The following is a 138,725-nucleotide window of genomic DNA, read 5'->3' as shown; positions in this document are numbered from 1 at the left end:
TGTGCCTAAAATGGTGTGTGAGGTTAGGGTTTGGTATTTCTTAGTAGAGCATCCAAAAACAAATCTCTGAATCTTACCTGAGCTCACTGGACACAGTCCTGGAATCTGTCTTGAGAGGGCAACAGCTGCTGCTATTTACAGACTTCCCTTCAGCCAGCTGCCCGGAAGGCCTGGGGCTGAGCTGGTCCCCCAGCCGGTGGCCCTTAGTGGGTGGGTGGGGGAGGGGCTCCCTGGTCAGGATTTTTATCTTCAGAGTCACAGAATACGAGCGACATAAGTGACTTGCACAACTCCTACCCTGAAAAACATTTTTCTTTCAAAAGTCTAGCCATGACCATGAAGTAACTTGGGAGTCAAGAAGCCCACGGAGGCATGGTCCAGGGTGACAAAGGAGGCCTCAAGGGCTGGCCAGCAGCCGCCCTGTCCTGGACTCTGAAGTCTCGGAACACAGAATAGCAGCAACTACAGTTAGGAGGCAGGCCAGAGAACAACAGCAATACCCACAAACCAATTCAGCTCCAACGGAGAGCCGAAGTGGGACGCCGTGGTGACCGGAGAATGGCTGGTCAACAGGACGCCAACATGGAGACACATAGCATGGCGTAACGGTGCCTGTGCTGTTCCGGGCCTAGACAGGGTCAGGTCAGGGGGCTGGGTCACAGGAAACTCCCAGTCCCGGTAGACTGACAGGTTTGATAACCTATCAGCCAGGTGCCCACCCCTGCCTCCAGGGATTCAGGCACGCCAATCACCTGGAGGTGGGACTTCTCTTCCTCTAGCAATTCAGGCATGCCCATCACCTGGGAGGCGGGACTTCCCCTTCCCTCACCATGAAGACAAGATGCCAGGCCCTACCACACACCCCATGGCCAGGTCTCCCTACTTCAGTCGGCATACCTGGCAGTTGATTCCAGGCTCCAAACATGAGGAGTCCAGTGGAAGGAGAAAGGAGCCAAGTTCAGCCTTGAGAGAGGCAGGAGGGGCTTAGCCTGTGGATCCCGACAGCTTCAAAGGAGGACTTCCAGGATGACCACAGCGGGGCTGTCGGGGGCCAGAGCAGCCTGAAGCCTACGCACTCAGCGGTTGTGTTACGCTGAAGCTGGAGATTTGGGGACCCTGGGCCTCAACTCCAGGCCTTCCTCGTGTCGAGTCAGGCCCCTTGTTCCTGTACACGAAATAGAGATATGGTGGAGGGCAGAGATTACACGACAGCCCTCCAGCCCCTCTGCTGGGGGAATAGAGAGGAGCAAGAACACATCAGAGTCAGAGATGTGTCATTACTAAACAGGCCTGGGCAAAGCATGGCCATTACTTCAGCCCTTATTTGGGGAGGGCTGCAGAGACGTGGTTCTTGCTGTCATTCCTCAGGGGGACCAAACAGTCATCACAGCCGGGGAGGTTCTGTTCCTCGGGAGAGATGATCATTATTATCATTGCTTTATCGTCTTTAAGTGGTTGTACAAAGGGGTCTCAATTCAGCATGTCGATTTCTGAGTACAATGCATCTTGATCAACGTCATCCCACTGAAGTGTAATTGTGGTCACCTGTCATACGGCTGTTATCAGTACTCTCATGTAGATAGTGAGAAGTGTGACTAGTGCCCACCCGGTGTGCAAATGCCTCTTGTATATTCCTTTAGCTATATGCCCAGGACTAGTATCTCTAGATCATACGGTAGTTCTATTTTTAGTTTTTGAGGAATCGCCATGCTTATTTCCATAGTGGTTGCACCCTCTTATATTCCCGCCAACAGTGTATAGGGTTCCTTTGCTTCCACATCTTCAACTAGCATTTTTAAATATATAACTTCATTGTTATTACTAAGGTATTATACACAGGGGTTACCATTTCATAAGTCAGGTAATGAGTGCAACTCTTTTTTTTTTTTTTTCCAGTCCTGGGGCTTGAACTCGGGGCCTGAGCACTCTCCCTGGCTTCTTTGTGCTCAAGGCTAGCACTCTGCCACTTGAGCCACAGAGCCATTTGTGGCCTTTTCTGTGTATGTGCCACTAAGGAATGGAACCCAGGGCTTCATGCATGCTAGACAAGCACCCTACCGCCAAGCCACCTTCCCAGCCCCTATTTTCTTTTTATCATCTTTAAGTAGTTGTATAACGGAGTTGCCGTTCACCGGAGCAGCTCACGAGCACGGTGCACTCGGATCATGGTCAGCCTGTTCAGCTTTCTCACCCGCCCCTCCGATGAAACGCTGTACCTTGTACCTGCTTTTTTGAATCCGGGTTGATAGAGAATGGTCTGATGTGTCGAAGTGCTTTTAGGGCATTTGCTTTTTGGAGGAAAAGATTGTGTATGTGAGCGCTGTGCCTCTCACAAGGAATATTAGCGCTGAAGTCAATGCCGGGGGTGCCCCACGAAAGCAGACTCTCCGGCTCCCCCTCCCTCGCTTCTGGGGCTGCCGGTCCCCCTCGTGCTGGCTCCCACCTGTGCTGACCTGGACGGAGATGGCCTTCCCAAGCGGAGTGGAGCATAGCGATGTTGTGGAAGGGACATGTGGACAGGCGCCCGCGGGCGGCCGTGGACAGGCCGACTTTCGGGGTGCGCGCCTCCGTCCCCCTCCGTGGCGGCTTCTCTGGACGGTGCTCTTCATGCCGAACCGAGGCCGGGCGCCCTGTCTCGTCCTCACTCTCCTCCAACAGTGTCTTCCTCCCAGATCCTGTCCCCCCCTTCAAGTGCTGGGCTTTATTCCCCCACTTCCTGTGAGCGGGCCACGGAAAGACCGGTTCCCAGCTCCTTCTTTTAAGATCCCCTCGGGAGAGGAGAGGCGCAGTCTTGTAATAAAAGCGTTTTCCAGTGTGACTCTGATGATCCTGCCGTGTCGGGACAGCGAACCTCTTCTCTCATCCTGCTCACAGGGTAGGAGAGTGACTCGATCCATGCGGACTAGCTAGATCTTCACCCTGGGCCTCAGAAGAGTCTCTAACACCCTGCTGTGGGCGCTGTGGAATCTGGGATCCCCCCACATGGCGTTCGACGCCCTTGGCATCTGCCTCCCCCCCCCCCCCCCGGCCACGCTCAATTCATGGCTGCGTCCCTAAGAGAAAGCCCCGCGAGCTCGCTGGAGGGAAGTAATTGGTTTTGACATCTGAGAGCTCACAGAAATTAGAAATCTTAGAACGAATCATTGACTATTAAGTGAATTCAAATCCATCATGTCAGTAGGTTAATGTTTAAAGAGGGTTTAATTTTATCTTTATCTCTTGAGTGTTGGGTTTTTAAGGTCTGTGAATCGAAAGTGTCACCCCGGAATGAACACAAGGGCTCTGGGTCTAGTTCCCCGCCCCCGTGACGGATGCGTGCTGGGGGCTGGGGGGGTGCAGGTGCCCTTCGGATGCGGCCTGGTGTGCGGTCATCCGAGCCTGCCACGGCTATGGCGGGGGGCCGTGTCATTTCCCCTCCCTGCGGGGCGGTTCCTGAGCGCTGGGCTGGGCTGTCTGTCCGTCCTGAGCGCTCTCCCGGGTGGACGGGGAGCCGGGCAGGGAGACCACATCTCAGATCCAGGCTCCTCGAGAGAGCACGGCCTACGAGCGCTCTGAAAACGGGCACATTCTGTCACCCTTGGACTAGCTCCATCCAACAGAAGCGGCTTGTGCGGACGGGCACCAGTCCTAGGCGACAGATGTCACCTTCGTGCCTCTCCGTTCCGGACGAGGCCAACGGCGGCTGTTTGGGAGACGAGATGGTTCCTCTCGGGCCCGGCCCCGTTCCGGCCTCTCTGCCGGGACCCACGCCGCGTGCTGCGGACACCTGTCCACAGGAAGCCAGCGGGGCCTCGGCCCACTCGTGTGAGTCAGGTCCTCGGGCAGACACGGCAGATCAGCCGTCTCCCGTCCCGACCTGAACCAGAAACCGGAACCCGGGGCTTCTTCCCGGCCAGTAGAAATATCCCGTCAGCTGTTGTTTTATTTTAAGACCTTGGGCTCGCGGTGCAGGCTGTTGTGCCAGAGACACCCTTGTGGCATGTGTCAGCGGTGGAAGAACGCGGGGTCGCCCGGGGCCTGGTTCCTTTCCCCGCAACTCCACATCTTCCCAGCACCTGGGCCCCGGGCGCCTGCCGCAGGCCTCACTGGGTGAGAGGCTCCGAGAGAGGCCGCCGGCTGCTCCTCAGACCCCTCCTCGGCTGCTCCGCCTGTGGCTTGAGGGCGGGCCCGAATCCAGCGATGGGGGACCGAGGTGAAGGCAGGGCCTGGAGCCCCCGGCGGCCGGACAGGAGGACCTGAAGGGCTGGCTCCCGCCTTCTAGAATTCTGGGGCTGTGTGTGCAGTTGTGTGGTAGATTGCCAGCCCAGCCCGCCAAGGACCGGGATTAAGATTACAGCGTGGGGGGAGGCGAGGAAGAAAGGGGGGGAGAGAAGGAAGGGAAAGGGAAGGCGAGAGGAAACAAGGAAGAGGAAGGGAGGGAGGGGAGGGGGAATCAAGGCAGGAGAGAGGAAACAGTGTGTGGTTCTTCATTGTGACGGCGGGAGCAAGAACAGCCACCGAGAGCGACGAGGCCCAGGGAAGGGCGGAGGACGGGAGAGCGAACTCCAGAGCCTGGCGTGCTCACAGCTGAGCTTGCACGCGCACCTGTGCCCTCTCGCCCCGCGCGTGTCCTGCGTGGAGGCGGGCTCGCCGATTCGTCCGCAGCACCACTGCACTGTACAGACTCCGCTCCCGTTCCGCGCTGGGAGAGGAGGCTCGCAGAGGTGGGGAGCCCCAAGGGGACCGCGTGTGTTCTGGGGACCTTCCCGGTATCTGCCCCACCCCGCCCTGGGCGGGGAGGAAGGGGACGCCTGAGGGACGGGCCGCGGGCCACGCAGGGGCCCTGGAAGGACAGCGGGCCTGACGGTCGGGGGGACACCGGAGCCCAGGCGTGGGCGGCAGGAGACGTAAGGTAACCCCAGGACGGAGCTCTCCGAGTGAATGCGGAGTGGCGTCCGCTCTCACCCCTGCGCGGCCGCGCCTGCCGCCCTCGCCCTCAGCGTGGCTCGCTGTCCTCCCCCCCCCCGACCCAAGAACGGGGCCCGGCTTGTCCTGGCCGAGCCTTGACTCCTGCTCCGCTCCCGATGCCCGCGGAGCACAAAACCCACCGTGAACGAACTCGAGGAATCCAGACAACGGGTGCCGGGCATCTTCAAGATCACTACACTGTAATTAAATAAGGGAAATCCTGTTGAGTATGGACAGAAGAAGAAGAAGAAGAGGAAGAAGAGGAAGAAGAAGAAGAGGAAGAAGAAGAAGAAGAAGAAAATGATAGAAACTATTAAGGATACCAGGTGTCCTAAGCAGACTCCACGAGGGACAGGAGACCCAAATTAGAGGGAGAATTGAATTGCATAAATTATGTTTAAAAACAAATACTGAGGAGGACCTAAGTTCAAGCCCCAAGACTAGCACCCTCCCCCCCCCGCCCCGCCACACACAAATAAGAAACTGGAGAGAGAATGACAAAGGAGAAAATTAATTACCACACATGGAATAACTTACAGTATAAAAGAGACGTGAACAGGCGGTACACAAAAGTATACAATAAGCCTACAGGAAAAGTTCATTTTTACCACCACTTGAATGAAATGAAAATATTATATTGCAAGGAGCAAACAGCAGACTATTCCAGACACATATTGGCCATGTATCGGTGAATGTAGATAGGAACATAGCTTTCTTTGGAGAGCAATTTGGCAGTACTTTGTTTGTTCTGGTCCTAGGGCTTGAACTTGGGACATGGACATTATCCCTGACCTTTTGTGCTCAAATCTACTGTTCTACCACTTGAACCAGCTCCAGTTCTGGCTTTTGGTGGTTAATTGGAGATAAGGGTCTCAGGAATGGGGGCTGGGAATATGGCCTAGTAGAGTGCTTGCTCTACATGAATACATGAAGCCCTGGGTTCGATTCCTCAGCACCACATATATAGAAAAAGCTGGAGGTGGCGCTGTGGCTCAAGTGGCAGAGTGCTAGCCTTGAGCAAAAAGAAGCCAGGATAGTGCTCAGGCCCTGAGTTCAAGCCCCAGGACTGGCAAAAAGGGAAAAAAAAAAAAAGGCAAGAGTCTCAGGAATGCCCAGGCTGGCTTCAACTGTGATCCTTAGATCTCAGCCTCCTGAGTAGCGAGGATTACAGGCACGAGCCACTGGCAGTACTTTTAATAAGTGCTAGAAACAAAATCAGTATATTGAAGAGGTATCTGTATTCCATGTCTGTTGCCGTGCTGTTCAAAGTAGTCAAGATAGGGAATCAACTAAAGTGTCCATCAGCAGATGAGTGGATAAAGGAAATGGGAATATACACACTGGAATATTATTCAGCCTTTAAGAAGACTGAAATCGGGCTGGAAATATGGCCTAGTGGCAAGAGTGCTTGCCTCGTATACATGAAGCCCTGGGTTCGACTCCTCAGCACCACATATGTAGAAAAAGCCAGAAATGGTGCTGAGGCCCAAGTGGCAGAGTGCTAGCCTTAAGCAAAAAGAAGACAGGGACAGTGCTCAGGTCCTGAGTCCAAGCCCAGGACTGGCAAAAAAACAAAAAAAAGGAGTGAAATCCTGTCACTTGTGACAACACAGTAGAGCCTGGAGGACATTCCGTGGTGTGAAATAAGCCGGGTGCAGGAAGACAAACCTTGGTGTTCTCCCTCGTGTCTCCAGAGGCCGGGCAGTGGCTGGGAAGGGATGTCAGGAGGTTGGATAAAAGGCACCAAAATGCAGTTGCGGTTCCAGACAGCACAGTGGGGACCGTGATTCACCGCACCTGGTACGTAGGTTATGGCTGATCCTGAGACGGAAACCAGAGGGCTCCTTCCTGCACGTAGATGTGACGTGGAAATGCTGAGCACCCTGACTTGATCGTCACCTGTAATCCAGTGCTCACGGCGTACCCCATCAACAGGCAGTGACTACCAGGTCACTCTCTACCTTCTTTGCGTGGCAGGCCTCTGGAGTTGCACAAACGCTCACGATCTAGTCCTAACAATCAAGCTCCAGCTTGCGGTGATAAAATGGGCTACATTTTTAAAATCACTTAGCATGTGTGTGTGTGTTTTCCAAAGAAGCTTTCCAGCAGAGTTTAAACCCCAGGGGGATTCGGTGGCCGGCGTTTTTATGAGTCCACGGACCATGTCCTGTTGGTAGAACTCACCAAGACGACTCCCCGCTCTTCGTTGAGAACGAGCACTCAAAAGAGAGGCCCAGGGCGAATCACGGGGAAGCTCGAGAGACGTGGGGAGTTGTCAGGATCCAGGGGGGTCACATTCGCCCTACCTGAGCGAGATAAACCCTCGGGCCTGCGTCCTGGCGCGGACGGCACGGCGGTCCCCCCCTCGCTCTGTGTGAAGGTCTCCCCCTCGCTCTGTGTGGAGGTCCCCCCTCGCTCTGTGTGGAGGTCTCCCCCCCTCGCTCTGTGTGAAGGTCTCCCCCTCGCTCTGTGTGGAGGTCCCCCCCCCTCGCTCTGTGTGGTGGTCCCCGACGCGGCCGCTCGGCACCCCACGGAGCCTGGACGTGCTCCCACTTCGTCTCCTGTCCTTCTGCCTCACACACGGCGGAGGCTGGAGCCTGAAGGTGTGGGGCTCCCCCGGCCCTGGGGGGGGAGGGCGTCCCTCCCTGCCTGCCCTGGCCCCCGCGGCCCCCCCCCGCCCTCGGTGCACAGGCTCCGGTGCTGGGGAGCGGGAGGCGGACGTCAAGGCCCTCGATGGCGCGGGGCTGCGTTGGCCTGGGAGCCGCTTGCTGGGCCGCGCTCGCCCCGCGCCGGGGGAGGCCGAGGGGCCTCGAGGCTCCGGGAGGCCGCGTGGGCGCGGGCCGGGGCGGCGTGGCGTGCGAGCCTCACCGCCGTGGCTCGTGGCGGGACGGGGCCGCGGGGCGGGGGCCCCCGGGGTGGGGGCGACGGGACGCCCGCCGAGCTGCCTGGGATCGGATCGAGTGAACGCGGGACAGCCGGGCGGAGCGCCGGCCGCGTGACCAGCCTCAGAGCCGGGCCCCCGGAAGGGACGCCAGGCCCGGTCCCTGAAGGGCTCGGCTCAGCCCCCCCCCCCCAGCCCTGCCTCCCGCCCCCCAGCAGGAGCTCACTGGACGGGGGACACAGGCCGGGGCTCTGGAGGGACTTCAGAGATGAGGGTCCCTGTGGCGGTCTAGCTGTCGCCCTCTCAGCAGGGATTCGGTGCCCCCGAGCTGAGCCCCGGCGTTCCTACTGGGCCCACGCCACCCGTGCATGGGGCAGCTTGGGGCTCCCCCCGTTGGCGCTCCCCCCTTGGTGCTCCCCCCTTGGCGCTCCCCCCTTGGTGCTCCCTCCCCTTGGTGCTCCCCCCTTGGTGCTCCCCCCTTGGTGCTCCCCCCCTTGGTGCTCCCCCCTTGGTGCTCCCCCCTTGGCGCTCCCCCTTGGTGCTCCCTCCCCTTGGTGCTCCCCCCTTGGTGCTCCCCCACTTGGTGCTCCCCCCCTTGGTGCTCCCTCCCCTTGGTGCTCCCTCCTTGGTGCTCCCCCCTTGGTGCTCCCCCACTTGGTGCTCCCCCTTGGTGCTCCCTCCCCTTGGTGCTCCCTCCTTGGTGCTCCCCACTTGGTGCTCCCCCTTTGTGCTCCCTCACTTGGTGCCCCCCCTTGGTGCTCCCTCCCCTTGGTGGTCTGCCCCCTCTCCTCGCCTGTCCCCCTCCCCACTCCCCGCTCTTCCCGTGAGGATGGAGGACGCCGCCCGGTGTCTTCAGGACGGAGCCCACGGGGTGGAGACGCCCCACGTTTGGGGTCCGCGGGGGCCCCGGGGGACAGCGCCCGCGTCCTGTTGTCTCAGCAAGGTCAGCGGAACATTTCAGTGGAAGAACACCGGCCGCTTCCTTGTCGTTTTGGCCCCGAGAACCATGGGCTGGGTGGCCCGTGGCGAGCCCGCTCGCGTGGACTTGTGAACGCGCGCGGCTCCGTTCCACGTCGGATGTGAAACCGTGGTCAGGAAGGGAAAAGGAGAGCGACGCTCACGCGTGTGCAGCCTGCGGCCTGGGGCACGGACCCCACGCTGCACGCCCGGCCGTGCCCCCCCCTCCACAGAGGCGCCGTGCCCCCTCCACCGGGACGCCGCGCCCCCCCCCCCCCCCGTGGTGAACCCGTAACAGAGCCCAGCCTGTTGTCCTTGCCCCTCGGGACCTGCCGGGCGCAGCCGCAGGGAACGCCCACGCGCGGCCGTGGTTTGGGGGTCAGAAGGGAAAAGTGTAAGGCACGGCAAGGTGAAGCCGAACGTTTCTCGTAACTTCTATTTTACACTTCATTACAACTCTCCTCAGAATGGAATAGAAAAGGTGTTGAGAGCCGTCTCTGTGCTCACAGAATTCAGACTCCGCGGCGTCCAGCTGGGGGAGACCTGAGGGACGGGCTGGGCTCCGCGTCTCCGCCACCCCCCCCCGTGGGCCCCCCGCGGCCCGGCCCTTCCCCGGGCAGTGCCAGGTCGGGGAGGAGCGGAGGGGCCGGGCCGCGGGGGGGGGGGGGCGGGCCGGGGCACCGGGGTGGACCTGCGGGGACCGCGGCGGCAGTGCGGGGCCGCCCTCTGCTGGCCGCCGGTCCTCTGCACGCACGCGAGCCCCGGGACGAATCGAATCCCCCCGGGGGCCCGGCCCGGGGGGGGGGGGCCCTCCACATCCCCGCTAACCACGCCGGGTCCCCGCCGGGCTCCGTCCACGCGACCGCCACCCAGGCTGGGCACCCACCATGGTGGCCTAGCATCACTCCTGCCAAGCACCCTCCACGCAGACCACAGCGGGCGCCGGCCACCAAGCCAGCGGCACCCAAGACGAGATGCCGTGGTGAGACCGGGAGCTGGGGGAGTAAAACCACGGATCACACTAACATCCGAAGCCGCGCACGCGTTCAAACCACGCCCGCAGCGTCCCGAGCGGAGATGCCACAGAAAGACCTCGATTCCCTCCATCAGACAACAGGAGAATAAGCCGCGAGCCTCGTTTACTGTTCGTCTGCGTCCTGGTTGAACCAGCACGAGCTACTACACACCTGGGGTGCGTGGAGAGCGGCTCTCACAGTGGCTCACGCCTGTCACGCCGTAGCCTCTCAGGAGGCTGAGGGCAGGAGGCTTATAGTTTGAGGCCAGCCCGGGCAAAAAGTTCTCGAGACCGCACCTCAACCAATGACAGACTGGGTGTGGTAGCACACACGCCTGTCACCCAGCTCTGAGGGAAGCCAGCGGAGGATGGAGGTCGAGGCTGGCCTGTGCAAAAGGGGGATCCCGTTTGAAAAATAACGAGAACGAAACGTCAGGCTGGAGCTGTGGCTCGAGTGTTAGAGCGCCTGCCTGGCAAGCACAAGGTCCCGAGTTCAAACCCCACCGTATGCCAGAACTAGACACATTAAAATAATACACGTGAGCAGTCGGCAAACTCCTGCCTGAATCGTGCCGTGTGTCGTTTACAGACACGAGTGCACAGGTGCTTGTGTGGTAGAATGGGCAAATACGTGTGCTTGGATTCATACCCCCCGACGGGGCCGAGGGAGGGACTGGGGCCGGGAAGGACGCGCCCGGGGCCTCTGCGCTGGGCGACGTTTCCCACCGCAGGGGGATAACGAGTGTACCACTGTGATACCCCGTGCTCCCTGTGCTTCCGAAGCTGGAGACGAGTCCCGAAGGGAGGAGCCAGGTCAGGCTCTGGGACCCGAGCAGGCCATGCTGCATCTTTATGGCCACAATGCCAAGGGTTTTAGAGAGAGAGAGAGAGAGAGAGTGAAGGAACTTCTGGAACTTTCTACCGTGCGGATGCTCTACCGCAAACAATTCTGGGAAGAATGACTCGGAAAGTGCCAGCCAACGCCCTTCAGTGCCACCCACTATTTTTGGATGCTTACGATGCCCCCAGATCCTTTGCCCTTTAGAAAAATAAAAGCAGCGACATTGCAACCAGTCGGTGAAGTCACCGGGCCCTTCCTGCTGAGTAGCCACCGGTTCCAGGCGGCTCAGAGCGCCCCAGGCCGAGGGGAGAGTGAGTTCATGCATAAATGAGCCGGTCCTGCCGTGCGTGGGGCTGGTCCTCACGACACGGCGGCGTGAAGGCTCCGGAGGCAGCTCGCAGGCCGGAAGGGCTCGCCTAGAGAGGCCCCGGCCTCCCGCCGGGGGTGGCGTTGAACTCACAGCCTCCTGTGATCTGGGTGTAAGCAGTCGGTAACTTGGGGCTAAAGGGAGCGTGATCACGGTGTGGTTGTCTCGGGCAGCCCTCCGCAGAGCTGCTCTCCAGGGCTGAATTGCAGGGCGGGCGGGGGGGTGGGGTGGGAGGTGGGGGGGAGGGGGGAGCCAGGCTGGGGGAGGGCCGACGTGTGTCAGGCATCGCGCTGGTTTCCTAAAGGTTGAATTGTCTTCCTTTACTTCTAGCTTTCAGGATGTGCAAGGAACAGATCACTCGGTACCCAGGGTCTGAGGCTGTGTTGCGGAGACCATCTTCCCATGGTGGCTTAACCCCGACCTCCCTGTAGAAACTTCCATCCTGTCAAACCGGAGCGGGGAGGAGACGGGGGACCTCCGGACCCCGCTCCCCGCTCCCACCGGCCCCGGGGCTCGGCTGAAGCACGCCTGACGTGGCTGGTCTCAGTGCCGTCGGCGTGGGCTAAGCTCCTTCCTTCCGGATCTGAATCTGCCTGGAACCTGGCGCGGGAGGCCGCGCTTACCGCACTGCGTCAGCCCCCAGGGTGCTGACCTGAGTCCGCCGGGCTGGCTCCGGAAACCCCACGCGCGAGCCAGCCGCCAGCGGGGAGGGTGCCCTGGTCAGCCCCGCGGGGCTCTGTTCTTCAGGCAGTGTGTGTGTGTGCGTGTGTGCCTGCACGTGTGCATGCGTGTGTGTGTGCGTGCGTGTGTGTAAGGAATGGAGACGGAGCACACGCAGCGTCCTCGCCTTAAACGACCAGCAAGCGCCACGTGGCAGGCGCGATGTCAGCACCACGGCTGTGGCTCCTCCCGGTGACCCACGCGCTGGAAACCATGACCGGGAGGCCGAAGGTCAGCGGGTGGGAGAACCGACCTGCCTTTCCTCTCCTGGGCAGCAGGGCCCGGGGCCCCCCTTCCCCGAAGCCTCACCCGCTCTCCCCCAGAGGTCGGGGGCCGCAGCAGCGCCCCGGTGCTGTGGTGACTCGGGGTGCCCCGACGGCGTCCTGGCACTGCCGCCCCACCAGGCAGGGCGCTGACCTCGCCCGGGTAGCAGAGCGCGGGGCGGGGGCGGCGGGGAGGAGCGCGGCCCGGCGTGGAGGCCGAGTCGCCCCCCCAGCCCCCCCCAGCGACGACGGGGACGGAGGAAGAGGAGAGGGGAGAGAAAGCCCCAGAAAGCGAGAGGGGGGAGGGGCGCGATCCCGCGGAGAGCAAGGGAAGCCGAGCCCACGAGGAGCAGGCGGCGTTGGTGGGGGGCGGCGAGGCCTCCCGCCCAGCCTCACGGGAAACGCACGCCGCGAACCTCCCTCCCTCCCGGGAGCCGGAGCCGCACGCAGAGCCCCCACCCCTGGGGCTGGCGACCCCACGAGGGAGGCACGGGGAGCCCTCCGCCCTCCCGCCCTCCCTCCCGGGAGCCGGAGCCGCACGCAGAGCCCCCACCCCTGGGGCTGGCGACCCCACGAGGGAGACACGGGGAGCCCTCCGCCCTCCCGCCCTCCCTCCCGGGAGCCGGAGCCGCACGCAGAGCCCCCCACCCCTGGGGCTGGCGACCCCACGAGGGAGACACGGGGAGCCCTCCGCCCTCCCGCCCTCCCTCCCGGGAGCCGGAGCCGCACGCAGAGCCCCCACCCCTGGGGCTGGCGACCCCACGAGGGAGACACGGGGAGCCCTCCGCCCTCCCGCCCTCCCTCCCGGGGCGCGGCGAGGGCCTTGCACCGAGCGGGCGGGGACTCCCAGCTTCCGGCACGCCTCTCCCGGCCCGGGGTCCTCCTGCTGCCGGGATTGACTAGGAGGGGGACGGAACCCACGGGCGCGACGTGGACAGAGATCCTGGTGCGAGCGGGCGCCACGTGGCATCCAGGAGAGCACGGGGTGGCCAACCAACCAATTAATAACAGCGGCGGCTCTCCCTCCCCGGGGACCGTCGAGGAGGAGGCGGGGGGGGGGGGGGGGGGACGCCAGCTTCCTGCGGCCGCTCCCAGAGGCCCCAGGGGTGGCGCCTTCCCCTGCTTCCTTCCCCACCAGAAAGGCCCGCCGCGGGGCTGTGTCATCTGTTAAGACCCGCAGGCCCTCCGCACCACGGGGCCCTGCGCACGGTCCACGCCACACAGGCCGGCGTGTCCTCGCCCCACAGACAGTGACCGAGGCGGAAGGGGAAAGCCGGAATCCGGATGGCGGACGCAGCGGCCATCTTTGGGACAGGGCCACCCACAGAGGGTGGAAAGAAATCCCGCTCTCCCGGGGCGCCCCACGGCTGTGAGTCTGCCTGGCCCCGGGGGGCGTCTGCCTGGTCCCCGGGGGGCGTCTGCCTGGCCCCGGGGGGCGTCTGCCTGGCCCCGGGGGGCGTCTGCCTGGCCCCGGGGGGCGTCTGCCTGGCCCCGGGGGGGGGGGGGGCGTCTGCCTGGCCCCGGGGGGCGTCTGCCTGGCCCCGGGCCTCGGTGGTGCAGAAGCAGACACCGCCCTCTGCGGCCAGGGTCTGGTGGCTCCGTGTCTTCTGGGGGGACGGGAGGAACTCGGCCCTGGAAGAGCAGGTAGTTCGGCGCCACGTGAGGTACGCCGGATGTTCCACGCTCGGCGTCCTTTGCTTTATCCGTTTCTAGTAAACGTCGGCGTGTGTTTATTGTGACCCCTGTGAGCCAGAGCTGGGGGCCATCCACACATTCCTGACCTGACTCCACCCCGCGCTTCCTGCAGTTTGCGGAGGTCTCTTCTTGATAACTGTCTGTGCTTTATTGTCACATCAAGCCAAGGTGAAGTTTACATCTCTGGTGATTGGTCCTAACTGCGCAGCACCTTGTAACTCCAGCTGTTAGAGTCCTGCTCCGTACCCCCAGCGACGGACACGGCGCAGCAGGGGGAGGTGGCCGGGGCCCATGACTGTTTCTGGGCGTATAGCACCCAGCATCTCTGGTGGTTGTGCCAGCTCTGGGGCTCGAACACTGTCTCTGAGTTCTTGTGTTCCAGGCTAGCCCTCTACCGCTTGAGCCACAGCTGCACTTCCAGCTTTTCGTGGTTAACTGGAGTTACACGTCACGGACTGTCCTGCCCCGGATGGCTTGGGAAAGCGACCCTCGGATCTCAGCCTCCCGAGAAGCCGGGCTTGCAGGCGTGAGCCACTGGTGCCCGGCTCCTGCTGGTGTTTCAGGGTGAAATGGAGACGCTACGCGGGTGTGGCCAGGCAAAGGCAGAGGTCAGCTGCATCTCACCCGGCAGGTGTGCACAGAGTGCGGGTGTGCTCTGCTCCAGCCTGGCTAGGAGCACAGGTGTGTGACAGATCGTGCCAGAGGGAGCAGAGCACTTAGGTCCACCACGCTTCTTCTGGACTCCAGGAGACACAGCTTTCTGACACAGGACATCCCAGATGCCCTCTGAGCAGAGACGAACACAGGGGCAACGCCCTCTGGGCCCCGGGGGCTCCGCCTCCCCGCTCCCCTCTGCCCTGCAGGGCCCGGGGGCTGGGCAGGAACAGCACCGCAGGCTGGGCAGGAACAGCACCGCAGGCTGGACTGTCCAGGGTGGGTGTTGCTACTCAGCTCTTCCCCGTCTGTCCTGTGGCCAGCTTGGCAGGGGGTGACCTGTGACCACAGAGGGGCTTCCGGGGTGTCCTGTGTGTGTAGCACAGACCCCGGCCCCCTGCAGAGCGGCCTTCCTGACCAGGTCCTGCGTAAAGGAGCGGGCTGAGCGTTAAGGACACTCCTGCTGCTCCGCAGTTGTCTGGACATCCATCTCCAGAGTTTGCTGTTCCTCCCCCACTGAAACTGTTCCCACTGAACACAACCTGCCATTCTCCTCCTTCCGGTCCTGTGACCGCGCCGCTCCCGCCCCCCGGGGAGGGACTCCCGTTGCGTCTGTCCCCGCGGGCCTGGCTGGTTTCCCTGGGCTCCGCGTCCTCCAGGCCCATCCGCGTCGTGGGAATGGATTCCTCTCCCCCGCGGCGGCGCCTCCCGCGCAGGCCGAGGACGGTCGCTCACGGGTGACGATGCTCTGGGCTCGGCAGTCTAGCTGGATGCGAGCTGCGCCCTCTCGGCCGGGGTGGCCCGCGTGGGTCAATCCTTGATTTGCTTTCCGGGGTGTATATCCGGAAGTCCGAGTGCTGGGCCGCAGGGTGGTTCCATGCTTACCTTTCAACGTCTATCCCACTTTCCAGCTCGGTGAGTGAATTCTCCCCGCGTTGCCAGGGCCTCCCGTTGGCCTCGGCTCGCCCGTGTCAAGCGTCTTCCAGACTTGTTCAGGAAGGAGGGAGGGCCGGCTCGGCTGAGCTTCGCACAGGCTGCCCAGCTAGACATTCAAGGGGCAGCAGGATCGCCTCTAGATGAGACCCCCTCGGCCCCATCCAGGGAGATGGAGAAGGCAGGAAGAATGAGGCCGAAGTGCTAGCACTGGCGCGCACAAAGCCACAGCAAGGATGCGCGCCTCTCTGGTTCCCGAGAGTCCGCAGAGGGGGAGCAATCCAGCAAGGCGAAGAGAGGGCCACAGAGATGACCGTGACTAAAACCAGAGCATGGTGGGGCTCTGGGGAAGTGTCAGATAGGTTGACAGACGTGCAACTGGAGTCCCAAGGGAAGAAAAATAATAGAAAGGGAGCACACACAGGTTTGAAGAGTAAATGCCCAAGGGTGTTTGAAATAAAGGAAGATGTCAAGGCAGGCACTGGTGGCTCACACCTGTAGTCCCAGCGACTCAAGAGGCTGAGATCTGAGGGCCAGGGGCCGCACACGCCCACAGGGCCGCCCAGCCCCGTCCTGGGCGCACGGACTCAGGGGCAGCTCCCAATCCTGCCCGCTACCGTGGGAAGCCCAGGCTGACACCGCGTGGAGGTGTACTAGCTCTGGAACGAACTGCACGCGGGCTCACCTGACCGGGGGAAAAGCAGGCGCCAAAGCACTGAAGATGATTTTAAGAAACGCAATTGCAAGGCAGGACAAAGCCCACCAACGTCGACAGGAATTCAAACATACTCATCACACAAAAGAGAGAGACGCACAATCTGAGTCCACATGTACACTAGTGAGCATACGGAGTCGCAGGCAGGCGTGAAGCGCGCAGAAGAGGAAGATCAGAGGGTCACGACGTTGTCCAAGAAAAGAAACGCACTCACCGCCTCACCTAGGAAATGCTGATCCCTCTGCACAACACCTAAATAATAACAGTAAAATTATATTAAACAAGAGACCCCTAAACGACACAGATGGTAGATTTTTTTTTTCAGCAGGCAAAGACATTAAGCTAGTCTGTGTCTTCCATTGGTTCAGGGAGCGAAAGAACAGAGAGGAAATGTGAGATATGCAGTAATGATCAGAATGGGAAATGGCAGCGATGGATGGCACACCCCACATCCCTGAAAAACAGAGCAGGGAGTGTGACACAAATCATCCAGCGCGAAGGAGAGAAAATGGCGAGAAAGACGTGAACAGCCCACTGGGGAGCTCTGGGGTGTGATTGGGCTGCAGTCCATGGAGAAAGAGCCCCTTGCAACAGGAACCCCCAATTCACACAATGAAAACAGAGAGGGCAGCTGTACAAACGCTCCGGTGTAGCAGGAGCTGATGCTTAAGGTACAGATGATCTGTGATCCTAGCTACTCAGGAGGCTGAGCTCTGAGGATCATGGTTCAAAATCAGCCCAAGCAGGAAAATCCATGAGACTCTGATGTCCAGTTGATCATTTAAAGGCTTTAAGTGGAACAGTGGCTCAAGTGGTAGATGCCAACTTTGAGCAAAGAGGACAGTGCCCAGGCCCTGAATTCAAGCTCCACTACTGGCATGTGTGTACGTGTGTGTGTGTGTGCACGCACGTGCACACATTGATACAGATATTCTATGTGCAAAAATGGAGAGCTGGGGCTGGGGATATGGCCTAGTGGCAAGAGTGCTCACCTCGTATACATGAAACCCTGGGTTTGATTCCCCAGCACCACATATACAGAAAATGGCCAGAAGTGGCGCTGTGGTTCAAGTGGCAGAGTGCTAGCCTTGAGCAAAAAAGAAGCCAGGGCCTGAGTTCAAGCCCAGGACTGGCAAAAAAAAAAAAAAAAAAAAAAAAAAAAAAAAAAGGAGAGCTGGCCATCATGGGTATACTAGAACTCTGTACCCAGTAATTCCAGAATATGCACTCTTCCCAAGCTCACATGTGAGGTCAAACAACATTCTTCACTAGGTCTCGAACCCGTGTCCACATAGCGCGTGACTAATGTCACGCACACTTCTCTGTCTACCAGTCAAGTTAGAGCTCTGACACACACACAGAAACAAGAACCCGTGCATGGAATACTCGCCATGAAAATGTAAAAATACTTACAACTCCCTGTGCATGCATTCCTCAACAACACAGCTTAATTTTGCCAAAAGCACACAGGGTGACGTCACGTAAAAACCTTCCTGCTTGAATCCCTTCGCGCCGCACCAATTCTCCCGGCGTGTCTTTATCCAGAGCCGGTCACGTGGCTGCATCTGGCTGCGTTTGCTCCTTACGAGCCATGGCCCCGTGTTTCTGGGGGAGGAGAAGGGGACTGTGATCGCGGGCACAGGGGGCTGGTTTGGGCGAAAGTTCCGCAGCTGTGGTGCAGGCGTGTGTCACGGGTTTGAGTGGGAACACCCACTGCGTCCATTCACAGATGTGTCTCTGCACTGCCTCCAGCCATCATAGGTGTTGAGGATGTACATTCTTTATTATCTCTGTGTGTGTGTGTGTGTGTGTGTGTGTGTATGTGTGTATGCATCAGACCTGGGGCTTGAACTATGGGCCAGGGCACTGTTTCTGAATCGTTTCGTGTGTGTGTGTGTGTGTGTGAGTGTGTGTGTGTGTGAGTGTGTGTGTGGCTAGCCTTCTACCACTTGAGCCATAGCTCCACTTCCACTTTGCTTTTGATGCTTCATTGAGATAGAAGTCTCACAGACTTCCCCGCCTAGGCTGGGTTCGAATCTTGCTCTTTAGGTCTCAGCCTCCTTCGTAGCTAGGATGCTAGGCGTCAGCTGTACAAAGGATTTTGCGTCAACATGTCAATGGTGAGTACAACCATCTTGGTCTGCGCCTCCTCTCCCATCGTCCTCCAAGGGGCTGTGTAAAGGATTCCTTGTAATCTTCTGCATCGAGGGACAGTTGTGACAGTTAACAGTCACCTTCTTCCTTAGGAAACAGACTGACCCATCGGGCATCCGCATTTGCTTCACAAAAAAACACAGACAAGATGCTGGAACCAGTGAACAATTTCCAAGTTGTCTCTCCATGTGAAGTCTGGTTCTCTTTTTTTAGCAATTAGATTTATTTATTTATTTACGTATTCATTTGCCAATCCTGGGGCTTCAACTCAGGGCCTGAGCACTGTCCCTGGCTTCTTTTTGCTCAAGGCTGGCGCTCTACCACTTGAGCCACAGCGCCACCTCTGTTTTTTTCTATATATGTGGTGCTGAGGAATCGAATCCAGGGCTTCATGTATAGGAGGCGAGCACTCTACCACTAGGACATATTCCCAGCCCCAAATTAGATTTACTTTTAAGCGGCTTTGCTAAGGTCTGACTGATACACAAACTGGGACACATTCAGCGTGCTCAATTTATGGCCTTTGACCTGTGTGGACACCAGTGAGATTCACTGCAGTCGAGACGACAGGCATAAAGCCATCACCTTCGGATCTCCGGCGTCCCTGTGTGTTTGATAAGAACCCGTAGCATGAGATCAACCGCTCTAACCAGTTCCGAAGGGCCCGCCCGCTTTGCGTGCGGCTGACTGCAGGCCCCGGGTGCTACTGCGGAGTCCAGAGCCGGTTCCTGCGGAAGACAGCTCCCAACGCGAGGCAGTGAAGGGGAGAAGTACGATTACTAGTCGGTGGATGACCGCCCCCTCCGGCAGAGCTGGCCGACGGGACCCAGGGCCAGTGGCATTTGGAGGCAGTCCTCTCCCGGTCCTGGGATGGGAGAAAGTGAGTCTGTGGGCCCGGCAGGCCCTGCTGAGGCCGCTCTGCTGGTCACAAGCGGGCCTCCTGAGAAGCCGTGAGAAGTGGGGGGGCGGGGGGTCTGCTCAGAGCGCACGGGGGTCTCGGGGGCCCCCGAGTAAGAGCGCGGTTAGGCCAGGGCAGAGCTGAGCCCGGAGGCTGTCAGGGCCAGGCTGTCTTCTTGTCCACACACCTGTCTCATCACCACCTTCCGGAGCCTTCCAGCACCTTCCCTCCCACGCGGCATGGTGGCTGGGTCCTCTTCATGGGGTTTTGTTTTTTTCTGAGGTGGGGAGGCAGTGGCCGTCCTGGTGGAGCCCAGCCTGGAACTCAGACCCACGAGCGGCGTCGGCCCTGCGTCCGGGCACCGGCCTCAGGCTCCGTCCATCCTCCTTAAGCAACGGGCAGCTCCTTCCTGCGGCTGCTTGTTCCATGTCCCCCCCAGTCCCCTGACAAAGCCACATCTGGGGGGTCACGTGCTCTGAACAGGAGTAAAAGAGGCAAACCGAGGCTGCGCTATCCAGCTTCAAGATGGACTTTTTAAAACTGGAGCTGGACACTAGCAGAAAGAAATGGCAGTCTTAAGAGTGGGGCTGGGGCTGGGACCTCAGGGAAGGGGGAGGTACCTGCCTCCAGGCAAGCCGGTTACCCTGGCAACTGGGCGGAGACTTAACCAGGCGGGGGCATCCGCGTGTCGCCCACCCTCCCGGGGAGGACCGCACACACATGAACAGAAAAGACTGGAAGTGGCGCTGTGGCTCAAGGGGGAGAGTGCTAGCCTTGAGCAAAAAGAAGCTCAGGGACAGCGCCCAGAACCTGAGTTCAAGCCCAGGCCTGGAAAAAAAATAAAGTCGGACTGATGACCACGCACCACGGAGCCCAAGGGGCACGCACTGCGGCCGCACGGCCTCCTGGTCTACGCCCTGCTCACGTCGCACTGCAATCCGGCTTCCTGGGGGCCAGCGGCGAGGGCCCAGGGCAGGCGGCCGCCTAGCAACTGCTCTGGACCAAAGCTTGACAAAACTGTCCCAGGCCTTGGGGGGGGGTGTGTGTGAGAACCAAAGCCCAGCCCAACCGGGAGGGGCCGGAAGTGGGGTGCCTCCAGGGCACTGGAGGCGGAAACTGCTGGGGGCCTGTGGCTGTGGGTTGGGCGGCAGCCAGGGACCTTTGTCCCGCTTTGCTCCCCGGCAAGGGTGACATCATCAGAGTCCCACCTGGCTAGCCCGCTGGGCTCACCACCCCGCCCCACCCCCAAATCTTTTTATTTTGGTGGATTTGTTCAAATAATGCAGAGGGAGGGGACCCACTTGGCACATAGTTAAAGAATGACAAGGCAAAGATGAGCGAGAAGCAGGGGGCCACCGTGAGCCCCCTCAGGGCGACCCTACCCCAAAGCCTGCAGGTATTGTTCTCATTGAGTTTCACCTCCAACCCTCACCTAGATGCAACCAGGACTCCGTGGCTTAGCTTGCATGATACGTCCTTGCCGCACGCAGCTATTAAGTGATGGGGCTGTGAACTATTTTCCTGGACGAGCTATTCGAGGTCAAAGAACTCCTTAGCCAGGCACTGGTGGCTCACGCCTGTGATCGATCCTAGCTATTCAGAAGGCTGAAACCCGACGATCACCGTTTGAAGCCAGCCTGGGCAGAAAAGCCCATGAGACTCTTCATCTCCTATGAATCACCGAAAAAGCCACAAGTATGGCTGTGGCTTAAGGGGTAGAGTACTAGCCTTGAGCAACAGGAGCTCAGGAACAGTGCCTAGGCCCAGAGTTCAAGCCCCAGGAATAACAAAAAGAAAGGAAAGAAAGAAGGAAGAAAAGAGAAAAAACAAGGAAGTTAGGAAAGAAGGAGAGGAGAGAGGAAGAAAGAGAAGGACTCCTAAGCATAAAGCATCTAAGCTGTCAGGAGCTTTGACAAAAAGACCAATGGTGGCCCCTGACTTCCATGCTCAGTGCTTCCATCCACAGGGCCTTTCTGCAGCGTCGGTTTGAATATAATGTTTCGTAAGCAGACAGAAGGCCTAGATCTAGTTCGGCAGAGTCTGAAACTATCATGAGTGCATTCTAAAATACAAACTTGGCAGGAACGAGTGGAAGCGGGAACGTCTGGGCAGTCGCCTTTGAGCCCCTCTGCTAATGCCCGCTCTTGCAATAGGGGCAAATCTTGGTGTGGCGTCCACTGTACTACATACAGGTTCCTGGCTAGAGGCTGAGCTGGGGTTGGGGAGACGGCTGGGGTCTGAAGCCCACTCCCCCCCACTCCTAGGGGGCTGGAGAAATAAGCCAGTGGGCCCCATCTCCCGGTGGGGTAGTTACAGGCCTGGGAAAGCTGTCGCCCATCTCCCCCCCCCCCCCCCCAGCTTCTCCTTGAAACCCAGAATTCAAGCTGCTCTTTCCAATTTCTCAGGTTTTGTTTTTTGGTTGTGAGTCCTGGGGCCTGCACTCGAGCCAGACCCGGCATCCCTGCGCTCTCTGGCTCCGGGCGAGCCTGGCCCTCTTTGGGTGGTTAATGGGAGAGGGGAGCGTCCTGAGGGCCTTTCCTGCCCGGGCTGGCTTTGAACCCCCATCCTCAGATCTCAGCCTCCTGGGCGGCTGGGGTGCCAGGCGTGAGCCCGGGCGCCAGGCCTCTCCGGATCGTTTTTAGGAGGGAGATGGGAGCCGCGTTACCCTTCGGGCCGAGGTCGGCGGTCGGCGCCCTGGGAGACTGTTTCTGGAGGGTTCCCACGGCTTCCGGCCTCCCGTGGAGGCGCCGGCCAGGTCCCCGGGTGACGGTGGCGGCGGCCCTGTGAAATTCCTTGGGAGCCGGGGCCAGGGGCGGAGGCCCCGCACCCGCCTCGGAGGCGGCCGGGCACGCGGGCTCGGGAGCCCCGCGCGTGGGCCCCGCGTGGGCCCCGCGCGATCCCGCGGCCGGGCCCGGGCCCCCCTCCCCGGCCTCCCGCGCGCCCTGCCCTCCGGAGCCCCGCAGCCTCGTCTGCCTCCGGCGGGGCCGCGCGCCCGACCTGCCCCCACCCGCGTCCGGAGCCCCCGCCGCCCGCCGCCTCCGCGGGCGCACCAGCTCCGTCCCGGCCCGGATCCGCCCCGCACCCCCACCCCGCCCCGGGTGGGTGCCGGGTGGACCGGGCGTCTGCGTTCCGCGGCCGGCGCCGGGGCCGTGCAGCCTCCCCGCACCCGAGCCGAGCGGCCGGGCCGGCACGGGCGGGCCTGGCGGGGGGAGCCCGGCGCCGAGGCGCACGCACACACACGCGTGTGCACACACACACACACGCGTGTGCACACACACACACGCGCCGGGCGGGCGGGCGGGCGCGGGGCCCCGGGCCGCGCAGGTGAGCGCGGACGCCCGTGCGCCGGGGGCTGCGCCGGGGGGGGGGCGGGGGGGGCGGCGGCGCGGGGCGCGGGGCGGCGCGGGGCGCGCGCGGGCGGGCGGGCGGCCGGGCGCCGCGTCTTTCTTCTCCCGGCGGTGATGTCATCGGGCGACGGCGGCCGCGGCCGGGGGGCGGCGGCGGGGGCGGCGCCGGGCGCCCGCAGGTTCCCGTGCGTCTGAGGCTGGGCGGCCTGAGCGCGGGCCCGGGCGCGCGGGGAGCGGGGCGCGGCGGAGCGGAGCGGGGCCGGGGGCCGGCGCGCGCGCGGCCCCGGGGGCGGGGGGGGGGGCGGCGCGGGGCGGGCGCGGCGGGGGCGGGGACGGGGGCGGCCGCGGGCCGGGGCCGGGGCCGGGGCCGGGCCGCCGCGCGGAGGTGCTGGGCGCGCGCGGCGCCCCCTCCCTGCGCCCTGCCCGAGCCGCCGCCGCCGCCGCGATGAATTCGGCCGAGCAGACCGTTACGTGGCTCATCACCCTCGGGGTGCTCGAGTCGCCCAAGAAGACCATCTCGGACCCGGAGGTCTTCCTGCAGGCGTCGCTCAAGGATGGGGTGGTGCTCTGCCGGCTGCTGGAGCGCCTGCTCCCCGGGACCATCGAGAAAGTAAGTGGCCCCGGCCGCGGCCCGCGACCCGGCCCCGCCGCCCCGCCGCCCCGCCGCCCCGCCGCCCCGCCGCCCCGCCGCCCCGGCCGCCACGCGCGCCCGAGCGCCCGGCGCCGGCCCGGGCCCCGCGCGTCCTCCTTTGTGCGCGGCGGGCGGGCGGGCGCGGGGGCCGGCGGCGGGAGCTCGGGGCGCCATTGTGTGCGGGGAACGCCGCGCCGGGGCGGGGCGGGGCGGGCGCGGCGGGGGCCGGGCCGTCCGGAGGGCAGGGTCCCGGGCGGGCCGCGGCCCGCGGGGTCCGAGCCGGTGGCCGCTCCGCCCCGGCGGCGCCAAGTTGCTCTCCGGTGCGGCCGGGGGCGGTGGGGGCGGTGGGGGGTCCCGCACCCGCACCCGCACCGGACCCTGCCGCGGCTTTGTTCGCACGGCTGTCGCCCTTCCTCGCCGGCGGCCGGGGCCCGGGCCGCGCGCGCGCCCTCCGGGGAGGCCCCCGCGCCCGCAGGCCGGCCGCCCGGCTCCGCGCCCGCCGCCCCGGCGCCCCGGTGACCCCTGACCGCCTCGCGGGTGACCGAAGTTTGTGTCCGCGTCCCGCGCCGGGGCCGGGGCCGGGGCGGCTCCCAGGACCTCCACCCTCCGTCCCGGGGTGTCGGGGACACCCAGGTGTCCGCCACCGGCACTGGCTTCCTTCGCAGGAGAACTCCAGCTGGGTGGGGTGGTCACCTCCAAGTGCGTCCCCATCGGAAGGAGCTCGGTCTTAGTGTGTGTGTGTGGGGGGGGGCGGAGGGTGGGGGTGCGGGGGGGGGGCAGGCAGGTTGGCAATCTGTTAAAGTGTTCATTGAATGACCCCCAAAAGCAAAATGCTTAATTTTATTTATGTTTGCAAGCTACACTGCTTCGCTTAAAATTAGGTCAGATGACGGTTTATCTAACGTGATTTCTACATGCATATCAATTTGAGTATTTTCCTTTCCCCCCCGGAATTGGAACGTGTTTATGAAAACAGAATGTGCATTTTAGGACAAATAGCTGCTTGCCTGCCTATGAATTAAATATGAAAACCTAGGAGGAATATCCAATGCGAGGAACACGATCCAACTTCCAAGGCAGTCAGAAGACTTTTGTCGCATGGGTAGTGGTCCCTCGGATAATAAAACACAGATGTTGGGAAAGCATGGAGACGCGTGCTAGGTTTACCAAAATAGGCTTAAAGGAAATGTGGCTCCTTCTCCAAGAGCCCAGCTTTAAGGAACTTGGTATGTGGTGGTAATAAAAAACACATCACCACCAAGGCATATGTTACTTGGTATATTAGCTGCATTGATATTGATTGGCAGGCTCCAATAATCACTCTGTTTTCAGTTCTGTAAAGGTTTTCTTTGAAAACCACGGCACTCCTTTCCTCTCTACAACAACAAAGGGAGAATGCCTAAAATCCTTAGCTTGTGGCAGTCCGGTCGGAGGACCACAACTTCAGGAACTACAGCCATATGGAAATTTCTTGGGTGGAGCTCTTGTTTCTTCCCCCCTGAGCCCACCAGCTGTTGTAAACACAGAGCTGGTTTTTCTTTCACAGTGCAAGCTCAGCCTGAAAGCACTGCATTGTAGACGAGAGTTACTGGGACTCTGGTTCAAAGGTAGGCTTGGGAGTAAAATATTAGCCACTGGCTTCCTCTAGGCCTTGTGAGTTTCAGAAGTCTGCGTTGGCGAAAGCGAAGTTACTTGTTTGTGCTCACGGATGTTTGTGAGCAGTGGTGTGTGCCAGGAGGCACACATGCGGAATCGCTCTTGCCTAAGTGGAGGATGTGCCTCTGAGGTCACTTTTCCTTAAGGAGGAAGGGACATTTGGAAACTCACCCAGCACGTGTGGATCTGGAAGGATCCTGGCTTGACCCGAGCGCCCCGTGAGGGGCCCGAGGCGTCACTGTGCAGCCGAACACCCAGCACCGGTCTCAGACAGACAGGGAACGCAGGGATTTCCCCTGTGTCTTTTAGTAAGGAAGCGCCCTGTGCGCGTCTCCCGTCGGTGGGTGGCCTGTTCCGTTTCAGAGCGGGGGGTGGGGGGGACACAGTCGCTGAACTCCAGCTCATCTGGAGCGGACGGTCCAGGGCCCCCCCTTCCCTGAAGTCCAGAGGTGAGCCGGAGGGGGAGGACTTGGAAACGTCGCGAGGGCGGCCCAGAGAGGCTTGTCACGGCTGCCAGGTGTGCTTTCTGCTGTGGAGTCACCCCAGCCGTGCGTGTGAAGATCGTGCACTGTCTCTCCCCAGGGCGTGGGGGGGGGGGACCTGGGTGGGCGCCGGCTCCACCCTGTCCCCCCCCCGCCACGCCTCCCCCCAAGCTCAGAAGGCCACGGAGGCCCCCTGTCCTCAGCCGGGCAGTTCACGAGTTCATACTTCCTGGGTTTTATACAGGCAGACACGGGATAGCACGCAGACATAGACATTTTAGGGGATGGAAGGGGACCATGAGGTTCGTAGCACGCGTGTCCAAGTGCTGTTTGTCTCTGCACACCTCTCACGCGGTCTCTGCACTGGTCCTGGCCTCCTCCTGCTTCTGCTTGTGATCAGGGGCCAGCCCCCCTCCTCCCCTCAGTATCCAGTGTTTCCTCATCTTAACCACCCCTGCCAGGACTTCTTCACCCCCATCCTGTGGCCTCTGGCACCCCTGGTGCCTTTGCCTGTGAATTTGGGGGAACACAGTTCAACCCATAGAAGGTGGGATAACACATGTCAACCGGATCAACTCAGTAAGTACTAGCCTGCCTTCCCGTGCCAGGTGTGAGGGAAATGGAAGAAAAGGTTTTATGGGGCTGGAGCAGGAGAAAACACACTCTAAAGAACAGGGCTGGGGCTGGGAAGGCGGCTTGGTGGTAGAGCGCTCGCCTGGCACGCACGGAGCCCTGGGTTCCGTTCCCCAGCACCACATATATAGAAAATGGCCAGAGGTGGCGCTGTGGCTCAAGTAGTGCGGTGCTAGCCTTGAGCAAGAGGAAGCCAGGGACAGTGCTCAGGCCCTGAGTTCAGGCCCCAGGACTGGCCGCCGCAGGGTGAGCAGGTTGGGGGAGGGGGAGGGGATTTCCTGACGTGCGGTTTGTGTGTTGGTTGAAATCTGCCCCGCCCTGCACCTTCCACCCGCTTGCAGAAAGCCAGCGGGTCCAATAGAGCAAAGGAGGAAACCCCGCATGCCTGTCTGCGTCAGGCTGGCTTCCCCGGGCCTGGGGTCTGAGGCTGGGAGACACAGGCGGCCCCTGTGGCCCCTGGGCAGAGGCAGGGTGCCCAGGGCTGGCACCTGTCTCCCCGGAGCAGCGCCCCGTGATGGCGGGAAGGAGAGCGAGTCTGGAAGGCCGAGCCCCGTAGCCACACAGGAAGACAGGTTGACGGACGGACGGCTCAGGCGTGCGGGAGGTTTCCGCCTCCTCCGAAGACGGCAGACCCCTTCCAGGCTGTCTTAAAGAGGCACCCGAGCCGCGCTCGGGGCTGGAATGGCAGGTCCCACGGGGGCTCATCACCAGTCTGCCCAGGAGACCTGTGCCGAGGCCTCTGCACGGCTGACGTGCTCTCACACGTGTGCGCACACACACGTGCCCATACGTCCAGTGGGGACCCGCCTGTGCTCGGGGGCCCCCCGGACTCCGAGCCCAGCACCTGCTGTCCAGCGCGGCCCTTGTTCTGTGACCGGAATGGTTCGGCACTGCCCCCCCTCCCCCCAGGAGCACTGCCTGCCTTGAAACACAGCCACTCCGGACAAACGACGTGGACGCGGGCGTCGCTTTCCCGCACACTGCCTCGGAGGGGACCACTTGGCGGATGTGGACACTGAGGCCAGGGCGCGCCGCACGCAGGGCCCCCGCGGCCGTGGAAGGAGGAGGGGAGAGGAGGAGCAGGGGAGGAAGAGGAGCGAGGAAGAGAGGAGGGAGAAGAGGAGGAGGGGAGGGAGAAGAGGAGGGAGGAGGAAGAGAGGGGGGAGAAGAGGAGAGGGGGAGGGGGAAGAAGGGGAGGAGGAGAGGAAAGGAGGATGGAAAGGGGGTGGGGAGAGGAGGAGGAGGAGGGGGAGGACTCTCACCCTGGTCGGTCTGGGAGATTAGCAGCTACCACCTAAGGAACTTGGGAGTGGAATGAGCGGAGGTCAGGGGCCTGCTCGCCCGGGCGCCCGGGCAGGCGGCCTCCGGGGTGAGGGCCTGAGCTGCGGTACGGTTCCCGTGTGTCGGGGGTCCTGGGAAGGGAGGGCCCCTGCGGGGAGCCTTGGGCGTGTGGGAAGGTGCTGGCGTCCAGCTTCCCGGGCAGCTTGTACACAACCCTTCCCGGACAACAGACAGACGTGGCGCAAGGGTACCTGGGAAGAGGCGAGCCGTCGGGTAACCTCGCGTGTTTTGTGCAAGTCCCGCTGTCAGGGCGCCCCGCCTGTCGGCCCCCGGAGGACAGACACCCCCCAGGACAGGAGGAAAGCTCTTGCTCTGGTGCTCAGCTCTGCTTGGTAGCGGGTGTGGGCTGTTGTGTGTGACCGAGCTGAAGCACCGTGTAGACATCCACAGTCTTCCTTCAGAGGCCAGGGACGGTCAAGGTCAAGTATAGGAAACAGAGCAGACAGGCTGCGGGGGGGGGGGGGGGGGGCGGGGGGGGAGGGGGCTGTGTTTTCGGCCAGTGAGCACCACTGCTGCATTTCTTCACCCTCCGTCCCTCCGATTCTGTGCTTCCCCATTTACCTTCTCAAAGACAAACTAACAAGTAAGACACAAGGGAAAGACAACAAAAATGGCAGCGGCGACAACCGCCCCCACCACGCCTCCCGTTCCCTTCGCTTGGCGTTCCTGTAGGAAAGTGGTATGGCGCGTGATCAGGGGCAGATAGGTCGTGCTCCTTGGTGTGTCTCTCCTGAGAGTGTCCTCCTTGGGTCTCACCGCGTGAATGCCTAGAGACTGTGCAATTTGCCACGCCCCGGTGCGTTGTTTGAAAACCATGCGGTGTGTTATAGATTCATAGTCACATTCTAGCTACCACAAATAGGGAAATCATGCAACCCGTGTTTCTTTGGGTTTGGCTTACTTCACTCAATACATTTTTTTCCCCCAAGTCTTTCTTGGGATAGTACAACATCATTCTTTCTGATGGAAGTGTAGAACTCTATTGTGCTTATATACCACCTTTTCTTGACCTATTCATCCGTTGAGGAGCATCTGGGTTGATCCCATTCATTTATTTTATTTTTTTTCAGTCATGGGCGCTGTCCCTGAGCTCTTCACCTCAAGGCTAGCGCTCTACCACTTGAGCCGCAGCTCCGCTTCTGGTTTTCTTTTTTTTTTCCTCCTGGGCCTTGGACTCAGGGCCTGAGCACTGTCCCTGGCTTCTTCCCGCTCAAGGCTAGCACTCTGCCACCTGAGCCACAGCACCGCTTCTGGCCGTTTTCTGTATATGTGGTGCTGGGGAATCGAACCTAGGGCCTCGTGTATCCGAGGCAGGCACTCTTGCCACTAGGCTATATCCCCAGCCCATCGCTTCTGGTTTTCTGGTGGTCAATGGGAGATAAGAGTCTCATAGACTTTCCTGCCCAGGCTGGCTTTGAACTGTGACCCTCAGATCTCAGTAGCTAGGATTACAGGCGTGAGCCACCGGCACCCTGCTTTGCCGGTGGCTTACTTAGTGTGCCGTTGTTTGTGCTGCGGTGGATGAATGTCCAGGAGTGGAATTGCTGGCTCACAGGGGGGCTCTGTGTGTGGTCTTGTGAGGAACCTCCATACCGCTTTCCAGAGTGGTTGAACAAGTGTATGTTCCCATCACCAGGGTAGCCAGCATTTGTTAGGGTTGGTTTTCCTGATAAAGGCTATTCTAACTGGGGTAAGGTGGCTTCTCAGTGTTGTTTTGCTTTGTACTTCTTTTATGCCAGAGATAGTGAACATTTCTTCATGTGTCTATGGGCTATTCTTGCTTTTTTCCCTATAAGAAGTCTCTCTTGAAGTCGTTCTTAATTGAGTTGATTTATTGAGGGCTTCATTTTTTTGGGCTTTAAATATATATACACACATACATATATATGTGGTGGTTATTGTGGTTGTTGTTTTATATATTGTTGCTGTTTGTGGTGTGCGGCTTGAACTCAGGGCCTGAGTGCTGTTCCTGAGATTTTCAACCAAGCCTACCTAGTGTTCTACCACTTCCAGGACATCGAGGTCTCATGGACTTCCCTGCCCAGCTTGGCTCTGAACCCCGGTCCTCAGATCTCAGCCTCCTAAGTAGCTAGGATGACAGGTGTGAGCCACCGGTGCCCGGCTGGAGTGTATTTTCGACGGGAGGCCCTTGTCGAATCCCCTCCCATTCCGTGGCCTCGAGTGACATAAAACTTTCCCACCGTGTCCAGAACACTCTTAAGTTGGGGTTTGAACTCCAGAGCTCCCCAGATCCTTCTTGTAGCAGGGAAGACTGCAGCCTTTTGGGGCGCAGGGCCTCCCCCTCATTCTGAACAGACCCCCATTGTCCTGGTGGAGTTGTGAGGAGGTCCCCGGGGGGCCCTGGCCAGCCCCGCGCAGCTGCCGGACGGGCTGGGGGCTGGGCGCTCAGGTTTCACTTGCAGAGTGTTGTGCAGGCTGAGGGCCAGGGCTCTTGGAGGCCCGGGGACAGGCCGGGGCGAGGGGGGGCGGGGGGGGGGGCCCGAGAAGGCCCCGGAGCCCGTGCCTTCCCCCGTCGGGCTCCCGCCTTGTTCACCGAGTGCGTGGGGTCGATTAGGAGAAGTTCATCTGCCGTGCCGTGCTTCCAGACTTCCCCGTGAGCCTCGGCGGTGTCGTGAGCCTGACGGGCGGGGGTGGGGGGCTGTGTCCCCCCCTCTCCTGCGGGGTGGGGCATGCCTGCTGCCTCAGGACAGGGCTGGGGAGGGGGGGATGTTCACGTGGGACCGAGGTGGAACTCCTCCCAAACGCCTCACTGTTTCCATTCGTGTAAACCTAATCAACGCGTGGATTGGATTTCCATCACGCGCGTGCCAGCGCCCCACGTGGCTGCGTGTGTGCTCTGCCTCCGTCTCCAAGAAGGGCCGAGGGCCTCGTCCCCGGAGTGGAGCCCCCCCCCCCCCCGGGCCGTCGGGCCCGACCGTCGTGAGTTGGGATGGGCCGCGGACGCGCCTGTGGGGTGGGCGGCGCGTGTGCCGCCGTCTCGGGGGAGTCATCCGCACTGGGGTGTGAGCAGAAGCTTCCGGGACTGTGCTGGGGGCCCTGGGTAGTGATGCGGGAGGCTGGCCTCTGGGATTCAAGGAAGAGAAGCTTCTAGAAGTCTCACTGTAGCTAGAAGTGACCCCCTCAAGAGGTAGGGTCTGTTTCCTCCTTCAGTCCCAGCTCACTCCTGGCTGGCCCCGAAGTGCCGGAGCCTCAGGGGCCTCGGGGGCCTCGGGGGCCTCTTTCACTTTCATTTGTTCTCAGGTCTTTTTGGGAGACACACCGGGGCCGGCCGCTCGGGCCACGTGGACGAGAGCCTGGCGGTCCTCACCGCCCAGCCAACCCTGCCAGGCCCACCGGCCACCACCGGAACCGGCCTGGTCCAGGCTCAGCTAACCGGGCCCGGTGGCACGACTGTAAGCCCAGCGCTCAGGAGGCAGAGGCAGGAGGGTCACAGGTTCAAGTCCAGCCTGGGCTACTTCGTGAGATACTGCCCCCGGAGTGCTTTCTCTCTGTTCTTCTTTCCCGGTCTCTCCCTCCTTTCCTTCCTCCCCTTCTCGCTCATTCCTCTCCTCTCTCCGTTTCTATCATTCTATCCTTTCTTGGTCCTCCTGCCCCCCTCCCCCTTTGTTTTTGCGGTCACGGGGCTTGAACCCAGGGCCGGGGCGCTGTCCCGGAGCTCTTTCAGTCAAGGCTAGCGCCCCGCCACGTCGAGCCACAGCTCCGCTTCCGGTTTTCTGGTGGTTCCTCGGCGATCTTCCCCCAGCTGGCTCCAAATGGCGATCCTCAGAGCTCAGCCTCCCGAGGAGCCCGGGTCGCGGCCGTGGCCCGCCCGTGCCGGCCTCCGCCCCCTTCGTGTCCCCCGTGGGCTGGGCCTCGTTGGTCGCCCCCGTCTCCGGCGGGGCGCGGGTCGGGTCTGAGGCTGGCCCCCCGGCCCGGCCTGGCGTGTGGCGGTGTGGGTGCAGTGCTGCCGGTGTTCCTGAAGGTGGCGCTGTGTTCCCGCTCCCTGCGGCCCGGAGGGGCTTGTGTGGCGCAGGCCATTTTATTCTACTGCAGCCTGAGGGAAGGGAAGGGGGAGACGATGGAGAACCTGCCGCCCTCTCTCTTCTCCCTTCCTCCTCCCTTCTTCCTCCTCTTCTCCTCACTGGGGTTTGAACTCGGGCCTGTGCTTGCTCAGCAGGCCTCCCCGCTTGGAGTCGCCCTCTTTTTGTGTTGGTTATCTCCGAGATGGAGCCTCACGGCATGCCGGGGCCCGCGTGGGCTGCGATCTCCCCGCCCGTGCTCCTCACCACGGGGCCCGGCCTGGCCACCGCGTTTCCCCCACGGCCGGGACAGCGGCCACGACAGTGCGGGCGGGCTGGCCTTGAACCGCCTCCCCCAAGCAGCTCGGGCTTCAGGCTGAGCCACAGCACCTGGCTCCCTTGCCGTCCTGGCGTTTTGGGGCTCACCGTACCCCCCGGGGCGTTTGCCGTGGGTCTGGTGATGCCCGCGTCTTGTGTGTACCTCAGAACTTGGCGCAGCTCGAGATGTGTTTTGGTTTTGCATATTTCTGCTATGAAGCTGGTTTTGACAGTATTTATCATTTTTTTAAACAACACCTTGATTGTTTTTAAAATTTTATCGTCAAGGTGACGTAGGGAGCGGTTACAGTTCCATACGTAAGGTAGTGAGTACATTTCTTGTCAAACTTGTTACCTCCTCCCTGGTTTTTCTCTTACCTTCACCTCCTCCCCAACCTCCCCCCCTCTGGAGTTGTACGGTTAATCCACCATATTGTCTTGTGAGTATTGCTGTTGCATTGGTTCACCTTTTATCCTTTGTCTCACCATTTGGATGTTCCCTTTCCCTTCCCTAAGTCAGATAAATATGTATAATACCCAGGATACCAAGGTCAAATACAGTGACAACAGGGGCTAAACCATAGGGAAGAAAAACAAAAGAAGAAAAGAAATAATTTTACATAGTACATTAAGATTAAGAACAACAAAGAAAAACCTCTTGTTTCCATATCTTGGAGTTCATTTCGCTTAGTTTCATCTTATGTGATCATATGTCTATAGCTGTTGAGCTACTGGGATCCTCTACTGGAACTCTTCTATAAATACACTAATTATTGCCAATGAAGTAAACCATAGTGTCCGTGTTTCTTTGGGTCTGGATCACTTCACTTAGTATGATTATTTTTGTCTTTCCATTTCCTTATGAATGGGGCAGTGTCGTTCTTCCTGATAGAGGCATAGAATTCCGTTGTGTGTATGTACCACCTTTTCTCCATCCATTCATCTACTGCGAAGCGTCTGGATTGGTTCCATATTTTCGCGATGGTAGACTGTGCTGAAATGAACATAGTTGTGCTGGTGGCTTTAGGAGAGATGAGCAGGCCCCCTGTGTCTGAGGTGACTCCCCAAGCCCTCAGTCAGGAACAGATCTTCCCCAAGCACGTGCCAAGAGTGCTCCCATGCTCCCGACACTGTGGCGGAAGGTTAGAGGTCTCTGAAGGATACTTCTGGTCCTACCAGCGTCTGCTGCAGGCTCTCCAGAAGAAGGCAGAGGCCCCTGGAATGGTTAGGCCTTTGTCTTTGATTTCTCTCACGCAGCCTCCTTTATCCAGCTGAAGAAAGTGCCTTACTTGAGGTCTATGATTATAAGGATAGACACAGTAGCGCCTACCTGTAATCCCAGCCGATTGAGAGGTGGATATCAGGAGGGTCATGGTACTGAGCCCAGCGAGAAAGTTAGTGAAACCCCATCTCAACAAAGGAGACAGGCATGGTGGTTCATGTCTATAACCCCAGGTAGATAGGAAGCACAAGTAGGAGGATTATGGTCCCAACGCTGGTTCTGGGCAGAAACATGAGACTCTATTCAAAAAGTAAAGCAAAATAGGACTGAAATATGGTTCAAATGGCAATAGGACCTGACTAGCTAATTCTGGGCCTTGATTCAAGTCTCAGAACTACCAAAAAAAAAAAATCTATGGTCATCTAATTCATCCCATGGGACATGGTGCCATGGAAACAGATTTTCCTGGTTCCAGTTGCTCTTTGTAAACACATTTTTGTGTGTTATGACAACAGACGCTATCAATAGCTTGTGGTCAAGGTCTTGAGAGGCGTGTGTCAAAGGTTACATTTCCAGAAAGTGCCACGGAGGCCACATTTTTCAGTGACAGGAGAGCAGGACCGAGTCTTGTGGTGTTGGCTGGTGTTTGTCGGTCACTGGGCGACCAGGGGAGACATTCCCCATCCCCCGCGCCTCCCAGGACGGGGAGGCCCCGGTGAGGTGGGCGCGAGGGGCGGCGTGCCGCGGGCTCAGCCCGGGCTCAGGCCCCGCGGCCGGGAGAGGCTCCGGGACGGCGCTCGCCCGGCTCCTGACCGCTGTCTGGGAGATGTGGGCAAGTGAACCCCAGAGTCACGCGCAAGAGGAACAGACAGGGTGGAAACCAGTGACACAGGGGCAAGGAGTTCCCGGAGAGAAGCGAGGGGGAAGACTCCGGAACACGGCCCCAGCCCCGGCCCTCCCTCGGAGGGGGCAGGAAGGCAGGCGCGAGGCGGGCACCGGGGCCGCACCGCGGCTCAGCTGGAGCCAGGCAGGAGACGGAACCCACTCAGGAAGAAATAGATAACCGTCATGGCCCTACGTCTATTCTAGAAACTACATCTGGAGAGCAAAAGCTTCAGATAAAGGAAATTCCAGGCCAAATAGCTTCCCTGGTGAATCCTACCCAACATTCAGAGAAAAATAATGTCAGTTCTACACCAACTCCTAAAAGATTAGCAATGAGAGCCGGGCGCTGGTGGCTACGCCTGTAATCCTAGCTACTAAGGATGCTGAAATCTGGGGGTCACAGATCGAAGCCAGCCTGGACAGAAAAGTCTATGAGACACTATCTCCTCTCTACCTCCCCCCTCCCCGCCAGAAAACTGGGCTGGAGGCATGGCTCAAGTGGCAGAATGCCGTCCATGAGCAAGAAAGCCAAGCAAGTTTGAGACCCTGAGTTCAAATGCCGGTACTGCCAAAAAAATTAGAATTGAGAACCTCCTTCTCCAAGGCCAGCCTCACCCTGATAGCCAGACCTGATCAACACATTATAAGAAAAAGACTGTGGGGCTGGGAACGTGGCTTAGTGGTAGGGAGCTCGCCTAGCGCGCATGAAGCCCTGGGTTCAATTCCTCGGCACCACATATATAGAAAAAGCCGGAAGTGGCGCTGTGGCTTAAGAGGCAGAGTGCTAGCCTTGAGCACAAAGAAGCCAGGGACAGTGCTCAGGCCCTGAGTCCAAGCCCCAGCACTGGCATATTGGGGGTGTAAGACTGCACAGCCGCTTCAGGAACAGCCACTGAACACCGCGAGCGTGCCTCTACCGAAGGCTGTTGCCACTCCACGCAGGACACGTGCTCAGGAGGATGCAGCTGGCCCGTGCACGCCGAAGGGAACGGGAACGGCGTGTCCATACCAAGTCCGTCACGGGCCCTCTGGCGGTCACGGAGCTCACGCGGGTAGCGTTCTTGGTGGGCGGACTGGGAGCGCGCGAGGAACAGCAGCCCCTCGACCGCGGCTCTGGGCTCCGCGTGGCTCTCCGTGTGAACGTCCAGGCGCTGCGCTGCGATCACCTCGACGGCGGGTCAGAGCCTCCGGAGGACCCGCGAGCGGGAGGAAGTTACTAGAAAGCACTGGAGAGCCCTGTGGCGGCGAGCAGGGCGCCGTCCGCGCCGGGGAGGGCCTGGCCAGGGGCCTGTGTGGACGCTTGCCGGACGGCACTGCGTGTCGCTGACAGCTCAGGGCGAGGCGTGGGACGGTCTTTGTCCCGACGAACTCACGTTTTTATGAGCGCAGTGGAGCTATCGCTCGTTTTATTGGCTATCACCCGCTTTTGAGCCCAATTACGACGCTAGAGATCCCGTTGCGTTTTAATGTGCCGGGGTAGATGGCGCGCTTGCAGTGTATGAGGGAAAGGGCCTTGTTGTCCGAGAGTCATTTGTTTATCCTCTCATTGGCTCTTCATCGAGGTCGACTACGTTCCAAGAGCCGTGCCGGGTCCTGGGCACCTAGTGATTTGCAAGAACAGCTTAGCCGTCGCCTCGCTGGCGGGAACAGCGTCGTGGGCTGTGTTAGGAATGAGCTGTGAGCTCAGACGCGAGACGCGGGTTTCCCGGTGGGCGCGGCGTGGGCGGGGCCGCCGGGCCTGGGCGGGGGGGGGGGGGGCTGGGGATGGTTTGGGGAGGGCTTCCACGGAACAGCGCCCTTGAGGCGGAGCTCAGGCAGAGGGGCCTGGTGCCCAGAGGGCCGGATGGGCCGTAGCTGGAGCCAGGGACACACAGAGGGGGGGGGGGCCCTCCATGCTTTCCAAGGGTCTCAGGGGAAGACGCCCTCGGCTGCGGGCGGAGACAGAGCCTCAGAGTGGGCTGCTGCGGGGGGGGGGGGTGTTTGGGAGCTGGGGTTAGGGAGGAGCAGGGGTGCTGAAGGGAGGAAAAGGGGGTGGAGAGGGGCTCGGGGGGGGGGGGCGGGTCTGGCTGCATGGGGAGCCGCTACGGGGCAGCTACGGGAGTCTGGAGGACGCCGGAGCAGAACGCAGCGTTCCCAGCGCGACTTGCGGCTGGAGGGGCGGGAAGGCGTTGTGGGGGGCACTGCGGCTCGGGCAGGGAGGACACGGACGAGCAGGTGGTGCGGGAGCCTGGGAGGCTGAGGAGGGTGGGCAGGGCCACCTCCCGAGGGCCGACGGCAAGCCAGACTACGGTGGGGTGGGCGGGGCAGGGGTGGATTAAAACTCAGCACCCACACATTCAGAAGATTGGTTAACAAGCTGGCTGCTGGGCGCTCACGCCTGTGACCCTAGCTGCGTAGGAGGCTAAGATCTGCGGATCGTGGTTTGAAGCCAGCCCAGGCAGAAACGTGAGCCTCTCCTCTCCCATTAGCCACTCAGAAACAACAACAGCAGCAAGAAGCCTGGAAGTGGAGCTGTGGCTCTACACGGTAGAGCACTAGTTTTGAGCAAATGAACTCAGGGACAGTGTGCAGGCCTTGAGTTCAAGTCCCACAACACACACACGCACTCACACACACATGCACACGCACGCACACGCACGCACACACACGCACACAGATTTGGTTAACAAGCCATGAGCCTTCGAGGAGCCTCCTGACTACCGGGTCCCTGACGTCACTCGTGGGGGGTGTGGGGGGTCATCCTCGCACCCCTTGCTTTGGTGATGGCTAGGTCCTGTGAGGGCTGTGTCGGCCTCCACGGTGATGGCTGGAAAACAGAGACTTTTATTTAGTGCTGAGTTTTAATCCCCCGCCCCGCGATTCACTCTGCGGTGGCCGCCAGGTAAGGATGGGGCGTTGCTCTCGCTGGTGTCCGGCTTGCCGTCGGGCCTCGGGAGGGCAGGTGGGGGCACGGCTGCCGGCCGTCGCCCGTGGGGGTCTGGGCCGACGCCTGGTGCCCCGACGCAGCGCTGAGCCTCTGCGACCCCTTCCTACGTGGTGATTCTGCCCCCCCACCCCCCCAGGGGTCCCACCTGCCCGAGCTGCTCTCCACGGGCGGCCCTGGGCCCGCGGGGCAGGAAGAGGGAAGGACGTAGTGGGATTGGCCTCGTTGGTTTCTTCCAGAAGGAGAGGCTGCCATGGCGAAGGGCCTGCTGACCCTAGGACTGTCCAGGATGGGACGGACCGAGGCCCTCACCCCGAGGTCCTTGGGAGGCTGGACCGGGGCCCTGCGCGGCTCCTCCGGTCCTCGGCCGACCACGTGGTCGGCGCGGCGCCCAGGCCACCCCTAAGGGACACACAGGTCAGTCTCTGGCCTCTCCGGGCCAGGCTGAAGCAGGAGGCGTCGCGCACACTGACAGCCCAGCTCCACGTGTGCCGGTGCTTTGCACGTGGCTGCAGGAGCAGCCACGCGTTGCTGCACCACGGAGGTGAGAAACGCCAGATGGGGTACAGAAAGACCTGGGTACCGGGGAGGCCGGGCTCCCTGCCGCCGTCGGGAGGAGGAGGCTCCGAGAGAAACACAGACCGTCTCAGCAAAGAAAGGAGGAACGTAAAAAGAAGCCAGCTGCCGGGGACAGGGCTCTCACGCCGTCGTCCTAGCTCCTCGGGGGACGGAGATCTGAGGATCGTAGTTCGAGGTTCCAGCTCAAGCGGGAAAGTTGGGAGATTCTTGTCTTCAGTAAACTATTAAAAAAACAAACAAACGCAAAACCGCACGCCAGAAGTGGAGCTGCAGCTCATGTGGTAGGAAGCTAGCCTTGAGCCAAGGGGCTTGGGGACAATGCACAAGCACTGAGTTCAAGCTCCAGGACCAGCACCCAATCAAACAAACAAAAAATCCAGTGGGAACCGGAGACCTGAAGGAGAGTCACGAATCACAGCTTCCCCACGCGCTCTGAAGTTGAATGGGAACGGCAGAAGGCAGGCTCTGTGGATGCTTTCCGTGTGAATGAGGAAGACAGCAAGGACAGCTGGGTCGTCAGAGGTGAGCTGTGCCACGGAGCTGCCGAGAAGCAGGCGGGCATTGTGAGCAGGGCGTAACTCGGTGCCGGCAGCTGCCCGGGCTCCTCTGTTTGGTCATTCCTGTCCGCCCCCCCCCCCCCCCGTCTGTCTCTGACCCTTACCTCCAGAGATGACATGTCAGACTCACACGAGTGCTACAGTCCCCCGGTGAAGCAGCCCGATTAAACGGGGAGGCTTTGGGGATGACGGCAGGGCGTGCCAGCGACCGGAGCTGAGCTGGACAGGGCCAGCTGGGCGGGGCACCCGGCGGTTTTCCCTTGAGGTAGAGATGAGAGCCAGGCCCGGCCGGGCGGGCGGCGCTGCGCTTCCATGCCGGAGCCGCCGCGTGTGCCGCCGCGCGTGCCACTTCCCGGGGGCCTGGTGCTCGGTTACGAGCGGGGGAAGGATGTGTTTCCCGCGGGGGTGCAGCCGTGGGAAGGTCCCGAGGTGGCGTCGCCTGCGCGCCCCAGGGGCAGCAGAGCGGGTGTGGGGGGAGAGCGCGGGCGCGCGGGGAGGAGACGGCAGGGCCCGGGCCGCCGCGGACTCGCTTCCTCGCGGCGCTCGCGTTCCACCGCCGGTTCAGGTTTCCGGCAGTAGTGAGCAGAGAGCAGAGAACTTGCACGCTTCCTTCATCTCCTCGTGCCTCCCCGGCGGTCGGCCTCTTCTGTGACTCGCACGCTCCCCATAGAACTGTGACAATTCACGGGGGGCCCCTGCCTTTGTTTTCTTCTGTCTCGGCGGAGTGCCCGGGTCCGGGCCCCGTTTGGCTCCGGGCTCTGGAGGTCCAGGACGTAAGGTGCAGCCCAAGAACCGGCCGGGGGCTCGGTGCGGGGCCCCAGCGCGCGGAGGGCACGGGCAGGGGCCGGCCGGGGCCGGAGTCAGCCCCGTTATCAGGGGGAACCCGCTCTTCCGTTCACCAGGGCCGGGCCCGGCCCCCATGAGTACAAGCACCCCCGTCCACGCTTTGTAGCGTCGTGCGGCTCGGTGTCACCGTCCCAAAATGCTCCGCCCCCGGCCCGAGCACTCGCCGGCCCCGTCTGCAGCCCCCGCCGAGCCGCTCGCCGTCCGCTGTCCTCGCGGTCCTGCGCCCCGCGGGCTTTCCCCACCGGCCTCTTTCCGCGTGCGCTCCGGGCTTCCCTGGCTGCTCGTGCTCTCGCCGGGCGGCTTCTGGTCGCCGGACAACGTGGTCGTGGTGACGTCCACTCACCCGCCGGTGCACGTTCTGGCAAGTAGGAAGGCAGCGCGAGGTGCCCCCTGCACACGACTGTGTGGCCGGAGTGTGCGTGCGACTCACGTGGCCGAGTACCACGGCGCGGAACTGCTGCGCGGTATGGGAAGACGGCGATCCGCTCCCACCAAACCGCCATCTGCCTCCTGAAGTTGGGGGTACCAAGGCTTTGCCTCTCCCCCACTCCTAAGTTCCTGCCACCCCGCCTCCTCTCCAGCACCTGGTGTGGTTAGTGTGGCAGGTGTGTATCGGAATGTCTCTGTGCAGCTCCCCAGTGACGTGTGGCGGGGAGCACGCATATGTGCTGTGCTGGGGTGGCTGTGGTTTGGGGGAGTGTCCCCCAGAGGGCCCCGTGGTCACGTCCAGCCTAGAGCAGGAGGCGGCGGGGCCTGGAGGGTGGTCCTGGCCCCCGAGTCCTCCTCTGCCTCTCTCTGCTGCCCGCCGCCGCCCCCAGGCCAGCAGCCCCTCTGCCCCGCGGCCCCCCCCCCATCTTGTGCCATGTGGACACGGGCCCCAAAGAAGGGGCCAGAAAACTTGGAAACAATGGGTCAGGGCAAACCGCTCCTCCGTGTAGAAGTTGGTTCATCTCAGTATTGCGCGTGGCCGCGGAGTCTGACCAGTCCACTCGCGCTCAACGCATCTTTTTTAGTGAGCTGTTTTTCTACATCTTCTCCCGTGTGTGCGCGTGGGGTGGGGGCAGGACTGGGGTTTGAACTCAAGAGCCTCATGCGTGCTAAGCCAGCTCTCTAACTCCTTGAGCCGCTTCGCCAGCTGCCTTTTGTTTAGATTCTTTTTGAGATAGGGTCTCACCTTACCCACGGGCTGGCCTGGACCGCGGTTTTCCCGTTTCCCTTCCCCTCTGAGACGACACACGTGTGCCGCTGTGTCATCCCATAGTTTGGGGTGACAGGTGTGCACGGCGGGGCCCAGCTATCAGCTGAGATGGTGTCTTGGGAAATCCCTGGGCCTGGCCTCCAGCGGGGACACCCCATCTTCACCTCCCAACCAGCTAACATTACAGCTTGAGCCTCTGTGCCCGCTCTCCCCACTTTCTGAGTTGTTTTTCTTACTGAGTTTTAAGAGTTGTTGAATATTTAGGATAAAGCCTTTGCTTGGATATACATTTGCAAATATCTTCATCCCTTCTGTGGCTTATCTTTTCCTTCTCTCAAAGGCCTTTGATTTTTTTTCTCCCGATTAAAGCGGGACTTTTTTTTTTCAGTTGTGAGGCTTGAACTCGGGGCTTGGTCGCTGTCCCTAAGCTCTTTTTGCTCAAGGCCACTGCTCAACCACGTTGAGCCACAGCTCCACTTCTGGGTTTCTCACGGACTTTCTTGCCTGGGCTGACTTTGAACTGCAGTCTTCAGATCTCGGTCTCCTGAGTAGCCAGGATGACAGGCGTCGAGCCCCTGGGGTCCAGCTAAAGCGGGGGGTTTTGAAGGGGTTTGGGCAGAGGAGTGATGTGACAGTCAACTTATGAATAAACAATGAGATATCTGTTATGGAGACAAGAAAAAATAGACGTCCTGTGTACATACTGGCTGATTTATCTTGAAAAAGGTCGGTCTGTCTACATGGCTCTAAATAATATATCCCCCAAGTGCCTAGCTTACAGTGGTGTCCCGATGTACTTCAAGACCCGTTGTGCTCATATGCAGGTATGTTTAGGCCACAGTGACCTTCCTATCCCCTTTTCCTTTGGGGTCATTCTGAGATGCTGCCCAGGTCCTTCGGCCCCGCGTTGATTCCGTGGGCAGTTCTTGCCCTGGGTCAGCGCGGCTTCTGACCCCCCCCAGCCCTTGCTGGGGGCGGGGCCCACCTGCTATTTAAAGGCTGCCCTCAGCCCCACAGGGCCCCCTCGGGTCGCAAGTGGCTCCTCTGCGCCTCGCCGGCCCCGGTCCACCGCAGTCCTGCCCCCCGCCACGCCCTGTCCTCCGGGACGAGGCTCTAGAGCACGTGAGCCTAAAATAGAGCTCTTCCCAGCCCCCTTCCCGGCCGCCCCCTCCCCTAGGCTTCTGCACACGCACCTGCCGGGCAGCTTAGGAAGCACCGACGGGCTCAGCACCCGAGGGCACCGGGAGCAAGGGTGTGGGGCATCTGCCGTCCCCCCCCCCCCCCGTGTGGCAGGGTCTGCTGGGCTGACACGGAGCACAGAGCTGCAGACGTGGCGTGCCGCCACGCCCGCCCCGTGGCTGCTGGGAGGATGCGGAGGGGTGGCGGATCTCCCTCAGCTACTCAGCGAGCCCTGGCTTTGGGATCCGCACCGGCCTGCCCCACAGGAGGCCCCCCCCCCCCGTGGCGCCCAGCTGCCACAGGACAGAACAGGGGAACGGGGCTTCACGAGCGGTCGGTCAGCGGCTGAGTCACGGGTTGCGGGCAGGTGCCTCAGGTCACCAGCCCGCGGCTGAGCCAAGCTGGCGGCCCCGTGGGAAGAGGCGGAACTGGAGAGAGAACCTCTGGCTGCAGACACAGCGCCGGTGGCCTTAGGGGTCTGAACTCTCCTGGGATTCCCTTTGAGGGTCCACGAATGGCCTCCAGGCGGCCCGTGACCACGGCTCACCCCAGCAGCTGTGGGGGACCCCGGGCCTCTCCGGGTCGCCCTTCCCGAACAGCCAGCGCACACCTGCCCAGGCTCGTGCCTGACACCGAGGGGACCAAGTACAGCTCGGGGAGGAGTGGCCGTTGTGACGGATGCGTTTTCTTAGCCGTTTTTGGTTCTGACGTGAATTTGGGATGGTTGCCACCGGCTCCGAAGGACTTCACGTGCTTGGAGCACTTGCGGGAGCCGAGCCCTCCCAAGGGGAAGGGAGTTAATTTAAGCAGTACACTCCCCGTCCTCTCCCGGGCATGCTGCGTCTCTGCCATGCCTGAATTTGGGCTGGGAACTGAAGACTCGGTATGTTTTTATTTGCTATTACCCTTCAATCTGGCCACTTTCCCACGAATGGAAAGCATCTTGCTTTTTTTTTTTTCTTTCCCCAAGTGGTTGTAGCAATCCACATAGGATCTGGCCTCTGTGGCATACTGGAGAAGGAAAGCCAAAGAAAAAACACACATCAAAGGCTTAGATGTCCTTCAGTACGTGGCTTATTAGGCTAAGCATTTTTGAGAAGCAGTTTACTTACCCGGCATTTATATATTATTTAGACCCGCGCCTTGTCATCCGGTAGCCAGGGTCACCTGTGTGCTCCCTGCACCGGCCCCACGCCTGCGGAGTGCTGGGGATGGGCGCAAGGTGCCAGGGAAGGGCGGGTGCTGCGGCGGTCCCACTACAACAACCAGCAGCCACTGTGTGGGTACACGCCACGGTTCAAGTCTGCTGTAGAGGTGCGCGTAGGACATCAGGACCCAGTAGTGCACCTGGGCTGCCACGGGCAGACTTGCCCTGCGAGAGGACCCCCACCCTTCCTGTGGGGGGACTGCAGAGGGGGAGGTGTGCTGGCTGAGGTGAGGAAACCGCACTTAGTAACATACTGATACATTTCATGACACATGTGCACAGACCTCACAGGGCATAGCAAGTGGACACTGAAGGTGCCTCTCTCCCTGGCCTCACTATCCCCTGGGTCTCCTCTTGGCCGTGTTTGAATGTGCCTGCAGAAAGCCAATGCCCTTCTGACCACATGCACACACCTCAACATGTGTTAATGATGAATACTGCCCACATGGCTCCCTGTGTTCTGTATCCTGTACTTAGTGTAACCTGGTGACTGTAAGCATTGTCTATCCATGTGCCAGTCCTGGGCTTGAACTCAGGGTCTTTTGTGCTCAAGGCTAGCTAGCACTCTAGCCATAGCTCCCCTTCCAGCTTTTTTTTTTGCCATTCATTGGAGAGAAATCTCATGGACTTTCTCGACTGGTCTGGCTTAGAACTAGGGACCTCTCAGATCTCAGCCTCCTGAGAAGCTAGGATTACAGGCATGAGCCACTGGTACCTAGCCATGTGGTTTTTGTCTTGCCTTCCCCCTTGAAAATTGGGAGGGTGTGGGAACCTGTTCTGCAGAAGGGGAAGCTGTCAATGAGCGTGGCATGTTATGAGCCAGCAGTTCTACCTTAGCTTTGGCAAACTGGCTACTTTTGGAAATTGGCCAGAAACGCTGCTTTAGCTTTGTCCGCCTGGCTTTTAGTTTCAATTGTTTATGTGATTTGGAGTAAGACACTGAGTTGCAGTGGTGAGAGGTGTAAATGTGACGGTGCATTACAGGGGGGACTACATTTTTCCTGTATGATTGAAAACTTTTTCCAGGGCGGAATTCCATGCAGCTATTTTGGCCGTAGTGATGGTGGTGGTGGACAATCGACCCACCCTGGGTGTCTTGGGAAGACTGTCATTGCTAAACCTGAAGCCAGGTTTCACCACCTCCCCCAGGTCTTCTTTGGTAGTTTCTATTGCCCTCTTGGCCAGAACTTCCTCCATATATTTTCTTCCTTCCTATCATCAACCCCCCCCCCTCCACTTATTTGCTGTGCCGTATGTATTATGTCTTTGATGGTATTCTTTACTTTTCCTGTAACACCTTCAAAACCTCTCAAATTCTTCACCGTAGTCTGCCCAAGTATTTTTCCAAGTTATTGATGATAGCTTGCTTGATGCTCTCCCAGGCTGTGCCAACGTAAGTAATACTGCGTACTGTGATGGAATCCCAGTAGTCTCTTGTGATGGAATCCCAGTAGTCTCTTGTGATGGTTTCCTGGTGGGCATGGAGTCTCACAGGCTTGACTTAAACGACAGCTCTCCCATGGAGTGCTCCTTGAAAGCGTTTATCCTGCAGGGCATGGCACGTCAGGACCAGGAGGACGTCCGCACTGGCACTGCCGAGTTCTTCACTTCCCCCAAGGACTTTGCACCCGTTGGAGGAACAGGCATTATTCCTTCGCTCTTGGTATCCGGGGGCGACCTGGCTTTGTAGTTTTCACAGACCTGGATGCGCTTGCAGGGAAACCACAGCGTTTCCCGAGGTGGGCCTGGTGGAATGAATGCCCTGGTTCCCGCCGACAGGACAGGACAGGACAGGACTGGATAGGACAAAACCACCTCGACTATTCTGGGCGTCCCAATTCTGGACGGTGCTCCAGCGTGAACGCCGGCCGGCACTCACCGGCCCCACGCAGCTCCCAACACACCTTCACTAGCTGCGCGACCCGCAGATTAGATTCAAACGGCCTTCGGGGAGGTGGGGCTGCGGCTCCGGGCGGCGGGGCCCCGGACGACGAACCCCCTGCCCGGGCTGCTCGTGCCCGCTTCCCTTCGGGCTCGGGTCCGGCCCTCAGGCCCACAGGCTCGCGACGGCCCCGGCCCCGCCGTGCGCGGCGCCCGAGCCCCGAGTCCCTCGGTGGGCGGGCAGGCGCGGTCCCGCCCCGCCGCGCGGGGCCACGCGCTGGGCTGAACGTGGCGTCCGCGCGAGGCCCCCCCCACGCCCACCCTCCCCGGCGGAGCCCACGGGGCCGAGCCGCAGCCGCCGAGGGCGCCCGGGGTAGGGGCCCGGCACCCGCCGGAAGCGGCCACGCGCCGCGGGCGCGGGGCGACGACGTCACTTCCGGCGCCGCGCCCACTTCCGGGTGCGGGAAGGAGCCCGAGCCGGAGCCTCCTTGAGGCGGGGAAGCGGGTGAGCGGAGCGCGGGCCCTGCGCGGCGGGGCGGGGCGCCGGGCGGGAGGGGGCGGCCGACCCGGGCCCGGCCCAGTCCGTCCCGGCCCCCACGGTCCTCCGGTCTCCGGCCCCCCGCCCCGGCCCCTCAGTTCCCCGGCGCTCCGGCCCCCCGCCCCGGCCCCTCAGTTCCCCGGCCTCCGGCCCCCCGGTCCCTGGCTCCCCGCCCGGGCCCCTCAGCTCCCCGGCCCCCCGCCCCGGCCCCTCAGTTCCCCGGCGCTCCGGCCCCCCGGTCTCCGGCCCCCCGCCCCGGCCCCTCAGTTCCCCGGCCTCCGGCCCCCCGGTCTCCGGCCCCCCGCCGGGCCCCTCAGCTCCCCGGCCTCCGGCCCCCCGGTCCCCGGCTCCCCGCCCGGGCCCCTCAGCTCCCCGGCCTCCCGCCCCGGTCCTTGGCCTCCTGGCCCCCCGGTCCCCCGGTCCCCCGGCTCCCCGGCTCCCCCCGCCCCCCGGCCGCGCTCAGCGTCCCGCTCTGTGTTGCAGGTGTACCCGGAGCCGCGGACCGAGAGCGAGTGCCTGAGCAACATCCGCGAGTTCCTGCGCGCCTGCGGGGCCTCCCTGCGCCTGGAGGTGGGTGAGCGGGGCGCCGCGGCCCGGGGGGCGGGGGCCGGGCCGGGCTGGGGGCCGGGGACGTGGCCGGGGCGGGGCTGGCGGGCCGGGGGGCCGGGCTCCCTCGGCGTCGTTTCTCCCGGCCGCGGCGGGGGAGCCCGCGTGGGGAACCCCGCGCCGCCCCTGCCCGCTCGCGGCCGGCGGTTCCCGGGGCTCGCGCCGGCGAACCTCGGTCACTAACCGCCGTTTGCGGGGACCTGGGCTCCTGCCCGGTCCCCAGAGGCGCTCGGGGAGTCTCTCGGCCCCGCGTCCGGATCTGGCTTAAGTCCTCAGCAGGTGATGGGGTGGCGTGGACCGGAATGAGGCGGCCAGAAACCGTCCTGCCTCACGGCTTCCTCCGCCCGGCCTTCCTCAGGCCCGGCGGGAATCCTGCGGTTTTACTGGACTCGAAAACGCAGAGGAGCCAGTGTTTTGGGGGGTTGTAAGATGTGCTGGGGCGCGTGTGTGTGTCCGTGTCCCCGTTGCATAATGCTTTTGTATTATACGTGGCCTCTTGGATCTTTCATTGTCAACTGGGGTGGGGGTGTTTTCTGATCATTTGTAATTTTTCTAGTATTTGGGGTAGTGCATTATCAGGAATTTTTTTCAGTTCTAAATCTTGCCATTTATGTTTGGCTCTTTTCTAGCTTAACATTTTGTCTTGATCTCTGTGGTAGGATTTTATTTTCTTGTAGGTCCACTTTTCAAACTTAACCATGCACATTAAGATGATCCGATTAAGATGTTTTAAGAAAGTGTTCTTAGGAGGTTGAATGTCAAATCTTCATTTTAAAATATTTAACATAGCAGCTACTTTTTTTTTTTTTTACAATAATTGTTTATTCAGAGGCACTCTGAAGAGAGTCTCACTACTGTGTTCATAGCATCTACATCAGTGCTTGGCACAGAGTAGGCCTTTCATAAAACACTTGTAAAAGATCAAGTGAAGTTTGCACAGAGTAGGCTTTATTTGTTTTGTTTTTGTTGCCAGTCCTGGGACGTGGACTCAGGGCCTGAGCACTGACCCGGGCTTCTTTTTGCTCAAGATCAGCACTCTACCTCTTGAGCCACAGCGCCACTTCCCGCTTTTTTCTATATGTGTGGTGCAGAGGAATTGAACCCAGGGCTTCATGTATACAAGGCAAACACTTTACCACTAGTCCATATTCACAGCCCAGAGTAGGCTTTGTAAGTATTTTGTATAGGTCCAGTGAACTTGAAGTTGTAATGGACAGCAAGTAAGTTTCCTCTTCAGACCTGTCAATTGTGACTTATTTTGTTGTGACTTATCAGTTGTGACTATTTTTAGAGAGCACCTCTTCCAGTCAGATTAAAATAAATACTATAGAGACAAATACTAGTATTCTTTCAAACTGAGTGTCCTAATTACCTAGGAGATAATAAAAATAAAATAATCCGTGTATGAAAAGACTCAAACTGTTTAGTCCCTGACTTTCAGGAAGTATCCTGAGGGAAAAAAAACTTATATATGCTATGGTTCCATCTCCCACTTGCAGCCAGGAGTAGGAGTCTGTCCTGTTGCCACAGAGATAAAACACTCCTTGGGTATTCTCTCAGTGAGGCAGCGGGGAGGGGGAGGAATGGGAAGGACATTGCATGTGTGAAGTGTGTCCCAGCACTTACACATTCATTTCATTAAATTGTGAATGTGCGACTGACAGGCATTATTTTTTATAGTAATCAGTAGGGATCCTTTCAGAGTGAATTATGTTAGTAACAGACTTTTTGGGGGGTACATATATTTTCTGGTTTGTTGCCAGTTAAAACACACTCTGATTTCCTAACGGAAAAAGAGAGCATCGTGCCATCATGCCAGTTATTTTAATGCATGCAGGTCTTAATTAGCTGTAGAAAATTAGATATCATCCCCTAATGAGTTGTTCTAATTATGAAAGAAGCTTCATAAGTTAAATTTAAAAGACTATCACACAGTTACATTTATTGTTAGAATTTGAGAATCAACTGTAGCTTTAAGTTAGAAGACACTTGACATTTGTCATTTTTTAAAAATTTAATAATTGGACAATTTTGTGCTGGAAAGCATTGTGCACAACTTAGATGACCTTTTTGGCTTTTTTTGGGTAACTTTTCTTTGCCACCAGCATATCTTAAATAGATTATCTTTTCATGCATTTGTGTCTTTAATTTTTTTCAGCAATATAATATTTTGTGTATTCCCCAACCCCTAGTGTAGTCCTGAGAATTTTGGTATTTTGATGTTTTTGTAAATGGAGTTTTCCTAGCTTTTTAGATCGGTCATTGTTAATACAGAGAAACACAGCTGATGGTTGTATTTTGATTTTGTATCCTTCACTATTTATTTCATCGTTATTGTAAAGATGATGTACAGAGAGATTACAGTTACATGAGTCAGGTAATGAGTACATTTTCTTTCATACAGTGTTTTCTGTTCCCTCTCTCCCAGTCTGCTAAATTTATTAGTTGTAATTTTTCATGAGGAGTCAATTGTGTGTGTGTGTGTGTGTGTGTGTGTGTGTGTGGTGTGTGATCTGTAAAGCCAGATAATTCACTTTTTCCTTTCCAGTTTAGGTGCCTCTGATTTATTTTTCCTACCTAACTGCTCTGATTAGTACTTGTAATACTATGTTCAATAGAAATGGTGAGGATGCTACCATTGCTCTTTCCTGATCACAGAGTAAAACTTTTGGCCTTTTGACCTCTAACTGTGATGTAACTAACTGTGATGTAACTTTGGGCTTCCCTGTATGGCTCTTACATTCAGGTACCAGGTGTGTCTTTCTTAAAACCCTTTTTGTTTTTGTCATCAGGACAGAAAAAACTGGGTACAGGATTGCCAGTTTCCTTTTATTTGTAGCTCACAAACAATCAGAATCACAGTAATGATAATGAGAATAATGATGAGGATGTGTTTGACAGTCATTGGACATTGCTTGTGTTTTTGTCGGGTGAAATAGCTGTAGAGAAATGCAGAATCATTCCCCTGCCCACCCCTCCCATCCCCTCCTCTCTTCTCCCCTCCTCTCTTCTCTTCCTCGCTCCCTCCCTCCCTCCCCATGCCAGTCCTAGGATGTGTAAACTTAAGCTTTGGCTAAGCAAGGTGTCCTTGAGCTATCTTTTTGGCTGTTGTTGGCTCAAGGGTGGTACACTACCACTGAGCCACAGCTCCACTTGTGGCTTTTTGGTGGTTAACTGGAGATGACAGTCTTACACAGAGTTTCCTGCCTGGCTATCGTGATGCTCAGATCTCAACTTCCTGAGTAGCTAGGATTACATGTGTGAGTCACCAGTTCCTAGATAGGATAATTTGTTTTCCAGTGTTATTGCTGCATTATTTCTCAAGTGTTGGCAGTTTGTATGTGGTGTTTGTATACAAGCAAACGTTGGGTATGTATGTACTTTTTTTTTTATATATCCAAATACAGTGAGTGTATTAGCTGCCAAGATTTTCTCACCTAATATGTTACTTAAATAAGTATCTGAAAGGAATTGAAGCAGAGGGGCTTTCTTAGGAAAACACTGCTCATTAACGCCATTACACCTGTGATAAGTTAGCTAGTTTTGTATTTTAAGGCGTAAACATAGGACATGTGAGTCCACTTTTCAATGACCCACTATTAAGCTATTAATAACTTGTACTTGAGGGATATTCTCAACAAAATGATTGTGTTATATTGATGGATATTTAGTTGCTTTTAAGAAAAGCATCTACTGTTTTCAGTTTCTTATCTTTGTACATACTTGGTAATATAATGTGCGTAGCTTTTTAGGTACAAATATGAAAAACTTGGTGGGAAAGATGGATGTTTAAGTGTGGATGTCCAGATTGTCATCATGAAGTGGGAGCCGTGCTTGACCTGTGAGTTTTCCTAGCACAGCCCTCTGCCCAGATGGGACCGGTCTGCTGGGACGGTGGAGGGGCATGGGTGTCATCTACCTGGGGGCCTGCCAGGAGTTCCTTGATTGCCACGGCCTTGCTGCTGAAGAGCTGATGATGGACCTGTGCGGTGTGGCCGCCGTAGCTCTGGAAAGCAAAATACGGAGTTTTGGATAACACTGTTGTGGCTGCCAAGAAGAAATTAAGGGAATCTGTCAGATGAAGCAAAACACCCCTTCATTCTCTATTCTAATTCTAGTGCAGGCATAGAGGACCGGGTGGGAAAGGTAACCGGAATTCCATTGATCTTCCCATCTCTTTGGCATACCTGCTAATCACGAAATTATATGCTAGCTTTCTCTCTCTCTCTCTCTCTCTCTCTCTCTCTCTGTGTGTGTGTGTGTGTGTATGTATATGTGTGTACACATTGCTACTAGGGCTTGGACTCAGAGCCTCATGCTCTCTTGACTCTTTTGCTCACAGCTGGCCCTCTACCAGTTGAATCATACCTCTAGTGAGTCTTTTTCTTGGTTACTTGGAGATGGACTCTTGCTGATTTTTCTGCCCAGGCTAGCTTGGAACTAAGCTCCTTGTGCATTGCTAGGATCATAGGTGTGAGCCCCTGGCGCCCCACTTTTCTAGCTAGCTTCATATATTTAACTTTTCTGGAGAAATGGAAGCCATCCAAAGGCTCAGATTTAGAACGGAAATCCCTTTTTCCACCTACACTCTTAGACATTTTTGGCTAGTTTTTAGGTCTCTTGAATTGTTGTAAATTATCAGAGAAGCCACATTTTGAAGGATTGAATCTTGGAGTGTTTATTAGAATGCTGGCAGTCTGCAGGCCGCCAGTTGTTACAAAGGCCTGATGCTCCCAAATACCCTTCACACTGTCAGGAAACAGGCTAGAAAGGAAAGAAAGAACAAAGCAATACCCACAAACCGACTCAGCTCCAATGAAGAGGGAGGCTGTGGTGACCAGAGACCAGCCAGGAGACAGGACACAGAACACGGGATGCAAACACAGAGACACGTGGCATGGCGTCATGGCGCCTGAGCTGGTCTGTGCCTAAACAGGGTCAGATCAGCGGGCAGGGTCACAGGAAGCCCCCAGTCCCAGGCACTGGACCGACAGTTCAGGAACCTATAGTCCAAGTGTCTGCCTCTGTCTCCAGCACACGCCTCACCTGTGGGTAGGAATTCAGGCACACCCATCACCTGGGGGTGAGACTTCCCTTCCTGCACCCTGAAGACTGCATGCCAGACCCTACAATCCACCATGTGGCCAAGATGGTGCTGGCCAGACCTGACCTCCTTACTTTAGAATGCGTAGAGGATGAAATGTAGATGGACAGTATACACAAAGCTTGCTTCACAATCTCCATTTTTAAAAACTTCTTTTTATTTTTATGTTCTTATTTGTGATGGAATGTTTGAAATATCTTTGGCAGTCACCAAGTTACTGAGGGGAGCCAGGCACTTTGTTCTGGTCTGCTCTGGCAGAAAGCAGGGCTTGGGAGAGCGGCTTTTCATTTTCTGCTCTTAAAATCGAGAGCGTTAAAAGAAGTTTAGGTGGTTGGTGTTGTAATGAGATGGGATGGCTCAGTGGGTGGTAGTGAAGTTTGGGGAAGGAAATGATAGCCATTTCTAAAATTCTTTTTTTTGCCAGTCCTGGGCCTTGGACTCAGGGCCTGAGCACTGTCCCTGGCTTCTTTTTGCTCAAGGCTAGCACTCTGCCACTTGAGTCACAGCGCCACTTCTGGCCATTTTCTGTATATGTGGTGCTGGGGAATCGAACCCAGGGCTTCATGTATACGAGGCAAGCGCTCTTGCCACTAGGCTATATCCCCAGCTCTAAAATTCTTGATAGGTAAACGCCTCGATGTCTGTATAAGCACACAGGCTGCACATGAGGAGCCTAAGATTCACTCACGGGCTCCTCTCGGCATTTTGTCAGTGCTAGGGATGGAAGCAAGGCCTTTGCCAATCCTGCAGGTGATCTCTCAGCTCGTGGAGCTCTGGGCAGGGCCACACGCTGTACCGCTGCGGCCTGGGCCGTGTTGGGAAGTGAAGGGCCCGCGTTCAGGGCCAGTGCCGCTGCTCTCTTGCTGCCTTTTGCCTTGCAGTCTCCGGGGCTGTTTCTGTCCCTGTGAGCCCTGTGACGTGTGACCTGCTTCTGTTTCGGGGTCTGCTTCATGCCCAGGTAGTCCCGGGCCTTCTCTTGCCCGCTCTCGGCCCTCTGTGGGGTGGCTTGTCAACCTCCACCTGTCACAGGTGTGGCTCTGCTCTGCCTGAGCAGGACGATGGGAGAGTGGCCGTCAGGTGGGGAATGTCCAGGAACTACCCCTGGTGTGTGACCTCCTTCCTGTCCCCTTCCCACCCTCTCAGCAGACTGCTGAGATGTCTCCAAATGGTGCTTGTTAATTGGCTTGCTTGTTTTCATTGTGTGATCTCTACTCAGTGCTAGAGCTCAGTGATTGCAGTAGCTCTGCAGGTGTAATTCACACCTGTGACAGCTGCCGCAAAGTGGGTCTCATTGTCTAGAGATGGAGACACTGGCCGGCAAGGGAGCACAGTCCCTGTGGTGTGCGCATGGGCCCAGGCTACCGTTCCCTTAACCTTCCTGGGTCTGAGCCAGGAGGAGACGCTTTCCTTTGCGTTTGCTGCGTTCTCTTCTCAGCCCACTCAGACCCTATCACTGCTGTCACTTCCCCATTCTTTCTGGATGCCCTCCCTCTTTGCTTGTCTCTTTCGTGGTTGGTACTTTGTATACAGTGTCTGTAAGGAGGACCCCTGTGACAGGTTGGTGTCTGTTACAGGTTGGTATCTCTGTGACAGGTTGGTGTCTCGCTTGCACTCTCCGGGTAGTAAGCAGACATGTGTTGATGTGGCAGAAATCCCACCAAGTGCCCTATCTGGGGGCTTAGTGTCCCCCAGACCATAGGGTACCGTCCAGGACAGACGACGGGCTCAGAAGCATGTCCTGTGTTCTCTGACAATCTCACCTTCTCTCCTCTTCTCCTTTACTTCACATACACCGTTATTCTTCTTAGCACTATTACCTTTTTAACGTTTCATTTAAGTCTTTGCTTCATAAACTGCCTCAAGTGAATAAGCAAAATTTTTAACCCCCCATGTCCAATGGCATATGAGTTGTCACATAATAGCAAGCGAGTGTCGCTGGTCTTGGCCCCGGAGGTCACTTGGAGGGCGGGACAGCGGCAGGCGGCATGCTGCCTGCCTCCCTCTTGTTGACTTGCCCGGCTCACTTGCGGCCAAGCTCAGGGCTCTAGAAACATAACCACGGCAGAGTGAGAGAGATGGCGAGGCCCTTGAGCCCAGGTGCCCTATTTCTCTTGCTCTGGGGTAAGAGACGCCGAGGTGATCTCGTTCTGTGTCCTGTCCTTGTGCCTGCGTGGTTCCGTACTGTGGTGCCGCTGCATAGGAAAACGGCCAGAGCTTTTTCGGCTCTTTGTCTAAGGACAGGATTCTCCCTCAGTCCTCACTGCAGGAGATCCTAGACCGTCCCCCCCACCCCACCCCCCCACGGCGGGGAGCCTGGCACGTGCACAGTGAAGGAGCCCCGGTGTGAGTTTTGTTCCCTCGCTAGAAGGAGTCTAGTTGAGGTGGGGTGGTACCACTGGGTGGTCCCTCGCTAGAAGGAGTCTAGGTGGTAGGTGGGGTGGGGTGTTAGGGCTGGTGGAGGGGCAGTTTGTGCCTGTAAGGTCTGTTAAAGCTCAGGAGCTTCTGGGATACAGCCCCCCCCCCCCCCAAGCTGTGCCTTGCTATGTCACGTGTGCCCAGGTGCTGCTGCCACCGTGCCAGGAGTGATCCCGTGAGTAGCTGGTCCACGGTTCCTTGTTTAGGACCTTCTCTGAGTGCGCTAGGTGACACGGATGCCTTTCAGCTTGCTGCTAAACCAGGGTGCTCTGTGTAAGCCAAATGGCGGGGGGAAAGTTTTACTAAGAGAGTATGTTTTTCTTTCCCTCCAAGTGCCGTGGATAACATAACTGCAATGGTAGTCCTTACCAGTGGGTGAAAGCGGCCTGAGGCACGAGCTCTGTACAGGCAGGGCTGACATGACAAGCACTGGTGTCTGGAAAACCATGCGGTCACCCACCTGCTCACCTTCCCTGTGCCTCCTTCCCCCCCCTCTACTTCCTAGTGTGTGTGTGTGTCTGTGTGTCTGTGTGTCTTACTGGCTAGACAAATGCTCTATTACTGAGCTACGTGCTGGGTTCCTCCCACCTTTTGTAAGTCTTGGGAAGCAGGTTTCTTTGATTATCTTGTCGTCTTCGTCTTGGCATTTCTGTTTGAAGACAATTGAAGACAATCCAGGTTCTTGGAAGGGGCACCTCCCTTTCCTTGTCAGGTACAGGCCCGAGGCCCCCGGCTCCCTGTCCTCCTGCGTCCCGGGAGGCTGCCAGGGAGTAGGTTCCCATGTGTGAGTGAAAACAAACCCATGGCCTTCCCAGACCGCGTGTAAACGTGAAATCTGTCAAGATTGGCGTATATCAGTTATGGGGGGGGATGTCTTGTCTCATGATTTTATCTTCACAGTTTTACCCCGTTTCAGGCTTCCCTCTGAGAAAGAGCCTTCCCCAGCTTCCCCTTTGCCTAGTTGCACAGAGTCCAGGTTGACAGTATTCAGACTTCTTGATCCTCCGGTGTGCGCCCCACCCCAGCCAATCCCCCCGGCCCATAGTCCCTGCTGATCACCGCCCTTGGTTGAGTTTTCTATGCGGCTCTCATTCACACTTGTGGTGGTGTGTAACAGTTATTCACCCTCAGTCTCTCTCCATTCTCCCCTCCCCTTCTCCCGAGTAGTCTCTTAGCTAAGCTTGATCCATGTTCTCTTTAGCCATCAAAGCAGTTATGGTGTATGGATATTTATTACTTACATATATGTCCTTGAGCATGTATGAATGTCGTTTAGGTCTAATTTCCACACATAACTGATTTTTCTTTTTTGAACTTGTCTGGCTCAGTGAGATGTCTTCTAGTTGTCTAGTCCTCTAGTTAGTCTACTGTGGTAGTTCATGCCTGTAATCCTAGCTGGGTGGGCGGTATCTAAGTCTAAGGCCTGCCTCTCTAAGAAAATTAAGCAAAAAGGATTGGAGACATGGTCCAAGAGGCCTGGGGCTCAAACCTTAGTGCCACACTCCTCCTCCCCCAGAAGCACCACGCGGATGAGTCTTTATCCGGAAGATGTATTCCTGCCCAAATTTACACTAGTTTGTGATGATTTTTTTTTCAAAGTTCAGAGACAGTCCCTTCAGAAGCTACATGGTGTTGGCCCTGTGTCCAGCGGTATTTCTCTTGGCTAGGCAAATGCCATTCTTCCTGTAGGAATGGGATGTTTGCTTTTATTCTGCCAAGAGACCTACATGTCAGTCCACGGATAATACTCACTGGGGTTTGAGTGTGGGAGCTTCACAAAGATATTTACCTGCCCCAGGATCTTGGAGGTGCTGATGAGTCTGGTATTTTGAGTTGATCAGTGACGAGGGGTGGAGGGTGGGGTTGGGGCTTTAAACCTGCATGAGTGTCCAGCTGGGAGGAACGCGCCTGCAAAAGAACAGGAAGCCCTGGCAGAGAAGGGCCAGGGAAATGCACTTTTCTCCAGCCTTTGTGCTGCAGGCAAGATAGCTCGAGGTCAGAGCAGCGCAGGGCCTGCCGTTGGGTCACTCCGGCAAAGGCCTGTGATGGGGAACTGGTGCTTTCATTTTCCTGTGCTGGGAGGGGATGTCCAGTCCATGCCAGAGAACCCCACGGTCTCTTCTCCCTCTGTTTATATTGAAACTTTAGTAGACAGTTGGTGGAAGGCTGTTGCAGCAAATACCTGCATGCCTTCTGTTGCTCATCAGAACATGCCTGTGTTTTGTCTCTGTAACCCATTTTAATTTTATTTTGCCAATGGTTTAAGTCACCTTACAGATTTCTCCTGCCTAGCTCTGTATAATAAGTATGTATTTCAAAATACGACCATTGTCTCAATAATTTCCAAGATGCTTGACATTGTTTTAATATTGTTTGATACATAGTCATGTTCTTATTTCCACAGTGGTCTCAAAATGACCTGTATAGCCTTTCTGTTTTTTGTTTTTTTTTAAATTCAGTGTCTGAGAAAGGATTGTCAGGTCTTTTTATGTACAGTGGTTACTTGTTCTTTATCATGTGTGACTCTGTGTGTGTGTGTAAGTGTGTAAGTTGGTTTCAGACAGGATCTCTCCGTGTAGCTAGGGCAGGCTAGCCTCAAACTTGGGATCCTTCTCAGCCTCCCAAGTGCTTGGATTGTAGGTGAACACCTTTATACCTGGGTCTGCATTTTGAAATTTTAGTTAAGTGAGCCTTTTTGTTTATTTGTGCTATTGGAGTTTGAACTCAGGGCTTGCTTGCTCAGTTGGTTCTCTACTCCTCGAGCCAAGCTTTGTAGCCCTACTTTTTGCTGGTTATTTTGTAGATGTAGACTCACGGACTTTCCTGCCCCACTGGGATCTGAATTATGATCCTCCAGATCTCAGCCTCCTGGGTAGCTAGGATTATAGCTCTTAGCCACTGGCATCTGGCTGTGACTTCAAAAAAAAAGGGGTGTGTGTGTGCCTGTACAGGGGCTTAAACTCAGGGCCTTGTGCTCTCACTTGGCTTTTTTGCCCAAAGTTGACCTTCTGCCACTTGAGCCACAAATTCTTCTCACTTTTTTTCTGGCTAATAAGATAATAATAAGATAATAATAATAATAAGATAAAAGTCTTGTTTTTATGTCCCCTGACTGACCTTGAACCACTATCTTCAGATCTTAGCCTCCTGTGTAACTGTGATTGCAGGTGTGAGCCGCTAGTCCCTGTCTGTAAGTGAATATTTAATGCGGATAACCTGTATCACAGAGTAGAAAGAAATTTAGTTAGGGTTTAGAGGTGTAAGTCGAGTATAGTGGTTCATGCATTTAACCTCATCTATGCTGGAGATGGAGATTGGGAAGAGCTCTCTGTGGTCAGTCTGGGCAAAAAATTAGGAAGGACATCAGCTCAGCCAGTCCCCAGAGGGGATGACTTGCTCCTGAGGTCCCAGCTCTGTGGATCGCCACAGGTAGGAAGATTCTACTCTGCAACTGGCTCTGGGCAAAACTCAAGCAGAAAGAACTGGAGGTGTGATTGCTCAAGGAAAGTGCCTGCTGAGCAAGAACAAGGCTCCGTGTTCAAACCCTGCCACTGCCAAGGGAAGATTTGGGTTGTATAACCACATATGTGCTGGCTTTCTGTGTATCCTATTGCCTTGGGGCATGACGCCTACTCCGAGCCGACTAGTGAAGTGCAGGATGTGGTTGTTGCCAGGAAAACAAGGAAGTGGAACGAGTGAGGTCTGTGCAGCTCCAGGTGTGAGTCAGCCCTCCTCTCGTGTTTGTTCAGTTAGTGTGAGTGCATTGACACTTCACACTGTCGGCTCTGTGAGCTGTGATTGTGGGCTGTCGTTTTGGACTCTGTGGCAAGGGAGGCAGCACCAGGGAGGAAGGAGCAGGACTGGGAGGCTCTGGGGTGGGAGCTGTGTGGGAAGATGGCTTGAGAGTTTGTGTTCCTTCATGGGGAGAAGAGCTGGGGCTTCCCTTCCCTTCTCAGCTCCGGGCTCTTGCCTGGGAACTGGCCTCTGGAAGAGGCGGCTGTGGAACAGGACGGCTGCTTACTTCAGGACGTGAGCATCCCAGGGAGAGTTAGTGGAAGCCCTGAGACAGCCTGGGTAGCTGATGTCCTAACGGGAGTTTGGGTTTCACGGTTTGTACCACACCCCAGGGAGAAGCACTTTTGTCTGCTCCGTGCCCTGGGGGAAGTGGACAGATGGGTCCATACTTGACAGGGACACCGGGCAGGGACGTGGGTACGGCAAGAGAGGAACACCTGGCATGGCTTGGGCCTAAGAGGGCAAAGAAAGGCTTGCGGCTGGGAAAATGCAGGAAGCGTCTGATGGGGGCAGCTTTTGATTGAGATTTAATTGAGGCCACAGAGACTTGTCCCTACTGCTGGGTTGACAGCTGGGCAGCTCAAATTGTTCTGTGGACAGGAACCAATGAGATGTTTCGGGTCTGAGTGCGAGAAGAAGGAATCAGAGGATTCTGAACTCTGTGGCATTCTAGGTCCTGGCTTGGGGCTGGAAATACAGGGCCCTGGGGTGGGAGGGAAAGTGTGGGAGGGGACAGCTTAGTAGCAGTGGGTGTTGAGGCAAAGTGAGCCATTGAAGTCAGTCGGGTCATGGCAAGCAGAGGGCCACAGTAGACTGCTTTCTGGGACCCAAGGGGACTGCTTCCCAGGGACCCAAGGGGACTGGTTCCAGGGACCCAGGGGGGCTGCTTCCCAGGGACCCAGGGGACTGCTTCCAGGGACCGAAGGGGACTGGTTCCAGGGACCCAGGGGGACTGCTTCCCAGGGACCCAGGGGACTGCTTCCAGGGACCGAAGGGGACTGGTTCCAGGGACCCAGGGGGGCTGCTTCCCAGGGATCCAAGGGACTGCTTCCAGGGACCGAAGGGGACTGGTTCCAGGGACCCAGGGGGACTGCTTCCAGGGTCCCAGGGGGACTGCTTCCAGGGACCCAGGGGGACTGCTTCCAGGGACCCAGGGGACAATCCCAGGGACCCAGGGGGACTGCTTCCGAGTGTCTGAGTTGAGACAGGAGCCAGCAGCTGTGCTGCAGGTAGAGAAGGCCTCAAAGGCTCTGTGGTTACTGGAGGTGGCCACAATGCTGTCCTGTTAGAAGCTGACCATGTGGTTCTTTTACCTTTCTGTAATCCAGGAAGGAAAGGGAAGACCAGGAGTCTCTCTCTCCTAGGTGGGGATCTGGCAGCACATGGAGCGGGAACTCAGGGCTCAGGGTTCTATCTAGTGCTGCCGCCGTATTGCTTTGGGCACGGGAGGGAATGGTCAGCCTAGCCAGCACCCAGCACATGCCCAAGCATTTCTGAAGGCAATTTTTCTTGTTGATTTTCTTCTAAGAGGAATTGGACTCAGTATCAGAACTTAGATAAACGAGACAAAGTGGAATGAAGTAGAAAGTGGAATGAAGTAAGTGGTTACAAGAGGACTGGAAGAGTTGCCAACAGCCAGCTGTCCTCATGCTAGCAGGGTTGTTCAGTGAGTGAGTCTTGTTTGAGAGATGTGTACCACCTGCAGGATGGGCATTGAAACCAGGCAGAGGAGGCCACCGCCAGGGAACATGTTGTGCACTTAGCACAGGCGCTGGCTTCTGAATTTCTAAAAGACAAAAATTCCCCCACTGAAAACATGGGTCATGTGTTTATTCTTTCCGTCCTCTTCTGAATCTGGCGGCTTGTTTTTCTGCATGAAGGTTTCGCTGGCTTTACCTGTAGACCCATCGAAAGTGCCACATGCTGTCCGTTCTCACCTCACCAGCTTCCCTCGGATTCCCCTGGTCCTCCATTCTGCTGGGAGTTGTATTTGCACAGCACGAGTCGTTTATGAACTACTTGGTGCGTCCTCATCCCTTGTAATTGGTTTTCAAGAGGCCCTTGTCTAAGAGGATTTGTACCTGGAAAACCCTCTTGTTTCTCAATATGGCTTCCTTAGTTTAGATCTGCCAGAGCTGGAAAGAACTTAGTGCCCTTGCCCCCCTCCTCCTCCTCTTCCCCACAGCCTTGTATCCCAGTCTTCCCTAACTGCTTTGCAGTTTTAAATATACTAGAAACGACTTGTTCTGTGTCTGATACACACACACACACACACACACACACACACGTACAGTACTGGAGATTGAGCCCCTCCATCCTCTTTTTTTTCTGTGTTTGGAAACATGGTCTCATTATGTGGCTCTTCATGGCCTTGAACTCATGGTCCTAATCAGCACCCCATCTGTCTGGAAACTTGTAGTACTGGATCTTGAACTCAGGGCCTCTCTCTCTCTCTCTTGCTTGGCTTTTTTACTTAAGGCTTCCACTTTGGCCACTCCTCTGCTTCCTTTTTTTTTTTTTTTTTGCTAGTTAATTGGGGACAAGAGTCTTATGGACTTTTCTGGGCTTGTCTTGAACCTCAGTCCTTGGGTTTCAGGGAAGCTGGTGTTTCTCAGCTTCCCTTCTGTGATGGGTAAGGACTCTGTGCCTTGTCTTGCTTGAGGTCTGAGGAAGGTTACTGCAGGGCAGGGTGGACACCCATGTTCCCACTTGACCAGTGGACAGGACTGCAGTCCCCGCCCCCGACGTACAGTTGGGGGCAAGGTGATGGTTGAAACATTTTCTTTACTCTCTGGCCCATGGCTAAGGAGGTTAGGTTTTCCCCTCCCGTCCTGTGTCAGGCATGGAATCTGCAGTCTTGTGCATGCTTGGCAAGCGTTTTACCAATGAGCCACACAGCCACTCACCCTTGAGCACAGCCTTTCCTGGGGATGATTTTGTCCGTGCCAGCTGGTGTTTGTGGGTTGCTGGCACTTCCTTCAAGGCCGTCCTGTGACCAGAGGTACCTTGGGCTCATCTCATGGGAGGACCCATGCAGGCCCCTGGCTCTCATTAGAGTGGGGTCTGGGTGGGGTCTGGGCGCTCAGCTTCCCACCAAGAGGAAGGGCCGCGGTGCACTTGCTTGTCCTTCCTGGACTTTGGTGAGGGGTCCATCTGCTTCCTGTTTTCTGAAATCCAGTGCAGATAGACGTCTTACTCAGAGCCTCCCCTCCTTCCTTAGTGCTCCAGAGGCTTGATGCCTTTCATTTTTTATTTCAGTGACACCCTGGGATGGATGGGAGGTAAATGTCTGCTCACAAGCTATCATCTTGAAATGCTTCTTCAGGGCTGGGTTTTGTAACTGCGTGCTTGGAGTCATAGTGTTAACGTCCTGCTCTCGTTGCTTTTCTAGCTCTGTTAGCACTTGTGTTATGGACAGCTCAAGTAAGAGTTGTGCCTCTGCTTGGGTCCTGCTGTCCCCGAGTGCAGGGGGGTGCGCCTTCCTCGTGTCCAGGGATAAGTGTCTGCATGGCCTCTGCGGGCCTGCGCTGTCCACTGTCAGCTTGGTTGCGCTTCCTTTTTAGAGGTTTGCTTTCCCTCTCTGCAAGGTGAAGTGCGCATGCGGCCTGAATGGCTGCCGGGGCAGGGTGGTCCTCAGCGGGGGCTACCTTCCCGGCTCCCCTCCCCCCTCCCCCCCTCCCCTCCTCTCTTTGGGGGGGACGGCTGGGGAGGGGCAGGTTGCCAGCACTGTTCAGACAGGAGATCTCATTGCTTTTCCCATTACTGCGCTCCTGCGGGCTCTCCCCTCCACTCAGCAGTTGGTCCTTCCTGGAAATCACCAAAATATGTGGTTATTCATTTCAAGCAACATTTCTTGTCACAACACTCAGGTGTTGGCACAGTGGAGTTCACGAATCTGAATGTGATTTGCTATGTATTTTAAACTGAAATAAATTGTTTGGGGCATGTAGGGTGAAAATTGTATCATTGATAGGATCCATCATCAAACTTTTAATTTTATCCCTTGGGAACTGGAGTAGGTAGAATTAAGAACAGAATCTACAGAAACCAATAAGATAATGAAAATTGAATGTTGGATTTCTATTTTTCACATAGCCCCCAAATACAGACCATTTGGATGAAGCTTAAATAGCATCACATTTAAGGTTCTGTTTTAGTCATTCTTGTTTTAAAATCACAAATTCTATTTGACAATGTGATAGGAAAAGATGATATTTTTAAACTTTGTAAGCCACACTTCAGTATTCTGCCAGCAGTAACTTTTTTTGGGGGGTCAAAAATATCTTATAAACTTGTTGGGGAGCTGAGCTGCTGTTAAGAGCTGGGGGGGGGGGCGGTTTGAAGACTCTTGTGGAGCATCTCCCTGTGTTGAGGTGGGAGGGAGGGAGGGAGACTTTCTCCTCTTGCCCTCCTCATGCGAGCTTGCCAGGGGTGCACACCCAGTTCGTCCCTTGTTGCGAGGTGGGCCGTGTCACTGCTGGTGGTGCCTGAGTCCCTGTGGCCAGGCTGCCGTAGCTTGGTTGAGAGCATTGGGCAGCAGTGCGTGCGCGTGTGCGTGTGCACACACGCGCACGCAGCTGTGATAAGATTTAGATGACGGCGTGTGCTAGAGATCCCGTGTGTGAGCTTAGCGGTCCTGTGAGGTCCGTACGGTAGGTGTCGTGGCGGGCTTGCCACCTACCATGAACGTGCTCCACAGCTCCTTGCATAGCTGTCCTTGTCCTGACTGCTGGCTTCAGCTTTGCTTATCTCCTGCTGGTCTTCAGCCACTGCCCTCTCCTACTTCGGCACTTGTCTCTTCTGTAGATGCAGCCGTGAGTGTGGGCTGCACGGTGACTCTTAGCGAATAGAATGTGGTATGTGTGACCTCTGAGCTCAGGTCAGACTGTTCCTGAGATTTTAGACACCACCTTTCTCCTTGGCTCATACTCAGTGTCCCCCCAACGCAAAGGACACAAGGCATGAGGCCTCCTGCCAACAGCAGAGGGATGGTTCTGTCTTGTTAGCAGAGCTCCAGTGAGACCTGCAGGGTGCTGGGTGCCCACAGCTCCCCTACACTTGGATAGCCTCTTGAGAGTCCCGGAGCCGCAATCCTGGAGCCGAGCTGCTCCTGAGCACCAGTGCACAGAGACAGTGAGACCGCATGAGTCGTTGAAGCCACAGAGGCTTAGAAATGAGCAGCTCACTCAGGTGTCTAGAGGTTTTCAGCATGTGGCAGGTCCTTTGGATGCTCTTTCCCATATCTGCTTCCCCTTCCTCTGCTGCTCAGAGTGCCCGTCAACCAGGAGCAAGTGAAGGAATGAGCACCTTCAAGGCCAGCTTGCACGTGTCTCTTCCGTGAAACTGTCAGTATTTCTGTAATTTCTGAGAAGGAAGGATAAATCTTGTTTGCTTGGGTGTGACAAGTACTTGCTGAAAAGTATTATTTTGAATGACAGATTCTGTATATATCTTAGCCAGCTAAGAAGTACTAACTTCTACCATCTCATGTTAAAATGGTCTTGCCGGGAGCCGGTGGCCTTGTGCCTGTCATCCTAGCTACTTAGGAGGCTGAGATCTGAGGATCGCTGTTCAAAGCCAGCCCAGGATGAATTGTCCCCATGAGATTCTTATCTCCAGTTATCTAAAAAACCTGAAGTGGCGCTTTGGCTCAAAGTGGTAGAGTGCTAGCCTTGAGTAAAAGAGCTCAAGGACAGAGCCTAGGCCTTGAGTTCAAGCCTCACGACTGACCCTCCCCCCCAAAAAAAAGGGTCTTATTCTAAATGTGTCTTTTTTCTTTTTTTTTAGATTTACTTGCTAGTCTTCAGCAGTCTTAGGGATCTGTATTGTGGAAGCATCTGTATTTATAACACAGCTATTTCCTGTCTGGAGAGAGGTTTTGTTACCATCTGGGAACATAGCTACTTAAGCTTGCTTGCACGCCTGAGGCCTGCCTGCCAGGAAAGCACTGGACCAGTCCCGTCCTCTCTTCCTGCTGTGTCAGACGGTCCTTCAGGACCTATGTTTGATATTACTACAATTAATCACAAAATAAGGAATATACCAAATAAAATTCTTTCAGAGAAATGGCACAGGTAAAGGCTAGAGGTTGGGTCTGGATGAGATAACCAAGTCTGTGAAGGTAGACTGAGGTCTGGGAGCCTGCGTGCTGGGTGCTTCGGTCAGTAGGCAGTGTGGCATGGAGAAGGAACTCAAGCCTTCATTTGGTCTGGGAGGAGGTGTCTTGGAGGATCTTCATTTCCAGAGTCCCCAAGAAGTCTGTGTGCACAGCTCATAGAGGCAGGTGCTGCTCCAGAGGCCGCCTGAGAAAGGCTGTGGGCAGTAGAACTTGCCTCCTCCCTCTTGTGCTCTCTGCTCTTCCCCAGTGGAATCTGTGGCTCCTTAGGCCCTATGGTTAGGGCAGCTGAGTGGTAGGCCCAGGGCGGAGGCCACTGCATTTTATCTGTCTTGTACACTGAAGGGTCCCAGGGAACAATCTGCTGGTTTTCCTCGGGTGGTAATTCTCTTGTTCACACGAATGGAGTTCTTAAGAAAAGAGCTATTTGTGTGCAAGTTCTAACGAGACTGACCTTATTCCCTTAGTGGGAATATTTTCTCTGTGCTGAGATTTTTCTGCTTTTTGTTGCTTACATTTCTGTTTTCAGGAGTTAGTCTGTGATCTTCCTTTGAGAAGCCCTGTAGTCAGAACATGCTTGGCTCAGAATGTGCCCTCGGGCATTTCCCTCCTTGTACCCCTTCCTGTGAGGAAGGGGCCATGTGTTCACCAAGTTCTGACATCACGCTTGCCATGATTGGTGGGTGGCTTCTGCCAGTCCAGCCCTTCCTGGTATCCCGGTGAGCAAGCTGCCTAGCCCTGGAATAACAGGAAGCCTCCGTTCTCACATCCTGTCGTCTGGGCTTTGTGACTTGCTGCTTCGCCACCATGAAGGTTAGTGGACATTTGTATATGTATTTCTTGTAGACTTTTCCAGGTTCTGGAAGATTATCAGAGCTGAAGGACATAAGTCAATTTACATTTAAGGGAAATTCCTTGTTTTTACATATAAGGAGATTGAAGCCTATCAAGGGTCATCTGTGTAGTTCTTTAAAAAGATGCATCTTTTGCCCCTTAAAAATGTAGGAGCATTTGGGCCAAATGGAGCTGTCTTTCACAGGAATTAAACTGAATCATAAGGTAGTTCTACATACTGAGTTCTGAGGACTGTTTTAGGAGATCCAGGCCAGGTGTGGAATGCAGAGTTACATCTCTGTTTTTTACATCTGATGGCTACGTTTGGTTCTTTCTCCTGAGCTTTAGTCAGCATGCTGTGTTTTGGGCCCTTTGTGGGCGGTCTGGTGAGTAGGACCTCTTTCTTGAGATCATTTTTCTGCCTGCTATGTGGTCTTGTTAAAATAGCTGTGCCTTATGGCTCTTTTCTCATTTCAAAACTTGTAGACAGAAGAACAGTGCTGAGGTGTGTAGCAGGTTTGTGAACGTCTCTTGCGGTGGCAGATGGCGGGTGGGTGGTGCAGGTGTCTGTTGGGCAGGCATTGGCAAGGGGCTGGGGGTGGTGTGTGTGGCCTCTGTAGAGTTTACACCCCACGGCACCATGCAGACCTGGGACAGCGGCTGTGGAATTATCCGGTGACAAATGTTCTGGGGTGAGCTTGTTCTGGAGTCCGTGGGGCTATCCAGAAAGTTCCTTCAGGAAGAAAGATGAGTAAGACTCAGCTAGGAAGCGGGGGGAGGGGAGGCAGGAAGAGGAGGGGAAGAGGCCTGGAGGAGGCAGGAAGAAGGCACTGGCCCAGGAGGGGGGCGAGGTGCCATGCCAGAACGAGGATCAGGTTCCTGTTTGCCTTGTGAAATTATGATAGTAAGATATACATTTGAATACCAAAGTATGTTTTTCTGCTATTTGCACCTCTGAGATGTTTTTCATATTTTTTGGGGGATAGAACTGTGGATGATTATTTAGCAAACAAAAGTGACATCTAGTCTTTAAGTAGTATTTGAGAAGAGCTGTGCGTTTGAGCACATTAATACGTGTACATGCATTCATGGATGCACACAGACACTGCCAAGCCCACGTGTTTACGTCTGAGAGATCCGCAGCTTATTGCTCTCATGTCTTGTGGCTGATGCAGCCCGGGCGTGCAGACCCCAGCTCTGTGTCCCGCGCACTCCTGCCCAGCTCCAGGTGGCGTGTGAGCGACCTGTCATGCAGTGTGCAACTCCCTGGGGCGCAGGCAGCCCTGCTTCTCCAGAGCGCCGCCCTCCGGGACCCTCTTGTCTTTCCCTGTCTGTGCGCCGTGCCCCTCCTGTCTGTGTTTTCCTTTTGTGACTGTTGGCTTTGGAATGGGCAGCATCTTATCTCCTTTGCTGTACCTCAAAAGAATATCTGTAGCTAGTCTTAACCATGCCGCTTCTGCATAATTTAAAGAACCGCAGACTTCCCACCGGGCCTTTCTGAGCCCCTGCCAGTGGGCATGCCTCCACTCCCGTGGGGGAGGGGCGGGCTGGGGCTGGTGTGCCTTCCCCAAGGTAGACGGGCCTCGGCCGGCCTGCCGGGCTGGGCTGCCTTGTGGGCAATTCCGACTGCTCCTTGGGTCTTGCCTCCTTGGGGTGACGATGTGCGCCCTTCCACTGCAGGGGCACGCTGCTCATCCTTCGACCCCCAGTTCTGATTGTGCTTGCTTAATGTTTCCTTGCAGACATTCGACGCAAATGACTTATATCAGGGGCAGAATTTCAACAAGGTCCTCACTTCCTTAGTGACTCTAAATAAAGTAACAGCAGGTAAGACGTTTTTCTTTTCACTGGACTTGAGGGGGTGGGATGACTGTTCATGGCTGTCTTAACGTTCTGAGTTATTTTGTCATCTGAAGGGAGGCGCTCATCAGCAGAAGCAGAGGTCCAGGGGGTAGGGTGGGGTGCTGGGGGCGGCTCCAGCCTGCACTTGGCCCTGGGCCCTCATCCGTCGGGTTTGACTGAGGCCCTGGGACTTGAGGTGAAGGAGGAGGGAACCGAAGGAAGCCAGGACTGACAGCCCCTGGGCACAAGCCACCTTTGTCTCATCACTTCCATACGCAAGAGTATCTCTCCTGTGTTCTCCCCACCGTCCTGCTTTATTTATTTATTTATACTTTTTACTATCTTTTGAGCCAGAGTTTCTTTATGTGGCCCAGCTGGTAAACACATAGGCCTCCTGCCTCTCTCCCTGTGAGTGCCGGGATTACAGACGTGTGTGGCCACGTCCGGCTCCTCACGGGTCCTTGATGCCATCGAGGACTACCAGAGCTCAGGTGTGCAGTGTTTGGAAGAGGAAAAAGGAACCTTGGTGCTTTTCAGCTTTTAAGTCATATTAGCGACCCCTTTGCTACAGTTTTCTGCCTTTCTCTCTGTTGGCTCCTTGCTGATAGCTTTTGTTTTTAAAGTCACTACTACGGAAGTGACTTATCTTCCTAGATCCCAATTCTTATGTAATTGCTTCAGCTACGGGGCGGTTGCACAGCTGTCCTCTGCTTTCCAGAGGCAGTGAGGGAGATTGCACATCGCGTGGTCATGGCCAGCCTGGTCTGCATAAGGAGACCCTCTCTCAAAAGAAATGTTTGGCTTTATCTGGATGGAAGCGCTAATGAATTAGCAAGGTAAAGGTGTGTGGAGGCCTTGGCTGGTGACAGTGGGGATTCTCTAACAGGCAGGAACAGTGAGCACCGCAAGCCCCCAGTTTCTGTCTGCCTAGGTGGAAGGGGCTCTGTGGAGAGCACTGCTTCTTGTATGCAGTGCCACGCATGTCCGAGCAGCAGCGCGGGGGTGGCCGGGGTGATTCTGAGCAGTGAAGGGGCAGCAGTGTTGTGTCACCAGAAGGAAGAGGCTCTCTGGGCTCCTGCACTGCGCCGCCCGCCCGCCTTGAGCCAGCTGCCTCTGCAGAGGGGTACCGTCGCATGTCTCAGGGGCACCATGAACAGCTGCGGCACTGTGGATCTCTCTGTGGTGTCTCCAGACTTTCAGAAGTCAACACTGAACTCAATTTGGAAGGACATTGTATAAGCGGTCCAAGCAACGCGGACCCTGGAACCATTGCTGTGTGTTTGTGAAGGCTCTGTGTCAGCACAGCTGAGTGTGTGTGTGCGCGCGCGCGCGCGCGCGTGCACTATAGCTTGAAGTCAGGGATTCACACTTCCGCTCAGCTTTCATACTACCCTTACCACTCTACTCGAGTCACACCTCCATTCTGGCATTTTGCTAGTTAATTAGAGGTGGAGTCTCTCAAAACTTTTTGACTGGCCGGCTTTGAAATCTTGCAGGTTTCAGCTTCCTTAGTAGCCAAGATTACAGACAGGATCTACCAGTGTCCAACCTAACAGAGACATTTTGACCATTCCTAAAAAAAAAATGCCCCCATCTTCCTGTTTATAAAAATCAGATCACCTTTAAGAAACAGGCCGATCCCGCTCACGCATTGCTTGGCCTTGCTTGCGGGGAATGCAGAGCGGAGCTGAGCCCCTCATGCCTGTCGGCCGTGGTGGGGCGAGTGGAGGGTGTGCAGCTTCAAGATGGCACTCAGAGGCCTCCAGACAGAGAAGGCACAGGGTTTTCTGTTGCTTCAAAGCAGCCCTTTCCTTTTGAGGCACGGTGATTCCCGTTGCATAGCGCTGCTCTGTGGTCTTGAAGGAGTGACTCGCCCTGCGTGGCGGCGCTGCAGGGGAGGCCGAGGGGTCTTATTCTCCGCTAGGTAATTGAATTTGAGAGGCTTACTTTCCCAGGGGAAGGAGAAGGGTGACGAACGTGACCAACTCTGAAAAAAGTTACACCAGAGGAGAACTGATAAGTGGTCATCTCCAGACAGTTGTCTGGAGAGGTAATTGGGGAATGAAAGCAAGTTATTTATGGGAAGAAGAAAGAATCTGCTCTTTGTTTACTGGTAAATGGCCTGCTTTGTTGTGGTCTTTTGGTGTGTCCCTCCACGCTGGCCCAGTTTTAGGTCAGTGTGGTGAGCGTCTGTGGTGTCGGGCATTTTCAGTGCTTTTTCCCTCTGTGTGCATGACCTTTTCAGACATTGGACTGGGAAGTGATTCTGTGTGTGCTCGACCCTCTTCGCATCGGATAAAGTCTTTTGATTCTCTGGGATCCCAGCCTTCACACAGTCGGACTTCAAAATTGTTCCAGGGCCAGTACCGGAGTTTGGTAAGTGCAAGAGGCTTTGTTATTCAAGTTCAAGTTTATTTGGGGATCTGAGAGTCAACAGATGTGTCTGGAGGGTATGCATTCCTCTGTCTACGGAGTGCTAAACAGCTGGCGGATGTCTGCAGCCTGGCTTGGCCTTTGCTTGCCACAAGATCCTCCAAATACTGTGCTGAATGAGGGCTGTGTATTGGGATTGTATTGAAGCTTTGGCGCTTTGACATCCTTCCCCTCTGTTGTATTCCTTGCTGTTCCCCAGTGCACGGAAGTATCTAGAAGAGCGAGGGGCCATGGAACTGATGGTTTGTAGGTGGCTTTTCCTCCTGTGTAAGCATCTTCTGGTGTCTCGCTGGGTTTCCAGGAAGTTCAGAGATACAGCATTGAGGTTAGGCATTGCACGAGGGAAATACTAAGCGCCAGGCCCTGACGTGGCTCTGGGGATGGGACAGTGCCTCTGCCTCCCCTGCCCAGCTGGGCCTCCCCTTCTAGAGCAGGAAGCGCTTCTCCTGGTGCTTCTTCAGGAACACATCACGTGCTCTTGTGCTGAGAGTCTCAATGAGAACCTACTCTTTCAGAGATTGAAGAGGACTGTGGCCTTCCTTGTGCTCTCAGTCAGGAGGGAAATGGATAAGGCTTACAGTTGTAATTTACAGTGTTAAGTAACAGTGGAAAGGCACGGAAGGGGTACGTGGTTTTTGTGTTTCTGAGTGTGTTCCCTGAGAGAGAAGCCCCATCTCCCCTGACCCCAGAGTCCCAGAGTGGGCGGTGGCCCTGCGCCCCACCACACCCCTGCGCCCTCCTCGGCCTTATGCAGCCCTCATAGCCGCCGGGCGCACCAGGGGTTTCGTCCCAGAAAAGCTTGTAGGCCAGTAAGGATGAAGAGCCTGTCCTTGAAACGACTTCAGGTGTATTGCGATGTATTCGCTTCATCAAATGTGAGGAGCGGGTCAGAAAGGAGCACCCTCTGCGTGAAGAGCTACCTGCAGTCTTGTTCTTTTATCCAGGCAGTTTCCATTTCCTTTTCCTCACTGAGTAAATGAGGAGGGGATTGCAAATGTATATATAATTTTAAGAGACTTAGTGTTGAATGTCAGGTTGGTCGTGAAGCTCTCCGAGATCGTAATTAGCACACGTCTGGTTTTCCCTGGCTAGAAGAACATAAGGCACCGGCAGTGACCAGCCCCGCACGCTTGCCCGTGTGGTTTCCTGTGGCTGGCAGTTTCTACCCCCACGGGCCATGCCAGGGAGACCTCTCTCATGGGATATCACAAGGCCCTTCCTCTCACATGCTGGGATTATTTCTTTGCCCTTGGATTTTTCTGAATTTGGTTTATTAATAGCATTGTAAGATGACTTTCTTGAGTCAAAAGGAAGATCATAACCAAACAAAGGTTGGTAAATGTTTGCTCAGAATTAGATGATGGGTACATGGAGGGCCACCTGCCATTCTTTACTTTTTCTTGTGCTTGTAGTTTTTATAATAAACCAAAAAAGATAAACAACTTGTGGTTCTTGAGCATCAGCTTTTGAGTCTTTTAAAAATAAAGTTCAGTGTTTTTAGAACATTTTCTTTTGATGGCAGTCCTGGGGCTTAAACTTAGGGCCTGCACACTGCCTCTGAGCTATCGCTCTATCTGTCTATATCTATCTATCTATCTTTTGTTCAAGGCTAACACTTTACCACATGAGCCACAGTTCTGCTTCTGACTTTTTGGTGTTTAATTGGAGGTAAGAAGTCTTATAGACTTTTCTGCCTAGGCTGGCTTTGAACTACAATTCTCAGAGCTCAGCCTCTGAGTAGCCACATGCCAATTCCTTCCTTTCTTTCTCTCTCTGTCCCCTCCCTCCCTCCCTCCCTCCCTCCCTCCCTCCCTCCCTCCCTTCTGTGCCATTTCTGGGGCCCCATTTCTGAGGCTTGAACTTGGGGCCTGGGTGCTGTCCCTGAGGTTCTTTTGCTCAAAGCAACACTACCACTTGAGCTACAGCTCTTCTTCCAGCTTTCTGGTAGTTTATTAGAGATAAGAGTCTCACAGACTTTCTTTTCCCGGACTGCTTTGAACTGTAATCCTCAGGTCTCAGCCTCCTGAGTAGCTAGGATTACAGGTGTGAACTACTGGCACCCAGCCTACATTCTATTTTTTTTTTTTTTTTGGCCAGTCCTGGGCCTTGGACTCAGGGCCTAAGCACTGTCCCTGGCTTCTTCCCGCTCAAGGCTAGCACTCTGCCACTTGAGCCACAGCACCACTTCTGGCCGTTTTCTGTATATGTGGTGCTGGGGAATCGAACCTAGGGCCTCGGGTATACCGAGGCAGGCACTCTTGCCACTAGGCTATATCCCCAGCCCTATTTTTTTTTTTAAATCAACTACAACTCTTTTAGTTTACAAGAACGCCTCTGGCCTTTCTTTATGTACTGGTTATTCTCAGTCTTAGTCTGTGACATCATCCTCTCCGCTGGAGACGGATTCCTGCCTTGGCCCAGGCAGATTTGAACAGTTGTATTTCATTTGCCTGAAGTGGAAGTTGTAGCTTGTCCTTCAGATATCTCTGCACCAGTCTCCGTCCTCTCCATTATGTGGTGCTTTCATACTATCGCCTTTCAGATGTGCTCAGCTAAATCGAGCTCTTTATTCTACCCTGTTTTGTAACGTGTCTCTCAACTTAGTGGAAGAAATGGGCAGTTAAACTGAGTGTAGTGGACCCAGGCTTTGGATTTGAGCCATATTTTTTTCCATCCTTTATTCTTAAGAATGATATTGGTGTTCTGTCGAGTTTCCAGCGTTACTGACGTGCCCTAACCTTCTACCCTCTGCTGGTTAATAAATCCAACCTTGAGTTATCAGTGTGACTTGCAGAACCTTGGGGCAGTGTCTGTGTTGGTTTCCCTTCATTTCTGGGAGAAGCAACTTGATACCTTCCCTTTGCTCCCTGCTTGCCAGTACTGGGGCTTGAATGCAGGGTCTCTCGCTCACTTGGCTTGCTTTATAGCTTGTGCTCTGTCCGTTTTTTTGAGTCATGTCTGCAGGTGGGAGATGAAGTCTCATGAACTTTTCTGCCCAGGCTGGCTTAGAATTGTGATTGTTTACTTTTCAGCCTCTTGAATAACTAGGATTACAGGGGTGAGCCATCAGCTCCTGGCTTACCATTCTCTATTGTGGGATTTTCTTCCCTGGGGTCCTATGGGTCCCTGGAACCTGGGACCCCCACATTCCCCTTGGTGCCCCCCCTGTTGCTGTCTAGTAATCTTGCTTTTGTATCAGTCTGTGCTCACAAACTGTGCTTCCAAGACCTACAGGAAGTTACACGAAAGTGTATTACGCACGTTTCCTTCGGTCTTTTCGACTTGTAGTGAAGTTACACTGGGACAGTATTGAGTCTCAAGCTGCTTGAGCCAGCTGAGCCTGTGTGAGAGGAGCATGTGTCTCCTGGGTCTGTTTCCCTTGGTCTCAGAGTGGCGCTTCCTGCCTTGGTTGGTTGTCACTTCTTGTGCAGTCGTGGGTTTATCGTTTGTCATTATTGGGTATCCTGTGTACAAGAAGTGTTCTCCCTGAACCCTGGGTGCCCTGGAGGGTTGGGTCCTGTTTCAGTCTTCTGTCCCCATGGCTGGTTGGAGGGCCAGGGCACAGTTGTATGGGCACTTGGGGGCTGCCTGCTGCTTTCTGGTCTGGTGGCCTGACTGGTCTTTGCAGATGTCCCTGGTGAGAGCTGAGTGTTGCTGTTCTATGGCCCGGTCCTCTGACGTGGGCTGGGCTGAGCTCTCACATCGTGCAGTGAGCAGGTGTAGAGATGTGCACACAGTCTTGACAGGCGCCGAGGTGGTGGGGTAGGTGGTGGGGTAGGCATGGGCCTGGGCTTGGCTATCCCGGGATTCACTGGTGGCCCTGCCCCGGAGCAGCGCAAGGAGGCTCGTCCCGGAATTTTACCTCTGCACCTGCCTTTTTGGTGGATTCACATTTGCTGGTCTCTCCAGAGCCAGGTCCAGGCTGGACGGAGACCTGAAACTGCCATCTCTGAAAAAAATACCATTAAATATGTGAAGTACCATTTTCTCCTATCATTTGCTTGGCAGAAGTCTCCAGGGCTAGTGCAAGTTTGGCAAAGAAAAAATTCTTAGATATTGTTGGTGGGCATGGCAGGTTGTTTGTTGGTAACTTTGTAGAACATTTTGGAGGGCTGTGGAGAAACATACTAATATTTATACGGTTCAGAAATATACGTTATTCTTGTGCCCTGACCAGAATTTAGCATCTAGGCTTATTCATAGGTGTCTTCAAAGGTGGCTGTATTTTTACTGTAGCCTTGTTTTGGGAGGTAAGAAAAATACTGCATTGCCGTATTAGAAAAATACTCAAGTAACCTAAAATTCATAATGGAAGCCTAGGTAAAGAACGGCCCAGTCTCCCACTGTGGGATGGCATAGTATGCAGTGTGCTGTGTGAGAGAGCGTGTGCAGATGGTGTGAGGTGTGTGGCACGCGTTACAGCAGTGGCAGAACGAGGCCTCACAAGGGTGGAGGGACGGAGGTCTGCTGACGGCGAAGGGACCCTGGGAAATGGGGACTTTGCTGCATTTTGAATGCTTTAGGCATTACCAATTTTTGGCTAGCTTCATAATAGTAGTATGATCTGATTTGTCTCATTTCCCCCCCACTCATCTTTTAGGACATGACTGATAACAGCAACAGTCAGCTGGTCGTGCGAGCCAAGTTTAACTTCCAGCAGACCAACGAAGACGAGCTGTCCTTCACCAAGGGCGACGTCATCCATGTCACTCGGGTGGAGGAAGGAGGCTGGTGGGAGGGCACCCACAACGGCAGGACCGGCTGGTTCCCCAGCAACTACGTGCGCGAGATCAAGCCCAGTGGTAAGAGACGGAGCCCGTGCCTCCTCAGCTGCCCCCAGCGAGCCTGGGCCGCCTGGCCCACCCTGCCCTCACATCGGGAAGCCACGAGGGAGGGCTCCGTGATTACAAGCGAGCTCTGCCTTCCGTTCCCCCCGAGTCTCCCCCCAGATGCGAGGAGACGCATCTCTGCCGCCGTTGCTGTGCTTGTTTGCTGGTTCTTTGCGTGAGATGAGGTCTTGCCGTGTTGCCCGGGTCGGTGTGGGAACTCTGGGCCAGGTGACTGAGGGGCACCTCTGTGCCTGGCGGTCGGGTCTTAGTGCTGCCGCCGCGGTGCTTGTTGACACCTTTATCCTTTCAGGACTCAGATGTGCGATGCTCAGGTTCTATTCAGTCGTCACCACTGTCGGTACGTGGGCCGGTTGGGTACAATGAGTAGGTAGTGCAGTTTCGGCCGTTTTCTGTATCTCCCCCTCTCTGTGTTTTCTGTGGCTGACACTGTTTTACTGACTGCTCAAGACTGATGGGTCAGGCTAGTGTTTACTGGCACATTTGCATCACGGCTAGGCTGCGGTCTGCGTGGCCAGGGTGTGGCTGTTGAAGTCCTGTAGGCCTGTGGGGGACGTGAGTGCCCGGCCTCTGTGCTCTGTGCTCACCACACTCAGTACCATTCTTTTTCCTGAGTAACCATCGACCTGCTTTAAACACGGAGAAGCGGCTCTTCAGAGACGGGCAGTCTTCCCTTGGACCACGTGTGTGTTCTACGTGGCTGTGGGTGCTCTTGTGAGCTGTGTGAGGTAGAGGTGATGTCAGGGATGGAGTCATAAAGGGAAGCGTGGGCAGGCAGCGGCAGAGCTGGGGGCTCTGAGGAGCTATGTGTGTTGCTCCTGAACTTGAAGAATGTCTGTGCGACACCATTCCTCCGATTCTGCCCTGGGAGAGCTGATTCAGGAGCAAGCTGGTGAGTGGAACAGAAGAAGGAAGTGTGGAGCCTGAGTGCCGTGCGGGGCAGGGGGGCAGCCTCAGGGTCGAGCTGTGTGGTGTGGACACAGGCCCAGGCCTCCCTGGCTCTGCTGTGTGGTGTGGTGTGGACACAGGGCCCAGGCCTCCCTGGCTCTGCTGAGGTGTGCAGCAGGCTCTGTGGTGTCTGCACGCTTGAGGCTCCTGAGTGGCAATTGAGACTCTGCTTTTAAAAAATATATACATAATCTTAATGTGATTATTAAGGTGTTGTACTGAGGGGTTACTGTTTGAAAAGTCAGGTAATGAGTACATCTCTTTTTTTTGGATAATGTCACCTCTTCTTTTGGTCTCTACTTACAGGTTACATAGTTCATTTTCCACATAATGTATACTGAATATGACAGTTGCATTGTTCACCCTCTCTCCCTCTTTTTGTACCCCCCTTACTCCCACCTAAAAAGAAAAGAAAAAGCCAAAGCAAAAACAAATACCAATGTACTCACTGCCTTACGTATGAAACTGTAACACCTCTGTACTTCACTTTAACAATAAAGAAATGAAAAATCAAATACCAGCACCATTACCACTGTAATGTCCATCCTCGGGAGGGCTCCCTGCAGATGCCCCCCACTTGTTGAAGTCCGTGCCCAGGACCTGAGTTACCTAGGTAACTGGCACACCTGGAGACCTCCTTCTCTGAGGTCACATCCAATCCATCTGGCCACACCTCCCACCTTTCCCTATATGATCCGGCTCAACACAGTCCTCGCTCTCTTTCCTTTTCTCTCTTACTCTTTTCTCTTTCCCCTCTTCCTTCCCCTCTGTCTCCCCACACCTCCATCTTGTGTGGGCTAACAGTTCGCTTTCCCCCCAATAAACTCCTTTCTGTCTGAACCATGTGGCGGGTTTCCTTTCTGGCGAACCTTACATCTGGTGCTTTGACTCGGAAGGGGACAGTCAGGAGTCGCTGGATCCCCTCTTCTTGAGGGTTAATCCACCTCTTTGCCCCTCCCCGGACCAAACTGCCAAAAGCCCTAGGAAACTCACTTCAGACTTCTCACCTTCACCAGGTCCTCTTACTGACCACACCAGAGAGACCCCTTCTGCCTTTGTGGCCAGCCTGTTCTCATTTCAGGGATGCCTGAATCGAGAATTTGACTGTAGGTCTGTGTCCTTGTGGACCCCATCTACGTCCTTATAGATTCCTGTGTTCTCACCAGACTACTCCATAAAGTAAAGTCAAAACGCCTCACAGGTTAGAAAATTGGTGTCAGTGGCCCAACCTTTCGGCTTGTGCCTATGAGAGTGCAACGCAGGCTGGGTTCCAGGAACCCTCCCCCCCCCAGGTTCCCTCTCAAAGGCTAGCCATTCTGGGTTTAATCTCCACAAGCCAAAGGAAAAGGTGGGCAGTTTTCTAGAAATAACTCTGATGAGTATTTGTGGTCAATTCCTAATAAGATAGAGCCCTTGCCTCATGAGACTTCTTCCAGGCTTCATTCAAGGATTGGCATCTACCACCAAGGGACAGCTACTGCTTGTCTTCTCCCAGAGGGGCCACGTGTCCTTTTAACCCTAAGGTTGACACCCCTTGTCAGCAGGAAGTAGCCAGAGAGAGTCAGCTCCCTTTTTCATAATTATTAAAAGGCCGGAATGTAAAGTCCACACCTGGGTGGGCTCCATGCAGGTGCCCCCCACCTGTTGAAGTCTACGTCAGTACCTGCATTAATGAGGGAACCAGCACGCCTGGAGGCAGTGACTCCCTCCTTCTCTGACATCCCATCCAATCCACCTGGCCACAGCTCCTGCCTTTCCCTGTGTAATCCAGCTCACCACGAGTCCCCACACTCTTTCCTTTTCTCTCTCTCTTTCTTGCTCTTTTCTCTCTTTTTCCCTTCTTCCTTCCCCTCTGTATCACCTGCCTAGGCTGGCTTTGAGCTGAAGTCCTCAGATCTCAGCCTTTTGAGTAGCTAGACTACAGGCACGAACCAGCTGCGCTTGGCATGACTTACCTCTTAAAAGACTCAGTGATAGTCCTTGTGAGTGTTGTGCATTTGTTTATCCATTGGCCTGGGTTCCTGCGTCTGGCCTCTTGTGACTTTACCGTCATGAACTTGGTTGCGTGAGAACCTGCTCAAGCCATTTTCACACCTGTTCAGCATAGATACTCCTCAATTTAGGATTGGATTACATCTAATTTGCAATATTGTAAGTCCCTTAAGAGCGCTGGGTTGGTGAAGATCGTGGCTCTTCCTAGGCTCCTTTAAATGTGCTCAGGACACCTGAGCTACCCTGCTAGTGGGAAGAGAAAGAGGGAGACAACGGGAGAAGAGGGATGGAGGTGGGGGGGGGGGTGGTGGGAGAAGGAAAATCCCAGGTCTGGGAAAAGAACAAATGTACCCAAGTAAATTTCTACGGGCTATGTCTTGCTGTCACCATTGTAAAATTAAAAGATTACAAGGCAAGCTTTCCTGAGGGCGGGGCTGTCTACCTGAGCCAGGATGGGTTTGGGTGCCATGCGCTGCTTCCCGTGCCAGGGACTCGGTGCCCTTCCATGGAGTGTGAGGGAGCAGCTCATTGTTGATATTTTTGCAGTTACTAATGATGATAATAAAAAAGCAATTTTCAGCTTTCTATCCTAAAATCAATGTAGCCAAGGTTCTTTGGCTGGGTTTGCTCTGTAGTGTGCCGTGTAGTATTCCTCACCTGCACCCTCGGTGCCCACTGAGCCCCGGAAGGCCCAGTACGACTGAGCTCTTAAGGATGGTCACTAAAGGTTAATCTTTAGGCTAGCAGCAGGCAGGAGAGTGACGTCACTCGCGGAGGGCCCTCCTGGGTCAGCAGAGCACAGCGTGCTCTGTCAGGCAAGCGGCTCACCACTCGTGCAGGGCCAGGGGCGGCCGAGCTGGCAGGCGCTGTGTCACTGGAATGGAGCTGCGGGGGGCGGGGGGCGGGGATCCCGTGAGCTCCTTGCACACCATGTGGCTGGCTTGCTTGCTTTCTGAATTGCCTTCACGAGTGTGCACTGAAAGGGTTTTTACTTGCCATGCAAGTTAGTAATCCATCTGTGGGCTTTGGCTAATGCAGTGTAAGAAATGACAGCCAAGGGCGTGCGGGCCGGGACCCTCCCCAGGCGACCTCCGGGCGGTTTCTCAGCGGACTTGGATGTCCTTCGTGTTGTCTCTGGCAGCTGCTTATTTCACAGCATGCACACATCGTGTGCCCTGTGTGTGTCAGGCCCCTGCTTGGCATGGAGTGTGGGCCCAATGCTGGCTGTGGCAGAAGGCCCTGGGGAGGCCAGAGTTGTGTCTGGAAGTGTTGTCTCAGGACCGGTGTATCTGGGTCTCTGACGCGTTGTGTGTTGTGGGTGCCTTGTGGGGTGGGGGTGGGGTTCCGTGGCAGAGCCCTTGTGTACTTGGTGTGGGACTGAGGATTTGCCTCTCACCACTGGAAAAAGAATTGTTTGCAGAACGCTACATTAAATTCATATTCAATTCAGAGTTTTTCTGCCAAGTTGAGACCTCCTGAGTTGTTTATTTGGAAATTTTTTAATAATACAAAAAATATTACTGCATTGACTCCTTTGTGCCATTTTGCTGAATATTTTTTATTTGATGGTAAGTTAAGGGAATAACCTTCAGAACAACTTGCCTTCTCCAAATTTCCTGCAAGTATTGTAAGAAAAGGTGCTGGCAGTTGAAGCAAAGCAGCATGAAACCCATTTTTATCCTGCCACTTTCCATGGCTGTTAGAATTGTAGATGAAAGTTGCATTTTAATATTGTGCTGTTTCAGTGGTTTATGTAGTTTTCTGATTTTGGCACAGGCTTTCTTAACTGGGACTTAATTTTCTGCAAACAAGAGTGGGCCAGGCTTGACTGGAAGCCTGTGAGGATCATTTTATCATCATTCAGACCTCATCCCTCCATGTGGGGGCTTAGGTGCTACATTTTTGCATTGATTTACACATACTCATTGTGCAAGTGAAACCAAAGCCAATGTGAAAGTGATATTTTCAGGCTGCTTTTCTGCAGATAAAATGCTTTTTACAGTCCTAGTTTTCTCATCGGTACGGATTGCTGTCCTCTTGTGACTTGATTTAGAAATGTTCTTGTGAGTTTCATTGTTGTCTTTCTGCTCTTGACTTGAGTATGGTTTCTTGTTTTACTTAATTTAATTTTGGAGACCAGTGTCTTGCGTGGTTCTGTATAAGAATCTTTAGTTGGCCAGGTTTTGTGTTACATGCCTATAGGGCTAGCAGCTAGGAGGCTGAAGCAGGAGGATGGCAAGTTCAAGGCCAGTCTGGGCTACACACCAAGATCCTGTCTTATAAACACACCAACTTTTGTGTGTGTGTGTGTGTGTGTACGTACGTGTACACACTGGGGCTTGAACTCTCACTAGGCCTCACCTCTTCCTCAGCCACTGTTATCATTTAAGCCACCCCTCCAGCTCGTCGATGGTTAATTGAAGATGAGTGTCTAAGATTTGTCTTCTGTGATCCTCAGATCTCAGCCTCCTGAGTACCTACGTTATAGGCTTAGCCACCATTTCTAAGCTCCAAAGATTTTTAATTGGTATCATATATATTTTTGTAAAAATACTATACATTATTCTCTCCCTCCCTCCCAATCCTGGGGCTTGAACTCAGGGCCTGAGCACTGTCCCTGGCTTCTTTCTGCCCAAGGCTAGCACTCTACCTCTTGAGCCACAGCACCATTTCTGGCTTTTTCTGTTTATGTGGTACTGAGGAATTAGACCCAGGGCTTCATGTATGCAAGGCAAGCACTCTACCACTAAGCCACATTCCCAGCCCTTATACATTATTCTTGATATGTACAGTTTCATGGAAGGTGTATAACTATTCCTTAGCATTTACTTTCTGTGTAAAACTCATAGGTTCCTAGTGCGTTCTGTACATACAAGTAGTATAGGTGTGTTTTATACATTCCCGAGCACATAGTAGAGACTCTTCCTGTTCAAGGAGAAGGCAGGGAGGGAGAACCAGCAGCAGGCCCTACTGCTGAATTCAGAAGTGTGAACTTGGGCGCTGGCTAGCGTAAGCCGGTGACTCACGCCTGTGCTGAACAGTGCCTGTGCCAACTTAGAGGGACTGTCGTTCCCAGACCCATGGTGAGCAGCACCTCCTTTGCCAGTCCTTCCGTTGGTCACTCTTCAGAGCTCTCTGCTGTCTCTTTCCAGCACAGGCGTGGAGGAGCAGAATGGGATGCGGTGTGGGCTGGCCGGGAGAAGGACTGGGAGGTCTCATGAAGCCTGGCTCACCCTCCCCCAGTCACTGGGTCACTGGCACGTGCCCGTGCTTGCTGCGGCCCTTCCCCCTTTGCTGTGGGCGGGCTCTGGATGTTTGCACGCGATGGTAATGTTCTGAAAGCACTCAGGGCCTGGAGGATTCTTGTGGATACACATGCATCCATGGATCCCGTGAGGAGCCCCTGAGACTCCTTTACACACGAATGGGCCTCACGGCGTGGTGCGTGGTGGCCCGTGTCACTCGCTGTCTTTGGGTGACGGTGATGAGCACCCTCATTTCCAGGGCTCAGCGCAGAACAAGCTACCTGGAGCAGGCGGGAGCCAGGTTGCTAGAACTGGAGTCTTTCTTAAGTTCTATTTTCTGTCCTACAGACCTGGGCTTCCGCAGGTGGGAGGGAAGAGCGTGTGTGCTGTGATTACCGGACACCAGGCCTGGTCCCCAGACCTGCAGGCCCTGCTCGGCAGCCCCGCCGCCTTCCCTGGAGCTGCTCCCCAGCCCTCGGCCATGCTGGCTCCGAACCATTTTCCCTCCACTCGAGCTCCCCAGTCCCCTTTCCTCCTCCGGAACTTTTTCCTTGCTGTATTATAGGGCTCTGCCTTCTGCTGAATGTTCTTGTTGGTAGTGCTAAGTAATGAGGTTCAGTCTTATTTCCTATTTCATCAGCAGTTGGCCAGTATGGGTGTCCTGTTGTTGTTTTTTACTTGGACCCTTCCTTTCTGCCCATGCTCACTCTGCTTGATCTGCTGGCGTGTGTGTTCGTGCTGTGTTGTCACAGTCTCTACATCTCCTTCTGGTCCTGAAGTGACAGCAGCGTTTACTCGGCAGGCACTTGAGCCACTGTTGAGGGAGTGGGGGAGCCCGGCAGTGGGAAGCCGAGAGGGTTCCACACAGGAAGCGCCCCTGTGGGACGTGCGGGCACTGAGGCAGGGAAGCGGCGGCCAGCGCGCCCCGTTTGCAGTGCCCTCTCTGGGCACCTGAACACAACGAAAGCCACTGTGACACACAGGGGATTGGAATGTAGTGTAGACATTAAACAAGATCAAGAAGTTATGGTCTCATCAGGTGTGTCCTCTGGCAAGATGGGCACTGCAGTCTTGGTGGGTGAACTGCTGTTGCTTCTGGGGTGTGCCTGGTGAGGTGGCCTCCAGAAAAAAAGGACGTAAAATACTAACGAGGTTGATGTTAGTTAGGTCGATACACGTGATCTATTTTCACACCTAGCTGTGGATTGCTGTGCCGAGCTGGGACAAAAACAACATTTTCAGAGATCAGGAGGGGCCCTCTCAGCACACTCACAAAGAATTGGGGAGAGGCATGGGAGAAGTGACAGTGGAAACCCAACAGGAGGGAGTCTGGGATCCGGGACGCTGAGTCGGCAAAGAATGGGATGGACCATGGCTGGCTACAGAATGTTGTGAGCGTAGGCCGGCGAGCGAACACAGCTTGGGTGGGATGGGCATGGGAAGGTGGCATCGTGGCACACCCATGTCCCTCTCACGTGAAACGCGTTGTGGTTTTCCCTTCTGCAGTTAAGTTTTAGCTGCATGCAAATCTGAGTAAGAACAGATTGGATCTCCTCCTCAGGAGACTGCGGGTTTGAAGAGCGCTTGTTCCTGTCTTGCTCAGTGTTGAGGCGCTGCTGAGGATTTCGGCAAGCTACTACAACCGGGTGGGGTTCTGTGGCCCACAAGGCACTGCAGCTTCTGACCAGGCAGTTGGCATGCAACCCGAGGCCTGGGAGCGCTTGGTGGGGAGATTCTCCCAGAACTCTCTCCTGAGGTGTGGGGAGGCAGGATGGTCTAAAAGGAGACTGTGGACAGGTGCCACTCACCCCCTCTCGGCAGTGGCAGCTTACACAGAGGGGTTCTTGTTTGCAGAGGCCAGGAGAGAACGTGGAAGAGCATCTCCCCTCCGCCATCCTCCCAAACTGTGCTTTTGCTGTTCTGCCTCTGTAGCTCCAGAGAAGCAGTGATGGACAGAAGACAGACTCACAGGCAGAGCCACGGGCTTTAACTGCTCACTTGCCAATGATAGACGTCTAGCCACAGAACTGTAAGGTTCACCAGAAAGGAAACCCACCACATGGTTCAGGCAGAAAGGAGTTTATTGGGGGGAAAGCAAACTGCCAGCCCTCACAAGATGGAGGTGAGGGGAGGCAGAGGGAAAGGAAGAAGGAAGAAGGGAAAAGAGCAAGAGAGAAAAGGAAAGAGAGTGAGGACTGTGTTGAGCCGGATCATATAGGGAAAGGTGGGAGGTGTGGCCAGGTGGATTGGATGTGACCTCAGAGAAGCAGGAGGTCACTGCCTCCAGGCGTGCCGGTTACCTAGGTAACTCAGGTCCTGGGCGCAGACTTCCACAGGTGGGGGCATCTGCACGGAGCCCTCCCCGGGGTGGACCTTACAGGAACTATTAAAATCTACCACATAGGTATTTATCCCAGAGAGCCAGTGTTAAAACACAGGCACATGCGCTTCACATGATCCACAGTGATCCACATCCTTGAAACCACTGGTAGACTCACCCCACCCACCCCTAGAGCCCTGCATTTATACCTGCACACTGCTGCTTACCCCAGAGAGCCAGCGATGCATGCACATAACCCAGCTTGTGCTCAGCAGCTACTTCTTGAGAAGGGTCTGTTGGGTGGAGTTGAATGAGAAAGTGGCTCTTGAGATCCTTTGATTGATACCTCACTGTAATCTTGATCGCTATCGTCGTTGGGCCTGGGTGGGCGGTTCTTCAGTCCAAGCCATTTTCTCCGTGTTTGCCCCTTTTCCTTGTCTGTCTGTCTCCTGTGTGGTGGTTATTCCAAAGCCTTGAGCCATGCCCTGCTTGGGTTTTTTACTTTTTAAAAATTACCATTAAGTGGTTGTACAAAGGAGTTGCCATTTAACAAAGGAGTTTAACAATACTATGAATTGTCATCAACAGCACCCCTTTCATCCTTCTCCTACTTGTTTTGAGAGCCTTTGTATTGAGTGCTCAGTCTCTACAGGGCAGAACAGTGGGTCTCAGTGTTTCAGTATTACACATTTGCCAGCATTTTCTCCAGTTTGGCTTGGCTGTACTTTGTATTCGTGGCAGGATGGCGCTCTCTGTGTGGCTCAGTGGCTGCACTCGTGGGCAGTATGGTCTCAGGCCCCCCGACTCCAGGTCGGGGCACAGGATCAGCCTAGGGTGTGCAGAGTCTGAGGCGGAGGCTAGGTCCTTCCCTGCCCCCTTGGGCTGGTTGCTTGGTTGGGGCCGGAGGGTGAGTAACCGTAGTATAGGATGCCGTGCATGTTGTTGTTTCTGGTGTGGGTCAATAAAACTTCTGTTTTTATTCCAGAAAAGCCAGTGTCACCCAAATCGGGATCGCTGAAGAGCCCTCCCAAAGGGTTTGATACAACTGCCATCAACAAGAGCTATTACAACGTGGTGAGTAGTGGGGCAGTCGTGTGGACCGTGACAGGCCCTTCCGTGATGTGATGGCCCCGCAGGTCTGTAGCCGTGGTCTGCAGCTCCTCCGTCCATTCTCCATTAACTGGAACCTGCTGCTGTTGTAACCTTGTGTGTTTGGAGCTTCGCCCCGCTCTTGCCCAGCACAGTATGGTGGCTCCATCCCTCCAGCATTACATGCCTGTACAAATGGCATGTTAAGACATGCGGCGCGCTATCTTAAAACCTCACATGCACCAAGTGCATTGGATTCACGTGTAGAGCGGATTGTAAGTGCTTCAGGTCAGTAGTCTTTCTGAAGATTGCAGCTTCTATGTTGATAGCATGGAATTAGTGTCTGAACTGTTGTTTTTTGGGGCCAGTCCTGTGGCACTGTCCCTGAGCTCCTTTTTGCGAAGGACTAGTGCTCTACTACTTGTGCCACAGTGCCACTTCTGGCTTTTTCTGAGTAGTTTATTGGCGGTAAGAATCTCACAGCCTTCCCAGCCCAGACTGGCCTTCAGACTACAATTCTTAGATCTCAGGCTTCTGAGTAGCTAGAATTATAGACGGAGTCACCAGTCTTCAGCGTGTCTGAACTTTATACGTGGTGAAGACTGGCATTTCTGCATCCTGATGTTTGGCTGCATTTTGAAACTTAACACACTCAGTTTATGAGCTTAAAAGTATCTATAGTAGTAATATAATTAATAACGAAGTATCTGTGGTAAGTATATATATGTATATACACATGTCTCCTCTGTCCCTGAACAATTATACATGCTACAAAAGTGGAAAATAATATTCTGTGTTTAGAAAATTAAAAACTTTTGAGTTGTTGGTGTAAGCTTGCTAAACATGTTTGTTGTGAATTCTATGGAAATGTGCATTTGTTTTGCCCTCCCCCCTTTGTTTTGCTTTTTTTTTTTTAGAATAAAAAAGTTACTTTATTATATTTCCTAAGGCTTAATGATAGGCCAATTAAAGTACTTATATACATTATTTCAAGAGCTACAAAATGTTAGATAATATTAACCTATGCATTTTCAATGAGGAGACTCAGTTGAGAGTTGCAATTTTATGAGCAAGGCAAGATATACAGTACATAAAACATATACAATGTATGTATGGAATTTTAAAAGTATACCCATGGTATTAAAATCTGCATGAGGGGAACCCAGTGGTAGAGCACTGACCTTGCATACAACTGAGAGGACCTGTTTGACCTTGCGGGGGGTGGGGGTGGGAGGAGGAGATAGCAGATAGCAGCCAAAAAAATGTACTAGATTCTTGGAGTGCCACCAGAAATCAAAGCTGTAGAGAATGGATTTGTTTCGTTGACTTTATGGAAGTTGGTGTGCACCTATGCCACAGGAGACCGGGTGGGCTCAGCCCCATGAGCCATCCACCCGCCATGCAGGCACAGACAGGAGCAGCCCAGAAGGACAGGTCGGAGTTGTTGATACTTTCTATAGTAGCCAATCGTTGACTAAGTGGGTATGTTTCAAAGCTAGGCAGAACTTGTTATGCTGTCTATTGCCCTATTTGTATGGATTTGAAATTTTCCACAAGTATTTTTTTCATAAATATTTCCTGAAGGACAAAAATAGGTAATAGTAAAAAAAACCCTTCAAGTAGTTGGTACAAAGATAGCATATTTCATGAACACTGGAGTCTACGTATCTGCTGGGCTTTTGTTCCATTGTCTTTTCATGAGCTAATTTAATCACACCCGGTCTTCTGATTTCATTTCCCAGTGTCGTTAAAAGGTCTGCGATATAATATTAACTCATTATGAAAGTATAAGAGTTGATGTAAAATGGTCAGTTGCCAGGATCACAAACCAAGGATTAACCAAGAATTAATTAAACCCAGTGAGGCTGCAGTCCTAAACACACAGGGCATGCTGAATGAGCAAGGGAGACCTTCCTAAAGCACACAGGAAGCGAGACATTGCGGGCACATCACTGGCACAGGGCCACTCAAGAAACGCAGCCCTGAATGAGGCCCTGCCCTTACTGCTTTGTTAACGAGTGTCCTTCAGTGGTAAAATGAAGGATTCTCGTTAACTGAAGATTCTCATAGCCCTGTATTTCAATCATAGCTCTGTATTTCAAAATCAATTCACCAACCAGGAGTCCATGTGATAGTAAGGTAAACCAGAGGCTAATGTATTGGGATAATTTTGTTCTTTTTCACAATCAAGAAGTCATGAATAGTCAGGGACTGGCAGGCTAGGATGACAAATACACATTTTAGACTTTCATCACCAATGAAAAAATAAAGCATTTTTATAGACTTAAAATTGTATTAGTGCATTTAGATTTTGGAGAATCAAAATGTAAAATACCTCTACAATAATACAATATTAATAGAAATCAGCCATGTACTGGGGTCATTTTAAGTGACCTCATTTAAACTACCATTGTTTAAATATAAGAAAAGTAATTTCTTGGTCCAAATGAATGAAACTTTTAAAAAAGATTGTCTTTAGAGAAGCACTGAAGACAATGAATGCTTTTTCAGACGCATCCTTATACTCAAAATCACTTTATAACCAAATTCTAGATTAGCCTTTTAGTTGTATCTTTCTTAAGAAGCTGAGAGATTTCCATTTCTCTGGGAGATATTTTCAGCTGTGTGTTGTTCAACTCCACAGGGTAAGCTTTCTTCATTATTATTAAGAACTTCATACATATTAGAGAGATTGCCATTCACTGCTTTTTCATCTTTTCGAAAAGACACGGGCAGACTTGCAAGACTAAAGCTGACGTCCTTAAAGGCATGCAACAAGAATATCCCCACAATGATGGTGAGGAAGCCACTCAGGGTCCCAATGACATCAGCAGGCATGTGCTGCCACTCTTTAAAAAGGATGGCTGAGCACGTTAGAACCGAAGTGGTAAAGAACATGTAGTAGATGGGCGTCACGATGGACGTGTTGAAACTGTCCAGGGCTCGGTTTAAATAATTGATCTGTGTGCTCACACAGACCACGAGGCTCAGCAGCAAGATCCAGGCCAGGGGATGCTGCAGCACTGGCTTTGAAGCCAGCAGTTCCTTGATGGCGATGCCCAGGCCCTTCACACAGGAGACGGGAAATGCTCCAATCACAGAGCAGACTGTGATGCACACGAGGATGTTTGTCCATGGCGAGGTCCCACCACGAAGATCAGTATCAAGGACACAATGACCACGAGAGTTGCAAAGACCACAAAACCTGGATCACCCATCTTATGTGACATTTCATTCAAGGTCTCGATCTCTTCTTCTTTTGGAGCATGGATGACCATTACTGTAGACCCAGAATGCTTAGCAAACACCCAGTTTTCCCATGAAGATTAAGTCTTTCATTTAGAAAATATGAAGAAAGAATGGCACTTATCACCAGGGTGGCTGGTGCAAACGCTTACGCAGCGAAGTTGGCCACCTCACCCGCTCCCATTGACAGTAGTCCAGCCCACCACAACCACTCTTTAAGATATGCATGTCCACCCTGACCTGCTCTCATGGAACCTTTTCTGGCAAGTCGCAAAGGGCCTTTTTCAAAATGAAACTCCCTCCAATGAAAATGCTGGAGGTCATAGCCAATCCCAGACCGATGTAAAAGTCATATTTTCCACGACCCGGGCTCATTTCGTTTGGTACTTAAGCACTTCCTGTGAATCCCATTGATCAGAGAATACACAAACTGCTGGTACTAGAGGCAGGATGATGCAGTCTTCACACATGTACATTCAACAGAGTCTCTCTTCTGAAAAGCAGAGATGATTTGTTCATTTTCATTTCCTCAGAAATGCTACCCTTTATTCCCACTTAGGTTGTCAAAAGTTGGCTGAGTAGTTCCACTAGGAGGGTGCGCGCCCCGGCCGGAGTCCCCGGGGCACACAATTCCGAGGGCAGGACGGAGCGGCAGCGTGCCCCACCACCCCTCGGAAGATCACGGGGGCGGGGGGCGCGGGCGCCCCTTTGTTTTTTTATTCACGGTCAGGAGATGCGAAGGTTTATATTTGCATTTTTGACATCATAGCAGCGGGCTCAAGTGAGTGCATCATTTCTGTACCCTTTATCAAGTGATAAGAAGTGGTATAGCGGACTTGAATAGGAGTCTGCGCATTGCTTTTTACCAAGTCTTGTGCCTTTTCTCTGTGGGCCCAGCCTTCCCCTAAGCATTGACTCTGAGTTGCTCCCTCTTCTTAGTACACAGGAAGCCAATTTAGCAAGTGTTCCTTGGGTCCCGGTAGTGCTGGAAGCACTGTCCACAGTACTGGGAAAGCTGGCCGTGAGCAGAATCACAGGACGGTTGTCCACGTCTGCTCAAGTGAATGTGTGGACATAGTGGCTCCTTCTCAGCTCTCCTGCCTTGTCATTGGAGCTTGCTCTCGTCACCGTTTTCTTTCTCCCTCGCCGTGTGAACAGATCCCTGTGCCTTGTCCTGCCCTGCTCATCAACACTGTGCCCCCTTCCTTTGTGTGGACCACGTCCTCCTCTCTCTTAGAAACTCTTCCTTGTTTGAGATAGTACTAGGGTTTGACTTCAGGGATCTCACACTCAGCTTGTTTGTCTGACTAATGCTCTACCATTTGAGCCTTCCTCCAGCCTTGTTTTTTGCCAGTTGTTTTGGAGACTGAGTCTCATGGGCTCTACTGCCTAAGACTGGCTTTGAACTGTGATCCTCTGTATATCAGCCCTGAACAGCAAGGCCCTAAAATCAGACAGCTAATTGCTACACTGGCTGAGATCACACAGTTACAGGAGACGTAGCAGTTGTGAGAGATCAAGTTTGTGACCTGGCCTGGCTGGTTTTGGACGTACGTCCCTGGGGTGGGTGACGCTCTTGTGTCGCCTCTGTGCGCCCTGAGGGTGTCCTTGTCCCCAGAGCAGGAGGTGTTCCATGCTGACTAGTAACGATATGTTACTCCATGGGTTTCCTCTGCCCTGTTCTCCCGATCACTCGTGTCATCAGGGAAGGCAGGGTGGTTCTGGAACATCATCGACAGGCAGTGGCATAGGAAGGCATGCAGTGCTCCGCACCTCCCGCGCTCCAGAGAAGCGCCAGACCTGCCCTTCCCTCCCCGCACCGCCGTGTGCTGCTCAGGGAGGAGCGGCACAGAGGAGCAGACGTCCCTGGCTTACATCTTTTTATCTTGAGCTTTTGTTCACTTGCTTTCTTCCACTTTGACTAAGATTCTTTTTAAAACCCGTGATCTTAGAAGTCTTCCTGATGCCTCCTTCCTGTCTGACCCATGTTTTCATGGGTGCTGAAGAATTGCAGGCTTCCCCAACAGACCTCCTGCCGATGCCGCCGAAGAGGAAGAGTCTCTGCATGGTGCCACATTTGGGTTGGGAGGTTGGCCAGGGGGTTGCTAGAGTGTCTCCTGCATTTTCAGAGCAGGAATGCACATGGTAGAGTAAGTGTCCTATTCCAGGAGCACTCCTCCGTGTAAGAGGAAGAGGCAGTCAGATGAGCCCGTTCACCCGGGCAGGAGGTGGTGAAGCCGGCGCGAGAGCCGGCGCCCTCCTCCTCCTGCAGCCGCTGTGGTGTTGGTGCACGACACCTGCAGCGGCTCTAACAGTCACCGCGTGTGCGAGGCAAGTGCTCCACCGCTGAGCGCCACCCCTCCCCCCCCCCCCCGTAAACCAGTTACGTGTTTGTAAGGAGCACACAGGACACATTCGCCATGAAGGCTGGAGACATTTGTGCAGTGGAGATGTGGAGTGTCCCTTTAAGGACGTGAGTTGTGAAACAGGGCGCTGGTGCCAGGCCCTCCTGCTTGGCTTTGCTTGGAGGCTGCCGGGCCGTCTGCCCTGCTGTGTGGCGCCATTGTGTGAGTGGACAAGCTCTCTGGGCCTTGTGACGCGAGGGCCGCCCACGCCAGCGGGTCCCTGTGCTTTGGCCTTTTCAGCATGTGGGTCATAAAGGCTGCTTTCTGCCTGAGCACGGCCCCTCTCCCGGCCGGGCCCCAGCTGTGGTGGGAGGGAGCACTGGCGTCCGGGCCGTGCGGCCGCATGGGGTCCTGCAGCAGCCAGCGTGCGCCGGAGGCACCGGAGGCACCGGAGGGAGGAGAGGTGATGGCAGGTGCATTTGGGTCAGGAAGGGTAGTGAGGCTGCAGGGTCCAGAGGGTGGAGGCCTCAAAGGCCATTGAGCCAGATCTCGGGCTGTGTATATGTGCTTGCGTGTGTGTCTGTGTCTGCGTGCGTGTGCGTGTACGAGCACGCTTGCCTGAGAGCTAATGTACCTAGCCTTGTTAGGTGGGAAACAATATAGAAGTGGTCTTGAGCACCAACTTGAAAATAGTGTATCAGACTACTTGGAGTGGCAATGAAGCCATCCCGGGCTGAGGAGTCTGGATTGGGGCGGTGCTGGCGGTGGCGTGGTACCCTCTCTCGGGAGCTTTCTCGTGTGCATTCTGTGCTTTAGTGCTAGGATGGAGGAAACCTCACCTCACATGAGTGATGTTTTCCAGCCAATCTTTTCCTCCTTGTACCACATGAAAATGTTGCTGTGTCTGAAGAAATAGCTGTGTGTTTTTACTTATGTGCTAGGCAGCCTTGCTAAGGAGGTGTGCAATATTTGTAACTATGGAACCTCACTCTCCTGTTTATCTTCCTTCTAATGTTGCAGAAGAGCTTTATCCTTCACTGTCCGTTATGGATTGTATTCTTTTCTCTTGGATGGAGGCCTGCTGTGGTTGCTTGCATTTCCCATTTTTGAAGGATCAGGTCTGGCTTAAAGTAGTCTCTGGTGCTCGGGCTTGTAGCGCAGCGAGTCCTCTGCTCACCGACCCTCTGACCCTTGTGCTCAGTGCTTACGTTGTAGAAGGATGGCATTGTCATCCGATTTCCCTATGCAGGCATGAGCTCCCTCCATGGTCCCTCCACAGCCGCACTCTCCATGAATCGGCCCATTCAAGGGCAAACCCGGAGTTCGGCGGCCGCTGTGAACAGGGCCACAGTTCCACAGTTCAGCCAGTTCCACCCCCACCCCCCCAGCTGTCCACGGGGCTTCACTTCCTGGTGACGGATTGCCTAATCGTGTCCACACACGAAGCTGGACTTAAGGTTCTCTCACCAGCGGCTTTCCCTGAAGTACTGAAACTTGTATTCCGATGGGCAGGAAACTGGACATTCTTGGTGTGTTTATCACTCTGGCCATTGTCTTCCTGTGATTAGTTCAGATTTCTTCCCACCCTCCTCATTTCTTTCTTTTTTGGTTGTAGAAACTTCTAATTTCTTTTTCCCTATTATCTCTTCAGTGACTCACCTGTTGTTCAAAAGTGTATTTTCTGTAGTATCTTTTGCTGTTGAGTTTTAATTTAATTCCATTGTGTTCAGATAGGATACAGAGCTGTATCGGTTTTTTTTTGTATTTGCTCAGGCTTCTATGTCCTAGAATATTTTGGAGAAGGTTCTGTTGGCTGCTGAGAATATGTATTAAGCCCATTTGGGTTATGGTGCCATTTAATTTAGAGTCTTCTTTACTGATGTTTGGTTGACCTGTTCTTTGGTGAGAGTGTGTGTTAAGGTCTCCCACTATTACTGTGTAGGGATTACTGTCCGTTTTTGTTAAGTCTAGGATAAAGAAGGTTTAAGTGCATTCAGAGTGATTCTAATCTTTCTATTGCAATAAGGACAAGGGATGAGTGTAAACTAAAAGAGAAAAATCAGAGAAACCATTCCATTCCACTGAAGAAAACAAAGATGGGGGGTGATGTGTCTCGATCCCTAAACACTAGTGCAGCCAACTCCAGAGCACCTAAGCCCGGTGCTGATGCCCACTCAAGCCATCCCTGCTTGTAGAGAGACGGAGGTGATTGAAAAACTACACGAACACAAAGCTAAGCAAAGAAGTCCCAAATTCAGTCAGTACTCGGTTGTTTTTTCCTCCCCAGATTACCTCCTGGGGGTTCTCTTCACTCCCAGTAGGAGGGTCAGCTCTGAACCCATGGCAGGTGGTCAGTGCCTTGCCTCAGCCAGCCCCCACCGCGTTTGCCCTTGCTGGCGTCCTCGTGCCTGGCCCGAATCCACTGCCCACGTGTGTGTGGGTTCAGGCGGACCCTCACCATCGCGCCGGCCACTGCTGTGATGTGTGGTGTGGTGGGGGTTGGTGCCTCTTCCACAGGGCTCACTGTCTGTGGTCTGGGGCAGAGGGCAGGTCACGCCCGCACCACAGGCCTGGGCCTTGGGGAGGGGCCCAAGTTTGGCTGCCTTTCTCCCTGGCTGCCTTTTAAGTTGTTATTTTGTTTTGTTTTGGAAGTTGAAGATTTGATGCCTCTCACCACCAAACCCTGACCACTTCCAGACTGTCTGGTGACCTCTCAGCGGCTGAATTTCTGACCTTTTCAGTCACCATTCCTCATTCCTCCATCTTCCCTGAATGCCTTTGTAGGTGTTTAAAAGTATAATTGAGTGAGCTTTGATAAACGTATTTATCTTACAACTGCAGAACCTTTCTATCACCCAGTACAAGCTAATGTACCTAGCCTTGTTAGGTGGGAAATAGTATAGAAGTGGTCTTAAGCACTAGCTTGAAAATAGTGTATCAGACTACTAGGAGTAGAAATGAAGCCGCCTTCTCTGAGGTCACATCCAGTCCACCTGGCCACACCTCCCACCTGTTCCTTTGTAATCCGGCTCAACACGGTCCCCGCGCTCTTTCCTTTTCTCTCTTACTCTCTCTTGCTCCTTTCTCTCTTTTTCCCTTCTTCTTCCCCTCCATCTTGTATGGGCTGACAGTTTGCTTTCCCCTAATAAACTCCTTTCTGTTCAAACCATGTGGCGGGTTTCCTTTCTGGTGAACCTTACAGTTCCTATCTTAAAATTTTCTTTTTAATCTAAATAAATTTGGTAGTCAAGCACCAGTGGCTCATGCCTGTAATTGTAGCTATTCAAGAGGCTGAGACTTGAGGATCACAGTTCAAAGTCAGCCCAGGCAGGAAAGTCTGTGAGACTCTTATCTCCAGTTAACGACGATAAAATTGGAAATGGTGCTGTAACTTAGAGTGGTAGAGTGCTAGCCTTGAGCCAAAAGCTCAGGGACAGTGCATAGTAGGCCCTGAGTAACCGACCTAAAAAAAAAAAAGACTCGGCCTTGGTCAAGTCTGAGAATGAAATTTTACTCTTCCCTGACGCTAAGCATGTATGAGCTGTATGGAGCTGTCTGTAAGTCATAGTGAGACTTCATCACAGAGGCTTATTAGTAAGCATTGGACACATGCGTGTTCTATAGGAGCGACAGAACACGAGTGGAGTGATAAGGATGACCTGGTCTGGGTTTGTCAGTCTTGGTGTTGACTTTCACTTGAAATGTCAGCTAACACTTGCTCATCGTTCATTCTAGGTGCTACAGAATATCCTAGAAACAGAAAATGAGTATTCCAAGGAGCTGCAGACCGTGCTGTCCTCCTACCTGCGGCCCCTGCAGACCAGTGAGAAGTAAGTTGACCGGCAGGTCGCACACTCTGAGGCGGTCCTCGCCTTGGGCTGCCTCTTGGACTTTCAGGGAATGGAGGATGAACTCTGTGCCAGTTTGCCTTAGACACAGCGATGTTTGGTCGATTAAGAATTTAGTAGGAGTTTGGGAATGGGCTGTGAGAATGAAAATGAGACCAATTACATTCTTAATGTTATTTTTCTTGGTTCTAGGTTAAGCTCAACAAACACTTCATATTTAATGGGAAACCTAGAGGAGATATGTTCTTTCCAACAAACACTTGTACAGTCTTTGGAAGAATGCACCAAGTAAGTTAAGATACTGAAAGTTTGCAAAATTCAGATCAATGCATTTGGTACCAATCAAAAGGATCACGTTTAACATCATTTTAGAACTCACATTTCTAAAGACGTAAATGCAGTTATTTAAGCTGTCCTGGTAACACCCGCACCTGAGACGATGCAGTGTGTGTAATAGAGATGTGTACTGGATGTGGACGGGCCTCACTGGGGTGGTGACTTGGAGGTTTCCCGCGGGAAGTGGGAGGCCATGGGTGGGTCACCTTGCATGCCCTGGGTGCTCCAGAAAGACCCTGGAAGCTCGCTTGCACCAACGTCGTATTCCAACGGCAGGGAGCTGGCACCATGTCAAAGGTCATAGCCACGTAGCATACTGCGGGTTTTAGAAGTGCGTTTCACTTGTGTAAATCTTACAAGTAACGGCATATGGCGAACTTTCATAGGACGTTTCACCCTTACACTTCTTAATTTCATTTAAACTTTGATGTGTTCCAAGTTCCGTCCTCTCTCCTCTAAGCCCATGAGGGAGGTTTTTAAAGATAGTCAGGACACTGGAAAGTGAGCCACTCCCAAGGCCTTGGGAGCTGAGAGACTCTGAGTGGAGCCCGCGCGCCTCCTTCCACGAGTGGGGGGCTGGTGGGTGCTGAGGATGTGTCTGCAGCACACATTCCACCTTTGGCTCAGTAGCTCCCTGCTCATGGGCTTCCCTGGGGCCCGGCCGTTCCTCCCCCGCCTCCCGCTCACCTGAGCCCATAGACGGTGGAAAACAGACCCCGGCTTCCCTGACCGTGGAGGGGTGGGGTGTAGGGAGGGGCAAGGGAGCAGGTGCCACTCAGGAGAACACCAGCACGCAGATTTCCTGGAAAGCACCAGTGGAAGGAATTACGTAGACACGATTTACTAGGTTAGTAGATTGTGACTTTTACTTAAAGTATTCTTTCAACACCGGCAATTCTGGTCTGGGAATGCGTAGGGATGTTAGTAAAATTGCTTCTATAGGAAGATGAGTTGGAGGAGTCTTAACAGAATCTTCAAAGTAGAGTTCTCGAAACCCATTTATAATTTGAGAGTTTACTTTTAATTACATTTGTTATGAGAAACAAAAATGGAACCTCAAAGTCTTCTCGAGTTTGGAATGTTCTTGTCATTGCACATGATAACAGGCATTCACACACAGTCAGACTAGAGGAGGGTGTCCTTAGGGGGGAAGAACCTAACAGTGTAACGCCTCTGAACATTTGAAATAGTGTTCATGGAAATGCATTCCAGGAAATGGAAACGTGGGCTTTGTTGTTGTTACTGGTGGTGGTGGTAGTATTTTTTATTTTTGCTTTCTTTGTTTTTTTTTTTTTTTCTTTTTAGGGGGGCAAAGAGTGGGAGGGAGGGAGAGTGGGTAAGCAAATGCAACCATGCTATTCAGTATACACTGCGTGGAAAATGAACTCTGAACTTGTAGGCAGGGACTGGAGTAGTAGTGAAGAACGAAGGAAGGGGTGACATCATCCAAAAAAAGAACTGTACTCATCACCTGACTTAGGAAATGGTCAACTTTCTGTACCACACCTTAACCATAACAATGAAATCATACTTAAGACACTTGTTAGTTCTGAGTCAAGTTGATTGAGAGTATATTGGTGACACTGCTTTAGTAAGGCAGTCCTCTCCTAAAGGATTGGGATCAGGCTGAGGTCTCCCAGGGGGCCGGGCTTCTGGTTCCTTCCATGCTGCCCGTTCATGTGCACACTTGCAGAAGGTGGTACTCAGCAGGTGCAGACCAGGCGACCAGGCCTGCGTGAAGTGGCTTTTCATGAGTCAGCACTCAGCATAGGGCCATGTCCTTTGCCTGTGTCCTTGACAACAGCTCTGTTTCAGTGGCTGGTCCTTGAAATGTTTGAATGGAGCCCGTTGAGATGGGAATTCCTGCTGTGAACAAAGCCAATCACTTGGGAGGTCAGTTCCCTGGTTTTGCAGCCCGTGGAGGCCCCTGAGCAGTGGCCCCACCGCTTCCCAGCCTCCCGAGGCCCACAGGCCCCGCTCACCAGGCCCCGAGGCCGGCCGGGAAGGGCACTTTTCCACCCGCTTCCCCCCCCCCCCCCCGCCGTGCATTCCTGCTGTTCTTGTTACTGAAACCCTGCCTCGTCAGTTAGTGGCAAGATTTTAGGTGTGATCTTGGGGTCTTATACGTGATAGGACTTGAGTTTCTTGAAATAATATCCTTACTGTAATTGCTAATATGAGTTATTGCATATGGATTTTGTTCAAAAATTAATCTTAAAGCTTCAGAATCACATAAACATATTTTTATAAAGTGTTCGGACTGTGCCTCTGTAGCATTTGCATAGCATAAACTAGAAGATAGTTTATTTTGTTTAAAAGCTGTCCGTCTGGAACATCCACATCTCGTACCGAGGTGCTGTCATGTACTCTCAGTCCGGCATGGACACAGCACACCCTGCCCCCCACGTCATCTGCCCTTGTGACCCAGGGTTGTGGGGTCAGTAGGAGGCGTGGCTGCAGGGTGTGGGTGACGGGGCTTCAGAGTCGACCGCCAGCCCTGGACTGTGCCCTACACACCTCACCCACATGGCTTCTGCTAATAGTTCCTGGGCGTTATATATAGTGTGTGCGTCTGTTGACTTCCTAGAAAATACATGATTTGGGGACACGTTTACAGATCTGGACTGTTTTGAGTCTCAGAGATGTCGGAAGTGACCGCAGCCTATGGCCCGCAGAGCCCACAAATGCCTGTTACAGGCTGTGATTGAGAGATCAGTGTGAGCTGGGGTCTAAGGAGACCGACCACTCAGGGAGAGTCCTCCCGTGGAGCACCCCACGGTACAACCCTGGCTCTGCGACCTCCCTGGTAGGCTGGAAATGGCTGTCCTTGTTGTGGCCCAGCTGTGAGTGTGCACAGGGGCTGTTTGCAAGGCCTTTGTCTCCGTCGTCAGTTTCTGCCCTGGGCTGGGCACCTCTGTGCTTCTGTGAGTCTCCCCCTCTGCTGTGGGCTGGGATATGCCTTGCTCACATGAGATCAGCTGGCTCTTGTAGAACCCAGCTGGGGAGGGAGCTTCCTTGCTGGGGAGGAGGTCCTGAGCGGCTCCCTCCGGAGGCAGAGCCTGTCCTCCCGTCCAGCGTGTGGCGCTGTGGAGCCCCAGCGGCCCTTTGCTGAAGGTGCTCTCCTCTGCCCCCAAGCCGCTCTTCCATGAAGTGGGAGGGAAGATCCGCCTGGAGAGAGGTACAGAGCAAGGCTCAGATCTGCTGTCTCCACCGCCGTCCGGGGCCGGCTGGCGGGGCCCTGCTCCGCGTGTGTCCTCCGTGGGTCAGAGCCTCGGAGACAGTGAGGGGTGAACATGGAATGACAGCTGGATGTGGAGAGGATCGTGATTTTGGTGCTCCATGTCTCAGACATGAAGCTTTCCCTAATGTGTCCAGCTGGCCGATCCCACCAGACCATATACCCTCGCCCAGCCCCTTCTCCGCAGCTCAGGGTAGAAAGTGCTTCTAATTAAGGGCCCCTTGGTGGCCCAGGGACCCGGAGAGGTGACTCCCCCGGCCCTGACCTCAGGGAGACGGCACGGTGAGGACCAGAGTCGCACATTAGGTTGCCTCGCCCGTCCGGTGGCCAGGTCTTGAGAGTGCAGCCTGCACGCTGGGTTTGGCGCTCTTCACAAGAGGAACCAAGCAGCCGCCCCACCTCTGCTGTAGGGACGCAGCTGTGATGCACCATCCTGGAAGTAGAGAAAGACCCCCGACCCCAGCCTCCAGAACTGTGAATGGCAAGTCCCTCTTGACCAGTCTCCTGGCCCTAGGTGTTCTGTTAGCACAGCAGGCATGAACTAAGAGTGCTCAACGAAGGGACTGCAGAAAAGAAGAGGCGGTCCTAGGTCGATCCGCACACTTGGTGGGCGTGGCTTCCAGCACATGGTGGCGCACACCCTTGCGGTGACACTGGGGCAGGCGTATGCCTAAGTAGCCCGCAGGAGAAACACGACTGTGCCCGCTGTGTGGTCGCCAGCTCACTGTGGATCCCGAGCCACAGCCCCGGGCCCTGCGAAGTGCTGTTCCTCCTGAAGGTCCCGACCTAAGATACCATGTCCGACTTGGAGCACTTGCATTCCTTGTGGTGCTTCCTGTGATGTGCATTGCTTAGTCTGTTTTTCGTAGTTGAACTGTTACCCTGATAGGAGATGGGTTATCCTGACCATGGGAAAACACTTAGGGAGTGCTGACCGTGGGTGGAGATGGAGGGTTCTGGGTTTTCCCAGGAGTCAGTCCCTGGCACTGACTGTTGTGGGTCACTTCCCCTGGGTCATCTGCCCTCAGGACCCAAAGGAGACGATTCTTGCTGTCAGTATGCTGGGATGGTGGACGGTGGCCCCCGGGCTTGAGAAAGCGGGCGGCGTGCCCACAGCGCGGGGCCTGGCTGCGGGACTGGGCTCTTGTGAGTCCTTAGCACTGCCTGTATGGCACGGAATCGGGAAGGAGAAGGTCCATCCTTTGTCTCTGTCGCTTGGAGTGAAAATTGGGTTTGTCCCGTGCCAGCCTTGACTTGGGTCGATGACCGCTTTGGGTTTCTCTTCTTATGCTTTCTCACTTCTGAGAGCACCTGGGCTGTTGGTCCTTGTGTTGTGTGTCCATGCTGGCAGCCGGGGCACTACAGAAGGTGCCCCCCAGGAGAGCCGCTTCCGGGGCCCTCTTCCTGCGGTGGGGACAGAAGCAGAGGGCAGCTGTGTGACTCGTCAGCTTCTCTGTGCCTGACATCTCCTCCCTCCGTGTCTCAGGTCCCCCGAGGCCCAGCAGAGAGTCGGAGGCTGTTTCCTGAGCCTTATGCCACAGATGAGAACCCTGTACCTCGCCTACTGTGCCAACCACCCGTCTGCCGTCAGCGTCCTCACAGAGCACAGGTTGGAGCGCGCTCTGCCGCCGGATTCCGCCTGATTCTAGTAATAGTGATACTAGTGAAGTTAGCATGGTTGAGATTTCACTTCAGAATTAATATTTGACAAGGTCTAGTAAAATTCGGAGACGCTAGTTGGAGTGTTTGTGAAAGAAAGGGCCCTTTCAGCGCTTCCCTCTGGCCTGGAGTTGGGTGGGAGAGTTGGAGTTGGGAAGCACGCGAGGCGAGCCTGCGCAGTCAATTCTCCTGGGTTCCAAAGCTGACAGCCAGCCCGGGTCCAGGAGACGTGGGCAGGCGCCCCTCCTCCAGTGAGTACAGAAAGGGGGAGATGCAGGCAGGTGCCCCCGTCCAGTGAGGCAGTGTGGAGAGCGCAGAAAGTGGGCGACGCGGGCACCGGGGTCCTGATAGTTGGCGTGGGGCCCAGCCTAGGCACGGCCACTCGGGCCCCGTGGCACCTGCAGGTGGCCATTGTGCATCAGCTGTCGTGTGGGAACAGTGTCCATGCGCTGGAGCCTGCACATGCTGTTCTTGTTGATCGCTGGGGGCGGGGACAACAGAAACGGGTATGGAGGACCCATGTGTTAGATGGGTGCAGGGCGGGTGGCCGTGGGCAGGAAGTGGTGGAAATGTAAAGCTTTCTGTCATTTCTGGTCCTGCCCTCAGCTGCCCCACCTGCTTGCCCTGTGTGCCGTGGTCCTGTGACATGCCACCGCACACAAGCCTGCGCATTTGGTCCCTTTCTGCCGCGATGCATGCCGCGCACTACGTCAGGAGCCCCTACGGTTCCCGCAGCCTGCAGGGCCTGCTCGGTCCCTGTGGTCTGCGAGCATCCTTTCCTCAAGCAGCTCCGCGTGCGTCGGGTCTCGGGCGGCACCTTTCCCTTTGGGAAAGGCTGGCGAACGGAGATGAGCGGTGGCGGCGGCTGGCCTCTTGTGGCCCCTGGCCCACGAGGGAGGAACCGCTCCTTCTCTGACATGCCGCTCCCACAAGGCAGGCCTGTGCGATGCCCGCACACGGTAGGCCCCTTTGGCCAGGGGACTCGCAGATGCGCTCCACGTCAGAGCAGGGACAGCTGCCTCTGGCAGGCTCCCTTTGGAGTTGGGCCACGTGCAGCCCGGGCTTGATGATGAAACCTAGGGCCTGTACCGTGTTACTTGCCTGCCGCGAGCCCTGGCTCTTGACTGGCAAAGCCAAGCCACGCTCCTCCGCCCCAACCCCACCTTTGTTTTTCCTGCTCTGCCGTTAGCGAGGACCTAGGGGAGTTCATGGAGACGAAGGGTGCCAGCAGCCCTGGAATCCTCGTGCTGACCACCGGCCTCAGCAAGCCCTTCATGCGCCTGGACAAGTACCCCACCCTGCTGAAGGAGCTGGAGAGACACATGGAGGTGCTGCGCCCCCACCCCCCGGGCCCCGGGCTGCGCGTGGCACCGTCAGAGCCGCGGGGGGAGGGGGCAGGGGGCATGGAGTTCAGTCAGAGCTTCACACGGCTTTGTTAACTCTGACGCGTAGTTCCTTACTCAGCTCTACAGGTAGAAAGGGTTATCGCTTCCCCGCCTCTCTGCCCATCAAAAGCTGGGAAGGACCCTCATTGCCAGGAGTGAGGTGGTGCAGTGACGGTGGTGAAAGCGTCACTGAAGTAATGGCAGTGTGGGTCACGGTGGTGAATCCTCTGGGTTTGAGAGGGCTGTTGAGCTCAGCTCTGCTGCTGTAGGGCCGAGCGAAGACTGGCTTTGTCCACGGGGCAGACGGTGCCGACCCCTGCTCCTGTCTGCTCCTCTCCAGATGGCCTTCCCCTCTCCCCAAGCCCACTGCTTCATGATTCCAGAGAGAGCAGCGGGGCGGGGAGGGAAGGCGGGAGGAAGGAAAGAAAGAGGGCCATTTTAAGAAAAATGTTTTCATTGTGAAAGCTAATAGTGGGTTCTTTTATCCAAAGGAGTATCATCCTGATAGACAAGATATTCAGAAATCTATGACTGCCTTCAAAAACCTTTCAGTAAGTGATGAGCGTATTATTCTCCCCTCAGGTGATTTTATGACAAATGCACATAGCAAATGAAAAACTTAGGTGGTAGAAAGTTACTTGTGACTTGAATTTGATGTTTACTCAGCTGAAATAAAAACAAGGTCTAGTAACAGTCTGTGGCTAAATTCTCCTCCTTTCATGTGCTGTGGGCCCCAGACAGCGGCTAGGCCGATGGTGTGAGATTGGAAAGGCACAGTGTAATTCATACCTAGTAAAGCCACGGTGCGCTCGCCTCCCTCCACGGGCCTCTGTGGTGCTCCAGGGAACGCACCTGCTGGGGCTCTCTTGTGCTGTCACACTGTTTGACCAACTGCGTTTTAAAGACTTTTACCTTATTTATAGCACAAGTGCCACGTACTGTTTTCTTTTTTCTTTGTTGGCAGACTGAAAGAGCTTTTCTGTTTGCTGTATAATTCTTCTTTGTAAAAGTTGGAAAATCAATTGTGTTTTTCTAGAATGTTGTCTGGAATATTATTTCCAGAGTAATTATTTTTCGAGAATTTGGTTTTTTTTACTCAGCTTCCTACTTTTAAGCAAAACTTGCCATTCCACGTAGTTAAGAAAATCATTAGATTATCTGTCTTACGAAGACACAAAATAATAAATAACTGTTTAAAGAAAAAAACCAATGTGACCAAAACTTAAGCCCTTGAAAGCTTTTGTCTGTGACCAGTGTCATCCTATGTCGTGCAGGCCCAGTGTCAAGAAGTACGAAAAAGGAAAGAGCTCGAGCTGCAGATTCTGACGGAAGCCATCCGGAACTGGGAGGGAGACGACATCAAGACTCTGGGCAATGTCGTGTACATGTCCCAGGTCATGATTCAGTGTGCGGGAAGCGAGGTACCACAGCGCCTGGGCCACAGCAGCCTGTCCGTCCCCTCTGTCTCTGTCTCTCGGTCTCTGCCAGTACTGGTGTTTGAACTCCGAGCTTCAAGTTTACTCAGCTGACTTGCTCACTTACTGTGGCGCTGTACCACTTGAGCCATGAATCTAGCCCGGCTCTTTAAGCGATGGAGTCTCCAGACTTGGCTGCAGTTCTGTAGATCTCTGCCTCCTCAGTTGGAGTAGAGCTGCGAACCCCAGTGCCCGTCCCGTCCTGCTTTTAAGGTCTTGAAGTACAGGATCTCCTGGTTTCCAGTCCTGGCTTAGATATTAGTTGTGGTTGGCGGTTCATACTTGACAGACAGAGGAAGGCTGAGCATAGGGCAGGAGGCTGAGAGCTGACGGGCTTGCTGAGTAGTTGAGCGCTGCTGGGAACAGTGTGGTGCATAGTAGAGTGCCTGTGGAGACAGGACTGGCGAGGGCCACACGTGCCGGCCCCAGCTCGGGGAGGGCTGGCCTGGCCCTGGGAACCTGCCCTTTCCCGTGGTAAGGCCCTGTACTTCCGCTGTGTCTTAAGTGCGTCTTACTCCCGGGAGGCCACATTTGCTGTGGGTTGGGTGAAGCAGGCGAATAAGCCTGATTCTTGTGGCAATGGACCAGTTGTGTTTTGTGATTGCGTCACTAAGCAGGTGTCTTGCTGACTGAACCAGCTTGCAGGAAACTCCCACCACATATTCTGTGCCTGCCTTGCGTGAAGCGTTAAGATGGATTCCTTGTCTGTACCTTGAGGCTTTGTAAATGATGACTTTCCTCAGGGACCCCAGAGCTCTCAAGGAACAGGGTGCTTCTGATTCCTACAATTTATCTTCAAAGACAAAGGCATTAGTCTGTGAAGATATCTGGAACGTTTCCCAAAGTGTTTGCTGCGGGACTCCTCTCTGCAGTGTGGCTGGGTTCTCCCCTACACGTGACGCACAGGTGTTGCACACACACACACACACACACACACACACACACACTCCCCCCACCACGGACCACGGGAAGCTGTCGGTCTGCAGGTGCTTCCTGGCCAGGTTCTCCCCTACACGTGACGCACAGGTGTTGCACACACACACACATACACACACACACACTCCCCCCACCACGGACCACGGGAAGCTGTCGGTCTGCAGGTGCTTCCTGGCCGAGGCTCAGGGCATTCCCAGCACGCCCCATCTCCCACAGGGCAGGGTGAGGCTGTGGTCAGGACTTCTCGCTTGCTCTTTGGTTTTACCATATTGGGATTGAACCTGGAGTCTTAGGAGATAGGCGCCGCGCCCCCCTCCTTGGGCCGCTTCCCCAGCCCTGTAGTGGCAGTTGGTGATGAACTCTCCCTAGCTTTGCCCCGGCTGGCCTAAGCCGCAGCCTGCCTGCTTTGCCTCTCGAGTAGGTGGCACGGTCGATGCTGTTGTTTTCCCAAGGCTCCCGGTGCCGTCTGGGTGGGAGCGCTTTCTGGCACCTGGCTAGCATCGCTTAGCAGTGCATAGAAAGGACTGGGGCCTCTCTGTCTCTGTGTCTCCCAGGGTCTTGGGAACATCTGTTTGCAGATGTGATCTCTTTAGCTCATCGTGTCTTTATATATATATGATTTTAATATGCAAGTCATGCTTGTATGCATTCCATGTAAACCAGGAAAATGAAGAGATAAATGAGAACAGTTTAGTTTGAAGAATCTGCCTGTTTCTCTGCCCCTCAGTACATTTTCTTTCTTTTTTTTTTCTTTTGCCAGTCCTTGGGCTTGAACTCAGAGCCTGAACTCTGTCTCTGAGAATCTCTGTACGCAAGGCTAGTGCTCTACCACTTGAGCCACAGCACCACTTCCGTCTTTTTCTGTGTATGTGGTACTGAGGAATGGAACCCAGGGCTTCCTGCATGCTAGGCAAGCTCTCTACCACTAGGCCATATTCCCAGCCTAGAATACAGAATTGATCACAGCTATTTCCATTTCACTTAGTCTGTACAATTTGGTAGAAATACCAACAGGAAATAATAGTATTTGACAGGTTATAATATAGCATTAGCAAGTAATTGTTTTATTGGCTTAAATAAGTTAGACAGGGGATGAGAGACTTCCTTGTTCTCCACACATTTAAACTGTGCTCATTGGCCTCTTCCCCATGAAAATCGAATCCCCAGTAGGTTTCCTTGTTTCATTTTCACTGTTAGAAATCTGTCTTGACAGTCTTCAACCTCTTTTATCCAATAAGTATGTTTTAAAAAATTACTTGCATTTTTTTTTTAAGGAAAAGAATGAGAGATACCTTCTGCTCTTCCCAAACCTTTTACTAATGTTGTCTGCCAGCCCCAGGATGAGTGGTTTCATCTATCAGGTAAAATGCAGTTGAGTTTATGTGTTGTTGTTTGGGGGATATGGGAGTCATTTTGACACTGGTTTTGAACCTTTGTGTTATGTTACACACATCTGTGTATGGCCAGTGACACTTTGGGCATTTGCTGTTTTTAGTCAATACTGTTTAGAATACTACTGTACTGGACTAGACAGTACTGCTGCTTAAACCTTGTCGGTACCTAATTGCTTTGAGTGGGGCAGCATTTTGTTCCTTTGTATGTATGGGACACGTTAATGCTTGTGAGGAAGGAAGTATTCATTTGTGGAGCCACATTGTGAAGACACGGTGCTTGGTGCATGTCAGTCTGCCCCAGACCGTGCCACCTCATGCAGAACAGGTTGGGTTGAGCAGGGCACAGTGAGTAACCTTGCGGTGTCACTCCTTCTGCGGGCTTCCTCCAGGAATCCTGCAAGGAGTGGGTGGTTACTGGCTCTGGAGCGGGGGCCAGCAGAGTCTTCCCTGTGCACGCTGTAGGGTGTGGGGAGGTGGAGAGGCGGGACGCAGTCTGCCCTCTGCCCTCTGCTGTAGGAGGTTGGTAGCCTCTCTGCCTCAACCTCCCAAGTGTTGAGAACCACGCTGTACATTGCCACATGCCCTGTTGGGGCAGACTGCTCATGCCTCATTGTGAAGTGCTGCTGTTGGCGTGCTGATGGAGCTTTCTATAACAACTTAGCCTCAAACACCTGGACTTCTCTAAAGTCGGCCCAATTGGCCATGGCTGTGGGACACGCCACTTCTTGTTGACAAAGGACCCGGTTTTCACCGCCTTGTGGGATCTCAGAGCTGACATTTCAGGCCCAGGTCCAGATCCTGCTGTGGGCAGTGTGGAGGCCGCCTTAGCACAGACACTTGGCGTCCTGTCCTTGGATTGCTCAGCGGAGGCTCCTTGTTCCTACCCCTTGAGCCTCACCTCCAGACCAGCTTCCCACTGGCTCTGCTTCCAAATCAGAGCCCTTCCCAAGGCTTCATTTGAAACAGCTGTTGTACTCTGATTTTATCATAGGGTCATGTGTTTATTTATGTCTTACGTTTGTGTCTAGTGAAATCAACAGATGAGAGTTTTGTTCAGGTTTTTACTTTACCTTCTGGTGTCTTCACTGTGGTATTATGTCTTATTTAAGGTAGTTTTAAATGTTACACATGGACTGTTATACGCAAAGAGCACACTGCACAATTAGTAACGGTAGCACCTTCTTTACTAGAAAGGCAATGATTGTGTTCTTTTGGGGGGGTGTCAATTTTTAGGGAAAGCTACCAACGACAGGAATGACAATCACAAAGCTTGAGGACAGCGAAAACCATAGGAACGCGTTTGAGATATCAGGTGATGGGTGCCCGCTGGCGTGAGTCTGCCGCTGCCCTCGTGTGCAGATCCTTGTTCACTTACCTCCGGGATGGGTGTGTGTGTGTGTGTCTGTGTGTCTGTGTTCACTGTTGTTTTCCGTCTTAGGGAGCATGATCGAGCGGATACTGGTGTCTTGCAACAACCAGCAGGACCTCCACGAATGGGTGGACCACCTGCAGAAGCAGACGAAGGTCACCGCCATGGGCAACCCCACCATCAAGCCCCACTCGGTGCCGTCCCATACCGTAAGGGCCGCGGGCGTCTCTGCTGCATGAGGGGGCCCATGGGGAGGCGCTGGCTGGGGTGTTTGCTGGGGTGTTTGTTGTGAGGCCTGCTCCCGCCCGCCGTGGGCCTGCGGAGGCCTCTGCCGCCTATGCTCGTCAAGGCCCTGCCCAGAGCCGCCCCCAAAGACCACCCGGCTCCTGCCAGTCCCCGAGAGCCACCCCCAGAGGCTCTCCTCTGAAAAATTCAACTGCATTCATTATGGCTTAGTTTAGTTTTTTTTTTTGTAATATTGATGACACCAGATTTGTGTTAAAGACAAATCGAATTTTTAGTTCATTAATTTGATTTTAAGAAATGTATCATTTTTCAATTAATAAAAAGCCCAGCAGCTTTTTAATTTTAATTTTTTTTTCCTGCCAGTCCTGGGCCTTGAACTCAGGGCCTGAGCACTGTCCCTGGCTTCCTTTTGCTCAAGGCTAGCACTCTGCCACTTGAGCCACAGCACCACTTCCGGCTTTTTCTGTGTATGTGGTGCTGAGGAATCGAACCCAGGGCTTCGTGCATGCTAGGCAAGCACTCTCCTGCTAAGCCACCTACTCAGCCCTTAATTTTTTCTTTTAAGAAACATGAAATTCAAATAGATCATCACCATAGTCCAGACCTCCCCGTTCAGCTGTTTGTGATTAAGAAATTGATGCTGCACTATTTCAGCATTATCATCTTTAGTGAAAATTGAGGAAGACTTTGAAAAAACAAAGCATGATTTCATTGGCATTTTGCCTTTGGATTTTCCTCACATCTTCATTAGTGTCTGCTTTTGAGGCGTCCCTCCCTTTCCTGTCTAAATCTGAAGCTGAAGCTGGGAGATTGCTGCACCGCCACATTTGGTCCAGTTTCCCGGTGTTGCGCGCTCTCAGCAGGAGGCGGCCAGAACGCATGCTAGCCGACACGAATGGCTGTGCTCTGGACACTTGTCCTTGTGTAAATCCCCTGTAGACAGTTTGTTTTTGTGAAACCCAGCTTACCAGGGGCAGTAGCTGCGTGTGCAGAGTGGCTGCAGGGCTGTGCAAATGTGTTTGCATCCAGCTGAGTTTCCTTTTGAGCAGACTTTGCTGTGTACTTGGTCGGTCCGGCAACGGTGGCTGGGCTGGCACCTCCCGCAGGGGTGGGGCGGGGCGGGGCGGGGCGGGTGCTGACCTCAGGCCCCACACCACCAGCGCTCTGCATTCTCTCGGGAGCATCTCTGGGATTCTGTCTGTTCTTTTTGGCTTCCAACTGGGGTATTTCAGTTCACCCATCAGTCAGACGCTCATGTTTGACACCACCTTCTCCGCCTGTAAGTTCCTTCGTTTGACAAATCCTGTCTTTTGGTAGTTAATAGCTGTTAACCCACCGACCCAGGAGCTCACAGCCGATGGCCGTGGGGTTTGGCCTTGCTTCCCGTGTCTACCACACCTTTAAGATGACGGCCCCACCCAGCTGTGGGCTCCTCAAGCCCTTCTGCCTGCCCTACTGGGCACTTGGGGGCCAGTGGCTCATTTTGAGTGTTTGCTACTTCACGTAAGGTCTTGTTTTTCCATTAGCATTGTGATGAAATGTTTTGAGGACTTACAGGAATACACACCTCTGATAAATTAGCTTTTGAACAATGTGTTTTTATCTGAATGGAGAGAGTATTTTGCTTATTTCAAAGACACAGCTTTGATGATGGGGCAGAGGGTTCTTTGCTGTCTCTCGCCCCTTTACATATGAAGGCCACCATTAGAAATGCACCTGGCTGCTGAGTTCCCCTCCAGAGGGCCCGGGCGAGGCTCGGCCCGGAGAGCCCAGGCGGTAGATGTGCGGCTGGGAGGGCCGTCCACGAAGGCCCGCTCTCCTGTGGGATTCTGACGCTTGCGCTCCGTGGTGAGCCTTTTCCCGGTGTTCCTGCCTGGCAGATGTGGCCCATAGGGAATTGGCCTGGGGCCCCAGCACACACCGGCTCGCCTCAGCCCAGAGCCAGCCGTGGCCTAGCGTGGAGGGCAGCCCGTGCCCACGCGAAGCCCTCTGCCGGCAAAGCCACCGCGTGCGACGGGGTCCCCGCGCGGCGACCGTGCCAGTCTCATGCCGTCTCTGCTTTTCTCGCCCTCTGTGCCGGCAGCTCCCCTCCCACCCCATCCCTCCATCCAGCAAACACGCAGACAGTAAGCCCGGGGCGCTGGCGCCCGCCTACCACACGCTCCCCCACCCCTCCCACCACGGCACCCCGCACACCACCATCAGTTGGGGACCCCTGGAGCCTCCGAAGACCCCCAAGCCGTGGAGCCTGAGCTGCCTGCGGCCCGCACCGCCCCTCCGGCCCTCGGCTGCTCTCTGCTACAAGGAGGTGAGGCCCCTCAGCCACGCAAGCAGCCCTGGCTGCGCGCAGGAGTCTGGGTCTGTGGATGGGTCGTCTCGTGCGTCCGGTGGGTCCGGAGGCGAAGTCTGGTGTTCGTCTGTGCCTTCTTCGGAACCGTGGGCAGGCCCTACCTTCAGTCTTGGTGGTGGTTTCCTTCTGATGATGCCAGGGCTCGAGGGCCCGGACCCCCATGGGACCGACGTGGGGCACGTGTGCAGCCTCCAGGCCCGCCTGTGCGTGCCGCGGCCCCCCGTGCCCGTGGGAGGCCGTGATCACTGGCGGCGAGGGCCTTGCCTGGCCGGTGCTTGGGGTTTGTCTGAGATGAGGATGGGGATGAGGAGCGCGTACGCCAGCGTAGGGAGGGTAGTCAAGTCCGTAGGGCAACTCCCTTCCCGCCCCTCTCGAGCCCTGCGCCTGGCTCGCTCTGCACGCTGGGTTCCGTTGCCGGGCAGCTCCTGGGCCTCCGCCGGGTTCCCACCCACCACTGCAGTGAGTGTGAGCCGTATGGTGAGAGTGTGACGTGCGTGCAAGTTCTCATGCACACTGCTGTGAGTGTGAGCAAGTGCAGGAGTGTGAGAGTGCTGGTGCACTGCCGGTGGGGCCCTGGGCGGCCTTCCCCCCCCCCCCCCCGCCCCCCGGCCGCTTCCGCCCTTGGTGGATTTGTTTCTAGCCGGCACAGTCGCGTGCCGGGGTTGTTAATGTGGGGGGGGGGGCTTTGTCGTGTGGTTCAGCGCTTGTGCTATGAAGAAGGGAGGGGTTGCAAGCAAGAGTCGGAGATGCCCTTCATTGCTGGGGTAAAACTGTCAGGCCAAGAAGGAGGGTCTGCGGTGGGCACAGGCTGGCTGCAGCCAGGTGGGAGCAGGGCCCGGGACCGGAAGCTCCGGGGCCAGGTGGCGTCGCGGGAGCAGAGCGTGAGCGCAGGGCTCTCCGGGCGGGCGCAGGGCGGGGGCACGGCGAGCCCGCCTCTTGCTCTCAGTGTAGAGTTGAAATGGGCGGGCGGCGGCAGTGCGTGAGGAACGGGTGCTGAGATGGCGGGCACCCCCTCCTCCCCCGGCACGAGAGTGAACTGGGGCGCCGGGCAGCCTCACCCCAGTCCAGAGCCTGCAGCGCCTCGCCTCACACAGTGGTTCCGGTTCCACGGGTCAGGGCACGAGTGCAGTGGGCCTTGACCAGCGTCCGGCCCCCCCCCCCCCCCGGCTCTCCACGGCTGTCCCCACCGCTCAAGCTGTGTCGTCCACTCCTTAATGAGGGCACGTAAATGCGCACCCTCCCGCCCGCCCTCCGTTCCCGCGGCCCCCTCCCCATTCACACACTTTCTTAAAGGCACTTTGACTAACGTCTTGCAAAATAGCCGCGGCTTTCCGTCCTTTCCTCGTCCCCGTGGGAGGGGCGCGTGACGCCCGGCCCTTCTCCCACCAGCCGCAGCACACGTGCTGGGTGGGGGCCACCGTGGGGCATTAATACGGGGCTTCGGGGGATGCGCGTGGCCGGCCGCACGAAGCCCTGCCGGGCTGTGGACGAGTGCGGGGCGGCCGGGTGAGTGAGGCGGGCATCGCCTCCGGTGGCACCGCCCTGCCGGCAGCCCCCCCCCCAACCAGGGGAGCCCCGTGGCAGCTCTGCCCCCTCTGTCTCCTCAGGACCTCAGTAAGAGCCCCAAGACCATGAAGAAGCTGCTGCCCAAGCGCAAGCCGGAGCGGAAGCCCTCGGATGAGGAGTTCGCCCTGCGCAAGAGTGAGTACCGAGGGGACCCCGGCTTCCGGCGCCCCGCCCCTCACCGGAGAGCAGCCCTGGGCTCTGGGGGGCGGGGTGGCCGTTCCGGAGGCCCCCGGATGGCCTGTAAGCTCCTCTCGGGGGGCCCGCGGCCCGCTGTCAGCCCATGCCGTAGGCCGTGGAGGGTTCCACCTCCCATGGGTGCTGGGGTGACCGCCCCCCGTCGCCTGTGAGGAAGGGCTGTGAGCCGGTGGGCGTCCAGGCTGCAGGGAAGCGCTCACTGGGACGGGGGTCTGCCCAGGGCTGAGTGACCCGTCTAAGGGTACGGGTGCTGCCTCCTGCTGGCCTGACCCCTCCCTGCAGACGGGGCCGCCAGCCAGCTGGGGACTCACGGTGACGGGGTGGGGGGAGCAGTCAGACAGGCCTGACGCTTGAGGGGCTCCTTTCAGACGGCCCATAGGGGAGGGCATGATAGACGGGGGGGGGGGGGGCAGTTCTCAGGTCAGCACCCGCCTAGCCTGGGCTTCAGGCTGCGGCGCCCCCCCCCCCACGCCTCCCTCCACGGTGTCCGCGTCCCCTCTGTGGGCACAGAGGCCTCTGGCTGGCCTTCTCGGGGTGAGCGGGTCTGTGGCGGCTGCCCCCGTCTGTACGGGGTGACGGGTGGGTGGCCGGTGTGAGGGGCGCTGCGGAGCGAGGCGAGCGCCTTGTCCTCGGGGCTCCCGTCCGCTGCGTGCCGGCCAGTGCTCCGTGGGCCCCGGGGTGCGGCCGTGCGGCGACAGCCCCGAGCTCGGCTTCCACAGACGCCGGACAGGGCCGGTGGGCACCGGAGCAGCTGTGGTGCCCCTGGAGCTCGGGCAGGGGCGCGCTGTGGAGACAGCCCAGCTCCTCCGCATACGCGCGCCCCGCCGCCGGGGCACACGGAGCCCGCCTGCAGCGAGGCCGGCCGTGGCGGGGGGGTGAAACAGCGGGGTGCCTGCCCCGCTGCCCCGCACCCCTAGTAGGTGGGTCAGGAGGACTGTGGGTAAGGTGTCAGTGTCCCCACCTAGCCCTGCAGGGTGCTGTGTGCGTGTGCGACACGGGAGCGGACCTTGCGTGCCCCGCCTGCCGTGCAGCGCGGTGCTGCATTCTTGGTCCACGTGGGGGCCCACCTGGTGCCCGTTGAGGGCTCCGCAGCCCTTGTCCCCTAAAGCTTTTGCACTGAGCCGCACGGAGCTGCGTGGGTGCCGCTCCTCCGGGCCACGGCAGAGGTGCTGTCCTCAGGTGGCCGTCGTCTGCCCCTAGGGAGCAGGCGGCACCGGTGAGGTCGTGTCGTGGGAAGCCAGCAGCACACTTGCTGCCTTTACACCCCTCCCTGGTCTTCCGCCTCTGGCCCGGGCACTTGGTCGTGGCAGCCGGAGCGCCCTGTGGGAAGCCCTGTGGAGGGTGGTGGCAGCCGGAGCGCCCTGTGGGAAGCCCTGTGGAGGGTCGTGGCAGCCGGAGCGCCCTGTGGGAGGGAAGCCCTGTGGAGGGTGGTGGCAGCCGGAGCGCCCTGTGGGAGGGAAGCCCTGTGGAGGGTGGTGGAGCCGGAGCGCCCTGTGGGAGGGAAGCCCTGTGGAGGGTGGTGGAGCCGGAGCGCCCTGTGGGAGGGAAGCCCTGTGGAGGGTGGTGGCAGCCGGAGCGCCCTGTGGGAAGCCCTGTGGAGGGTGGTGGCAGCCGGAGCGCCCTGTGGGAGGGAAGCCCTGTGGAGGGTGGTGGCAGCCGGAGCGCCCTGTGGGAGGGAAGCCCTGTGGAGGGTGGTGGCAGCCGGAGCGCCCTGTGGGAAGCCCTGTGGAGGGTGGTGGCAGCCGGAGCGCCCTGTGGGAAGCCCTGTGGAGGGTGGTGGAGCCGGAGCGCCCTGTGGGAGGGAAGCCCTGTGGAGGGTGGTGGCAGCCGGAGCGCCCTGTGGGAAGCCCTGTGGAGGGTGGTGGCAGCCGGAGCGCCCTGTGGGAGGGAAGCCCTGTGGAGGGTGGTGGCAGCCGGAGCGCCCTGTGGGAGGGAAGCCCTGTGGAGGGTGGTGGCAGCCAGAGCGCCCTGTGGGAGGGAAGCCCTGTGGAGGGTGGTGGCAGCCGGAGCGCCCTGTGGGAGGGAAGCCCTGTGGAGGGTGGTGGCAGCCGGAGCGCCCTGTGGGAGGGAAGCCCTGTGGAGGGTGGTGGCAGCCGGAGCGCCCTGTGGGAGGGAAGCCCTGTGGAGGGTGGTGGCAGCCGGAGCGCCCTGTGGGAGGGAAGCCCTGTGGAGGGTGGTGGCAGCCGGAGCGCCCTGTGGGAGGGAAGCCCTGTGGAGGGTGGTGGCAGCCGGAGCGCCCTGTGGGAGGGAAGCCCTGTGGAGGGTGGTGGCAGCCGGAGCGCCCTGTGGGAGGGAAGCCCTGTGGAGGGTGGTGGAGCCGGAGCGCCCTGTGGGAGGGAAGCCCTGTGGAGGGTGGTGGCAGCCGGAGCGCCCTGTGGGAAGCCCTGTGGAGGGTGGTGGCAGCCGGAGCGCCCTGTGGGAAGCCCTGTGGAGGGTGGTGGCCGCCGGAGCGCCCTGTGGGAGGGAAGCCCTGTGGAGGGTGGTGGCAGCCGGAGCGCCCTGTGGGAAGCCCTGTGGAGGGTGGTGGCAGCCGGAGCGCCCTGTGGGAGGGAAGCCCTGTGGAGGGTGGTGGCAGCCGGAGCGCCCTGTGGGAGGGAAGCCCTGTGGAGGGTGGTGGCAGCCGGAGCGCCCTGTGGGAGGGAAGCCCTGTGGAGGGTGGTGGCAGCCGGAGCGCCCTGTGGGAACCTCTCTGGGCCCGCTGTGGTCTGGCTGGCGGGCCCGGCGGGCCTCCTTGCTCCTGTCTGAGGCGAGTGTTCAGTGGCCCCTGCGGTGAGATTTTAGGCCGACCAGTAGATCTAACTTTCGGCAACGCAGACTGTTCTCTGATGGTGACTCCTCGGCTTTCTTTACGGGTTTTACCCCGAAGTTCGGTTGAGGCTTAATTATACAGCTGTGAAGAACTTTATCCTCTCTCATTTTTTTTAAAGGGTGGTTAAGCTTTATAAAACACATATCCAAATTGTTTCCTAGCGAAGGAAGACACAAAAAGAGGAAAGCATAGCAAGTGAGTAGCTTGCCTGGATGGTCTTAGCCTGCGGGTGAGGCGAGGGCCCTGCGTGGTCTCGCCGTGGACCCGGTGGCTCGCCGTCTGGGGAGGCTCTGGCTGGGGCTTCCTGAGCGCTGTAGTGGGGGTTCCGGGCGCGTCAGAGGCAGTGCCTTGTGGCAGTCGGTATGTCTAGCAGGACGCTTGACTATTTCCTATTTTTTCCAGCAAGAGTATCGATATCTTGTCACTGCTGTTGCTGTCCCTTTGTCAAGTACTTACTCTCATCTCTTGCCCTGTTTTTGGCTTGTGGGTCACAGATGTTTTTTCGTATGGATTAGTATACGACAAGGCTACTGGTTCTTTGCCAGAAACGTTACAAATCAACGATATTTTCAGAATACTCAAATCTTGAATGTACTATCTACTTGGGAAATTTTAGAGACCAGTTCTCCGACAAGGCGGGCAGGTTGTACTGCGGTGTCGCTCCGGACTGCCCTGCCCGGTGTCTGGCCCTCCGCTGGCGTGGCTCGGGCCCGGGGGCTGGCTGGTGATAGGCGACCATCTCTCCACAGGCACGGCTGCCCTGGAAGAAGACGCTCAGATTCTGAAAGTCATCGAAGCCTACTGCACAAGCGCCAAAACGCGGCAGACGCTGAATTCCAGTAAGTGTCGTGTGACCTCAGGGTCCCAGGCGGCTGTTGTTCATTCACTGCTGAGGGGGGGCGGGGTTAAGTCTGGAGCACAGGAAGCTGCAAGCTGGGGACCCCAGGCCTCCACTGCCCCCCTTGCAGCCACGTGACTCTCCAGGTAGCACGGCCTCGAGCTTAGGAAGAGGGGCACGCTGGAGCCCAGGCTCGTCATGGGAGCTACTTACAAGCCAAGGGGCAGTGCTGAGACTGGTGGTGGTTGTGCTAAGCCTAGCGGAGGGCCCCGCCCTGCCCCGCCCCGCCCTGCCCCTTGACGCCTGGCGCTGGCTAGGACTGCCTGCCTCGGTCCTCCTCATCAGTTTAGAGAACTGGGCATGGCTGACTCGGGTGTGGTTTCGGTGATCTGGCCCCTCCCCTGACGGGAGGCCGACCCTGCCTCAGCCCGACAAGGCAAAAAGCAAGTGGGGACTCATGGCTTCAGCTTTGGCTAAAGGTGACCGCAGAGAGGGTGGTAATTGGTAGGGAAGTTCCACACTATTTCTAGTATTTTTCCAGCACTGCACCATGTTCTGCCTACAACATTAACTTCTCAGGTCCTTACTCTCTCTGGGGACAGCACCCATTTGTGGTAGCTAGTCAGCACGAGGAAGGGGCAAGGCCTGTGGGTCCCAGCACACTGGAATGTGTGTGCTCCGTGAAGCAAGAATTTCTAAGTCAAATCATTGTGATTAAAAGCCCGGATGTTCTTAGTTTGGTGGTGGTGCCATTTTAAGGGATAGGCTGACAGCGTGGCCTTTATAAACCTGGAGGGTTTTGAATTGAGACGTTTTAAGTTAGGTGTCTCAATTCCGGTTTCTTGAGGTGGGTGTGGGCTGGGTCACTCAGGTGGGCACAGCAGGTCTGTGTGTTGGGGGGGGGCTGGCGTGGTCTGCCCATGTTGGGGACGCCCTTCTTGTCCTTGGCCGAGTCTGGGACTTGGCTTGGGGCTCTCAGAAGTCCCACCGAGGCACCGCATTAACCATACATGCGTGTCCCCAATGCCGAGAAGTCACGCATTTGGAAACGGGTGGCCCACAGGAGCCCTTCCACGCCAAGTGCCCGGTGAAAACCATGCGTGCCTCTGCCCATTGCGTTTAGATGCCAGGAAGAGTTTGTAGGGGAATGGCCGTGGTTCAGCTCACACGGGCCCGGGCTGCCCGGCAGGCTCTTCACCCCCACAGTTGAGCACCCCGGGGGGGCGCTTGCCCAGTTTTGTCCCCACTGCTTTCTGTCCCCGTAGCACAGTGACCTTGCCAGCCTCACCCGCCCTGCTGACCGTAAAGGGCCTCCGTGCGGGTGCTAGCATTGTGAACACAGCTTCCCACTGGCGTTGCGCCGCAGGCTGAGCTCCGGCCAGCCCTGCGCATGGGTAGACGTGTCCACGCTGCTTCCACCGGGAAGGTAAGTTTAGACCCTGCGGGCTGGGTGTGAAGTCTTTTTTGGCAAAGACACAATTGAAGAAGTAAGTAAAAAAAAAAAAATGAAGTTATTTTGCATTAAATATATATATATATGTATACTTAGTAGATAGGAAATCATTTTCAATTGGCCACGTAAGCAGTGTTTTTTATAAACAAAACATAGTTTGTAGAATAGAGTAACTGCTAAATGTTGATAGATGGATCATTTGGACACGAGCTTAATTTATATAGACGATTTCTTAGGTAGAGCCTTTGTCTTTTTTTCATTATGCAGGCCAGTTTGAAGAGCTGATTTGGGTTAATTGTTTTAAGGGTTATGATGCTTTGCTTGTTCTGAGGGCTGTGCTGTTGAGACCCAGCCTTTTAACTGAGGGGGAGATGAAGGTTGCTGCCGTTTTTTAACGATGTTTTCTCTCTTCCTTCTCTTCCCATCACCCTTTGCTTCTGTTCCATGTCTTGGTTGTGGCTCTTCCTGTCCGTCCTGCCTCGCCCCACCTCTGCCTGTTGCACCTGTCACTCCGCCCCCGTCTTAGCATGGCAAGGCACTGACCTGATGCATAATCACGTCTTGGCTGATGACGACCAATCAAGTCTAGACTCCTTGGGTCGTCGCAGTAGCCTTTCCCGTTTGGAGCCCTCTGACCTCTCGGAAGACTCTGAGTCTGACAGTATATGGACAGCCTATAGTTACAGAATGGGCTCCGCATCTCGTAAGAGCTGCTGCTCCTATATCTCTCACCAGAACTAATGCACTCCGAGCTTTTCTTAACCAATGCTTGTTGTATCGCAGCCTGCTTTTCCTAGATGTTTCTTGCTGTTCCTGTCTCTTTTATGTGACATTTTAACAACTTTTAAGAGTGTTCCCGGCATCTCCCCCTGTGCCCGGTGGAGGCCGCGTTGCCAGTCAGAGCCCCCGGCTCCCACTGCCGCTGCGGGAGGGAGGGAGGAGGGAGGGAGGGAGGGGCCCCCACCAGCCGGGGCCGAGGGGCTTTTCCCAAAGGGAGTTGTTTTATAACATTTCCAAATTGTCTTTTTAAAAAACAGTTTTCAGTGTAGCAACTGCTCCACTTCTTTTTGGACACAGCCGTATGGACACTTTTCTATTTTATACCAGAACCACCCAGGCTTGCGGCAAGCAGCGGGGAGGCGGCCCCGGCCCGCCCCTGCGGGGGAGGGGCTTGAATTTTTTATGGATGCCATGCATTTGGTGGGGTGGCCGTGGGGACATGGCGAAAGGCATGGGGACATGGTGTTGGCAGCAAAAGCGCCGTGACCAGAGCCTGGCGCCCCACGAGGAGGCCGCGTGGGCCTTGGCAGGCGCCCGCCACGCACGCGCCACACCCCGTCGGGGCTGTGCTGGGGCCGGGGCCGGCGCCCCCCCCCCCCTCGCCATCACGGCGCAGACGCGCCCTCGCCATCTCCCCACACGCCTGCCCCGCTCTGTGCCAGGACCGCGGGTCCCGAGGCGGTGCGCTGAGGGCTTGGCTTCTGTCACGCACGGCCTGGCTGCCCCTGGCGTCCACCCTCGCACACGCGCCGCGCATGGTGGCCGCCCGCAGTGCGGTGGACCGCCACGACGGCTGGCCCGCAGGGCTTCGTGGTACCGGGAGGTGACCGTGCGACTCGCCCGAGGGAGCGGACCTGCCCTAAGGAGTCGCCACGGGCGCCACCCGGGCCGGTCCCTGCTCCACAGAGAGCCGGTGCGACGCGCTGCCTGCAGCCCTAGCCGCAGCCCCGCTCGCGGCCATTGCTGTGGGCCGAGCTGCGTGCCCCCCCCCCCCCCCCCGCTCTGATGTTAAAATGGAACCGTGGGTTGTATTTTAAGTGTTCACTGAAACGTGCTTCAGCCACAGAATGCCATAGTAAGTTGGGAATCACGCTTCTTCCTCTCTTGGGCATGGCTGCAGTTCCGGCTGGCCTTTCCCCCCCGCCCCCCTCCCCAGCTCATGTATTCCGCGTGATTCATTGGCACAGAGCGTGCTCTGAGGCAGGCTCGCCCTTTCTGGGGAGCGGGGTCCTGCAGCCTGCCAGTGAGCGGTGCTAGTGAGCTCCTGGCCTGCGCCCCCTCCCCACGGGAGGACCGCTGCATCTGCATGGCTCGGGCCGGCCCAGGAGCCCCAGGGGCGGGTGGGCGGGTGGGGCGGGGTGGGGCGCCTTCCCAACTCCGCTCTGTCCTTAGTGGCTACAGAACTGCTCTCACCCTCTGGAGACTGTGGTTTTTGTATCAACTAGTAGAAATAAAGTCTCAAAGAGCACCAGTATTAATTTCCAGTGGAGTTGAGGTTTGTGTAGATTCAGCCAAGTAGCCAATGGCGGTGTGGACAGGTTAACGGTGAGGTTTATATGCTTACTCAGTATGGTACGTGGGTGGGGAGGAAGCTTTGTTTTGGCCCCCTTCCCTGGGTGGGAGTCCTTTGTGACCTTGGCAGAGCTGCCTTGCTCTGGGACTTGGTCCACGCTGTGTGCTGCACAGCGGCTGCCCGCCAGGTGCCAGGTTGGTCTGAGGAGACGCGCCCTTGGCACCCACACCACCAGTCCCTCTGTCCCCGTCAGAGCCGTTCGACAGCGACCTCTGTCCCTGCTAGGTTCACTGCAGAATAATAGCCTGACCTTTTTTGTTTGTTTGCATTTGTTTTGCGTGTCTGACGCCATGAGCTTTTATGACCTGATTAGAAGTAGCAGTGCCACTGGCCCAGAAGATGGCACTTGAGTGGCAGAGGTGACATGGCGTCCAAGGCCATCGTTCATTGCTACTCGTGTGGAACTGTAGCCCTGCTGATACACGGTACCTTATGCTTATGCAGCTCTGTGGTCTCTGCACAGTTGCAGTTAGAACAGAAGGATGAAGACTGATCTAGAAGGTAGGTCTAAGCCGTCACCAGGCCTTTTCCGGTGGCCCCGGACAGTGTTCCCGTCGAGATAACACACACCAGAAGTATTTCAGAAGCTATATGAATTAGTTGGGTGTTTTGCATAAGATTGCCAAAACACAGTAGTGTGTAAATAGTGGTGTAAGATCCTGAAAAACCTCTATGATTGTCTCTTTATCTGTGAATGGGAAAAGCCATTTTTCGTATATGAGTGCCACTGAAAACTCAACTGGATGTATCTCTGAATGTTGCATTGTATTGTACAGTATGCATATTATTGTTTGTGGTTGCATATGGCAATGAAGTGTTTGTTTTATATATACATATATATATATATATACAAAAAGACATCTGTTATGTACAGTTGAAATAAATTTTGCATTTGCTAGCCCGTGACTTTTAATATTTGTTACGTGGGGAAGGGGCAGTGGCATAGTTTGTAGCTAAATCTGCCCAGATGCAGCATCTTCCCGAGACAGGCTGGCCCAGGGAGGAGCCGGGCCTGTGTCAGGGCACATGCGCTCTGGGCAGGCGAGGCACTGCGCATTCGCCCCTCCCCTCGTCACCGCAGTGAGCGTGCGTGAGAAACCCCTCACCCTCTCCACCGGTCTTGTGATACCGGCTTCTTTTGTCATACAGAAGGCACGCCCAGCTCCGAAGAGCAGAGGGGATGGATGCATGGTGTGGGCGCAGGAGCGGGGCACAGGGGCGCACACCCTGTGCGCCCCGCTCTCTATAGGAAGGAAGAGCGGCCCGTGTGACTTTGCACACTGTTCCCTGAGCAGGTTTTTTGAGCAGAAACTTTGTTTCCGTTGAGTGTAACTGATGCAGATGTAGAAAGGCCATGGATTGAAGAAGAGGGCACGAATGTGTCAGCCGGCCGCCCGGATGGGCGGGCACGCGATGTTCCTTGGTGAGAAGCGGAGGTGGTTGTGAGGTTTTGGTGGGTCTGATGCTGGGGCCACCTCGCCCTGGGTCGGCCAGCTATGCGGAGACGCGGCGACCCTGAGAGGCAGCCCCTAGGTGATGGCAGGCAGGGCCCACGCTCGGAATCTCGTTCCTGGAACGCGACTCCTTGATCACATCTGTATTTCTCAAGCTGAGGTCCACAGCCAGGGGCTTTTGAGTGGCCCTGACGGTGGCCTTGTGGCGGTCACTCTGCGTGTCCCAGACATCTGAGGCCGGAAGGCTTCGCGTCTGAGAAGTGCTGAGGTGACGTTGAGTGTCTGTGTCTGTTGCACCCGCAGCAGGGACACACCTGTGGTTTTGTTGTGCATAGACTCCAGGTTGTAGGCCAGTCTGGCACTTCTCAGATTGACCTGAGGACCAGGAAGCAAGGAGACCCCTCTGAAGGGCTGGATTTGTAGAGCTTAGTGCGTATTTGCATGGCAAACATGATCAAAACCCGTATTTTCTAAAAGTGCACTGTGCATCGTCTCCAAGTTCCATGCTGCCTGTCTCCCTACAACACCCAGGAGTAGGAAATACAGATCTCCCACTGCCCGGAGCCATCACGGAAGTGGCCCTTCTTCTAGACGAGGTCATTCAGGAAATGCATGCTGTCGTGCTCGCAGAACTCGTGCAGTAATTGCCGAGGTCCTTGTCTGCTTTGGAAAACCTCGTGAAAGCAGGAGTCAACTTGTAGTCCCTCAAGTTTAGACATATCCCTTCGTTACTTTACAGAAAGGAGATGTATTTTTTTCAGTCATCGTAGAAAAATACAGTGTATTGAAACTAGGCATGCCTTGCTATGCAGATCTCCTACCTCATAGTCAGAACTGCCAGTGGTTTTTCTCAGTCACTGGATTCTATTGTACCGCTGAGCACACAGTACTTGTAAGAAGAGACCTGGCCAGCCCTCGCTGGGTTTTAGTTCCTCAGATTCACAGTGCTAGTTACTGGTTTTGGAAGCTTGCATCCAGGAATGCACGTGGTAAGAGCTGTAAACTGGCTACCTTCACTCCCAGAACAGCTTGGCTGAGATGACCACTCTGTGATCCCTTTGACAAGTAATGAATTGCGGCTGCGTGATGAGAGTCGGGTCACCTGGGGAGTAAGCTGCCTGGCCCCCTTCTCTGCTCAGTGACACCTTTTGCCACCTGGCAGGTTTGTTTGTCACTACTTGCTTGGAGACATAGGTAATAGAAACAGATTGTTCTTGAGGTGTGTAGTATTTAATCTGCCTGAGATACAGTTACCTTGTCTCGCGTGCTGCCGCTTCTGAAGAAATGCATTTTCGCTTGTAACTTTGAGTTGATTTGCCACCGACGCCTCGTTTGTGACCTGACTCGGTTCCGGCAGCCGTGGGGAGTGGCTGGCTGGGACGCTCGCTCGCTCGCGGCAGATCCCGCTGTCCCCAGCTTGCTCTTTCTACACAGGTGGCAAAACACCGGGCTCTTTGGACCAGTAGCACACGAACTAACTCTTCCTTGTAGAGACAGGCAGCACCTCGTGCGTGAGAGGCGCGGGAGCGCGCTGCGGTGCTGTGCCCGCGCTGCTCATGCCCTCGTGGCGCTGCTCACGCCCTCGTGGCGCTGCTCATGCCCTCGTAGCGCTGCGCACGCCCTCGTAGCACCGCGCACGCCCACCAGGAAGCAAGCCCAGGATCCGCCAGGCCGCCTCGCCGAGCGCGTCCACCGGCTCTGTCCTCTGGACAGATGTCTGGGGGGCCTGCTGCTGGGCGGTGGTTTTGAGAGCTCCTTCCTGCGACTGTCTTGAAGCCCTCCATGCCGAGGCGTGGCCCCGCAGGATAGGAGGGCACGGTGGCCTCCCTGGGCCCGTGGCCCCCCCCCCCCCCCCCCCCGCTGTAGTGTGAGTGGAGGGCGCACACCCAGATGGACCTGCTCCTTAGGCTGTGACAGAGTTCCAAGCACGGGCGTTTAATTGGAAGACTGAAATTGCTCTCCACACACACACAAAGCCCTTCTTTTTACTAAACTGTGACTTTTCCTGAAGCTTGTGTTGTGGGCTGCGGGCCTGTGCTCGGCCGTTGCTAGGGTGCCCGCCTCCCGGCAGAGCAGTGGGGCCCTGCTCCACGGGGCCCTGCGTGTGCGGTGCAGGTGGGAGAGACGGCCCCAGAGGGAGGGAGGTCTGGGCCCGCGCCGGCGGCCCGGCGCGGCAGGGATCGCGTGAAGCTGCCCTTCACGTCCTGTCTTTTAAAATGCGGGGGGCGTTTGGAGGTTTTGCACAGCAAGGAAGACACCAGAATCATAAGCACGCCGTTGTTGCCATGTTCGTGCTTTTCCAGCTTACCACAAACAGGTGTGTGCTAATTGAAGCAAAGGTGTTTAAATGAGCCCAGCCCCACCCGCCGCAAGGGCTTGCGTTTCACAGCGGATTACATCCTTCTGCCAATTTGCATCGGATATGTTTTTTTCAAAAAATGTTTATCACAATGTATATCCTTTTTCTTGTAGCTTAATCGTATCTTTTTAAAGTTATTGTTACCATGGTGGTGATGTATGGTTACGCGAGTACCGATGATGAGTGTGTGTCCTTGAAGAAACGATTCTTCATTTTCTTGAAAAAAGATGTGGCTGTCTTCCCTCTCCTTTTCCAATGCGTGTCTGGAGTCACCGCTGACCCCTGGAGCGTGATCGAGCGGGGCCAGGCCACGCTGACTTGCTTGCTTTTTGACGCGCCAGCACGGTCCTGTGACACTGTGGACAGCTCGAGTGCGTCCTTCTAGAAAAACGCTGAGATTCTAGGAAATAGATAACACCATCCTACTACTTTTCCCCAACTGTGTGCTGTTATAACTTTATTTGTAGACCTTGCTGCTGTTTTTTTTTCTTCTAATTGCCAGATTTTCTTATTTATAAACACAATGTACATGTTCTATATGGTCTTGTATGTCTTCCCGAAATTCCTGGGATGATATAATGGCTGAAATGGGTTGAGTATGTAGGCAGCCGGGGCCCGAACCTTTGACTTCTCTGTTGTTGGAAAATGTTAGATGTACAATTCAGACTCAAAAATTGAAGTTTAATAAATTGCCGAAGGCTGATGTTTTCTTTCTCTGTACGGTTGGGAGCGGCGGCCGCGGACGGCGCGCGCGACCGGTGGAGGGGGCGGGCGTGTGGCCGCACTGGGGAGGGGCGGGTAGCACACTCGCGGTAGGCGGTAGTCGTAGTAGCGCTCTCCTGGGGCTCTGCGGGGCTGCTCACACGCTCTTTTCTTTCTTTAATGGCCCTAGGCTCACGCAAAGAGTCCGCCCCGCAAGTCTTGCTTCCAGAAGAAGAGAAAATAATCGTCGAAGAAACTAAAAGTAACGGTCAGACAGTGATGGAGGAAAAGTAAGCCATCTCCCTGGTTGGTGTGGTGGAGGCCAGGGAGACACTTGTAGCGTGAACCCCGGCTCGGTTCAGCGTGCTGCGGCGGCGAACTGAGCCCGGGCAGGGCAGAGCCCCGGTGTCCCCTCCCCCCTCACCGGCCCGCCCTGTTTCCCCTTCCAGGAGCCTCGTGGACACCGTGTACGCATTGAAGGATGAAGTGCAGGAGCTGCGGCAGGTGCGTCTGTCAGATTTCCATCTTAAGAAGCAGTGAGCAGAGGGCACAGCCAGCCACTGCTCTCGCGGCAGAGCAGCAGACCGGTTTTGAAAGTGACCTGGCATATCTCTACCTTCCAGATAGAAACCCGCTTAGGTGTTGGGATAGTAATGTCATGTCGAGCGCTGTCTGGTTATGAATTCCGAGGAGCCAGGCAGTGGCTCACGGCACGGGCACGGGGACGGCCAGCCGGGTGTGCGTGTCCCGCCCTGCCACGCCGGTGGGGAGGTGGGCTGGTGCCGGAGGCCACAGACCCCACCCAGCCGCTCCGCCGTGCCCTGCTGGCGCCTTGGCCCTCTCGCATCCCTGGGTGAATTTCCACGCCTGTTGAGGAACCGCCTGTCAGAATTGAAAACGTGGAGCGGGTTGGGTGGAAGCCGTCGGCGCCTTTCACCCTCGGTAGCTTTTGGGTCTCGTCTGTTGTCGAGATTCTTGTGGTTTATAGGGCCTGCCCTCGCCCTGTGACGTAGCTGTGCTCGGGGAGCAGGGCTGCCGTGCCCTCTGACCCCCGACCCCACCCCACCCCGGCGTGCCGTCCAGAGCAGGGCTTCTCCGGGCGCTGTCGATGGTGAACCCGCTGTGCTCTGCTTGGCTTGCAGGATAACAAGAAGATGAAGAAGTCTTTGGAAGAGGAGCAGAGGGCCCGCAAAGACCTGGAAAAGCTGGTGCGGAAGGTTCTGAAGAACATGAACGACCCTGCTTGGGATGAGACCAATCTCTAAGGCTGACGGTCCTCGAGGGCCGAAGCCCCGCTCCCGGGCGAGCCAGGCGGGGCGGCGGCGAGGGCGGAGGGGCGCCCCCCGCGGAGGACCATGCCGCGCCCGCCTCCCCTGCGCGTCTTGATTACCTCACTGGCAATAAGTCAGGGACTGGCTCAAGACTGCCTTCTGGACTTCATTGAGTGTGTGTGTGTGTGTCCCCCCCACGCGTCCTTGTGTAAATATTCACTCTGCGTGCACGCACGGCCATGGCTGCGTCGGGGCTGACCCTCTTGCCACTGGCCCCGGGCCTGTGCGGGCGGAGGGGTGGGGGCACCCCTGGCTGGTCTCTGGGGTGCCAGTGTGGCTTGACCTTGTTGGTGTCTCCTGTCTTCTCTCGTAGCAGTATTCTGCCCTCCCTGGGGCCTGACCCCAGATTCGGGCAGTGGACACCAGCGGGCGCGTCTCTGGAGGGGCTCTGCACCGCGCCGGGGTGGGGCGCAGGCTGTAGAAACCCATTCCTAGTCCACTGTGTCGGCCCCCCCGCACCCCCCCCCCAGAGAAAGCCAGAATCTGTACATAACGTTATTTATTCTGTCCGCCCCAGCCAGGCCGGCCGGACCAAGGCAGACGCGTGCACCCAAGGCAGGTCTCCTCAGCCCCTTTGAACCCTGAGGCCGGTGTGGCCATGGCCGGCCTTGTCCTGAGACCACTGAAAACCCGCTCCCCTCTCTTCCAGCAAGAATAAAGCAATAGCTCTGGAGTCCAGCCGCGGGGTCCACAGGGAGGGCGCCGGTGGGGAGCCCCCGCCTCTCCCTGGGCCTGGGTAGGCTCTGGGGAGCCAGCAGCCCGGGCAGGCGAGCCCGGGACAGCAGCGTCAGCAATAAGCCGCGGTGGCGCAGCCCCGCGCTGCGGGCCGGGCTCCTCCGCACCAGCAGCAGGCGGGAGGCGAGCTCCTCTCGGCTGCAGGGATGGGGAATCTTTCACCCAGGCTCCCAGCAGCGCGCGTCCTAAGGGCCCGGCCCTGCCCTGCGGCCCGCGGCCGCCGGGTCCCCGGGAAGCCTTTGGGCGGGGCTCCCGGAGGCGCCCCTGCTCTCCGCCCCGCCGGGCCCCGGGCGCTCGCGGGCACGCCCACTTCAGTCCGTGCGCTCCGCCGGTCCACGCGGGGGCCACACACCACCACGTCCCGTGTCCTCGTTCAGAAGCCCCATTTTCACAAGCGTTCGGGCGGCCCATCAGACGTCGCGGGGAAAAGCAGCTTTTCACTCAGGAACAACTCCCCCTGGCTCGGGCCGGCCGTGGGTGCCGAGCCGCCCCCCACGGCCTCCCGCAGACCCGCCTTAACCCCGCGCCCCAAGTGGCCCTGGGAACGCACGCCCCTCCCCGGTGGGGCGCGGAGGGCGGGCGGGCGCCTCCTGCCGTCGGCCTCCGCACCGGGGACTCGGGGGGGCGGGGCTTGGGTCCTTACGTCACAGCGACACCGCGCATCGAGGTCACCCTTGGCCCCGGCCCCCCCAGGAGTGAGGGACGCCGCCATCTCCTGTCGTACAGATGTGAAGTCCTCCTCGTGCCAGACGGCGCTGAGACGTAGCGGCGTCTGGAGCTGGGGGCGTACGCCGCGGCCACGCGCTCCCACGCGCTCCGGTGCTGGGCCTCGAACACCTGCCACTGCCGGCGTGCTCCTCCCCGACGCCAGCCCCGCCCGCCCGCCCCGTGGGGTGCCCGGGCGCCGCCCCGCGGGAAGCTGTGTGTGCCGGGCAGTGGCCTGGTGTTGACTACTACAATGTTTGTGCTACATCGTTGTAATTAAACTGATTATTTTTCTTATTTCACAAACGGGAGCTTTGGTCTTTCATGCGCTGGCTGTGTGTCTTAGCTCTTTACATTTACAAATTCCAGTGAGGGGGCTGGGAAAATGGCCTAGCGGTAGAGTGCTCGCCTTGCATGCTTGAAGCCCTGGGTTCGACTCCTCGGTACCACATACAGGAGAAAGCCGGAAGTGGCGCTGTGGCTCAAGTGGCAGAGTGCTAGCCTTGCACAAAAAAGAAGCCAGGGACAGTGCTCAGGCCCTGAGTCCAAGGCCCAGGACTGGCAAAAAAATTGCAGTGAGTTTTGGGTAGTGGAAAGTTGACATTTTCCAAACCCGATTAAAGACACTAAGGTGAGGACAGCCAGTTTTAGGAGGGAAGCGCGGCGGCCCCAGGCCCTGCGGAGTGCCAGCCCGCCCCACACGCCAGTGTGGATGCCCACCTTCGTGTGGGAAGATCACGCCCCACTGGCGTTGGACAGGGCCCCTCGTAAGGCCTGTGAGGTAGAGGGCCTGGCTTTGCACGCCTTCCGTGCCTTCCAGGTGTTGAGAGTTCCCTGTGAAAGTTGTTTGTCCAGAATTAGAGTCTAGCTTCACGTGTGCTAGTCGGCTGTCTACTACAACAGGAGTAGCTGAGATAGGAGGGAGGAGCCAGCAGTGGTGGCTCAAACATGTCATTCTAGCTACTCGACAGCTGAGAGCCGGGGATCGAGGTTCAAAGCCAGCCTGGGAAGAACAGTCTGTGGAACTTGCCTCCAATTCACTACCAAAAAGCCAGAGGTGGCGTTGTCTCTCAGAGTATCAGCCTTGCAGGCCCCGTGATCAAGGCCTAGGATGGGCACAGAAAGGAAAAACAGCCGTGCAGTTGGAGGGGCTTGGGTCCGTGGCTGGCTGGCCCCTGGCCCCGTGTGTCTGAACTGTGTGTGATGTTGTTCCCCAATCTCATGGGAAACGAAATAGCACACAAGAAAAGCCAACTCATCGCCAAGGGGGCACTATTTCCACGATCCGAGCTCGACGTGAGTGTTAAGAAGAATTAATGCGTTTTCAGAAAACCAGGAAGGCTTCGATGGTACGCTTAGATTCAGAAGCTCGCTGACTGCCACACCTCTGCCGCAAGAACTTCTCCCAGATCCCTGGCCACACGCAAACGCCACGCTGACTGAGACGAAGAGGCGCAGTCGCCACGCGTGGAGCAATGACTAAAGCTGCCGTCGTTCTCCCCGGTGCTACCGTTTGTGAAGGAAGCGCAACGCGCCCACAGTCGGAGCGAATGGTGCCGATCGCATACGCGCACGGCTTAGGAAGCAATTGGATTTTCTGTGCAAGCTGGGGACAAATGGGAACTACAGGAGATCGTTTCAATAACAGGAAAGGTCAAGTAGGAACAATATCGGAGATCCAGACGGAGCGGCAGATGCCCGCACTTCCGGCGGTGGGAGGTTGAAGGTAGGCTCACGGTCCAGGACGAGCCCAAAGAGCGTGACATTGTACCCGTGAAGGCAACGGGAGGCACGGAGCGGGGGCGGGCGTGGCGTCTGACCCCCAGTTCCACAGAGGGGGCGTCGCCTCCCATCTCTGCCTGTGTCCTCACGTGGGGGTCGCCCTGCTTGCTGCCCTCCTTCAGCACCTGTCAGCGGATTGGGACCTCCTCACCCGAGGGACCCCATCTTTGCTCACTTTACACCCGCAATGGCCCTGTTCCAGGGACCCGGAGGCGCTGGGACGTAGGCCTTGAACACGCACCTCTTTGGGAGGCAAGGCCCACGGCTGTGGCCCGTGAGTCGTGTCCGGTGTCGCAGCCCTGGGCCCCAGAAAGCACATCCTGATGGGGGTGCTCGGCACGCGGGCAGCTCGAGCGGCGGGGCCCTCGGGGCCCTCGCCCTGGGCCCGGTGCGCCCTGCCGCCTGGCTGGGTCCTCGGCTTCTGCCCCTTGTCGGGTGCTTCTCTCGTTTCCAGAGGGTTCCAGGGTCGTTTCGGGAATTCCGCTAGCGGGAGAGCGGGCTCCTCGGCAGCGCCCCGGCGAGGCGGGGAGACGGGCGCCGTGGTAACTTCCCCCAGCCCGGACCATGCCGTGTACAGTTAGAAGCAGGGCACGCGGTGTGAGGGAAGTGTCTCGTGGGAGTCCCACTCCGTGACCCCCGTGCCTGCAGATCTGCGTGGAGCTGGTCCGCGGGGGACGGGCACCGGCGGCCCCCCCGTCCCCGGCTCTCTAGGAGCGCCTCACCCGGGGCCTTCGCACTTGCAGCCTCTGAGGCCGGGGCCCCCACCCCCCTCGCCCGGTAGAGAAGAGCGGCCCGCTCCCTGCCCGTTCTGAGCCCGCCAGCCTTGTCCAGAGGAAAGCCGTGCGTGTCCAGAAGTGCCAGCAGCTCCCGGTGGGACCTTGGGGGGGGGGGTGCCCTTGGAGGGGGGGTGCCCACGGAGGGGCGCATGGCTGCGGGAAGTGCAGATGCCCCCCGGGTTAGGCTAAGGCCCCTGAGCTCGGGTGGCCCTGGGTTCAAGACCAGGCTGTCAGGGTTAGGGGGATGGTGTGCCCTGGGCGGGACCCTGTTGCAGGAGGCCCCCCTCTGCCGGTGCACCCCGGTGGGCACTTGTCAGTGTCACCCTGCTCCTCGTGACAGCTTGCTCTCGTCACCTCCGAGGCTCCCTCCCACCTCTACTGCCTCCCCGGGCTGAGCAGCTGGGACCGGCCGGAGGCAGGTGTCCCCCCCACCCCACCCCCCCGGCCCGCCTTCCCGCCGCCCTGCCGCCCCTGCCGTCTCATCTTCGCCTGCTGTTGCCAGCTCGGCCTCAGCAAAGGGAGGCAAGACCCCGCAGAGTGTTCCTGGGGGTCGCGTGCGGCAAGACCCCCTCCCACCTGAGCCCCCGCCGCTCGTGCTCAGTTAAGAGGCCTGGCCGGAGCACAAGGGTGTGTGTGTGTGTGTGTGTGTGTGTGTGTGTGTGTGTGTGTGTGTGTGTGTGTGTGTGTGTGTGTGTGTGTGTGTGTGTGTGTCAGGTGCTGGCACCGATCGTGACAGCCCCCTATGCAAATGAAGGACTGCTATCTGCACCCGTCACGGTGTCCCTTATGCAAATGAAATGCTGTTCGCGCCCCTCACGCGTCTTGTGTCCCCCCTCCCCCGGGCTGGGGAGCAGTGGGCGGGGGTCATCGAGGGTTCCCACAGCCGTTTGCTGGGGACGGAGCACCGGAAGCGGCCGGGGCTCCCCACGGGGGGCCAGGATGGCGGATGGGGCCCCTCCCCCGGGGAAGGCGAGCTCGAGTCGGGCGGCGCGGGGTTCCGCGTGAGGTCACAGGCCCTCACTCCGCCGGCCGCGGGGTTCCGCGTGAGGTCACAGCCGGGACCCACCGCCCGACGCCGGCCGGCCGAGGACGGAGCTCGAGGAGGACTGGACGCTCGGCCGGGGACGGACGGCGCGGGGGGCGGCGGGGGTGGCGGTGGACCGGACGCGCGCTCTCCCTCGAAGGAACGCGGACAGGCGTGGGTGGGGCCGGCGGCAGGCCAGGTGGGTGGGTGGTCACGCCGTCCGCTCCCCGACGCCGCAGGCGGAGAGCCCCCCGTGCCGAGGGGTCCCCCGGTGTGCGCGCGCGTGGGGTCCCCCGTGCCGAGGCGTCCCGTCTTCCAGGCGCGCGTGGCGCGGCGTGCGTGTCGCCTGGACGATGAGGTACATGCCGGAAGTCAAGAAGTCTCCCCCGCACCTCCTGAAGAAATTCGCAGGTGAGGGCGGAGCCGCGGCCGCTGCGGGGGGGGGGGGGGGGGGGTGGGGGGGGGGACGCGCGGGGCGCGGGCAGTCAAGTAGCTGGGGGACGACGTCGGGGCATCCGTCGTGCTGGAAAAGCACGCGCTGCACACGGCATGCGTGCTCAGAAAGGGGGAGTGGGGCCCCCGCACACCACGACCTGTGCGGGGGCGGCAGCCACGGCCCCGTGGGCGTCGAGACGTCGGCGGCCGGGCTGCGGCTTCCACTCCCCCACTGAGACCTCGCTTGATGACACGGACACGGTCTGCGTGACACGCCATTTCACGAGAGCAGAGCCACGGGGGCCGGGCTTCCCCCTCCCACCGCCTGTCCCCGCCCTCCCGTGTCCCCCCGCGTGTCCCTGCCCTCCCGTGTCCCCCCCATGTCCCCACCCTCCCGTGTCCCCGCCCTCCTGTGTCCCCGCCCTCCCGTGTCCCCCCCATGTCCCCGCCCTCCCATGTCCCCCGCACGAGTCCCCCCCCGCGTGTCCCCCCCGCGTGTCCCTGCCCTCCCGTGTCCCCCCCATGTCCCCCACCCTCCCGTGTCCCCCGCCCTCCTGTGTCCCCGCCCTCCCGTGTCCCCCCCATGTCCCCCGCCCTCCCATGTCCCCCGCACGAGTCCCCCCCGCGTGTCCCCCCCGCGTGTCCCCCGCCCTCCCGTGTCCCCCCATGTCCCCGCCCTCCCGTGTCCCCGCCATGTCCCCCGCCCTCCCGTGTCCCCCCGCGTGTCCCTGCCCTCCCGTGTCCCCCCCATGTCCCCACCCTCCCGTGTCCCCGCCCTCCTGTGTCCCCGCCCTCCCGTGTCCCCCCCATGTCCCCCGCCCTCCCATGTCCCCCGCACGAGTCCCCCCCGCGTGTCCCCCCCGCGTGTCCCCGCCCTCCCGTGTCCCCCCATGTCCCCGCCCTCCCCGTGTCCCCGCCATGTCCCCGCCCTCCCGTGTCCCCCCATGTCCCGTCCCCGCCATGTCCCCCGCCCTCCCGTGTCCCCGCCATGTCCCCGCCCTCCCGTGTCCCCGCCATGTCCCCACCCTCCCGTGTCCCCCCATGTCCCCACCCTCCCGTGTCCCCGCCCTCCCATGTCCCCCACGATGTCCCCGCCCTCCCGTGTCCCCCCGCAGGGTGGGCTCTCAGGGCTGTGCTCTGTCCCCGCAGTGTGCGACATCCCCCTGTATGACATCTGCGACTACAACGTCACCAGGGACCGCTGCCGAGACCTGGGCTGCTGCTTCTACAAGGGCGTCTGCTACGAGAAGGGCGTGCCCGGTGAGTGGGGGGGGGGCAGATCTGCACGGGGCACAGACAGCCCGACAGCCCGCAGCAGGCGGCCCGGCCACCCTGCACCCGCCGGGCGGCTCCCGCCTCCGCTCCAGCTTCGGGCCGGAGGTCAGGTGGGGGGCCGATCCGCTCCGGCTCTGCAGGTGGGGGGGCGGGGATCGGGCACCGCGAAGGGCCCGGCGCATTCTGCGCGCGGTGCACTCCCGCGTGAGATGGCGTTGGCCTTGTGCGCGCGGAGGCTTTCTACCTCCCGAATTGCCAAACACTCGTGAAATTCCGCCGGACCGGGGGCCCCGTGGGACTGGGGGCCCGGCTGGATGGGACGGCACGAGGCTTTCCCTTTCCGCCCTCACTCCGGGGAACGGAGGACTCCGCGCCCCAAGCTCCCCCCCCCCCCCCCCGGCCCGGGAGAAGCCGGTGCGGCTGGCTCGGTTTATTTCTGTGGCGTTGAAAGAGTCGTACCGTATCTTATACCCTAAAACCCGCCCCTTTGAAGGATGCAATCCAACGGATTGTAGCCTATTCATGAGGTTGTGCACCCATCACAATTCCAGAACATTCCATCACAGTGAAGAGCAACGTCGTGCAGGTTAGCAGTCTTTTCCTGTCCCACCCGCCAGCCCCTGACAGCCGCTACTCCGGCTTGCCCATTTCCTCTTCTGCACACTTCCTATAAACAGAGTCACGTGGTGCGTGGTTCTTTCACGCCGTGGTTTTCAAGTTCGTCTCCGTGGTGGTAGGACCAGCGCGTCTCTCGTTTTTAGGGCTACATAATTATGCGTTGTGCAGATATGCCGCAGTTAGTTGCCCCGCTCATGAGTTGGTTGACATTTGGGTTGTTTCTGTTTCTTGGCTGTTAGGAGCAGTGTGGCTCTGAACTTTTTGTGCAGATATGTTTTTAATACTTGTGCGTCCAGAGTGGGATCGCTGAACTATACATATTAATTCTGTGTTTAAAATTCTAAGTTGATTTCGGAAGTGACTCCACCATTTTACAATCTCGTCAGCAGCCTGAGGGCTCTGGTTTCCCCAAATTCGTACCAACACTCGGGCCCATCGCCGTGGATCGAACCCTAACCCTTTTGTCTTTGATACGGAGACTTGCTACCTTTGCCTGAGCTGGTCTTCAAAGTCAGGACCCTGTTGCTCCCATCTCCCAAGTCTCGAGGATTGCAGGTGTGCTGACAGCCATGGCCACGCCCGCCCTGAGCCCCCCCTCCCCGCCCAGCCCCCAGACCTCCCGCTCCTAGCTCCCATCTCTGGAATTTTTTTGTGTAAGATGTGACCCAACTCCATTCGTTGCAGTCATCTGGTTGTCCCAGCACCAGTTGTTAAAAGATTTTTCTCCTCCATCGAACAGAAAAGACTTGGCGGCTACCCTGACGCTTTTCTCTCTATTGAGTCGGTATTGTTGCTGAAAATCAATTGCCTCTAAGAATGAGAGCACTTCTGAAATCCCACTTCCGCCCACTGAGCTGTGGGCTCGCCCCTAGCTACTCCCACAGTTTCGATTGTTTTGTTGTAAACTTTAAAAACCTGGAATTTTGAAACTTGAACTTTCTTTTTTGAGATTATTTCTGCTATTGCCGGTACCTCTATTTCCATATCAATTATAGGATTAGTTTGGCAATTTCTACAAAGAGAGCCGTTTGGCATTTTAATAGGGGTTGCATTAAATCTGTTGATAATTTGGGGAACATTATCCCTTTGATTAATTTTTTTTTAACCCATGAACAAGAGACACCCATCCATTTATGCCTTATGGTATGAGACAGAAATGTTGCTGCAATACTAGTAGCTTTCATTGGGCCCATCTTGAGCTTCTTTGATTACATTTGCACCTCTTTTATCCTTGCTGACGTGATTGTAGGAGGAGCTGTGTGTTCATCCTCGGCGCGTCTGTTGCCTGTGTATCGCAGTGTTGTCTGCAGTGGATTCGTCGTGGTTTCTGAGATTGAGTCGTTCTATAGAGCAGAATCGCCTCGCACTCAGGACCCTCGTATTCCCGGCTTTCGGGCGCTGGGACGGCAGGCACGAGCCCCCGTGCCCGGCTTACGGACAGACGCCCTGTTAGCATAGAGCGCGTGTGCGCTCCCTTGAGGGCTTCTCCTGCTTGTCCCGGCGGTCTCCACACAGGATCAGTCCTGCTTCTCCTGTGCAGTCGGGATGACGTCCCGTGCCCACCTCGTCTTTCTCCCATCCCCAGGGAGCCAGGGGACGGCCCGTCGGGGAACAGGCCTCCGGGTCCTCGAGGCCCCGACCTCGAGGGAGCCCTTGCTGGTCTTCACCCAGAGCTGTGTCTGCATCTATTGAGCCCCTCGTGCTGCCCCATTGGGCACCAGGGCATGGTGGGCACCGGTCCCGTGTCGCTGTGGGTCCCTTCTTCCCCTCACTCTCTGCTCCCGGAGGGAGGCCCCCGCTGCGGCGGGCGATGGGGTGAGGGTACCCAGGCCTGGCGAGGGAGCAGCGGGGGCCCCCGGGGGGGGGGGCCGTTGGGGCGCATCCTTCTTGTATGGAAGCAAATGGAACCTTCTTCCATCCTCCCGGCTGTAATAACCGGGTGTGTGCGCTTAGCTTTTTCTTCACTTATGACATGTTTCGAGCTCGGGGTTGGGGCGCTGGTAGGAAGAGCCTGGGCAGTGCGCCCAGCATTTGGGTTCTCACTGTGCTCTCAAATTATTTCCCATTCCTTTGACACCTTCCTCGTTGAAGACGGCAAATCAGCCTCTGTACCGTGTGAGCTGTAGGGTTCAGTGACAGGGTATCATGAGTTCTTTGTGCACCTAATTCCATGTTATGAAAACCTTTCACCAACTTCTTAAATTGGCTGGTTTGAAGTGCGTATTGTGTTATGTCATAATCTGTATTATTAAGAATATGAACTTGGGGAATTAGCATTAGATCTTTCAGAAAGAACTGGGAGTTAAAAGAGAAAGACTTGCGTCTCGTTCCTCCGTCTTGATTTAGGGCACGTGATTTAACGTGTCATTTCTTCTTACGTCGAGTTGAGTTTCTTCCTGGGGCTCGCAGAAGTGAGTGCGCAACTTTTGTTTAAGTGTGTTTGGGGACAACTTACTGAGAGATTCCCCAAGGAAAAGAACCCCCGGTGGACTCTCGGATGTCGATGTGGGCAGATGACACGGGGGACACTGCCACGCGAGACGTGGCCGGTAACCGAGCGGTGTGTCACGCTCGTACAGTTCAGAGTTTATGCCACGTGCTGACACGCAAGGCCACAGTGGGGACAGTCCCTCCGATTCGGGGGTTGGGGAGTGAAGAGCAAATCCACCTGTGCTCACTCCACCCAGCCGTCTCTGTCGGCCACTGTCCCAAGGGCCTGTCCCCACCCCACCCCCACCCCCCACCCCCGCCAGCCCCTGCCCTAGCTTGGGCTCTGTGTCCCGTAGAAGCTTGGGGTTGGGCTCTGAGCCCGGAGATGCAGCCGAGGTGTCTGGACGCGTGCTTCGGCACCGAGGCTTGGGGGAGCCGGAGGCTCTGCTTCCAGTCCCCCCCCTCCCCCCCCCGAGGCTGCAGGTGGGCTCCGGGTGTCCAAGGGGGGCTGCCACCAGCCATGAGAGACGCCCGGGTGTCTTCATGACCCGGCGAAGCCATCCCCCATGAAGGAGAAGGAAGCTGGAGGCTACACCCACCCGCGGTGACTCCCCCCCACGCCCCCCCCCCCCAGCCACGATTCCCGCAGGCAGCTCGGGAAGCCCTGGAGGAGCTGGGGGGGGGGGCACGCCCACCATCTTCCCCTGCTGGTGAGCCGGCCCGGGGACAGTCCACGCCACCTCCGGATCCAGAGCCGGAGCTTGTTATCTGACCACTCGGCTGTGGGGGCTCTCCCGGGGCGCCCCAACCCACCGAGGACCCGCTGTGTGCCCCACTGCCTCCTGGGTCACGCCTGCCTCTACGAGAAAGGTCAAGGACTCTGCCGTCCGCGGCCGGGGCTCCCGCGCCCGCCCGGCCTCTGGCCCCCCGGTTCCTCGTGACCGCCTGGCGGGGACGCGAAGAGCAGCAGAGGGGACGCCGGCCACTGCGGGGGGCGCTGTGGGGGGGACCCCGGCTCCCGGGGGGCAGGAGCCACCTAGGAAGGACAGCCCGCACCGATGCGAGGGGCGGAGGCCCCCGAGGGGCAGGCAGCCCCGATCCAGGGGGTCCCCGAAGGAGAAGAGAGCGGGAATTGGCCCGCTGAGGACGGCGGGGGTCCGTGGCTGCCGCGGCACAGCCTGTGCTCCCCCGGGAGGAGCGGGGTCCCCCGGGAGGAGCGGGGTCCCCATGGGAGGAGCGGGGTCCCCTGGGAGGAGCGGCCCCCTGGGAGGAGCGGGTACCCCGGGAGGCGGAAGAGCGGTGCCCTGGGAGGAGTGGGGCCCCCCCCGGGAGAGCGGCCCCCCGGGAGGCGGGAGGAGCGGCCCCCCTCTGGCCCGGTGTGGGCGTCTCAGCCGCGGCTTGTCTTGCAGTTTACGTGCACGTGTTCTCCGCCTTGATTGTGCTCATCGCCGGCGCCTTCATCATCACCATCATCTACAAGTGGGTCCCCTTCTTGTTCCATGGGGGGGGGGGGGGCAGGAACGGTCCCCGCGGGAAGAGCCTCAGGCCTGAGCTTCTCCTGGCTGGGGGCTGCGGCCGGGCTCCCCCCCCCTCTGCGGCTGGGCTCCCCCTGCGGCAGGCTCTCCCCCCTCTGCGGCTGGGCTCCCCCTGCGGCGGGCTCCCCCCTCCCCCCCCCCCCGGTGGCCGGGCTCCCCCCCCTCTGCGGCCGGGCTCCCCCTGCAGCGGGCTCCCCCCCTGTGGCTGGGCTCCCTCCCCCTCCCCCCCTGCAGCGAGCTCCCCCCCCACGTGGTTGGGCTCCCTCCCCTTCCCCCCCGTGGCGGGCTCCCCCTGCGGTGGGCTCCCCCCTCCCCCCCCCCCCCCCCCGTGGCTGGGCTCCCCCTGCAGCGGCTCTCCCCCCTCCCCCTGCGGGGCCGGGCTCACCCCCCCTCCCCCCTGTGGCCGGGCTCCCCCTGCGGCCGGGCTCACCCCCCCCTCCCCCATGGCCGGGCTCCCCCCATGGCCGGGCTCCCCCCATGGGCCGGGCTCCCCCCCCATGGCCGGGCTCCCCCTGCGGCGGGCTCCCCCCCATGGCCGGGCTCCCCCTGCGGCGGGCTCCCCCCCCCATGGCCGGGCTCCCCCTGTGGCGGGGCTCCCCCCCATGGCTGGGCTCCCCCCCATGGCCAGGCTCCCCCTGCGGCGGGCTCCGCCGTGGCCGGGCCTCCGGTACCCCGCTGGGCTTAGTCCTCGCCCCCTGGAGGGAGCGCCCCCCCCCCCCCCCGGTGCTCATCGCACTTGCTGGCCTCAGCCTGTGCTGCTGTGGTGTCTGGCACGTCCCTGCCCCACGCCGTGAGATCCCGGGGGCCGCACAGGACACCCCAAACCCTCGGCCGGGCGCTCTGGGCGATGAGGCTCCTCTCCCTTCCCCTGGAGGAAGGCAGCCGAGCCCAGGCTCCCACGCAGGACCGGCACAGACCCTCCCTCCCCACCCCACCCCCACGCCCTGCCTGTGACCAACCACCCGCGGGACGTGTGCACCGCGTCCAGCCACGGAGCAGACCCCTCCTGTGCGGCCCGCCGGGCTGCTCGCCCGGAGTTGGTCTCTGTGGGGCTTGAAGCCACACGGACAGAGCGCGTGGAAATGGAGAGACTCCGCGTGACCACCGGGCAGACCCTCGAGCCCGCGCGCTGGCTGGGGTATCCAAGGATTCCTCAGGGGCCATACGCATGTGTCCTGGTGCTCTATGTTGAGAACATTCTGGAAAGTGTGGCTGGGCCCCAGGGAGCTTCCGCCTCTGTCCTTCTCCTCCCATCAGAGTCGTTCAGGAGAGCCGGCGAGGAAAGGAGTGCTCCGCAAGTGCCAGCGGCGACAAGCGAGAGGCGCAGAAGTCGCAGCCGGTCTCGAAGAAGAAGTCGCAGCGGGTCTCGAAGAAGAAGTCGAGGACAAGCACGCAGAAGTCGCAGGAGCGTGTCCTTCTCCAACAACGTGGGTCAGCCCAGGGAGGTGCGCGAGGCGTCCTCCGGGCCCCGGCGCTGCTCCTGCGACACACTCAGCACCTCGCGGTCTTTAAACCTCTGAACACACCCGTCTTGGGAGGCCAGCTGTGAGGTGTGGGGCCTTGGCAGCCACTGCCCCTGTCTCCCTGCGTACCTCGGGCCATCGGCCTTGTGGGTGGTGATGTCAGCGCGCGGGCCATGTGGGCCGGGGACACGCAGCGTGCACAGGTGTCTGCGTGCGGGCCGGGGACACGCGGTGTGCACAGGTGTCTGCGTGCGGGGCCGGGGACACGCGGGTGTGCACAGGTGTCGGTGTGCGGGCCGGGGACACGCGGTGTGCACAGGTGTCGGTGTGCAGGCCGGGGACACGGCGGTGTGCACAGGTGTCGGTGCACGGGCCGGGGACACGGCGGTGTGCACAGGTGTCGGTGTGCAGGCCAGGGGCACGGTGGTGTGCACAGGTGTCTGCGTGCGGGCCGGGGACACGCGGTGTGGTGCACAGGTGTCGGTGCACGGGCCAGGGACACGGCGGTGTGCACAGGTGGTCGGGTGTGCAGGCTGGGGACACGTGGTGTGTGCACAGGTGTCTGCGTGCGGGCCGGGGACACGCGGTGGTGCACAGGTGTCTGCGTGCGGGCCGGGGACACGCGGTGTGCACAGGTGTCTGCGTGCGGGCCGGGGACAGGCGGTGTGCACAGGTGTCTGCGTGCGGGCCGGGGGACACGGCGGTGTGCACAGGTGTCTGCGTGCGGGCTGGGGACAGGCGGTGTGCACAGGTGTGTGCGTGCGGGCTGGGGACACGCGGGTGTGCACAGGTGTGTGCGTGCGGGCTGGGGACACGCGGTGTGCACAGGTGTGTGCGTGCGGGCTGGGGACACGCGGTGTGCACAGGTGTCGGTGTGCAGGCCAGGGGCACGGTGGTGTGCACAGGTGTCTGCGTGCGGGCCGGGGACACGCGGTGTGCACAGGTGTCGGTGCACGGGCCAGGGACACGGCGGTGTGCACAGGTGTCGGTGTGCAGGCTGGGGACACGCGGTGTGCACAGGTGTCTGCGTGCGGGCTGGGGACACGGTGGTGTGCACAGGTGTCTGCGTGCGGGCCAGGGACACGCGGTGTGCACAGGTGTCTGCGTGCGGGCTGGGGACAGGGCGGTGGTGCACAGGTGTCTGCGTGCGGGCCGGGGACACGGCGGTGTGCACAGGTGTCTGCGTGCGGGCTGGGGACACGCGGTGTGCACAGGTGTCTGCGTGCGGGCTGGGGACACGCGGTGGATGCACAGGTGTGTGCGTGCGGGCTGGGGACACGCGGTGGTGCACAGGGTGTGTGCGTGCGGGCTGGGGACACGCGGTGTGCACAGGTGTCTGCGTGCGGGCTGGGGACACGCGGTGTGCACAGGTGTCTGCGTGCGGCTGGGGACACGCGGTGTGCACAGGTGTCTGCGTGCGGGCTGGGGACACGGCGGTGTGCACAGGTGTCTGCGTGCGGGCTGGGGACACGCGGTGTGCACAGGTGTCTGCGTGCGGGCTGGGGGACAGGCGGTGTGCACAGGTGTCTGCGTGCGGGCTGGCGACCGTCCCGCGGCACGCAGGGCTCTCGCCCAGTCCTTTTCCCGGGGGTCGCTGGCGGGCAGTCGTTGGGGTTCTCCGCCCGCTGAGCACGGCCACCGCTTCTCTCTCCCACGCAGCCTCGGGACGTCGTGGTTGAAGCCGCATAAATGAGAGGAGGAGGAGGACCGGCGAGGACGCGCGGCGGGGTGCGGAGCCTGCGGGGGCACAGGCGGGAACGGACCGCCCCCGAGAGAAAATAAAGGCGTTTCATAGCAGCCGCCTGCCTCGGCCTCCCTCTTCCGTGCCGGGAGGGAAGGGCCGTGGGGGGGACAGCGGAGGCGAAGGGGGGGCCCCGCGCGCCCCGTGCCAAGGCCCCAGGGCCCCCGGCTCTGCTGAGGCGGGTAGCGGGGGGGGGGGTAGGGAAGAGCTGGCAGGGAGGACCAGGCGGGGTGGGGGTGGGGAGCTCACAGGAGGAGCGCGCTGGGGGGGGCCTCGTGCGGGTGTGCAGCCCCCCTCCCCCGCCCCCGTGGGCTCCGAGGGCCTGCCCTCGGCGGGCCCTAGCCTCGTGGGAGTCCCGTGGGGGTAATGGCAGATCCGGCTGACCACCTCGTGGGGGCAAGAGCCAGGCAGAGCCTGAGACTTTGCCCTCGGCGCCCCGGCTCCGCCCCGGCTGCCCCGCGTCGTCCGTGAAGGAATCCAGCCCCGGCCCCTTTGGGTTCCACGCGGGCGGAGGCGTGTTGAGATGTGTCTGTGTCGGCGTGTCCGGCGTTTCACGCCCTTGGAGGTGAGCTGGCTCTGGTGGTGAGCGTGCCCCGGGTGGTTCATTCATTGGCCTGGGGCTTCCTGGCTGGGGTTTGTCTCCGAGGAAGCTGCTGCGAGCCACAGTTGAGGTTTTGGTGTGGGCACCCGCTTTTGCGTCTTTGGGGGTACATACCTAGGAGCGCACGGGCGGGCCAGAGTGGAGGCATGTGCTTGTCTTAAGAAATGGACCACCTGATTCCGTTTTCTGTTCCTTCCAGCTTCTGCAGTGAGAGAACGCACGCACCGCTGGTCTCTGAGCTTGGCTGACCTCACTGCGCATGCTTTGTTCTGGGTCCATCCGTTTCCCTGCAAATGACATCGTATTATTCTTTCTAATGGCCGTGTAAAATCCCATTGTGGGTAGGGGCCACGTTTTTTGGATCCACTCACCTACCGCAGGGCAGCTGAGCTGTTTGCACAACTTGGCCGTTGTGAAGAGTGCAGCAGAGACGGTGGATAAGTTACACGGCACCCCGAGTATACACGGCACCCCGAGGGCGTTCCGGCCTTCGATGTTCTGCATAGATGCCTAGGAAGTCACTCTTGTCTTCAGAGGAGCTATTTCCAGATGCTTTCTTCAGTCTGTGCTCAGTGTTGCTCCTGTCACCATGTCGTTCAGAGAAAAGGTTATAATTTAGATAAAATCTGAGATTGGTTTTTAATTTCATGGTAAATTTTATTGACTTAAAGTAAGTTAAAAATGTAAAAAGAACTTTTCTGACATCGAAAATAGCCAACAAAATGTACTCCTCTTAAAAGGCAGGGCAATTGAGGGATTAAAATGGGTACATGACGTCCGTCTTGAGAACCCAAACCTGGCTGTGCTACAGCTGGGAGGAGGTGGGGCGGGCGTCGTATGGATGTGGTTCTGAGCGGCAATGCCAGGAAGTCACGAGAACACGCGTGACACTCATCGCAGGGCCAGGAAGTCACGAGAACACGCGTGACAAGCATCGCAGGCCCAGAAGCCATGAGGACACGCGTGACACTCATCGCAGGGCCAGGAAGTCACGAGAACACGCGTGACACTCATCACAGGGCCAGGAGGCCACGAGATCCTGGGTAACAGTCATTGTCACGAGAACACGCGTGACAGTCATCGCAGGCCGGGAAGTCATGTGAACACGCGTGACAGTTGTGGCATGCCCCGGGAAGCCATGCAAACCCCGTGGTGGTCACGGCGGACTCCTCGAGGCCCCAGTGGGCTCCGCCCCCACCCTCCCCGCTTGACCCTTTGCTTTTTTGTTTTTCAGATCTGCAGTGAGGTCTCCGTGGGCTCACGGGCTCCCTTGCACAGTTTCGGGCCCTTCAATTACCCCGCATCTTTCCCTTGGCGTTTTCTTTTCAGCACGATCCAATTTTCCAAAAGGAGAGAAAAGCTCACTGCACTTATGACTGCTGTACCAATTACATTTGAGTTATCTTTTTGTATTGTTGTCGCTGATAAAAATAGAACATTTCAAAGCTTCCTATAGTAGAGAACGGAGGCTCCTGGGTAGAAATCCCTTTGTCCTGGAGTCTTTTACACTCCCCAGAACAGAAAAATCCTCTGTCTTTATTTTCCAAAATTCTCTTCATTTCCTCCCACATCCCGTGTGCAGCAGGAGACCCATTCCGTGCCTTAACCGTTCCCGTTGAATTAGTGACCTCACCGCAGCCAGCGCGGTGGCTGGTCAGTCCTGGTCTGCAGATGCTGCGGACCAAGGGCGGTGTTTCTCATCAGCGGCTTTGGGATTTCCCTACTGAGGCACAAGGGCCCCCAGCGGGCACACCGCTGTGCTCGTGCGGAAAGGCGGCCCGCAGAAGGGCACCGCGAGCCGGGAGCCAGGCCCGGGGAGGCGCAAGGCTCCATGTCACAACCGCCAGCAGCTGAGCGTGGTGGTGTAGATGGGGGACCAACTGGAAAGGGTGAGGGACAAGGCTCTAAGTGCCTGCCTAGTAAACCCGAGGCACTGAGTTCAAACCCCAGTGCTGGCAGAAAAAAAAAGGGGGGGGCACTGTGTGAGGAGTCAGTTTTATTAAAAATGGGTGCGTGTGATGAGCAGTGCGCACCGTGGAAGTTAGGGTAAGCGTTATGAACGCGGAAACCTGCTCCCTCCCACGCGTGATTGGCAGGCCGGGGCCGTGCGGGCTGATTAGTGAGGGCGGGGCGGGGCGGGGCAGGTGGGGCCGGCCAGGCGTCGGAGGAGGGCGCTGCCCCAGGGCTCCTCCGTGACTCGTGTTTCCCCGGCAGCTGCGCGGCTGGGCCGTGGCTTCTCACACCGTGAGTCCCTGGGCTGTAAGGTCGCCCGCGGGATCCAGGGCTCGCCCGCCACGCGCACGCGCGGTCCCGGGCCGTCCCCTCCCTGCCCGTCCCGGCTTCCGCGCGCGTTGCCCGGGTGTGGTGGGCACGCGGGTTCTGCACAGTGTAGCGGGGGAGCCCAGGGCGCTGGGAGTGAGGACGCCCTCGTCGTCCTGTCCCCCAGAGGGCCTCTTCCCAATCTCACCCCGCCAGCCCAGCCCCGGCCCCGGCCCCGGGGCAACTGTGCGGGCTGGGGCAGCTGCGTGCCGCCCGGGGTCTCTCCCGCCCCTGGCTGCTCTAAATGCCGGCAGACTCGCCCTCTCCTGCTGTGCTAACTCTGTGCAGTGGGGAAAGTGCCGGAAAGCCAGCAGGGGGAGGGAGTCCCCCCC

At 56.8% G+C, this 138,725-nt stretch overlaps 2 protein-coding genes and 1 pseudogene across 8 annotated transcripts; 2 read left to right on the top strand and 1 right to left on the bottom strand.

Annotated features, from left to right (window-relative positions):
• The first annotated feature begins 22,751 nt into the window (after positions 1-22,751).
• Positions 22,752-120,964, top strand: Arhgef7 (Rho guanine nucleotide exchange factor 7). 7 transcript variants are annotated; one of them, XM_048341080.1, is made up of 22 exons: positions 22,752-22,997; positions 44,966-45,052; positions 65,094-65,178; positions 67,439-67,569; positions 72,227-72,428; positions 81,964-82,052; positions 91,394-91,488; positions 91,699-91,794; positions 96,567-96,689; positions 97,929-98,067; positions 98,616-98,675; positions 99,399-99,545; positions 101,810-101,896; positions 103,163-103,241; positions 103,368-103,507; positions 105,628-105,852; positions 107,502-107,595; positions 111,214-111,303; positions 113,282-113,458; positions 119,814-119,913; positions 120,073-120,127; positions 120,766-120,964. In XM_048341080.1, the coding sequence occupies exons 1-22, from the start codon at positions 22,833-22,835 to the stop codon at positions 120,886-120,888; spliced, it is 2,589 nt and encodes an 862-aa protein (XP_048197037.1). In that variant the 5' UTR covers positions 22,752-22,832; the 3' UTR covers positions 120,889-120,964. The 7 variants fall into 7 exon arrangements, with proteins under 7 accessions (XP_048197037.1, XP_048197030.1, XP_048197031.1 ...); XM_048341073.1 differs by lacking the exon at positions 113,282-113,458; XM_048341079.1 differs by lacking the exons at positions 22,752-22,997; positions 113,282-113,458 and adding an exon at positions 32,857-32,861.
• On the bottom strand, positions 84,592-85,821 carry LOC125348100 (annotated as a pseudogene).
• A 5,310-nt stretch (positions 120,965-126,274) lies between the features above and the next one.
• Tex29 (testis expressed 29) lies at positions 126,275-133,818 on the top strand. The gene is made up of 4 exons (XM_048344113.1): positions 126,275-126,387; positions 127,561-127,671; positions 132,144-132,213; positions 133,527-133,818. The coding sequence occupies exons 1-4, from the start codon at positions 126,330-126,332 to the stop codon at positions 133,816-133,818; spliced, it is 531 nt and encodes a 176-aa protein (XP_048200070.1). The 5' UTR covers positions 126,275-126,329.
• The last annotated feature ends 4,907 nt before the right edge of the window (positions 133,819-138,725 follow it).

Source organism: Perognathus longimembris, chromosome 3, assembly GCF_023159225.1.
Source record: "Perognathus longimembris pacificus isolate PPM17 chromosome 3, ASM2315922v1, whole genome shotgun sequence".
Lineage (NCBI taxonomy): Eukaryota > Metazoa > Chordata > Mammalia > Rodentia > Heteromyidae > Perognathus > Perognathus longimembris.
This window is presented reverse-complemented; position numbering and strand designations above follow the sequence as displayed.

Bases quoted from the DNA above. Each gene is read 5' to 3' on its own strand.
- Arhgef7 (XM_048341080.1), top strand. From the start codon at position 22,833: ATGAATTCGGCCGAGCAGACCGTTACGTGGCTCATCACCCTCGGGGTG. The intron at 22,998-44,965 runs GTAAGTGGCCCC...TCTGTGTTGCAG, and splicing joins TCCCCGGGACCATCGAGAAA to GTGTACCCGGAGCCGCGGAC. The intron at 45,053-65,093 runs GTGGGTGAGCGG...GTTTCCTTGCAG, and splicing joins GGGCCTCCCTGCGCCTGGAG to ACATTCGACGCAAATGACTT.
- Tex29 (XM_048344113.1), top strand. From the start codon at position 126,330: ATGAGGTACATGCCGGAAGTCAAGAAGTCTCCCCCGCACCTCCTGAAG. The intron at 126,388-127,560 runs GTGAGGGCGGAG...CTGTCCCCGCAG, and splicing joins CCTCCTGAAGAAATTCGCAG to TGTGCGACATCCCCCTGTAT. The intron at 127,672-132,143 runs GTGAGTGGGGGG...CTTGTCTTGCAG, and splicing joins CTACGAGAAGGGCGTGCCCG to TTTACGTGCACGTGTTCTCC.